The sequence below is a fragment of the Cibotium barometz genome, chromosome 19 (assembly GCF_041138505.1).
Source record: "Cibotium barometz isolate CiBa-2024 chromosome 19, ASM4113850v1, whole genome shotgun sequence".
Classification (NCBI taxonomy): Eukaryota; Viridiplantae; Streptophyta; class Polypodiopsida; order Cyatheales; family Cibotiaceae; genus Cibotium; species Cibotium barometz.
Window position 1 is genome coordinate 29,883,625 of NC_141064.1, and position 144,179 is coordinate 30,027,803.

General features: G+C 41.5%; 1 protein-coding gene across 1 annotated transcript; it reads left to right on the top strand.

Moving 5' to 3' along the window:
• The first annotated feature begins 22,354 nt into the window (after positions 1-22,354).
• Positions 22,355-83,215, top strand: LOC147628431 (uncharacterized). The gene is made up of 5 exons (XM_086813577.1): positions 22,355-22,465; positions 22,540-22,662; positions 45,752-45,887; positions 46,251-46,380; positions 82,977-83,215. The coding sequence occupies exons 2-5, from the start codon at positions 22,541-22,543 to the stop codon at positions 83,000-83,002; spliced, it is 414 nt and encodes a 137-aa protein (XP_086669703.1). The 5' UTR covers positions 22,355-22,465; position 22,540; the 3' UTR covers positions 83,003-83,215.
• Positions 83,216-144,179: the final 60,964 nt, after the last annotated feature.

A 144,179-nucleotide genomic window follows, 5' to 3' on the forward strand; every position in this document is an offset into this window, starting at 1 on the left:
GTGATAATCGTTGTATAACCCCCTCTTGTGTGGACTAGATTGGCCTTCCTCCACCTTCGAATGCAGTAACTGATCATAAATGTAACAATCCTTATTTCCAGCAGATCTGCCAAATGTAGGTTTGCTAGCTTTGTGTGTCATGCTACGTTGGACCATAACATGCCCTCTCCAGCCAAACGCAATAGCTCTTCTAATTCTGGTCTTGGTGCTCGAAGAGGGTACAATACATACGGCTGTTTCGTTAGTGTGATATCTAAGTAAGCTTCGGGTAGAATCCACCGAGTAGGTTCAAAGGGTGTTATTTGCATTGACACCTTGAACATGAGCTTTGGCTTGAGTAGCGGAATTCCCGGCTCTTATTAAACCTCCATACTTTGCAGAGACAAGGACTCAAGAATAGAATCATTAGTAAATGGCGCAATTGTATCTTGTGGTAGAGTGTGACTAACCTCTTGAGTTGGCCGTGGTGCAGACGGGTCAGGTGTCGGCAACTCCTCGGGGGCGAGAGTGTTAGTGGAAAATTCTAAGGGTTGAGAAGGAAGAGTAGAAAATATACAGTCAACTTAAGATTTGTCAATAGGCAAAGCACTTGGATAGGCATTAAGTAACTTACTTGTTGCGACATTTGAATATACAAGGTAAGTAGGATTAAGTGATAAATGTGATGCTTCTTCTTGACCTTCTCTTGAACTAGGGGGTGGATGGCTGGGTTTGTGGAGCTTCATAAAGTCTTGTAGCTCAGTTATATCCTCTAGAGATATGTCAAGATACTCAACATGTATTTTATCAAAATTATAAAGTATGATTGTTAACATGGCTTCTAGATGTTTTTGTGGGTATTTTGATATAGTTTGAGGATACCAAAAGGATTATATAATGAGGACTCACATAGATTTAAATGCTGGTGAGTATTATATACCTCTAACCACCCATGGCTTATGATCCATTGATAACTTTGAGCTACAACCTCATAGTTAGTCGGGGTTTCGGGAATATCATCTGGAACAAACAAGTCTAATTTATCGACGCTATTGTCCAAGATGTCAGAGTTTTGTAGCACCCGACACCAACTACGAAGGTTGAGCACAATGGGGTGCAAAGGATAAAAGTAAATATCTTTAGGATCAGTTAGTACTAAGTCCCCCCTAAAAATTCCCATGATGATGGTAGGATCAACATCACGTTCTGTGTTTTGTTTAATTAGTGTTAGTTCTTCTAGGCTCAGGTCATCAGACAGGTTTATATCATATTGAAGTAAAGACAAGGTTAGTGTAGATAAAAAGAGAGTCAGAGTTTTAGGAAGGGTCCGAGGAGTTACTAGCAATGAACCTATCTCCAAGGTTGCTCAAGGGAGTAGTCACATCTCGTTGGTTGGTTCTTGTCATTGGCTACATTCTTGGATGGCCAACTGGCGCTACTCTTGTATTTGCGAGTCCTTGGTGGTGGTGAGAAGGTTAGAAATAGCAATTTCTCTTACCATCCTTGTATTTGCGAGTCCTTGGTGGTGAGAAGGTCTGAAATAGCGGTATCTCTTACCATCGTTGCAGCATTAAGCTCTTCAAAATGCCTTGTTGCTTCTTCTTATGCTTGTCTAGCTATAGTCTCCCTTCCCCGAGCCTCTGTAATCTTGTGAACTCTTTCGTTAGACAAATTTTGACTTTCTTGGAGCTGCTGTGTTATTTGCATCATAGCTTCTTGGTGTGTAGCTATCATTTTTTGCATTTCAGACTTATTGGTGTGCTGATGGTCTCATTAAGTGCTCTAACTCGGTCGCTTTTAAGCTCTTTAGGATAACATCCTTGTGGGTTGCTTCTGTTGCTATTAGGTGCTCTTGCAATGTCGGAACTTGATTGGTAGCCTCTTGAACTTGCTTCCATAACATTGCATTGCGGTCATGAAGCATGTGGGTTGTGAGAAAATGGCATCGCCATACACCATCGCCATACACATTGCTCTTGTTCCCAAAGGGAAGCACTTGTTGCTGTAGCCCCTTCCAGTCCAACGTGTGGCAAGAGCAAGAGTTCATCCAATCCTTCCACATTCTCTTGAAAGAATCTATCATAATCCAAATTATAGAGGAAGGATGTCTTTGGTATCTCCTCCTCATCCTCTAGACGTTGCCTTTTACTGGGACTTGGTGTCTCTTGGTGTCTCTTCATTGGTGTCTCTTCAGCACTTGGTCATTTTCCTGTATCCAGTGGCTCTTTTGTTAGTAATACTGGGAGTGATGTGGCTTCTTCATGCCCTTGGGGCTCTACTGCTGGCAACGCTTGCGATTCAGACTCTTTCTGCAACCCAGCAGAAGTAGGTGTATCGGACATTGTTGAATTCTTGAGGGGAGAAAGATTCTTGAATATTAGTTGTGCCGGACTTTGAGGAGGAGTTAGATGCTGTGCTTCCATCCTCTCTTGAGGTAATGTCAAGATGAGACTTGCTTCCTGCTGCCCCAGTTTTTCTTAGTATGATGCTATTTCCTAGGCTAGCTCGGCCCTCCATCCTTTGTGTCTCTTTAGAGCGACATCTGGTATAATGCCTCTCATCTTTTTCTCTGTCTTCTTCTTTCTTCCTTTCTTGATCTCCTTCATGATCTCTTTAGTTTTCATTAGTATAGCATGTCCTTCTTCTTGCATTTCTTCAGCAGTAAGTGGTGGTTGTTCTGTCAGTATTGTTCTGTCAGTAGTGCCAATTGCATCCTTTATTTTGGTTCTAGATCTAGAAGAGGCCTCTGAGCTACGTGATTCAACACCTGTGTCATGAGGTAAGGGTCCTAGATTTTTGACTTGTAGGCCTTTAGATAATTTTCCATCTCTCTGTGAATGTAATAAGCCCAATCATCCTCGTTTTCCTCATGTACCTTGGCTATCTTGTTTAGGAGCACCCTGTTATATCTGTCTACCGGCTTTACTTGCATGATGAGTGACATTGCCTTGCATGCCTTTTCTGTTAATTCATCCCTAATATTGTCATATTTTTCTCTATTAGAGTTGTACAAACTCTTCTTCATCATTGCATACAAGGGCATCTTTTCGTAATTATGTGTGTGTATTTTAAATGGCAGTGGTAATTGCAAAGCCTCACGTATCAATTCTTCCGTGATCAAAACCTGCTCTATGGTGCCATCTGCTTTAGTTATTGTTCCCCTCTTGGTGGCCTTGTCATATGTCTTGATGTATTCCACACATAGCTCTGTATTTGGGGGAGACTCTATGCCATCCACGCTAGGCCCACTTTCTCCAGCTTTTTTTTGACTTTAGCATCCTCCAAAATTTGTAGGCACTCAAGATTGTGGTACTGTAGGGCTACCTTTCCATGCGTAGTGTGGAGTTATTCACTGATAATCGCGCCATGGAATGCCTAGGCATATTGACCTAAGTAGCTCAGCTTTAGGCCCTATGTGGGTCTTCTCTTTCTGCTCGAAGGGGATCCCGTTGCACTGGCTTCTATCACTGTCGGGGTCTCTACGGCTTCCGGGTTAGATATTGCTGAGGTCGACATCTCAAACCCGTATATGTAGAGTTTGCACACGATGAAGGAAATCTGAAATCGATGAGAGCCAAGCTCGATGGTTGTGCACACGATGAAAGACAATTGCAAAATGATGAAAAAGGAAGGAAATTCAATTTTATGGCGCAGCCGTCGGACTGGGCGACTACCTTAATGAAGAATGCCACGTGTCTTCCTATGATTGGTCAAGAAAATGTAACCGTTTCATGGCGTGAACCTTTAAGCCCAGTTCACGGCATGAATTGCTTAGAATGTTTCACAACGTGAACCTTTTTGTACCAGTTCACGGCGTGAATTGTTTTGTACCAATTCACGGCGTGAGCTATTTTGTGCCGTGTGTGCAAGATTGATACCCTACATTTCTCCTTATGCTCAGACACTCAACCATGCATTCAAAGATTGGATGAAGTGAATGATACCCATTTTTACCTTGTATCCATTTTTGAGTAATGGATACAAGCAGGCGCCTCGTGAGTGTCAGCTCATGTTGAGCTTGATATCTCACAACACTCCCCCTCAAGCTCAACTCCAGCTCTCATGAACTCCAAGCATATCTCAAAATCTGTGGAGCTTCTCAGCTCCCAAGGCCTTCGTGAAGATGTCGACGACCTGATCCTGTGTGCTGACGTAGGCGAAGTCTATGTTGCCTCCTGCCAAGACTCTTTCTCTGATGAAGTGGTAATGCACCTCAATGTGTTTCGTCCGCGCATGAAAAATTGGGTTCCTAGCCAACTGTATACTACTAAGATTGTCACAATATATGACAATATTTCTCTCCACATGTAACCCCAAATTAGCAAGTAGCTTGCGTAACCAAGCTACCTCACATGCTGCCACCGTAGCTCCTCTATACTTGACAAGGCAACTGTGGGCTACTTCTTGTTACTCCATGTCACAATAGCACTCCCCAATGAAAACATAAATCCACTGGTAGATCTCATCTCTGAGATGCTACTTGCCCAATCTACATCTGTGTACCCATATAGCTCCAATGGTACACCTACTGCATAAAACAATGCATAATCAACAGTGACTCTCAAGTATCAAAGTGTGTGTCGCACACTGTCAAGATGTGGTTTGCACTGAACCTGCATAAACTGGCTCTCTAAGCCAACAGTGTGGCTCAAATCTAGCTTGCTGATTGTGACATAGGTCAAACTCCCCACAATCTTTCTGTACATAATGGGATCCTCCCAACACATAACCTACATCCGCACTAAGCTTGCCATTTTTCACCCCCAAAAAATAAGATCATCTACATATATGGTGATGATCACAATACCCTTATCACTCTTGTGCACATACAAAGAGTAATCTGCATCTGCCATATAAAAACCAATAGTGACAAGATACTCAACAATCTTGTCATGCCATGCTCATGGAGCGTGCTTCAGTGCATACAAGGCCTTATGAAGCTTACAAACATAATCTGGGTGACCTATATCCTCAAAACTTGGTGGCTGATCCATATACACCTCTTCTTCAAGTCACCATGCAAGAACACATTTTTTACATCTATCTGATGTAAAAACCAGTCTTTGACTACAGCCTGGACTGCAGCCACGATAATCACAACTCTCACAGTTGCCATCTTTGCAGCTAGGGTAAATGTCTCCTCATAATCAATCACGTGTCTACGCATATCCTTTGGCTACCAGTCTAGCCTTGTACTTGCTTATGCTACCATCACTGTTATGTTTCACCTTATACACCCACTTACAACCAATAGATTTTTTGCCTTCAGGCAATGGCACCAAATCCCAAGTCTCATTTCCATACAATGCATCCATCTTCTCATTCCATAGGTTTCTCCCAACACGCATTTTTGATAGCCTCATCAAAGCATGTGGGTTCTACAACCTACACAACTTTTGCCATATATGCATAGTGATGTGTCACATAACCATCATAAGTCAACCTCTGCACATGATTTTTGACTCTTCCAGGTCTTCGTAACTTTGCATTCATGGCTTCCATAGCCTTCTTCACACCAGGTGTCCTCATTTGCTGGAATCCCAAGCTCCTCATCAAGGCTCATCTCCGAGCCACTAGAATCTCCATCAACAAGAGAATGCCCTGCATAAATGTCAGCCATACCAAGGGGCTCAACCACTTTCTCTTTGCCTTTATGTGATGTACCACTACATTTTTAGGGCTGGTATTATGACGCAGCCTGCCACTCCATGGTCTATCAAAACAGAACCACTGGATGAGGACTCTCCTGGTCCACTCAATGACTGTGATTGCTGACTTGCATTCTGTGCAACCACATTTCCACTTACATCAGCCCCAATAACATCTTTTTCAACAGCATACCAGCTACTCATCTCATCAAATACAACATCCCTACTTACCCTCAATTCATGTGTAGCAGGATTATAATATCTATATCCCTTTTGCTTGAGGGAATACCTAATAAACACACATTTTTCTACCTTTGGATCCAGCTTGGTATGTAGCTCATCTGGCACATGCACATATGCAATACATCCAAAAAAATTTCAAGTGAGACAAATCAGGTTTCCTACCAATGAACCTCTCCTCTGGCATTACATCATGTATGGCTACAATAGGAGTCCTATTCATGATATAAACTGATGTAGACACAGCCTCAACCCAATAGCTATGCGGCATATTCTTCTCTACCATCAAAGCTCGTGCTATCTCTGCAATGTGCCTGTCTTTCCGCTCAGCAATCCCATTTTTCTACGAAGTGTATCTACATGTCAATTGTCTCTGAATGCCATTCTTTCGCAAGAATTCGGAGAACTCATTGGAGAAGTATTCTCCCCCTCCATCGACCTTAGGCACTTTACATGCTTTCCTGTCTGTTTTTCAGCCATAGCCCTGAAATTTTGAAAATGAGTGAACACTTCACTCATCGTCTTCATGAAATACATCCACACTTTCCTTGTGTGGTCATCAATGAATGTTACATAGTATCTGCAGCCACCTATAGACATAGTCTTCGCATGACCCCATACATCTAAAAGCACATCTAGCACATTCCTACTCACATATCTGTCATGTGGAAATACATGTTTTGTTTTCTTTCTAAATCGACATGCTTCACAAACTTTCTGTATACCTTTAACTTTAAACTTAGGCATCCCTATCACAATTTCTTTAGTCTACATAGACTTCATTCTTTGCACATTTATATGCCCAATTCTCTTATGCCAAATGTTTGTATCTGCAACAACTCCTAAACCATTTGCAAACATTGCAGCACTTACTTCAGGCATATTTACATTCAATGTAAACATTGTGCCCACTCTGTTGCCTTTTACAATTAACCTGCACTTATCTTTAAAATCTTCTACATAACAGCCATCAAGGTTAAACCGAACCTGCAAACCCTGCTCAATCATCTGGGCCAACAAAAACCATATTCTTTGTAATGTTTAGAACGTGAAGTACATCTGCAAGGTACTTCACTTTACCATCCTGCATAGACAATGGCACATCTCCAACATGGGCAATCGGATGAGCAGTGTCATCCCCTGTTTCAACAAAACCTGGTCTTTCAAGACTCTTCATTTCCTTGAACCACTCACCATAACTTGTCATGTGGTTCAAAGCACCTGAATCAACATACCATACGTCATCCTTACATGCTGCTACATCATTTCCAGACACAGCATTATAACCACATGTTGCATAACAAACAACCTCTTATTATCCTCATTATTTGTGCTAGAGGATGCACGGTTGCTTTGTTGCAATTTTCCATTTCACATGTCACTCTGCTTTTTATAGCAATCTGCGTGGACATGTCCAGGCTTACTACAATAAAAACACCCTCGTGTATCATTATGCTGCCTTTACCAATTACCACGACCTCTTTCACTCCCCTTGTCTCTAAACTAGCCTCTTTTACCTATGTGTTATTATTGGGAATCTTGGGATTGTTGCTCCTGCTGACCATAATTCTGATTACCTATTGGGCCACCACCTTGGCCATGTCATGACCTCTACCTCGTCCTCTACTTACACTTGTGTAGAAAGCCTACTGCTCTAAACTGTTTTTATTTTATGAAGACTGTTAATCTTCACCCAAGTTCTTCTCTTCAATGATCAACATTGACACCAAATCTATGAAGTTGGGAATATTCTCCTGAGTTTGAATAGACATCCTAAATGCCTTGTATTGTGGCCCGAGACCACGTAGACACACTTCCACCTTATCATCATCATCATCAACAGAAACACCAGTTGATGCAAGGGATTCCACAATGCCCATAATCTTCAAAGAGTAATCATTCACAGACATATTCTTCTTCTCCATAGTATGTGTGAGACCCCCGCCCCCTCCGCGATTGCTCCCTCTGGGGCGTCGGCGACAGAAGTAGCATCGGCCTCTCACGCGGGGCAGGGATTCACGCTCACGGCCTCGCCTACAAATATCCGAACAAGAGACTAGCCCGATGGTTCCTTCGGAAATCGAACCCAAAAAACGATCCCTCGCTCGAAAGGCATGGGCGATTTCACCCACGAAAATCATCTAACGGGTCAAGGCCTTAACTGACCAAACTGATCTGACCGAATCCGTAAGTCACATGGTCAAATCAAGGAAGAGAGTTGCACTTGGTCCATAGAATCACCGCTTTTTTTCCCCTTGAGCGAGGCACAGCCGTCCGTCCCACAGAACAAGGGTCTTCCTAGGACTTAATCTAACTAACGTAACTTAATTGTATCTATGTGTATCGCAGGAATCCCCCGCCGATCCACAACCGGCCCATGGGTTAGGACTTAATCTAACTAACGTAACTTAATTGTATCTATGTGTATCGCAGGAATCCCCTGATCCACAATCGGTCCATGGGTTAGCCAACCGCCCACCAACCACTATATTGGTGGGATTCCTTCATATAAAAATTTGGTTATATTTTATCCCGAGTACCAAGGAAAAGAGTCCCCAGGCCCCCTAGCCGACGCTTCAAGCAAAATTCAAGGTAGTTTTTAATAGTATTACTGATCATAATCCTCCAAAATATCTAGTCCATTGTTTTACAAAAATTATGACCCGGACTCTCCATTGAAGACCAGCTGGTCAACCAACGAGATCCAATATCAAAATCTAGTTCACAAAAGTAATTTCTTTCTAGTTCATCCGTATCTTCCTTGACGTACGCATGGGTGTCCTTTCCAGTTCATCCGTATCTTCCTTGACGTACGCATGGGTGTCCTAGCAACTACGAGCCCGTGCATCATCTGGTCAGAACCCTCTAGGATCCTACTTAGCTGTCCTACCACTTCACTCAAGGACCACTTCGTCGGTCCTCTCCCATCGTACTGGAAGCGCACCATTTTAACCATACCAAGGCTGGTCAAGACCTCGACAGGCTTTGTGAGCGATGTCCCTCGACGACTCCCCATCAGCTGTTGTTGCAATGAATCTCTCCTTAGTTAAATCACAGCCAAATGCTTCCTCTAGCATTTTGGCACGTAAAATAGTCCTTTAAAAAAAAAGTAGAGTTTTTATGCAAGTAGAATTCCCGGTTTTGATTCCACAAAACCCTTTTTCCCACAATTCAGATTTTCTTAATGAGAATCACTAGTCTCGCATCAGGGTAATCTACCCATCAATTTCGCTGAATTTCTAACTTAATTCTTGGTGATTTCGGTTAAAGGAAAACTTTTCTAATTCAGCGGTAGTCTATTCTTTGTATCGAAGATTTGAAATTGATCACGATGTTTTTGCTTGATTCAAATTAGAGAGATGGGCAAGTAATTTACTGGCCGCCATCCTCACGGTCATGGTCTAACCAAAAATTATTCGATTTACTTCTAACTTTGATTCCTAAGGATTTTCTTTAGATAAATTAATGGAACTTCTAACTGTAAGGAAAATTCTAACTTTATGAAATTCCTTCCTTCCTAACCACATTAGAATTAAGAAATAGTTCTATGCAAGAAAAACAGGATTTTATAAAAATATTCTTCCAATAATCCAATTTTGAGTATATATCATTTTGTTGATTTATCCACATATAAATATCGTAAAATATTCTTTTCACCAATTTAATCTTCAATATTAGTATACCCTAATTTCCTACGTGAAATTATGGTAAAAACTCTTCTCTTAACATTAAAATTAATTTAGATATTTTTTACTTAAATATAATAAAAATTTCTCTTTTTAAATAAGTAAAAATATCCATATTTTAGAATATGCCAAAAATTCTTCTTTTAACATTTAAATGTTTGAATCACGAATGTCATGGGAATTCCTCTTTTTACATCTAAATTCTTATGCATAAAAATAAATTTATCAAAGATTCCTCTTTTCTCTTAATTAAATAATTATGCATAAATACTAAAAAGTATTTTTTCATGAATATGATGAGAATCGTTCTTTTTGCATAAAATATCTAAACCTAGAATATGGTAGGAATTTCTCTTTTAGTATTATGCATAAAAATAAGATATGTAATTTTTTCTGAAAAATTTACCATAGGCATTACTGATAATTTTAATTTTCTAATTGAATGAAAACTTGTAATTAAAATATGATAGAAACTCTTCTTTTAAGCTTAAAATTAAACTATGTATACGTAGCATAATTATAACCATATTTATAAGCATGATTATGATTATTATCCTTGATTAAACTTAATTAAACATTTCTCATTTTCAAAATTGTTAGTATAATCCTCTTTCCATTTAGAATGAGTTAAAGTAATTTTTCCTACTCATAATCAATCTAAAAAGAATTAACCATCAATTTACTAATTTAAAATCATGAAAATATCAGTTCTCATTCTCTAGCTCATCAAGCCTAGAGTTTAGATTGAAATAAGAGATTATCATTGAAAAACATCCTTTTACTAAGGATCTAGCCATAAAGATGATTAATCTTATCAAGAGAGAGATTTTTTTAAAGAAAACATTATAATTAAGCATAAAGATTAACATAATTCTATTTAGACATTATGAATCTTTGGAAAGCTTGATTTGACGAAAGAACCATTACTTTGAAAGCTTCTCAAGCTTTAGAGGGGTTGAGAAGAAGAAAATCATTGAGATAATTGAATAAAACCCATAAAAATAGGCTTACCTCTAAATTTGGCTTGATTCTTTAATTTGAAGTGAAGCCCCCAAGCAATCCTTTGGCCACCAAGAAGAGGAGAGCAATCTTCAAGAGTTTTTGGAGAGTAGAGAAGCTCCAAGCTCCCAAGAGAAGAGGCAAATTAAGAAATAATAGAATTATGCTTATTTTAAGGATAATACTGGCATGGTATAGCTCAAAGATGAAAATACAAAGGAATGAGGGTCTATTTATAGGTGAGGGAGGTCACTAACCAAGTCCAACTGGGTTCTAGAGCTTTCCAGCTTCAGTTTGACCCAATTTGGACAAGATTTGGACCAGTTTGGCTCCCTTTTTGATCCAGTTTTCTCTAGGAGAGAGGAGAGATAAAAATATCACAATTTTTTGAATTAAAAAACCCAAGTAATGATGAAGAAAAATGCACCTGCTTGATGGGGCTCCCCCTCCTTACAAGGTGTCAAAAATTCATCATTTCTCCTAAATATCTCATTTTTTACTAATATACTTTAATTTTTAACTAATAAACCTTGTACTTAGTCAACTCTTCATCTTAAATTTATCTTATCCCAACACTTGGGTTAATCCTATTGGCCCATAAGAACCTGAATAGGACCATAATCCAAAAATTTCTGAAATGTGGACCCTTAGGCTAAGGCCTTTATCACACATATTTAATTGATTCCTAATGCACATTGGAGAATTTATTTTGAACTTCTGTCTCTGGGAAATATATCTTAGATACTAGGAGAATTTTTATATCCAAAAATATCTCAATATCGAATTATCTCAATACTAGGAGAATTTTTATATCCAAAAATATCTCAATACTAGGAGAATTTTTATATCCAAAAATATCTCAATATTGAATTATCTCTCTCTAGAATATTTCTTCTCTCTAGGCCAAAACAAGGGAAAACAATATTTTCTTGCATTCTGAAATAGGGGATGATTACAGGGGATTGAGGTAAAAACTTATTCATTATTCAGGCTGAGGAGGAATCTTACATCCTCTCCCACTTAAAAAATGTGAGATGTCCTCATCTCGTAAAGTGGGGGTAATATTTTACCAACTCTTCTTCTTTCTCCCAAGTGGCATCTTCTAAAGGGAAGAACTTCCACTTGACCAGAAATTCTCTGAGGACTCCCGAACGTCAAGGATTTCTTCAAGTTAGAGTACCATCTGGCCTTGAGTCGGAGAAATCAATTGTTCATCATCAAGCACGTGACTCGGGCTGGTTGGGTACATACTTCTTAAGCAAACTGACATGGAATACATTATGTACCTTAAGATGGGGAGGTAGAAGAAGTTTATAAGCTAAATCTCCTACTTTCTTTATAACAGCATACGGTCCACAGTATCCGGGAGAGATCTTCTTGTACTTCCTTAAAGATAAGGAACTTCTTTTGGTCGTATATACTCGAATGAAGACCATATCTGATTCTTCAAATACTCTCTCTGATCTCTTTTTATCAACATACTGTTTTTTCCTATCCTAGGCAGCCTTAATATCTTTGCGGATTAATTGCATTTGCTGGTCTATGTCATCAAGCAGCCTTAATATCTCTTTTTATCAGCATACTGTTTTTTCCTATCCTAGTCAGCCTTAATATCTTTGCGGATTGATTGCATTTACTGGTCCATGTCATCAAGCATCTGTCTGGACATCTTGACCCTAATCAATGGGTCGGACCAAATCAATGGTGTAAGGCATTCTTGTCCATACAGAGCTTTGAAAGGGCTCATCCTGATGCTTCCATGATAAGAATCATTGTAAGCAAACTCAACCAAGTGCAAATGGCTTAACCACTTCTTGGGTTCCTTGCCAATAGCATGATCGAAGGATAGCTCATGTCTTCTCATTTGAAACCATAGTTTTGGCCACAAGAGCTCTAATAGCCCATAAAATAGAGTTCTTTGCAATAACACTCCATGGCAAAGCAACCAATTGGTATGTGTAGCATGGTTTGGATCACTTCCAAAGATTTGATGAGCTCAATTGTGCCTTTAGAAAGAGAATTTGGAAGGAAAAGACAACCATGAAAGTGCTAATGAAGCTACAAAGTGTCACTCAAAAGAAAAGACCCACATAAGACTATGCTATTTAGAGCACTCTAGATGAGATTGGATCAAGCTGTGACAAGCCAACAACAGCTCTACTTTGAGCCAATGGATCATGGGAGGATCCTTGTGGATGGTGCTCTAGATAGCTGTGTGTTAACCACTACATTGGTTAACATGGTTTTGCTCATCACACATACAATAAAGTGCTTTGCTATGTTACCTGGCGTAAATGGTCACGTAACTTTTGTAAGACAATGCTAGAACATATAAAATAACCTTACCATATGCTTAATGTCAAATAGGGAAATTCTATAAACTCCATATACATAGTTGCTTATAAAGCCTAGTAATGAAGGCATGACCATTTTTTAGTTTGGTTAACCTAGTGTGAAAACTAGTCATTTGTATATAATTCATTTTTAATCATATGCAATATACAATCACTCCCTTTCATTTTTAATTCATTTTTAATCATATGCAAAATAGAATCACTCCCTTTCAATAGTTTTCTTGAGAGCTCCTTCTTCCCTCTTCTTGCTTGCTTACATGCTATTGTATTCTTAATTGCTTGATGGATGCTTATTTATGATTGTAGGTTTCCCTCTTCCATTCTTTTCTCACCTTTTGTGAGAGAGAACCATTGCAAAAGACCATCTCTTCTTGCCTCCTCTAGGCATTGAAAGCTCTCCCTTCACCACTTGGCAAGGGAAGGAGAATTCTAGTGTGATAATGGATTAAGAACATAGTGGATGAGTTAGCGCGCCCACATAGGGAAGTTACATTTGTAGCTTGAGTCTTTAAGAGGTGCACACTCTATCGTATCTCGTTAAAAACCCACTCAAATGTAAATTTTGGGTTAAACATGGTGTTATATTTGGACACATCATTTCCATTTCCAAGAATGACATCTCTATTGATGAAAATAAGATCTGCATGATCTTGGACTTACTACCACTCGTCAACTATAAGGGGGTGTGGAGCATCATGGGGCACATAGGGTATTATAGAAGATTCATCTTCTTGTATGCCATATATACCAGACCTTTGTATAAACTCGTGATTGTCTTTGAATGGATAGTGGAATGCTACGAAAAACTAAAAAGAAGGCATTAGCAATTGCACCCATCACTACATGAGGATGATGGTATAGCCACACGACCTAGTGAGAGAAAGTAGTGAGAGAGTCACGACGGCTGGGTGCAAGGATTTTTCTTCCCAGTATACGGTTATAGCCGTGTACTGTTACAAAATTAATTTTCCCGTGCGGCATGTGTCCTTTCTTTACCCATATTTTCTCCCAAAAACCTACGCTAAATACATTTCCTCTCCTCCCTTCATCTTCCATACATCAAGCACCTCAAGCCGCATGAAACTCATGCTCTTCTTCATTTATATGCTTTCATAGTTTCATGGTGAAGGTAAGGGTTTATATTCTCTACTCTCTCACCTTTGTTTCAATCTCTATGTGCATACTTAGGTCTTGATTCTTGTCTTCTTCCTTTTCTTATTCTTCTCACTTGTCTTCACTTACATAGCTCTAACTTGTTTATTTTTGTGCTTCTACTTGTAATCTGGAACTTGTCTTTCAAGGAAAACTCTACTTCTCAACAAACACTCAACTTCTCTAAATTAAGGTAAGAGCACTTGTCTTTCACAAACCCTTTCTTTACTTGTTTATGGTGCACCCCCAGGTGCTTGGGAACATTTTTATTATTACGCATGCAATCATTTTTTAAAGCTTATGCATAAAGCTCATGAAGGCTTTATGCATTATGGCTTCATGCAGCATGAAGCCTTTATGCATTATGACTTCATGCAGCATGAAGCCTTTATGCATTATGCCCTATGTATGTCCCCTAATGAAAGCCATATGCATACAGCTTATAACATATATATTTTCTTATACTTGTAGATTGTCCTTGCAACATAAGCTCAACTTCGCAAAGCATTACCTGCTTATCTTCTTCTCATGGGGTAAGAGTACTTGTCTTTCATAGTTCATTTCTTTACTTGTTTATGGTGCACCCCCGAGTGCTTGGGAGTATTTTGTTTCATTATACATAAAGCATAAGGTCATATGCATTAAGCTTATGCACAAAGCTTAATGCATATGGCTTTTGCATAAGGCCTTATTGCATGAGGTATTATGCATAGAGGCTTTATGCATAAAGCTTTGAGGCTTAAGCACATTAAGCCTCTATGCATAAGGCTTAAGCATAATTCTTAAGCCTTATGCACAAGGGCTTTATTCATAAGGCTTAAGCCTTATGCATAAGGGCTTAATGCATGAAGCTTTATGCAACAAGTATTATAGCTTTATGCACGAAGCCTTTATGCGTATGGGCTTATTGCATGAAGCCTTATGCATAGAGGCTTAAACAACATAAGGATTTATGCATAACTTAATGGCATAACTTAATGCAGAAGTCTTTTTCATGAAGCTTAATGCATAAGGCTTATGCTTAAAGCTTAATTCATATGGCTTATGCATAAGCCATATGCTTAAAACTTAATACATAAGCCATATGTATAAGGCTTATGCATAAAGCCATATACATAAATCTTATTAACATATATATTTTCGTATACTTGTAGATTGTCCTTGCAACATAAGCTCAACTTCGTAAAGCATTACCTACTTATCTTCTTCACGGTAAGAGTACTTGTCTTTCGTAGTTCATTTCTTCATATGCTTAAGGCTTTTAATGCCTAAAGATTAATGCACAAGGCTTCTGCATAAAGTTTAGTGCATATGGCTTAAGCTTATGCGTGCATTGAGAGCTCTATGTTCTCTTTATGTATTATGCATAGACTATACAATATAATGCTTAATCAATGTACTGCATTTGTACATGTTTATTTTCAATGGCTAGACCCGAAACATATAAAGAGAGTCAGTAACATGTTATTATTGTTCATGTACCAAAACAATGAAGATGCATACAACAATGCTCTTCGTAGAAAGTAGCATGTCGCAGATCTTGTTCGTGGCATACAAGAGCATGGCGAGGGTGCACTCAAGACAACATCAACAAAGACCCAATAGATGATTTTTGAAGTAAAATCACGGATTGGAGGGAGAATCGTCTTATCTCTTCCATGCAAGAAACAATAGCTCATAATGAGCTTGTTGATTTAGCGCAACAAGCTTAGCAAAATGTATTTTAGGATTTAGATGTAATGAACTATGTAATTTGTAATTTGTAATATAATCCATGACATTATTGTATTGCAATCATTATTTATGTTTTAAGTGTTTATGTATTCTTAAAAAATGTCATTAACTAGTGTTTAAATAATGTAATTAAAAAAAACAAGGACAGAATGGGATGGAGATATGGGGACGCATGTCCCCATAAATCTCACCTATTCTATCCCCAATTTTTTTTTTACAGACAAACTGCAGCTATAGCCACACACAGCTATATACACGACTATATATGCGGATAAAGGTGCGGCTATTGATACTTCTGTACATGTGGTTATTAACGTTGATGTGCATGCATTAATAACCGCATGTACATGCTGTGCATGCTCCTGTACATGTGGTTATTAATGCTACTATGCACACAACTAAACATGTGGCTATAGCCCCGCAAGCTCGTAGCTGTGTGCACAGCCACGTGTGAATGTTTTTTTCCATATATAGATTCTTTTAAATTTATGCGGCTCTTGATGCGGTTGTGCTCTTCATTTGTTGTAGTGCATCCTGAGATCCCCAAATTAGGATCTAATCTTCCATGTGCATATCGATGCTTTAGCATTTGCTATTGAATCTATGTTAGCATAGTCGAGGGAGTACAACATGGACTTTCCTGTGACTTTTACTAGCCTTCACTTAATGACATTAAGCACAACCACTAAGAGAGAGGAGTTAGCTATGTTATACGCTATGAAGAAGCATACACATTACCTATATTGTCTACTAAATTTATGTTCTTTGTCGACCATCAAGCATTGTTATATTTGATGAATAAGCCTAGCACCATGGACATATCACCACATGGTTTCTTATTCTTTTGGAGTTTTATTTCACCATCACCATGTGAAAACGCATGTCCATGCCGACTACCTTTCAATAATTTTAAATGAAGATCCCCTTCTAAGGGTGGAAGATGATCTTCCTGATGCTCAACTATTCCACATTGACCATGTACCAAAATGGAGTGAAGATATTACCCATAACACATCAAAAAGGATAGAGCTAGATGCCTAATTAGGAAAGGCAGCCCCCTATCATTTGACAATGAGAATGTTTTACAACAATAAGGGTTAAGATGGCAATATAAGAAAATGTGTTCATGAAGATGACTTAGGTGGCATGGTGCTAATGTATAGTTTGAAGAACACCAAAAAGAAACTTAAGTAACAGATGCCAAGGTCCCTATTGAGTGGCAAATATTTATCCTTAAGGCACAGTTAAGATAGAGACCCTAGATGGGATTAAGATGGAAGGATATTTTAATAGCAGTAGCAACTTAAATCACTATTATAGACCTTTCACACAAGACATGCTATTCCAAATCCATAAGAAAAAATAGGAGAAATGGGAGGTTGAAAACATAAAATAGAGGGTACACCTCAAGGCAACAACTTCTGAGTGACGAAACAAGACCTAGAGAGGTTGACAACATAAAATAGAGGGTACACCTCAAGGCAACAATGCCTGATGAAACAAGACCTAGAGAGGCTAGACTCCCAAGCGTACATACATCCAACCTCTATGATGTGGCCAAAATAGAAACACTTGACCCCAGAACAAGAACATCTAGTAATGTGGCCAGCCTTGGTGGGCACTGGGGCTAGCCCCACAATGTTTTATCTTAGGCAACGAAGACCTTGTTAGACCCCACCCCCACCTCACACGTTCCGATGCAATCATCATAATTCCCAATCCATAATCATTGAGTGTTTTAAAGTGGAGTTTCCTTTGTATCTGAACATACATCTCATGCAAGTTTTATGTGAATTCCATAGTAGGTACGAGAGAGAGCATCATCCTCGGAAGGGGATGGATCATAACCATGGGATTACATTGTCAGCAGGTAAAAAAGGACCACAATCCTTGAGCTACCCTTTAGAATGGGTATTGTACCTTTGGTGAATGAAGTCATGCGCGAACCTATCAATATCCCAAGCCTCATCATCCACTTATAGGCCACCATCACCACCTTAGGTAACCTCTCATGCTACACCTCACTGTTTCCTTGTCACGTCGGCCACCCCCTCCAACTCTATGGGATAATCAAAACCTCGGAGGACAAACATGAAGGCCACCCCCCAAACCTCAACCTCCTTAATAACCCATCAAAGGAGGTCACTAAGAAGGAACGTCTACATGTGCTCACTACCCCGTATACATGTGCCTTTGTATGCCAACAATGAATATGGACCATAATAGCAACCTGGTGAGGTAAGGGGAGAGGTGATTAGGTCACAAAAAATAATTATGTAATATAGCTCAAATATGAATCAAATAATATAAAATATAACAATTACCTGCTCTAAGAAGTAATACTCGGATTGTATATCTTGAAAAGGTGAAATGTATAGTTCTTTGCAAAATCGGCCACAAAGACAACCACAATAATAGGGAACTCTGCTAGGCATGCTTAGAACTGACTATCCTACCACTTGGCAAAATGAGTGTGCTATGTGTAGGGGTAGATTTGCTCCCTAAATGTCACTGTGAAGTGACAACATGGTGTATGCTTGTCCACGAGCTGTAACTTTCTAGACTGCTAGTTGATATGTCACATACTCATATTTTTACCATGTCACTATCTCTTGGTCACTTACATCAAGATTTACCATCTATATCCGTGCAAGTGAGCCATATGATGTGTAACTATTCTCCACACAAGGCATCAAATAATAAAGGGCATCCTCTCTGTGCACATAAAAGAGAGTGGATAAAATCATGAGGACTACAAGGCAACTCTCTATACCCATTAAGAGAATGGAATACATCGTAAAGCAATTGAAACTTAACAAATCATAAACAATAATAACATGTGTTGTGTTGTCATCATGAAAGTACCTCACAAACTAAGGCTTACACCTCCCAAACGACCTTTGCCCAATTTTAAGATCTAGAAATGATGCCACAAATTTCAAGAAGGCAAGCACCATTCTCAATGGGCACTCCTCTTGTGATCTTGCACAAAGCTTTCTTGAAAACTAGTGACACATGACAATTCTCCTCCCAAAACCTTTCTATCAAGGCTCTAGTGGTTATGTCTAGTTGGTGATCATGCATAACTACACGACCACGACTCGCCCATCAAGCACTAGCCTCATTGGCATTTAAACTTTACCATCTACTAGAGCCAACTCTAAGTGCATATGATGCAAGATATAGCACTCACCCTTACTCTTCATTTATGAGATACTTATGGCTGCCAAAATAGCCCATTGAAGCATCCGCATAGTTCCTCTTCTTGATAATCGCATAAAAATGATGAACACTTTGTAGCACCGCCATGCCAACTCTCCTCTCTCTTCGACCTCTAATGTCAAAAAGCACCCTACACTCGACCATGTTAGGATGATCGATCAAAGCATCAAGCACACATGACTGTGATAAAGGCATGAGGTATTTGAAATAGGATTGAAAGATTGCATGAGCACGGCGATGCGCACCCGACTTTGATAGTTCTTTTCTATCCACACTATAGATGCACAAAGGAGGGGGGGTGGATTCTTATTGTGGAAGAGAAGGGAGGGTTCTTGTGGAGGAGGAAGGGGCGGTTCATGCAGATTATCTAAACTAAGGGATGGTGGAGAAGAGGCCAGAGGGAGAGGAAGAGAAGGAACAAGGCTTCGATCATTTTGCCAATAATATGTGTTGCTCGGTTGACGTGCTCTCCACACTCTCTCTTTCTCTCACAAGCTTGTTGACGTGCTATATTAAATTTTAAAAAAACTTTTTAAAATGAAATAACATGGACTTTATTTTTTTAACTATTTTCATAATTTAAAAATATAATCCTTAAAATTTTAATTTTTTAATTTTTTAAATATTTAAAAGCTAGAGATTTTTCTTTCTTTCTTTCTATGTATATTTCTCATGTATAATGTAACATGCTATCTTCAAAAGAAAAAATATATTAAATTAATTTAAAAATAATAAATAAAATATTTTTTAATATTAGAAAAAATAATGAGAAGGGGAGAGGAATGTGCCACATGGCATGCGTGCATGCAAGTGGCATTTGCCCTACCACATGGCACCACTATGGTTGATGTGGCTACTTCTCATGTCTACATGGGTTGACATGTGGAGGGATGATGTGGAAGGGTGCATAACATAGCATTCCATGATGTGGCATACCATGTCACTGAGTGTGAGGTGGTATGCAAAGGTGGCAAGATGATGTGGCATTAATGATGATTAGGATGATGGGATGGAAAGTCAACATGGTCAATTAGGTTAACCATGTTGACATGGAGGGTGGAGGTGGCATGGTGCTTATGTGGATCTTCCCCAAGTTGATGTGGACACAAAGTGGCATGTACATGTAAGATTTGTGCCCACCCAAGGCTCACACATGGCATGATCTCTACCAACCTTAGGTTTTGTAGATTAATAAGCCTAGATTTCCAAACTTAACCAGGATTGGTTTTAAACTTGAAAAGGGGAGAGTGGACACAATATGGGGATTTTCAATTGGGAGGAGTGAAAATAAACCTTCTCGTACTCAAATTAAGACATTAAAAAAAAATCATGGCCAACAATAAGTATGGTAATCCCTAGAGTTTTTAAATAAAAAGATTCAATATTTGATTTTCTAGAATTAAATTACAATTGATTTATTGGGCCTTTAATAGCTAGAGCAAATTTTACAAATTACATCTACAAAAATCCAACGTTAGATTTATAATTTTAACTTAGATGTACATTCTAGTAACCTTTCCCAATCCAATGATCACTAGATCCATACAAATCGAGCATTTTAAATGGTAGATATGGTGGGAAAACAAAATAGTGTGTTTTTAACAATTCTAATACCTTTTAAATAATATAGAAAATAGAAAAACACATAAAAAAAATACTCGATAAATCAAGTTAAGCTCTATGTTATGTGAATTTATGATATGCAAAGTATGAGTAATGATGTAAAAGTTATAGGCAAATTAATTACTCTCATTTAGTCTACCTGTCTAAAGTAGACAAGGCCTACACACAGATTTTGTAATGATGATATGGTGGGCTTTGCAATTATTGGATATTCGATCGGATTATAGCTTTAGATGCCTAAATTTGCATGTGATGCTTCATTAGTAGACCTTGATGCGATTCTTTTTGAAAAACTACCAGTTTTTAGGCTGAACATAAGGCCGTCCCACTATACAAAGCTAGATAACCTCATCTTGCAACCACCCTCAGATTGCAACCACCCTCAGATTAGGTCTTTACGACCAAGCATGTAGATAATATAGTTGATAAGCATAAAACGTATCTTGTAGCAATCGCTCTCATTGAGAACTATGAGGATTTCACTTCACAGGTTGATGAAGGTTACAATGATTATGTGGAGGAAGTGTCAAATGGTTATGAGGAGGAAGTGTCAAATGGTTATGAGGACATGGTTGTAGAGATGATTATGCTGCAGGAGGCTGCCCTTAGTGAAAAGCTTGAGTGCGCAATACCTATAGGAATCCAAGAAGGATTTGTGAATGTGGTCATGTCAAGGTTTATTCATGGAGGGGGATCATGTTAAGGTTTATTCATGGAGGGGGGTTATTCATGGATCTGAGAATGTGGTCATGTCAAGGTTTATTCAAGGAGGGGGGTCAAGTTAAGGTTTATTCATGGAGGGGGTTGTTGTTGAAAGAGGAAGTTTGTGGCAATGCACATCAAGTTGGGTTCCATAGTCATGCAAAGGAATTAGCAAGTGAGGTGCCTCATATTTTAGCTGGTCGAGAAGGACTGTTTCTTGGACGCCATAGTAATAAATTGGTTTAAGGAACCATCTTTTAACAGTGAACCTAATCGACAAGGCATTGAGCTTTAAGTCTTTGATGAGGAGAAAATTATTGGTGATTTTCTTGTATTGTAAGTGTACCACAAATGCACTAGAGGAGCCTTGGAGCGTTGAAGATAATAACCTTGATTGAGGAGTTCTTGGATTCCCTATAGCCATACAAGCATCCTTATGTTGACGCAGTTACCTTGATGGGATTGCATGCTTGAAGAAGAAGAGATCATTATCAACAAATTCTTGGAAGACATTGATACACCTCTTGACTATCACTCTTGTCTTGGATCTTTAAATTTTTGGAGAGAAAGTGTGCCAACTCTTCACCCACATGAAAGTGTGGTTAAATTATTTATATGAATATAGATATATTGATACATGTACATATATACGATGTTAAATATGTGGTTAAGAATTTGTGTATGCACTTTTGTTAGTTATTAATGGAATCCCCAATTTATAAAGCTTTGAATAAACCAGTGGGGACCGGCTACTGCAGTCTCTCTTTGTACACTCCTGCCACGTGGTAAAATAAGATGGCCACATACAGTGACATTGCAACATCGGTCTGTCTCCCTTTGTACACTCCTACCACGTGATAAAATAAGATGGCCACATAGAGTGACAGGTGGGTGAATATGTGCTGGTAAAATAAGATCGCCACATAGCGTGACAGTAAGATGGCCACATAGAGTGACAGGTGGGTGAATATGTGCAAGAATGAACGCAGCAGCAAAAATTTCCGATTATACTAAATTCACAATACATATATAATAAACTCACAATAAATATAAATCAATCTCTTGTTTCAAAAAATCAGCTGCACCCCGCCACCGGGGGATGTTCAAAGAAAGGCACGCATCAAGGGTATGGCTTCGTTTCTCCCTCGAGCATTTTGAGAAGGATAATACCATGTGCTTAATTAAGTTTTTGGAACGCAGCATGAGGATTGCCAAAGCCTATAGGAGGGTGGGCCGAACAAACCCTTTCCTGCAGTTTGGATTGCCACTTGTCACCTTAACAATCGTGGGTGCCCTTGGCCTCGGCCATCTGCACCAAGGCAGGTCTCTCTCTCTCTCTCTCTCTCTCTCTCTCTCTCTCTCTCTCTCTCTCTCACTGGCTGTGCTTTTCTATTAAAAAAACGGGCTTCAAACGTTAAAAAAAAAAAACGGGCAGCTTCAGGCCACGCTTTTAATAAAAAACGGGCATGAGATGGGCCACGTGTTCTCAAAGCTGGCTGCACGTTTCCCCCTGTTTCCAGCCCGTCTATTCATACAATCCCTGTGAGAAATGGCCGTTGCAAGTCGATTAGCGTTTCTACAACGTTTCATGCATCACGGTCCCCAAAAACGATGTTTTCATGTTTCTACCCTTGGAAACGGGCGTTTCCTGTGTCTATGATGCCACTTAATCCACAGAATTGTAAAAGAGAGATGTGCATGGCTGACACCATATAGAGGTTGGAATGGGCCTCCCCACCTCCCCCCCTTGGAGTATTTTATTATGCAAGGAGAAAATAGAACATGTACAAGCTTTGAGTGCCTTACTCTCCCAATGGGAGATGCTGGATTATCCATGTACAACCATCATTGGACCATACATGGGCTATCATGAAAAGAAGTCCCAAAATACCATGAATGTGTGTATCCACATTGGACCATGAGGGTACTGATCTTCCCCATCACCACAGGTCTTCAAGATGCCATATGTGAGAAAAACTCAGCTGAAGCAAATAATATACCATATACATTACCATCAACAAGTCGGGCAGCACCATGGGCAACCAAAACAGGTCAGGGAGAACCATGGGCAACGAAAACAGATCAGGGCAGCACCAATAGAGCTGGTACAGCTGCTACAAAATCTAAAATAGTAGGTACAACCCTCCACTCAGCCCGTACAACAAGTACAATGGCTGGTAAAGGAGGTGCAGAATCTGAAAACAACAGGTACAGCCCTCCACTCAGCAAGTATAGCAAGTACATGGGTTGGAACATTAGATATAGGGGCTGGTGCAGCCGATATAATGGCTGGTACAACAGGTACAGGGGTTGGTGCAGCAGGTACAAGGGCTGGTACAACAGGTACAAGGACTAGAAATCATAATACAATGATCAAATACCCTTGCCTTCAGTATTTCTTCACGATGGAAGCCTTCAAAACAGTCCCCAACAGTCGGTATACTTCGTGGGCAGCCTTCAAGAGAGAGAAAGAGAGTAGCCCAACAGCCAGTATACTTCGTGGGCTGGTACAACTGGTACAATGGCTGGAAATCATAATAGAATGATCAAATACCCTTGCCTTAAGTATTTCTTCTTATGGAAGCCTTCAAAACAGTCCCCAACACAGCCGGTATACTTCGTGGGCAGCCTTCAAGAGAGAGAGAGTAGCCATCATTAGGGTAGCTTGTAACGGTGGTAGAGGCTAGTGTGCAGCTGCCAGCAAGAGAGTCTTCTCCAAATGAAGAGAGAGGGCTCAAATTTATAGATTTGGGCCTCCCATGAGCTACAATGGCAAGAGAAGGCTATAATGACAAGTGGAGACCACACAATAGCTAAAGTGACAAGAATGAGGCCACTTGTCTCACTTTGATCCACTTTCTTGGTACATGTCCCAATCTAAGAGATGGGTCGTTCCATGATACTTTATCTCTAAAAATATCCCAAGTGGTAGACCTTTTGCCAAATTTGCTCTGACATGTTTCCCCATTTGCTCAATTCCAAACGTAATGACACGAACGGAATTTCCATCGGAGTTGGGCCAAAAATAGTAACCCTCCTAGATTTTAGGAGTGCGATCCTTTATATTCCAGGATAATCCCCCATTTCCAAAGCTTGTACTTTCGAAATATTTAGACGCCCTGGAGTCCATTGGATCCCTTTCATATGGGAAATATCCAGGTTGGTGACATGCTCCCCAGCTTCTTAAAAGTTGTCCGCAACTTTAAGCTATAAGCCATATATCCAAGATATAATCATGTCCCATCAAGTGGGCGAGACGAGACAGTCTTAAAAATCCAATATAACTGAAAGAATCCATGTCCCAAATAAATGGGCAAGACTAAATAAGTCTCCATAATACCAGAATCAAAATCATGATTCATGTCTTAAAATACATGGGCGAGACAAAACAATCCCATAAGTCCAAATATTATAATCATGTTCCAAATAAATGGGCGAGACAAAATAGTCCCATAAGTCTAGATATCCCATAAGTGGATAGGTCGGGTGTATTTAACTACACTAATAGCCAATGTTCATATCCCAACAAGATCATCTTCACACAAGAGTGTGAAAAGGCCAATGCTCTGATACCAATGTAACTTCCCATTATGCTTGGTACTGCTATTTAATACTCCCAATGGCCATAGTACTCACCTTAATAAGATCGTTCTCACATAAGAATGAGAGAAAGCCTTATGCTCTGATACCAATGTAACTTTCGGGATTTCGCAAAACACTTGACCATTAATGCAATTAAACACTGAAATCTGTCACAACTTTAAACATATGCCACTTAATCCACAGAACTGTAAAAGAGAGATTTGCACAATTGACATTGCATAGAGGCCAGAATGGGCCGACCCCCCCCTCCCCCCCTTGGAGTATTTTATTACCAACAAGGAGAAAATATAACATGTACAAGATTTCAGGGCCTTACTCTCCCCATGGGAGATGCCGGATTATCCATATACAACCATCATTGGACCATAGACATGGGCTATGATCAAAAGAAGCCCTTGAATCATAGTTGTAGGAAACGATGGAAACGTGACTATTTTAGGGGAGAAACACCATTTTGCCTTGCAGACCTGTTGGAAACGTGTGGGGAAACATTTTCGCTTGGCAAAAACAACGCATTTCTAGCATTTCGGCCTCGTGATAAACGTTTCTGCTTGGTGAAAACAGCCGTGTCATGTGGCACATGCCACGTGGCGCCCAAACGGCCATAGTATGCACCTTAATAAGATCGTTCTCACATAAGAATGAGAGAAAGCCTTATGCTCTCATACCAATGTAACTTCTGGGGTTTCGCAAAACACTTGACCACTAATGCAATTAAACACTGAAATGTGCTATAGCCTTAAACATATGCCACTTAATCCATAGAACTATAAAAGAGAGATGTGCACAGATGACACCGCATAGAGGCCGGAATGGGCCAACCCCTCCCTTGGAGTATTTTATTACTCAAGGAGAAAATATAACATGTACAAGTTTTCAGGGCCTTACTCTCCCCATGGGAGATGCCGGATTATCCATATATAACCATCATTGGACCATACACATGGGCTATCATCAAAAGAAGCCCCTAAATACCATGAATGTGTGTAAACCAACCACCTCTTCCCGTGAGGGTACTGATCTTCCCCATCACTACAAGTCTTCAAGATGCCATATGTGAAAAACTGAGCTGAAGCAAATAATATACCATGTACATCACCATGAACAAGTCGGGTAGCACCATGGGCAACCAAAACAGGTGAGGGCAGCACCAATAGAGCTAGTACAGCAGCTACAGAATCTGAAACAGTAGGTAGAGCCCTCCACTCAGTTGGTATAGTATGTACAATGGATGGTACAGTAGGTACAACCCTCTACTCAGGGTACAACAGGTACATGGGCTGGAACAGCAGATATAGGGGCTGGTGCAGCCGGTACGATGGCTTGTACAGCAGGTACAGGGGCTGGTGCAGCAGGTACAAGGGCTGTTACAACAGGTACAAAGGCTGGAAATCATAATACAATGATCAAATACCCTTGCCTTCAGTTTTCTTTGCGATGGAAGCGGTCAAAACAGTCCCCAACAGTTGGTATGCTTCATGGTAGCCTTCAATAGAGAGAAAGAGAGTAGCCATCATTAGGGCAGTCTGTAACAGTGGCTACTCTCTTTCTCTCTATTGAAGGCTGCCATGAAGCGTACCAACTGTTGGGGACTTTTTTGACCGCTTCCATTGCGAAGAAAACTGAAGGCAAGGGCTGTTACAATAGGTACAATGGCTGGAAATCATAATACAATGATCAAATACCCTTGCCTTCAGTTTTCTTCGCGATGGAAGCGGTCAAAACAGTCCCCAACAGTTGGTACGCTTCATGGCAGCCTTCAATAGAGAGAAAGAGAGTAGCCATCATTAGGGTAGCCTGTAACAGTGGTAGAGGCTAGTGTGCAGCAAGAGAGCCTTCTCCAAATGAAGAGAGAGGGCTCCAATTTATAGATTTGCGCCTCCCATGAGCTAAAATAGCAAGAGAAGGCTATAATAACAAGTGGAGAGCCACATAATAGCTGGAGTGACAAGTGTGAGGCCACTTGTCTCACTTTGATTCACTTTCTTGCCACATGTCGCAATCTAAGAGATGGGTCCTTCCATAAACTTTATCTCTAAAAATATCCCAATTGGTAGACCTTTTGCCAAATGTGCTCACTGCTTTGACATGTCCCCCCATTTGCACAATTCCAGACGTAATGACGCGAATAGAATTTCCATTTGAGTCGGGCCAAAAATAGTAACCCTCCTAGATTTAGCAGTGGGATCCTTTGTATTCCAAGATAATTCCCCATTCCCAAAGCTTGTACTTTCCAAATATTTAGACGCCTTGGAGTCCACCAGACCCCTTTCATACGAGAAATGTCCAAGTTGGTGACACTGGGGACCACACATGGCTTAGCGCAATGGGAATGGCTTAGCCATCTGCAACGGGATGTCCCGTTGGCCTTCCTCCAGAGCTCTCACATGCTTTCCACATGGCGGAGGCTTGAGTATAGTGGATTTTTGATGGGATCTCCAACTTTAGCCACATCCATACATACCTTCACCATTCCCACCCGCCCCCTTGAAGCCGACCATGTCTCTCTCTCCCTTAGTCTCAGCTTTTCCCGACGATCCTCAACACCACCGCCCATCTCCCACTACACCTAGATTCACTTCCACCATGATGGGGACTTGACTTACTCCGACCATCCCTACTGACATCTAACATATGTAGACCCTAATCTCCCACTAGCTGACCTCACCTCTCAGCTCACCACAATCTTACGCACCTTTGCCATAGCCGCATTTCCTTCCACCAACGGATCTACCGCCAGACCCCCCACTGGCACCATGCCTCCGAATGATTGGTATGACGAGGAATGCCACACAACCCGTGAGCGTCTCTTACGCGAGGTTGCAACTGGGCAAATCTGAGAGTGAGATGCTCAAAGGATTAACCAATACACAACCATACGTAAGAAACGAGCACATGTTAAGGGCCAATACAAGGACTTATACCAATCTCTCAAAGGGGTGAACTGTACTGAGGGCTGGAAGAAAATCTGGGAGAAACGCCCACCCACACCCATCACATCTCCATCCATATGGCACATATATGCATGATCTCTATACGAAGTACCAAATCAGCCCCCCATCCCACCACCATCACACCACCATCACATCCACCTTATTCACATCTGACATGGTAGCCCGAGCCACCTAGAGACTCAAAAACGGTAGATCACAGGAGAGCACATCTCGCATGCGGGGGAGACTCTGGCTCCCCTCTTGGTCCATATGTTCAACCGGGCTCTTTCGGAAGGCTTCCCACCCACTTGGACAGCCCATATTATCACACCCATCCATAAAGCCGGATATCCCATGGACCCCAACAACTACAGGACTATTATGATTGGCCACACACAGGCCAAACTTTATGGGTCAGTACTTGAGCTTGAGTTAAACACACTAGCAAAGAGACATGGGCACAGAGCATCAGGGTAGGTAGCCTTCTGCATGTCATTCTCTACTTTTGATCACATCTTCACCCTCCGAGCCATCATAGAAGAGGCCAGAGCACGACACCAACGGGTTTACTATTGCTTTGTGGATTTCCGCAAAGCATTTGATATAGTGCCTCGAGCCAGACTATTGCAGAGACTCTAGGATTTGGGGTTACCATCAGACATGATTTGGGGGATCATGGCATTATATGATTCGATCATAGGTTGGGTGAGATGTCGAGGAGGATTATCAGAGGAGATCTGTAGTACCATTGGAGTGAAGCAAGGATGCCCACTGTCTCCCACTCTCTTTGGCCTCTACATCGACGAGATTTTGGCCTTCATTGACAGAGGAGGGGGAGGAGGCGTATCACTAGCAGGCATCCTTGTTCCATACTAGTTTATGCCGATGACATTGTGCTTCTTGCAGACTCTCCAGAGGCATCTTGACATGTTAGAGGACTTTTGTGCACAGCGGGATCTCACAGTAAACCTGGGGAAAACCAAAGTTATGGTCTTCAACACATCCCCTCTTTTCACATCTCGACTGAGTTTCACCTACATGGGCAGCCGAGTGGAGATTACATACTCATGTGTACTAGGGAGTCACTTTTACAGGACCGGTCTTCTCGATGAGCCATGTTACAGAGGCTAGACTGATACGAGGGTATGCTTCTCTTGCTCTCATGGAGAGACAGTGCTTCTAGGAGCCGAGGACCAAGATGTGGCTATTTAGCACCTTGGTCACTTTGGCATTGATGTATGGAGCACCTTTCTAGGCACCTGATCTTACAGCGGCCAAATGGCTGAGGATAGAGAGGCCTTAGGTCATGATGCTCTCCCGTATTTTACGCAGCAAACCATTGGTCCCACATGATATTATCCTGGCAGAGTTTGTTGCAGCACCCATGGTAGTAGAAGCACTCTTCCAGATAGTCACATACATTCACAGGATTAGTGTGGAGACTCTTGAGGCTCGCTCTACAGTCCTCCCAGCAGCTAAGAGCAAATGGGCACGAGTCATGGTATAGCCGAGTATGCACATGGACCATGGTTCATGAGGCAGAGACTCAGGATGGATCGCCTCCCCCCACTCCAGTATGACCCGGACTTCCCATTCATCAGGTGCTCTCAGGATGACAGGAACTGGGTGATCAGATATGATTTATTGGGACTATACATACAGGATACCTGGATCACACCACATGACCCACTCACACAAACAGCAGAACTACATGGATACTTTCATGAGGCTTACAGAGGATGGTTTCATACTGAGGGCCATATATCTTGACATATACACGTCACATGCCATGCGGATTGCAGTGGGCCAGTTGCGGGTGTCATCGCACGGTCTGAGGATAGAGACAGGGAGAGCCATAGTCACCAGAAACGAGAAACGGGAACAGAAACGTTTGAGGAATGGAAACGGGGAAACGAGTTTTTAGGGGTGGAAACGGTTGTTTCTTGTGACAACATCACTTGGGAAACGAGAAACGGCCCTGCAAACGGATGGGGTCTTGAAACAGAGAAACGCGTTTCTAGGGGCTGAAACGGCTGTTTCTTGTGACTATGGGGAGAGCCATGTAGATACCTCATGAGGAGAGGATATGCACTATGTGCCAGCAGGAGGTCGAGTTAGAGGAGCACTTCAAATCAGATGCACCATATATTATGAGATTTGAGGGAGGTTCGAGTGTCTCTTCAGAGAGGGGTTTGGACCCTTATCCAGGATCATGGATTACCTAGATCAGCGGTGCCTGGGCCTCATTGCCACAGAGACTCTCATTGATTAGGGAGTTGAGACCCCATGGGAGACATCCACCCCGGCCCTAGGCGACCATCACTCAGTTATTCTGACCATGAGAGGACACCCCACCAGCCATGGATGACATCCCCACAGCCTCATCAAGCCAACATTCTCGAGTGCCCGACCCCCCGCCAGACCCCACTTTGGCGTGACTCTAGACTAGGCCACGGCACTACAGTGAGCTTGACGCCCTAGACTCCCTGGACCTCAACAGCAACACAGACAGCAGCCTAAGCTTGAGGAGATCTTGGAAAGGAATAGAGCCACCTTCCCATGCCCTGAGGATTTGCAGAGCCTTCTACAGGCTAATCCCATGCTTGATATCCTTGATGGCCCACTCCCCCTATCGGGGGGTTAGCGCCATAGATTGTACGATGATGATGGTCCCACTTTGTATCATTGGGCTCGGATTTGACATTCCAAGCTCATAGCTCTAGTCTTTGTTTTCTTTTGTACCATGATGAGATTACATGGACACTATTGTATCACTTTTGGTCTCATAGACCCAGTGGGTCTTTCGAAGATGTTTAATATAACTTTCTTTCTCTCTCTCTCGGGCTGAGGAGCAGAGACTCAGAGCACCAGGGCAGGCAGGTTTTCGCACTGGATCACATTTTCACATTACGGGGCATCATTGAGGGAGAGCTCATGGGCATCACATATTTTGTTGCTTTGTGGATTTCTGCAAGGCTTTTGACACCGTCCCATGGGCCAGATTGATGAGGAGACTATAGGATATGGGAGTACGAGCATATATGCTTTGGGGGATCCTCAAACTATACGAGTCCATCACTAGCAGAGTACGGGCCCCGGGGGGTGACTCAAATGTCATACATAGCAATATCGGAGTGAAACAGGGTTGCCTCCTTGTCTCCTACTCTCTTTGGGCTATACATTGATGAGATATCGACCACATTGATAGACAGGGAGGACCAAGAGCACAGTTGGCAGGAGTCTTGATACCTATCTTATTGTATGTAGATGACATTGTCCTTATCTTTGATTCACCAGAGGGGTCGCAGAGGCACCTGGATGCATTACGGCTTTTTGTGAGGATCGGGACCTCATTGTGAACCTTGGGAAGACCAAGGTTATGATCTTTAACACATCCCCACAATAGGTAGGCATATCTACACCTTAGTTTACATATAGTAGGCAGCCCGTGGAGTATGTGGCCTCTTATGTATACCTTGGGATCACTTTTGCCGGGCCTCAATTCTCTATGCGGAAGGCAGTCGAAACCAGATTGATGCGAGGGTATGCAGCTCTGGGCTCACTTGAGAGGCATTGCTCACAGATACAGTTTCGGGAGCCGAGGACGAAGCTCTGGCTGTTTTACACATTAGTCACACCTCCATTATTGTATGGAGGTCCCATTTGGGGTACCAGTTTATACCACAGGAGGAGACGGAGAAGGGAGTCAGTTGTGACAGATACAGGAGAGGTATATGATGGGGAGGTTCCACTGCCTCTTTCGAGAGGGATTTGGACCACTCTCTAGGATCATGGATTTTCCAGACTAGAAATGCTTGGTGCTCTTTCTTCTGGAGCTCCATAGACACAGGGAATCCCTATTGCGGCCCAGATCACTTGCACCTGCTTGAGGACCAACACAAAGAGCTCTCACTGATTCTTCCAGACTAGAGCCCCGAGAGCAGATCCACCCACTCCCCCCAACCTCGTGGCTGATGTAGGAGCCTGACCGAGAGGAGTGATAGTAGACATAGCCATTGAGCTATGCAGAACCCGACGCCCCCGACATAGTGGTCACTGCCCACGCTCACGTCATCGCAGGAGGATCAGAGCATTGGGTACCATGTTGTAGTGCCCTAGGCGAGATATTCTTGGCTGATGCGAGAGCTGGAGGCTCTTTGTTTTTTTACGGATATTTTCTTCTAGTTTTACTTTCAGTAACATGATGATGTATTCCATGGACATGATATAACATTTTGGTCTCATAGGTCATTTTGGCCTTTTGAAGATGTTAATACAACTCTCTCTCTCTCTCTCTCTCTCTCTCTCTCTCTCTCTCTCTCTCTCACATCGTGTACACTCAGGAGAGCCTGCGAGACCTGGGACTATGCCCCAGAACAGATGGTATGATGACGAGTGCAGAGCCCTATACTCACGGCTCCGCATACAGAGAGCCTTGGGAGCCATCACAGAGCAGGAGTCGAGGAGAGAGATGAGGAGACTTACTCGCCGCAAAAGGCGGGCCTTCGCAGAGATACAGGAGCTAGAGATCTTTCATTTCTTCATGAGTAGAGATAGCCCTGTCTCATGGCGGCACTTCAGAGAGCCCCGGACCCCGACACCTATTGCAGACCCACAGACATGGCACACATATGCAGAGGGTCTATACCATGCCCCACAGCAGCCACCTATACCTCAGCCACAGGAGCCTCGACCTACCACAGCTAGCTTCTTTACCCACTCGATGGTACAGGAAGCTATCCGCCGCCTACAGCATGGACGGGCCGCCGACCATATGGGCCTGCAGGGTGAGCATCTCATATATGCAGTAGATTCTTTAGCTCCTTTTCTTGCACACCTGTTTAACAGGGCACTAGCAGAGGGTTTGCCTGCGGAGTGGACGATGCACACCATTGTGCCGATTCACAAAACAGGGGTATGCTCGATCCGAGCAACTACAGGACGGTTATGGTTGGCCACGTGCTGGCCAAACTCTATGGTGCAGTGCTGGAGCAAGAGCTTAGCTTATATGCTGAGCGAGCAGGTTTACGCTCATCAGGGCAGGCAGGCAGGCTTCAGGAGAGCTTTCTCTACCACTGACCATGTATTCACTTTGAGATGTATGATTGATCAGGCCAGAGTGAGGAAGAGAAAGCTCTATTGCTGCTTTGTGGATTTCCGCAAGGCATTTGACACAGTACCACGAGAGAGGCTCTTTCAGCGCCTGCAGTCTCTTGGCATACCAGCAGATATGACATGGGGCATCTATGCATTATATGAGCAGGTTTTTGGGCGAGTCAGATGTCCAGGAGGTATGTCCGAGACTATTGCTAGCACCATTGGTGTGAAGCAAGGATGCCCACTTCCCCCCACGCTATTTGGGTTATACATTGATGAGGTGGCTGACTTCATTACACGGGGAGGCGGAGATGGAGTTGATTTAGCAGGTACCTCAGTACATATTATGCTCTATGCTGATGATATTGTATTAGTGTCTGAGTCCCCAGGTGGTCTACATGCACTCGATGATTTTTGCACACAGAGTCTTACTGTGAACCTTGGGAAAACCAAGGTTATGGTCTTTCATACATCGAGACAGGGCAGGAGTCAGCTGACATTCACTCTCGCAGGATGCCAGGTGGAGGTGGTGACATCATACGTGTACCTAGGGGTTACCTTCTCTGCAGCAGCCACACGCTTTACCATGGGTTCAGCAGCCAGAGCTAGATTGACACGGGGATATGCAGCATTGGCTATGCTAGAGAGACAGTGCCACCAGGCGCATTTTCAGGAGCCCCGGACGAAGGGGTGGCTATTTGACACATTAGTCACACCGGCATTGATGTATGGAGTAGCAGTATGGGCGCCAGGCCTTGCTACCCATTGGTGGACACAGATAGAGAGACCACAGGCCCTCATGATGGCACGCATGATACGCAGCAAACCGTCAGTACCTCATGACATTATCCGAGCAGAGTTTGCTGCGCCTCCTATGATGGTAGAGGCCATATTCCAGACTATATGCCTGCTAGACAGATTCAGAGAGATGCCACAGGACAGATTATCATACAGAGCTTTTCAGGCATCTAGACAGTTGGCTGAGGCAGGAGACAAAGGATCATGGTATGCACAGGTCACACATTGGTTCTCACAGCATGGCCTAGACATGGATCATCTACCACCATTCCAGTATGACAGGGATGCACCACATATCCGTCTCTCTCATAGTGAGAGGAACAGAGTATTGAGACAGGATCTATGGCAGCTGTATACACGAGAGACATGGATATCGCCTACACAGCCTCTTCCACCGAAGATGCTATACTACAGAGATCACTTCATGAGTATCACTGATGATGGATTTATAGAGAGGCCTAGATACATGGAGGGCTTTTTACCACACCGCTCCCGAGTGGCTATTGGTCAGCTCAGAGTTTCATCACACCGATTGGAGATTGAGACTGGCAGAGCAGCACGGATCCCCCGAGAGGAGAGGGTATGCAGATTGTGCAGAGAGGAGGTGGAGAGTGAGGAGCATTAGGTATGCAGATGCAGAGCATATACAGCCATCAGAGAGAGAGATCCCATTTTATTCAGAGAGCCACATTCCCTACGCTAGATCTTTGAGGCAGCAGACCAGCGCATACTGGGGAGATACATTCTAGACATACAGCGCCACAGAGAGACATTATTACAGGCTCAGACAGCTCCAGAGGGGGGGCGACAGACACAGATTACTACATTTTTTCAGAGATCCATACCCCTCCCAACCCCTACACGACAGATTACTACATTTTTTCAGAGATCCATACCCCTCCCAACCCCTACACGACAGGGAATTACTCTCCAGAGAGCAGAGACACTTAGAGCCCGCAGGAGACAGAGGACACCTGGCTTTCGGACACCACGCCTATACCAGAGAGAGATGACAGAGATCAGAGCTCAGTTTCACAGAGAGGGTGCGGAGTGACTGGCTCGCTTCAGAGCACACCCAGGCATGTTCTTCAGGGAGCTGTGGACACCCCCTTCACTGATGTATACCATTTTATACCCCCAGTATGGTACAGGATGGAGCTAGCTAGGTTGCATATCATGATTGTATACTCCATGCATATAGCTTTGCATTCTCCTAGTAGTAGAGCTCCATCCCCTGCACACCCAGATTCAGCTTTTTTATTCAGTACTTTGTTGGGATGACAGAGGATACCCCATACAGGTACTCCGATTTGTCTCATAGGCCGAGTTCGGTCTTTTGGAAGACGTTAATAAAATCTTTCTTTCTTTCTTTCTTTCTTTCTCTCTCTCTCTCAGGCATAGGTATCTCCTTCCTCCGAGCTTGGCACGAAAGCCCAATTTACAAGGACCACTTTTTGAGAGTCTCAGAGGATGGTTTCATGGTGGTTCCAAGACACATACAGATCCATATGTCACATGCCATGTGTATTGTGATTGGTAGACTCAAGGTGTGTTCTCATCGCGTGAGTGGTAGACCTGATGATACCATGGTCATCAGAAACGAGAAATGGGAACGGAAACATTCGAGGAATAGAAATAGGGAAACGAGTCTTTAGGGGTGGAAACGTCCGTTTCCTGTGACAATAGCACTTGGGAAAAGAGAAACGGCCATGGAAGCAGATGGGGTCTTGAAATGGAGAAACACGTTTCTAGGGACTGAAACGGCCGTTTCTTGTGACTATGGATGATACCCCCTGCGAGGATCGGATATGCCAAGGACAGGTGGAAGATGAGGCACGCTACATGCTTAGTTGGCTGGCCTACCATGAGATACGAGAGAGATTCCATTGCCTCTTTTGTGAGGGGTTTAGTCCACTCGTACAGGTGACACAGTTTGATGATTAGAGATGTGTGGGGATGTACTTACTGCTGGAGGTCAGACATCATAGGGATGCATTATTCAGACAACATACAGAGAGGCATACCCGACATGATACTTCCCAGAGGGTTTTTACAGATTTCTTCAGTTGTTATGCATCGTACACATCAGAGCCCATTGCCCACACTAGCAGTCTCCTCCGCGTCCTAGAGGGGTCCTCAATGATAGAGCTTGATCTATTTTGTAGGCCAGACGTCCCTGACCCATAGCATCATGACCCTCCATCGGAGGGTCATGATATTCTCTTGGCCATCAGATTCGTATTGGCTGAGAAAGGCATCTTTATTAGTTGATCATGGCTAGGTTCTCCCATACAGAGTCACATGTTGACATCACATCTGTATACACTAGTGATAGCCGTTTTTCCTTTTCTGTCAGTTACTTTTTCCATGGTATACACTAGTGATAGCCGTTTTTCCTTTTCTGTCAGTTACTTTTTCCATGGCTCAGTATATCCATGGTATCATTGTACCATCTATGGTCTCATAGTCCCTTGAGGTCTTCTAGACGATAATATTGCTTTCTCTCTCTCTCTCTCTCTCTCTCTCTCTCTCTCTCTCGGCTGCTACTAATCTGAGAAGAAGAACAGTGAGGTTCTTGCTATCACTTCTCTCTTTCTCAATTTTAAGAAATGTAAAGAGAATAAGATGGACAGAAGGACATAAACCTAGCACCAATCAACTACTTAAACGCACTCCTAAATCAAGCTTCTAATAGCCGTTCCAGAAAGCAAGTAATTAATTTCATCATTAAGAAAGCTAATTAAAGGTTAAGAGGTAAACAAGACTTGTACAAAATAAAGAAACTAATCATAGAATAGATATCCTCATTGCATTGCTCTTTGATGAGAGAACCCACATACATCATAATATAGCTCTTGAAGATCTCTCAAGTCATAAGATGCACTCTAGGTGCGAATCATGTGTGCCATAAATCCACACACTATTGATGTCCCATACAGATTAGGCATATGAGCCCACTCAAACCATGTGCCTAGCACTTTCCATGCGTCTCATAATGCCCCTTCAAGTTTGCACACAAGAGGGTAAGGAGATGTGGGAGTTTGTGGAGCACCTCCTGCCAAGTGGCAGTCACCATTCTGTACAGAAAAGCAACAATAGAAGACTCCAGCCGGCATTTGGTAGCACAGTCATGTGCAGTAGGAAAACGGCACTCATCTCCCAGGCAGTACTTCTAAGCTCCCATCCAGCCAACAATCGGTTGCTTCTCCACTGCTGCAACAGACTCTAGTGAGCTTCTGTTTAGGGTAGCGCACTAGCACTAAGGGAAACCCCTTTCTCTTCTTCGCATATGTTGCAGTTAGCTACGAGTAATCTTTATTTTCCATTCCATGATGAGATATGCCATGGACATTATTGTACCACTTTGGTCTCATAGGCCCATTGGGTCTTTAGTAGACGCTTAATATATCTTTCTTTCTTTCTTTCTTTCTCTCTCTTCTTTGTGGTACATACATCCACATCGGAATCTACTGCCCACAACAATTCCTCTTACGACATCAGAGCCCACCACCCGTACCCATGCCTCAGCTCCACGCCCTAGAGGAGTTCTTAGTGTGAGAGCTCGATCCATTTTGCGAGCCAGACGTCCTCCCTCGACCCAGAGCGTCAGGACCCTCCACCACACAGAGACGGATTCATGAGGTTCTCCGCTGACATGTCATGCTCCCATCACAGAGGCCCAACATTCACTCTACCATCAAATCAGTTTTGGCCGAGGCAGGTATTGACATTACCTGATCACAACATATCTCACTCTACATATAATCATCTGTTGATCACATGTACTGTCAGATGTTTTCATTTTACTTTTTCTTTCAGTTTTCCATGGCTCAGTATATCCATGGTACCATTGTATTACTTTTGGTCTCATAGGCCCTTGGGGTCTTCCGTAGACGTTAATATAACTTTCTTTCTTTCTTTCTTTCTTTCTTTCTCTCTCTCTCTACAGCTCAGTGGGTATGGAGATCAGCGCCTATTTTCACATATGGACAGGAGACAGTGGAGTTATTTGACTCATACACGTATCTTGGAGTGTTGTTTAACACTACAGCTCAGTGGGTCTGGAGATCAGCGCCTATTTTCACATATGGGCAGGAGACAGTGGAGTATGTTGACTCATACACATATCTTGGAGTGGTGTTCACTGGGCCCACATTTTCCATGAGGGGGGTAGCAGAGTCCAGATTGACTAGAGGATATGCAGCACTAGGAGGTCTAGAGAGGATGTGCTCACATGTACAGTTTCAGGAGCCACGCACTAAGCTGTGGCTTTTTTACACGCTGGTCACATCGGCTATGCTATATGGAGTATAGATCTGGGGGCCTAGCCTAGATCGTCAGGATGCACATACGATGGATGGAGATCGATGGAGAGACCACTTGTGTCCATGATCTCCAGGATGATTCGGGCTAAGGCCTCGGTACCCCATGAGATTATCAGAGCCGAGATGGGAGCACCACCGATCGTAGTCGAGGCTCTTGCCAGATCAGTGTCCTGCATTCATAGCACCTGGGAGCTTCCCTGACACCGGTATGCACGACTTGCTTTAGAGTCCTCTCATCAGCTAGCCATGGGGGGAGACACTTCATGTTGGTATGCGCAGATAGCATCCTGGTTTGAGCTCCACGGGTTCAGTTTAGACAGACTTCCACCCTTCCAGTACTCTCTGGAGGTACCCTCCCTTGACACATTCTGAGATTAGTAGTCATCAGACAGGACCTCATTCAGTTGGACACTAGGAGGACATGGCTAGAGCCCTCACAGGAGTTGGGGATGAAGATGGCTTTCTATAGAGACCATCTTCTCCGCACCACTGAGGATGGCTTTATACTTAGACCGAGCTACATGGATACCCATCTGTCTCATGGATTGAGGTGCGCCATTGGGCAGATCCACACCTCTTCACATCAGTTAAAGATAGAGACAGGCAGATTTAGAGGCATACCTCCAGGGGACAGGATTTGTCAGATTTGTTGGATAGAGCCAAAGACGGAGGAGCACTACATCTGTCGCTGCACAGCATATTATGAGATTCGAGGGCGCTACCATTGCCTTTTCAGAGAGGGATTTGGACCACTGGCTAGAGTCATGGACTATTGTGATCAGCGATGCTTGGGTTTTTATCTCCTGGAGATCCGCAGGCTCAGAGAGTCCATTATCAGGAGCAGACGCCCGATTGGCAGGGAGTCCACACAGAGACAGATTACTGACTTCTTTAGAGGGACTACCCAGGAGGACACACAGCCGCGACAGCCCAGCAGTGGGCACCCCGTGGGACTTTCGTTGAGAGAGCTATCCAGTTGGGCAGATCCAGACGCCCGAGGGTTCGCGGATCCTCACATCGGAGACGGTGCCTACACCGGAGGATTCAAAGTATCATTGCGAGGCATCGGGCTCGTCCGACCAGGCATCTCACTATGGCAAATATCCAGGCCATCTGGCAGAGACCCATGCTAGAGCTCCTAGGATGATTACGACTCCAGCCATATACTGTTGTACTCACTGTCACTTTTATACTCCCCCATATTCATGTATTCATGTATCCATGTACTCATGTACCCCATTTTGACTAGTAGCATTAGCTTCCCACTCTTCCGGATGCTCCCTACTGATGTATTGTAGGGCTAGATACTTACCTTCAGTTCTTTCTTTTCTTTTCTAGACAGTGTATTAGATGTCACATGGTTGTAACTTTGGTCTCAGTTGGTCACTTTGGCCTTTTGAAGACGTTAATATAACATTTCATTTCATTTCATCTCTCTCTCTCTCTCTCTCTCTCTCTCTCTCTCTCTCTCTCTCTCTCTCACATCGGAGACGGTGCCTACACCGGAGGATTCAGAGCATCATTGTGAGGCATCGGGCTCGTCCGACCAGGCATCTCACTATGGTAGATATCCAGGCCATCCGGCAAAGACCCATGCTAGAGCTCCTAGGATGATTACGACTCCAGCCATATACTGTTGTACTCACTGTCACTTTTGTACTCCCCCATATTCATGTATTCATGTATCCATGTACTCATGCACCCCATTTTGACTAGTAGCATTAGCTTCCCACTCTCCCTAGTTGCTGCTTCCGGATGCTCTCTACTGATGTATTGTAGGGCTAGATACTTACCTTCAGTCCTTTCTTTTCTTTTCCAGATAGTGTATCAGATGTCACATGGTTGTAACTTTGGTCTCATTGGTCACTTTGGCCTTTTGATGAAAACGTTAATATAACATTTCATTTCATTTCATTTCTCTCTCTCTCTCTCTCTCTCTCTCTCTCTCTCTCTGTCTCTCTATACACAAGAAGCCCTTGCTCTAGAGATTGCCTAGTTGCGAGACGCCAATGACTAACTTGAGGTGGAACTAGAAAAGGCTAAGATAGCAATCATAGCAGAGATTCAAGAGGTCAAATCAGGATTCCGGGAGGAGCATGCAGGCCTCCAAAAAGTCATGGAAGCAACCAAAGAAGAGATTGGAGAAACCTCCAAATGGGTTGAGGAGGCAGTCCACACCCCAAATGCCACATTCATCATGACAGCCACTCTTGATCAAGAGAAGCGTCGCTAATCTAGGGCTCTACATGTGCGAGTAATAGGCTTGCAAGCGGGAAACTCACCAAAAGAGGACGGTGAGACTTTATGCAGAAAGATGGCCCTCACTGACACCCCTTTTGTAGATGCTTGGCGAGCCGGGAAGACTTGACGAGGGAGAGGCCTCTCCTCCTCAAGTTCAAAGATACGGAGTCTCGTTTGGCTTTCTTGAAGAAGAGGGCCATGGCCCCTGTGAGCCACCAAAATATACCTTGGAGATGACCTCACCCCCCTATAGGTGGAACACAGGAAAGCCGAGATGGTTTAGGTTATGGAAGCCCACAAGGCAAGAAAATGGGTCCTTTATCATGATGACCGAGTCATCACAAATAAATGCCCCACATGACGGTGCCGGGTCTATGAGACCACAGATGCATTGAGGATGGGAGTATGGAATTGCAATGGAACTCTATGGTCAGACACAGGAGGCTTCACAGAGACTTACATAGATAGGGATATTATCTTCTACACAGAAACGCATCTAAGAGAGGGCTAACCAAAGTGGAGGGTTACACATGGGAGTCAGCTTTCAGAGGACAAACACGCACCACTGGGGTGGGGGTTGGTGGGGGTGGCTCGGTTGGAGTGGCATGCTTATTTTGCCCTCATTTGAGAGGCATGCTCACAATGGTTAGACACGATGAGGAGGCTTGCTTTATGTGAATGCGATTAGCCAGGCCTGGCTTGAGAGTGATGCATATTGCAGTATGTTACTTCCCACCAGAGAAATCAGAATATGAATGCAGGTTGACAGAGAAAGGGGAGACTCCATATGCACCATTATTTGCAGACATTGCAGAGTTCTCCCAACAAGGAGAGATCCTCCTATTAGGAGACTTTAATGCACGGACAAAAGGGGAACAATTGCAGACATATGACTTCCAAGGAGATGCCATTATGTTGTCAGAAATTGACTTGGCTGAGATGGGCCTCCAGAGGGCCAACTAGGATATGGGGAATGCAACACCATATGGTACACTTCTTGGAGATGGGGGCTATGCATGAGCTGGTTATATATAATGCAGTCGGACAACCTCAATCTTTTCTGCATGGGGAGGTACTAGTACAGTAGATTACCTCATGTGGTCTCCTGCTCTTATACCACACATCCCAGACTTCACCATCCCTCCTCCCCCCATACTAGCTGACCACACATTACTTTCTTTCACGATCTCATGCCCCGCCTTATTGCCCACACCCACACCCACACCCACACCCACACCCACACCCACACCCCCTGCCACCATTTTCACCCGGATTCATTTCCATCATGATCTTGACCACATCTCCCGCCACATTTCAGCTCTCGACTTATCCCTCCATATCTCCACCATTACATCCCAGCTCTCCTCCATCATCCATGACTCCGCCCACGCTAGCTTCCCCTACACCACATGCTCCACAACAAGTTTGCCAGTGGGATCCCAACCCCAGAATGGATGGTATGATGAAGAGTGCAAAACCACCAGACTTGGCCTCTTACGCGAGAGGGAACATGGGCTGATTTCAGCACATAAGATGCAACGCATCTTTCGTACATTCACTCGCCGAAAGAAATAGGTAGTTCTCGCTTGATGAGAACAAGAGTTATACCAGCTCTTTTTGAGCGAGGACAACTCAGAAGCTTGGCGCATTCTTGAAGAAAAAAGAGCACCTACACCTATCACATATCCTAGCCTTTAGGAAGCCTATGCACGATAGCTGTATGATGTGCCAGACCAACCTGTACCACAAATGCACACATCCCTCGACCTACATCATCTTATCTCTTTGATTCCCCCAATGTCACTAGGGCTCTTAAAAAGCTGCATAATGGGAGAGCAAAAGATCATGAGAATCTACGGGCGGAACATTTTGCATACAGGCACGACGTATTGGCTTCCATTCTTGCGAGTCTTTTTAATAGAGCACTCTGCGAAGGCTTCCCACCCTCCTGGACTACCAACATCATTGTCCCCATCCACAAAGCAGGAGACCCCACAGACCCAGGTAACTACAGGACTATCATGATTGGCCACACAATGGCCAAAATCTATGGGGCAGTACTAGAGTGAAAGAATGTGCACAAGCGGAAGCAATGAACATGAGAGAGAGAAAGATTGCAAGCAAGAACTGAGCTTTATTAGCTTGAGGTTACAGAGTACAATAGCCATCAAATAGGGCAAGGAATGATATGTTGCATGAATAAAGGGAGCACCTCTTATATACTTGTACATGACTAGGAAAACAGGCTGACAGCTCCACGACAGCATAAAAGAAAGATGCAATATTTTAACACCCCCTCTGCATCTTGAAGTGTGCAAAAAAGACGGAAGAAAACTGATGATGAAGGTGCGACCATGGACACCTCAGCATGGCCAGTACTGAGTACACCTCGGAAAATGCACATGTCAGCTTGTTGTCTTCAGAGAACATGATCAGGAGTAAGCCATTTGTACCACATGACATTCTACATGCAGAGTTTGGGGTGGCCCCACTGGTTATAGATGCCCTTTTTCAGACTGTCACTTATATTCAGCATGTATACACGCTTGATAGAGATCGCCTCCCACGACTAGCACTAGAGTCCTCTATGCAATTATACTGCTAGAGGGAGAGGGAGTGATTGAGACGAGCTGGGCTGCCCTCCTCCTCAGCGACACGGCCAGTGGCACCATTACCGACACATGCATGTACTCTGAGGTAGTCGAGTGGTTTCATGCACATGGCATATAGATGGATTGTCTCCCCCCGTTTCAGTACAGCTTGGATTCCCCCTACCTTGATCTCTCACGATAGGAGATCAACTGGATCATCCGGTTAGATCTACTCGGGCTACACATACACGGGACATGGGTGTCTCCGTCAGAGATTGGTAAGAAGTGTGAGTTCTACAAAGATCACTTATTGAGACTCTCCGAGGATGGATTCTTTGAGATCCCACGATCGGCCATCTTAGGGTATCCTCCCACCGCCTCAAAGTAGAGACTGGCAGACCCGAGGATATCCCACATGAGGAGAGGACATGCACAATATGCACCGCAGGAGCAGTAGAGGATGAGGCCCATTATATGTTCAGTTGCCCGGCTTACTACGAGATATGGGGGAGATTCCACTGCCTCTTCCGAGAGGGATTCGGACCACTCACATGGGTGATACAGTTTGAGTATCAGAGGTGCTTGGGCATGTACTTGATGGAGCCCATACGACACAGGGATGTAGTGTTGAGACAGCATGCTGAGAGACAGCCCCGGCTTCGACAAGACACCTCACAGAGAGCCATCATAGATTTCTTTGTGGTACACACATCCACATTGGAATCCACTTTCCACAACAGTTTCTCAACTACGACATCAGAGTCCACCACCCGTACCCACGCTCTAGCTCCACGCCTCAAAGGAGTTCTTAGCGAGAGAGCTCGATCCATTCTGTGAGCCAGACATCCCTGACCCAGAGCATTAGGTCCCTCCACCACACAAAGACGGATTCGTGAGGTTCTCCGCTGACATGACACGCTCCCATCACACAGAGGCATGACATTCACTCCACCATCAGATCGGTTCTTGCCGAGGCGGGTACTGTCATTAGCTGATCACAACATATGCCACTCTACATAGGATCATTTGTTAATCACATGTACTGTCAGATGTTTTCATTTTACTTTTTCTTTTAGTTTTCCATGGCTTAGTATATCCATGGTACCATTGTATTACTTTTGGTCTCATATGCCCTTGGGGTCTTCCGTAGATGTTAATATAACTCTTTCTCACTCTCTCTCTCTATGTGCACACCATGGAGACTTTCAATCTACCATTGCTTCAGCCTATCTTGTGTACCTCAAATGCCAATTAGGAACTACAGAGACGGAGGCTGTATGCTAGTAGCCACTAGGGAGTAAACTAGGAGTGGATATTGATGAACTGTGGAGAAGGGGTTGACCATGTATCTATATAGGCATGTAGACGCGAGGTGGCCATGACATGACTGCGTAGGTCTGTGCCTTTGTCCCGTTCGGGCCTTGCAATGCTAGGACAAGGTTTCCAAGAGCAAAGTCAAGAGCAAAGTCTATCTACTCCATGTGTGGACCGTTATATGAGATAATGGTCCAATGTAGCATATAGCCTATTTTTGGTAGTGTGCCAAATTTAATCCAAGCTGTCTCTAAACCATCTCGCCTCCTAGGCCATTTTCCCTTGTGAATACGGGCATGCCGGATGGCCGGGCTGCGCAAGCATGGCTAGTCCTCATAATGGGGGCCATACAAACATGAGACTAGGCAATACAATATGAGGGTGAAGCATTGATATCCAACATTACCCTCTTGTGTGTGAGCTTGAAAACATATAAGGGTGCTACAATCGGGAAGGGACAATGGGAGTTGTCGAGTTGAGAATGTTAGAAAACATAGAGTCCATCGGAGAGAAGAGAGAGAAACACTTGATTACATGAACACACACACACTCTTACACAAGAGAGATAGACATGAGGGTCCTTTATATAGGTATTGGACCTGGCCTCAAAGTGCGTGCACTAAAGTGTATTCACACTAATCTTACACTTAATTAAGAAGTTGTTCACATTCCCATAAAAATATAACACTTACGTATGCACTCCGATGTCCCCTCAAGGAGGCTCACAAGTTGAGATGCACTGTAAACCCTACATCCAATAGATTTCAGGGAAGAGGAGATGCATCTTCAGCCTTATCTTCAATTGAGGTGGCTCCTAGAGCCTTCTTTTGGGCACGATCACTGTGCATGTGGAGGGTTGATCATTGGTGGGTGGAGTGGGCAGTGAAAAGGAGAGGCCCAAGGAAGGAGAGGAGGTGATTGGGGCCGGATTATATGAAAAGGGGTGTGCTCCTCCCACCAAGACGAGGTGTGTGGTTGGGAAGGTAATTTTGCGATAACTACATTCATGCATAGCCTCTTTTGTCTCTTTAAAGATTAGGGATCACAACATGGGTTTATTCTCCACAACCTTGACCCTAACCTTGCCTGTATGTCTAACCTATACATTTTCTCATGAAGCCATGGTGCATGCATCTGAGAGCTGATGCATGTGACAAGAAAAGTGAGAAATACCTTGAAACTGTCATCTGGTGTGTGTATACGCTGAGCAAACAATCAATGTGTGTTTCTCAGTCTCTATTGTGTGAGTTTTCCTGCGGGCCAATTTTGTGTGCCTGCCCTCTCCAAGCTTCAGTCCTCATGATAATGGGATTTCTAGTGCAAATTTAGAAATTGAAGTGGCAAGTGAATGTCTTGAAGTTTCATGGTGAGGATGAGTGCTTCCTCTCTACATGGTAATTTTTGCTGCCAGAAATGCTGTTTTTTTTGGGCTAAATGCCAAATCGGAAAAAAGTTGTCCTTTTGACTTGTTGCCAGCCCATTTCACTATGATATACGTTTGGCAATGTAGGCGAGATGTGGCAGCTGTACTGGACGAACAAGGGTGGGAGAGAATCAAAGACACAAAGGGGCTCACTCGGGAGGGTCCAATAGGCAAAAACATGCGACGAAAGAATAAGAAGATGGACTTGGAGGAAGAGCTAAAGGTTTATGCTTTGATTTCTTTATATGTTTGTAAAATGGTGTTGCCACGTTGGTTGGGTCTATCCAAGGACATCTAGGTTAAAATTGAGGTGTTATGCAAAGCTTTGGTATGCTTTTCTTTTATGCTTTAAAGAATGTAAAACATGTCCTCATGGTGAAGGTAAAGTCTGCATGCAAGGGGACCATGAGAAGGAGGTTTAAAGGTAACAGCTGACACAATTAACTGATGTAGGTGAGTTCTATAGAAAGTTAAACTCCGAACGATCAGGAGCAAGCTCCCTCGTCCTTGTGTACTGCTGCGCACTCCCCCCTCCTCTCTTTTCCTCTCTCACTAGCCAACCGTCACCAATTTCTTTCGTACCCAGGAGCTGGAGGACACCCATACAGTGGATCTTGTGGAACCCACCTCGCCCAAGAGGAGTTACCTCGAATCAGACATCCGCATTCCAGCGTGCCCGACGCCCCCGACCCCCCGGACGTCGGCTATGATCCCTCGTAAGCTCTAGATCCAGGACATGCTCCAATGAAACATCATATGCAAAGTTGGGAACCTAAAACTATAATCTGATTGAATATCCAATAATTGCAAATCTCCTTTTCTTTGGGAACCCAAATTGTATACAGGCCCTGTCGGAGGTTTAGACAGGTACACTAAATGTGAGTAAATTGTCTATAACTTTTACATTATTACTCATATGATGTTCCCACTTTTGCATATTACAAATTCAAATAACATAGAGATTAACTTGATTTATCGAGTAATTTTTGATGTGTTCTACTATTTTCTATATTATTTAAAAGGCATTAGAATTGTTAAAAAAACATACTATTTTGTCCTCCCACCACATCTACCATTTTAAATGCTCAAATTGTGTGGATCTATTGATGATTAGTTTGGGGACGATTAGTAGAATGTGGGTATAAGGTAAAACTACAAATCTAACGGTCGGATTTTTGTAGATTTACTTTGGAAAATTTGTTATGACTGTTAGAGGCCTATTAAATAAATTATAATTCAATTCTAGAAAATCAAATATTGAATCTTTCAATCTAAAAACTCTATGGATCAATATACTTGCTGCCATGAGTTTATTAAAAACAATTTGGCTTAATTTGAGTATGGGAAGGTCCATTTTCAATTTTCCCAAGTGAAAATTCCCATATTGTGTCCACTCTCTCCTTTTCAAGTCTAAAACCAGTTTGGAAATCTAGGCTTGGTAAACTTCAAAGCCTAGATATCATTCCATGTGTGAGGCTTGGGTAGGCTCAAATCTTATATATGCATGCCATTTTATGTCCACTCATTTTCAAGAGGATCCACATAAGCAGCTTGCCACCTCACCTTACCACCTCCACCCTCCATGTCAACATGGTCAACCTAGTTGACTGCCCACCTCATCATCTTAGTCATCATTAATGCCACATCTTCTTGCCACCTCGCACTTGGTGACATGGCATGCCACATCATGGAATTGCCAAATCGGCCATAATAGTGCCACATGTCAAGAAAATGCCATGTATCATGCATGCATGTGACACGTGGCACCTCCCCATTTTTTTTCATTGAGCTACTTTTCCACGTGACGTAGCTGAGGGAGCTCTCTTGGCCATACTCATTAGCCCCATGCTTGATATTTTGGAGAGTGGTATACCATCTATTGGGGGCTGATGCTCCTGTCATGTTCCATGTTCTTGGTATTCCATGATGAGTGTCCATGCACAGTTTTGTATCACCCCAGTGAGAGCTATTTTTTGTTTTTGTTTTATTTTCCATTCCACGATGAGATATGCCATGGACATTATTGTATTGCTTTGGTCTCATATGCCCATTGGGTCTTTAGTAGACACTTAATATATCTTTCTTTCTTTCTTTCTTTTCTGCCGTGGGCTGTGTCTAGCCCCCTCACTCGCCTTGTCGCGGTGGCCCCCTTATCCACCCCCTTCATGCCTTGTGCCACCCTCCTCTACCTCTGCTGCCGCCGCCTCTTGCCTACCCCCCTCCCGTCTGCCTACCCCCCTCCCGTCTGTTCGTCTTCAGCGCCGCCCCCCCCTCCGCTTCCGCGTCCCTTCGTACATCTTGCGCCGTCTTGTTAACTGCTGCCACCAGTGCTCGCTTATCCTCGCCCCCCTCCTGTTTCTGTCTTCCCTTCCTCCTCCTCAAATCTTTCCTTCGCCCACCTCTTGGTTTAGCCTCCTCAGTCTTTCCCTCGTTTGGTTTCTTGGCCAAGGTTTTATTCTTCTTGTGTCTTGGTTTGCGCCACCTTTGGTCCTTACCCCCCACCCCCCCAAAGGAGGACTCCTTGGTAGCCACTTCAACAACCTTGACTGAGGCTGCCCTTCCTTGCCCATCTATTTCCCTTCTGCCCATCTATTTCCGAAGGGACCTCCAGCTCCTCACATCAACAATCGCCTCTCTAGAGGCCTCCACCTTGGTTTGCACGATTGTCGGTAGCTGCCCGGTGCGCAGACAACTCAAGGATCCTTAGCGATGGTGACTTTGGCAAGGGCTTGGAGGTGCCCTCTTCTTCTAGAGATGATCTCAGCGAGAGCTCACTGTTTGATGGTTTAATAGGGACTGTGTGCTCTAGTATATAGGTGGCCACTCAAGCTTTTTATTAAAAAAACATGTAATGCTTTTTTCCATTAAAAAACTGGGTGCCCCTTTCTAGATCCCCCCAAAAGTGGCCAAGTTAATCTTTTTTCGAAGATTCCCTTTACATATAAAAAAACAGCATGCTTTCTGTTTTAATCTTTTTTAGGCAAAAACCCCCAAAAATAACTAGCTGCCGTTTCTGGCTGACTAGCGGCCTGCTGTCTGTCAGCGCTCAGAAGCTTCTGGCCGTATGCTCTGCCAGCGCACAGCCGCCACTGCCTCTGCACTGACCCACTCTGCTGGCCGCCTAGTCCCTATTCTCTTGCTGCGCCAACCAGCCCTTCTGTGCTGTGACAACCAGCCTGGCTGTTTTGCTGCACCAACTAGGTTCTGTGTTGCCGTGCCAACCAACAGAAACAGTCCCTTGCTCTAAAGCTGCGCCTACAGCCTTGCTGTAATGTCGCACACAGGCTGATTACAGCACACTCAGGACGCCCCTGGCCCACATGTTTCTTTAAATGTCAAGGGTATCATAACCCTAAAAAACACAGTCCTCAGGGAGTCGAAACCAGAGTGAACAAAAGTTCCACAAATTTCTGCACATCCCCTATACGCTTGAGTCTCTTGTTTCCCCCCCTCTCAGAATCTACATACATGTTCCCGGCAGTAACCCTAGAAAGCATACATCTGATGAGACCAAAAAACCGTGGTGTTGAGAGAAATACCTGGGAATCCCAAAAATATGGATCTCCACATTGGGCTTGCATAAGCCTAACTACAAAAGTGTGAACACTTTAAGGTTAATTCATGAAATAGAACTAATGTATATCAAAATGTTGCCCACTAATGTGCATATAAAATATCCCTGCCATTTGCCGATCATAAATAATCGTCACGCACCATACGTCAATAAATTTCCGTCAAAGCAAGCCCAATAGATCCATGCACATTCCACACACTAACCTTGCCACTGATCTGCATTGACATTCACAATATAAGCTCAAAATATGTGACAAGTTAGAGATGATCAGTCTCGCTTGCTCATTAAAAAAACAACCAAAAAAAAAACCAAAAATATATATATATATATCTTTTGAAAGGATATATTTTTCCAATCCTTGTTTTGCTCTACATCCCCGATTTCTACCAAGCATCTACAGCCCCATGGATTCTGATGATGACACTCAACCACCAACCATTTCAAATGTGTCACCTCTTCCCGCTCCTACTTTGGAGGAGCGCATTCTTCTACTCGAGATGCAACTTGAAGAACAACGCAAACGCTAGCGCGTTCATGAAGAATCTCCTGATGTCATGTCTTCCGAAGATGATCGCTTGAGCAAGATTCTCAAATCCATTTTCGACTCGCAACGGACTCACAAGTACTCCAAGATCAGCTGTTGCACATTCACGTTCTCCAAATTTGATGGTAAAAAAGATGGTCGTTTAGTTCTTTCTTGGTTGACTCAATTTGATGATTATTTTGCTGGTGAACGATTCTCCGAGAAAGATAAAATAAAGTGTGCTAATAATCATTTGAGTGATCGAGCTTCTTTGTGGTGCAACACACTTCGCATGGGTCCTACCAAGCCTCTCACATAGAATCAATTCCAAGACAAATTCAAGTCTACTTTTCTTCCTCCACAATTCCACCTTAACACTCGTCGAGCATGGACTCTTCTCTGCATGACAGATCGTGATACGGTTTCTCAATATACAGAGAGATTTTGGCAATCACTTCTTATGCTTCATATGCTCGAGGATGTTCGTGAAGAGTCACTCCAACAAAAGTATGAAGATGGTCTTGAGACAACTATTCAAGCGGATGTGAACATGTTCAAGCCGACTTCTCTTGATGACGCAATCTCTCTTGCTCATGATTTCGAGCGCAAAAAAGGTTTGTCTCATCAATTACCTCGCAGTGGTCAGTATGCTTCTCCACTCAATCGACAATCTTCTTTTGTGGAGAATCAAGGTTTCAGATCTTCTTTTTGACGCCCTCAATTTTATCAATCTCCTTCATCACAACAATGGCATCCATGGAATGGTAATAATGGTAATTTTAGTAACCAACCCAAGCAATGTACACTCCAAACCCAATTCTAGTCACAATAGTAATGCACCCACACCTCGCCCTACCCAACCTCGTCAAGGCAATCATGTGCCTACATGCTTTAAGTGTCATCGAGTGGGACATTGAGCCGACAAGTGTACCTTTCATCCTACTCAAGTGGCACAACTTCACAATCTACGATAGTGATGGTGATACAACTCGGGATTGGATGGAAGATTAACTCAACAATGAAGAAGTGGTACGCAATGCGAATCAGCAGGTGCTTCACTCACTCCTCACTCTTTGCTTTGTTTGAAAGGATCTATTAATGGAAACGATATCACCATTTTACATGTTGATAGTAGTACGCATGATTTTATTTCTAAAAAGGCAGTTCGTAGGTTACATTTGGAGACTCATCCTTCTTGTTATAAGGTTAAATCTACATTTCAAGGCACACGGGAACTCGTGAAGTACACGACCTTAAGATACAAATTGGACCTTTTTAACAAAAACGAAACTTTCTCATTGCACCTTTGCATTCTAATGACATCATACTTGGTATGCCATTTAGACATGAATTCAATCCAGATATTGATTATTTCATGCATACTATGGATTTCACTCATGCAATTAGTTGGTGATCGTTCTGAGAAAAGAGGTTGATTAAGAAGATATCTAATACTTTGCTAGTCGGTCTTAATCATAAACTCAGAACCCATAAGATAATGTTTCCACATGCGTAAGGCATGGACAACTGCTAATAACTCCTTGTTATATGTACTTATGAAAGTTCAGAAGGTGTCAATTTTCTACTCTCATAAGCCAAAGGATATCCATCATGCATGAGGACTACACCGATTCCGGAGCCACTAGCATCAGTGACTACGAGGAAGAACTAAAGTCTCGACGTTGGAGGATAGGGACATGAGTCAACAAATATTTTAGTCTATCGAATGATTTTGTTGGCTTTCACCCCATCGAAAAACTAGACCTTTCTTAAGCAACATTATCAAAGGAAGTGCTATCAAAGAGAAATTACGAACGAACTTTCTATAAAAACCAATCAAACCAAGAAAAGATCTAACTTCTTTAACACATGTTGGAGTAGACCAAGTCTCAATGACTTTTACCTTTTTTGAATCAACTTTGATACCTTCACCTGAAACAATGTGGCCTAAGTACTCAATTTTATCTTAGAAAAAGAGACTTTTATCCGGATTAGCATAAAGTTGATTTTCTTTAAGAAGATTAAACACTAATGCAAGATGCTCTTCATGTTCTACATGATTCTTACTAAAGATAACCAAATCATCAAAGAAAACAATGACGCAATTCTGATGGTCAAGAAATATGTGATTCATCATGCATGCAAAAGTAGCAGGTGCATTGGTTAGACCAAAAGACGTAACCCAAAATTCATAATGACCAGTTTGAGTACGAAAAGCAGTTTTATAAAAGTCAGAACTAGTCATTCGAACTTGATGATATTTACTAAAGACAGATGCACCTTTAAGTTTATCTAGCAAATCATCAACACGAGGGATGGGATATCTATTCTTAACTGTGACCTTATTGAGAGCTCTATAATCAATACATATGCGGTAAGTCTTATTTTTCTTTTCAACAAGAAGAACAAGTACACCAAAAGGAGAACTACTAGATCGAATAAGTTTCTTATCTAATAATTCTCTAATTTGGCGTTCTATTTCTTTTTTCTTGAAGAGGATTTGTACGATAAGGAGCTCTATGAGGTGGTTGGCTACCCAAAATAACCTCTATAGTATGGTCTTCAGGACATGAAAGAGGTAAGGTAAGAGGGTAAATCGTCTACAAAACAATCCTGAAACTTAGCCATGAATGCTTGCTGAGAAGGAGTGAGATTATTTTCATATGCTTGCACTTCATTAACTAAAATCATGTATGCTCGTGATTGCTTCCGAAGTGCATGTCTAGCTTGGGTATGGGATAATAATGGATACATCTCAAGAGAACGATCACCTACTAATTGCATGAGAGTACCATTATATGTGAAAACCAGGTATGCATGGAATAATTAATATGTGGATTGAATTCATGTCTAAAAGACATACCATGTATGATGTCGCTAGAATGCAAAAGTACAATGAGAAAGTTTCGTTTTTGTTTATAAGGTCCAATTTGTATCTCAAGGTCACGTACTTCATGAGTTCTCGTGTAGCGTGTGCCTTGAAATGCAGATTTAACCTTATAACACCAAGGATGAAGGTGTCCCTATTATTATTATTTTTGCTCGCTGAAGCCTTCGCCCTCACCCTGCTCGAGCTGCCGCCTGCTCGCACCCCCCCTCCCCGCCCTCGTGACCTAGCCTCTCCCCGCCTGCTCACACCCCCCTCCGCACCCCCGTGTGCCTCACGCCCTTCGCCCTCCGCCCTCCCTCTTCTCGCCCGTCGCCCCCTGCCCGCCTGTTTCATTCGTGCCCCCCGCTCCCCCCTTCCTCCGCGTCCCGCCCCCCTGCCTGCCCCCGCCCCTCCCCCCCCCCCTTGCGCGCTTTCCCCGCCCCCCCTTTCGTTCCCCCGCCCTCCCCCCCTTGCGCGCTTTCCTTGCCCCCTCTCCCCTTTTTTTTTTTCCGCTCCCCTTTGTCTTCCGCCCCCTTCCCCTCTGCTTTCTCTGCCCATCCCTCTCCTCCCCTCCCTGCTCCGTTTTCTCGTGCAACTTGGCTCTTGCAGGACCCCCCGTTATCGCTTCGCCCTCGACTCAGCTTCAGACTCTGATGGAGGCTCCTCCCGCCCCACCTCAGAGGGACTCTTCCGCAGCCCCCTCGCCCGCCCCTGAGGATACCCCCATTAGGCTTTCTCTTTCGCCAGAAGAGGAAGCAAGCCTCGCCCCGCAGAGGTGGAACGCCTCCAGGCACATTCCACCATCTGCCGTATAGTTGGCACCCGCCCAAGCAGAGGGGAGATCTGGGATCTTCTCCAGGCCCGCCTTCTTGTTGCAGATGTGGGCAAGATCCTGGACGTTCAGTTACTGGGCCGAGGACAATACCAGATTGAGTTCGAGACAACCCAGAGCGTGGCCCAGGTCCTAGCCATGAGTCCCCTTGACATCAGGGGCGCTCGGGCCTTCTTCAGACCTTGGCAGCATGGCTTCGACCCAACAGCGGCCGAGCAGGGAGAGCACCTATTCCATGTTACAGTTTGCTTTCCTGGACTTCGCCGCGAGTACCTTCCGCTCCTTTCTAGGATAGGATCATTGGTGGGCTCGGTGATTGAGACTGGCCCCACAACAACTTTAGTGGTGGCTAGAGCAGTTGGCCTGCCTTCGGTCAGAGTTTTGGTTCCTGACATCTCCTCCCTTCCAAAGGTCATTCAGTTACCTAGGATAGGTGGGGGATGGATCGATCAGAGAGTGGAGTTTTCGGGGCTCCCGAACCAGTGTTTTATATGCAGACAGGTCGGCCACCTGGCCAAGGCCTGCCCTCGCAGGAGACCCTGACCTTCACTGCAGCAGCAGAGCAGACCCCCGATGGCCCGGCCACAAATGCGGCTCGGCAGGCAGCCTCCGAGACACTTGCTCAGCCCACAGAGACCTCGGATTGGCAGTGTGGACAGGGGCGCCGTAGAGGGAGACAGCCACAGCAGCATGCCCAGAGACCGATGCAGCAGCAGTCACAGCCTCAGCATCACTAGGTTCCAGTGAGGAATAGCTTTGCTCTCCTCCAGGAGGAGCCCCAGTGCAGGCTGAGGATCAGGAGATGCCAGCACCCCCCCCTTCGCCCTCCCCTCCCCCCTCCCGCCTCGCTTCCACCTTCGCCTCCTCCTGTTCCCGCTCCCTCTTTTTTAGCGGCTCCTTCTCCCCCCCCCTCCTCCCCCTCCGCTCGCCTCAGCTCCCCGGGAGGCACTGGCAGTTCCCTGGCGCTCACCTGCAGTCCGGCGGGCACTGAGCACCGACCTTGCTCGAGCACCGCAGAGGAGACCTACCATGCCGATTCGTGCTTCATAGATATCCTCTATCCGCAGTCGGCTGAGTAGTCTTGACACTAGACAACGCTCGGAGGCTTTCGACTACTCCTTCACACGCCTCTTTGGAGCGGAGGGCCCCCATGAGCCAGCACCCATCAGAGTTCATGTGGTGATACCTCTGGCGCGAGGGGAGGAGGCACTTGATTCAGCGATGGCCTTCTCCTTCCCTCTTTGCGGCACTAGCGACCCGGAGTGGACTCTAGATCTCGCTCTTAGTGTGTTGAAGACTCAGGCAGTTGAGTTTTCTCACCATGTGAGCGATTTGGAGATGACAGATGTGATAGGCCGACTCTGGGAGTTGGCACATTTCTTTGATACTGGGAGTGCGGATGCCTCCAGGATTCGACATTTGGTGGTTCGCATAGTGGCAGACCTAGCACGAGACCCTGGCTATGTATGCTTACATGAGGTTTCTCTCTCCGAGCAGGAGGCAGTCGCTATGGGACACAGCCACTGGCGCCTGGGTGGGCAGGGAGGAGTATGTATGGTCATTGCGGATGTATGGCGGCAGGCCATTGTGGATCGCGGGGTCATTGTGCCTGGTAGAGCACAGTATGTTATTCTGAGGATGCACGATGAGCACTTTGGTGTGCTCAATGTCTATGCGCCCAACCATGCTAGTGCCAGAGCAGAGTTCTGGACCCTTGTTACAGATGCATTGCCCGAGGCCGCACATTGGTGTGTTGGGGGAGACTTCAACATGCTTGAGGACCCGGCCGATAGGGTGGGAGGCAGTCATGTTACAGTGCACGGCACAGAGCTTGCAGCTTGGGAGCGATTTTGTATGACACTGCGGATCACTGATGCATGGCAGCATGAGGCTTTCTCTCGCTCTCAGGACAGTCTTAGTTTTTCTCGGTCAGATCGCCGGTAGGGAGGGACTAATCTATCCCGGATTGATCGCTTCTATGTGGGCGACAGGTTCGGCGAGCGTGGTGGCTCTGTTGGCATCCTCGCTGGCACCTCTTTTTCAGACCATGCGCCAGTTATCTTGACACTGGAGGAGAGGACACGGGAGACCAGCTTGCAGTTGAGGATCCCAGAGAGGATACTTACAGATCCCAGTCTTTCTGAGGACATTGAGAGGATATGGCATGATAGCTAGAGCTCTGACCTGGATGCAGCAAGCCAGTGTGCCCAGGGACTTATTGAGCTCAGCTCTTTTCTGCACACTATAGCCTTGACACGGCTGGGAGAGACTCGAGAGTGGGAGTGTCGCTTGAGACCTAGCGTTGCTTCGCTTCAGCGTCTTCAGGAGCAGCTGCCTACATGTGAGTGGGTGGCATCCCAGCTGAGCCAGGCATGCCAGGAGGTTAGACAGGCATAGGAGCAGAGACATGAGTTCTACTATCATCCCCAGGTCTCTCAGTGGATGCAGCTTGGTGATAGAGTGACTGGGGAGTTTTTTGAGATCACCGGACCCCGCCATGCTCGAGCAGGAGTATGCCAGCTCAGGAGGCAGGACGGATCGTTAGCCACTGAGCCCGGGGAGGTTAGAGCCATTGCCACTGAGTTCTATAGAGACCTGCTTTCAGCGGAGCCAGCCACGGAGGCACGTGATGCTTGCAGACAGACTGTGTGGGCCCATGTGCAGAGGAGGGTCACAGATCGTATACGCACAGTTTTGGGTGAGCCCCTTTCAGAGGATGAGCTTGTTGAGGCTTTGAGAGTCCTTCCGCGTTATAGTTGTCATGGGGAGGACGGATTGACGCCTGCCCTCTTTATGCGCTATTGGGACCTTTTGGGGCCAGGCCTCCGCAGGGGCTTTCAGTATGTTTTGGACACTGGGGTGATGCCACAGAGCTTTTCAGAGGGCTTGATCTTTCTTATCCCCAAGGGGGAGGGAGTGTCAGATGATATTCGGCATTGGAGGCCTATTACGATCCTCAATACTGTCTACAAGGTCCTAGCAAAGGCCTTGAGTTTGAGGATCCAATCCTTCCTTGGGGAGTTGATTCATGCTACCTAGACAGGATTCGTCAAGGAGCGCAGTATCCTTGACAACATTTTCACCTTTTGGGAGGCTACGGCCCGAGCTAGATTTCTCGGTGAGGACTTGGTCGTGATGCTTCTCGATTTTGAGAAGGCATACGATCGAGATGATTGGGGCTTCCTAGAGGGCACGATGCTTCGCCTCGGTTTTGAGCCAGACTGGATTCGAGGAGTGGGGGCTATATACTCCCCAGCTTGTAGCCAGGTGTTGATGGCAGGAGGACGGGGACCGAGTTTTGAGTTGACCAGATTAGTCCGTCAGGGGTGCCCTCTCGCCCCGTTCCTTTTTCTCTTCTTTGCAGAGGCTATGAGCATGTATCTGACAGCAGAGGAGGTTGGTTTGAGAGGATTCCATATGACGTTGTAGCAGCACAAAGAACCCTTTTGAGAATAAGATAGGCACTTCGGTTTGGCAACTGTGGTCACCATGGAAGCACTTGTTTACTATGGCACCATCTTTCACTTCTCGGGCACTTGTGGGTGAGGAGGAGCAAACACGGGGGAAGCACGCATTCGCAAACATTTTGTTTTCATAGCATATGCCATGGGGAAGCTTGGTTTGCTTCTATAGGATAATTTGAGTAGATTACCACGAGAGCACTTATTTAATGTGACACCTTCTTTCAACTCTCAGGCATCTGTGGGTGAGAAGGAACAGACGCAAGGGGGAAGCTTGGCTTGCTTCTATAGGATATATTGTGTGATATTTTGTGCTTCGGGGAAGTTGGGTTTGCATCTATAGGATATTTTGTGCACCATGGGAGCACTTATTTATTGCGGCACCTTCTTGATAGAATGTGCAGCGGAAGAAGGGAAAGTGGAAACACAGGAGACCGCATAGACGTTGAGCACGCCCAATAGCTCATCATGCATCCTCAGAATGACATACTGTGCTCTACCAGGCACAATGATCCCTCGATCCACAATGGCCTGCCGCCATACATCTGCAATGACCATGCATACTCCTCCCTGTCCACCCAAAGGACCAAACCCTGCAGACCAAAAGGTGTCCCATCTACCAGGCATCACCGAACCATATCTCTGGATCCTGCTCTCACCCAAGTGGTGCTCCTGCATCATCAAAATATCAATGCTGCCACCAACCAGGCATCTCTGAAGCTCCTGCCTCAAGCAACCACGATAGCGTATAAAATGTGCTCCGCCAAGGCCCTGTACATTCCATGAGATGATCCTCATGGATGACCTGCTGAGGTGGATGCTGTCTCAGCCGTACGGCGGGCCTTCGCAAGCGGCTTGGATGGAGAGTAGTCCCCATCCGAGCGGTTGCGAATCTGCCCACCCGGTGTACTGCAAGAATCACAGATCAGGCGCCAGTGGGGCTGTGACCCATGGCGACTGCCTCCCGCTTTGACAGAGCAACCTCGTGTATACATACATATCCAGGGTCGCGTGCTAAGTCTGCCACTATGCGAACGACCAAATGACGAATCCCTGAGGCGTCCACACTCCCGGGATCCAAGAAAAAATGAGCCAACTCCCATAGTCGGCCTATCACATCTGTCACCTCCAGATCGCTCACATGGTGAGAAAACTCAACTGCCTGAGTCTTCAAGGTGCTAAGAGCGAGCTCCAGAGTCCACTCCCGGTCACATGGGCCATAGAGAGGGAACGAGAAGGCCACCGCTGAATCAAGTGCCTCCTCCCCGCGGGCCGGAGGTATCACTACATGAACTCGGATGGGTGCTGGCTCATGAAAAGCCGTGTGAAGGAGTAATCAAAAGCCTCCGAGCGCTGTCTAGTGCTGAGGCGACTCAGCCGACTGCGGATAGATGATATCCGTGAAGCCCGAATCGGCATGGTAAGTCTCCTCTGCGGTGCTCGATCAAGTTTGGTGCTCAGAGCCCTCCTGACTGCAGGTGAACGCCAGGGGACTGCCAGGGCCTCCCGGGGAGCTGAGGCGGGCGGGGGGGGGGGGGGGGGGGGAGGAGGGGGCGAGGGAGGTGGAGAAGGAGCCGCTGCCGAAACCGGAGCGGGGACGGGAGGCGGCGAAGGTGGAAGCGAGGCGGTAGGGGGGGATGGGGGTGGGGGGGGTGAAGGAGGGGGTGCTGGCATCTCCTGGTCCTCAGTCGTCGCGCAGGGGTCTCCTCCTGGTCATGAAAAGCCGTGTGAAGGAGTAATCAAAAGCCTCTGAGCGCTGTCTAGTGCTGAGGCGACTCAGCCGACTGCGGATAGATGATATCCGTGAAGCCCGAATCGGCATGGTAAGTCTCCTCTGCGGTGCTCGATCAAGTTTGGTGCTCAGAGCCCTCCTGACTGCAGGTGAACGCCAGGGGACTGCCAGGGCCTCCCGGGGAGCTGAGGCGGGCGGGGGGGGGGGGGGGGGGGGGGGGGGGGGGGGGGGGCGAGGGAGGTGGAGAAGGAGCCGCTGCCGAAACCGGAGCGGGGACGGGAGGCGGCGAAGGTGGAAGCGAGGCGGTAGGGGGGGATGGGGGTGGGGGGGGTGAAGGAGGGGGTGCTGGCATCTCCTGGTCCTCAGTCGTCGCGCAGGGGTCTCCTCCTGGAGGGGAGCAAAGCTATTCCTCACGGGAACCCAGTGATGCTGAGACTGTGGCTGCTGCTGCAACGGTCTCTGGGCGTGCTGCTGTGGCTGTCTCCCTCGACGGCGCCCCTGTCCAGGCTGCCACTCCGAGGTCTCTGTGGCCTGAGCAGGTGTCCCGGAGAGGCTGCCTGTCGGGCCGCATTTGTGGGCGGGCCATCAGGGGCCTGCTCTGCTGCGGTGAAGGTCGGGGTCTCCTGCGAGGGCAGGCCTTGGCCAGATGACCGACCTGCATGCAAATAAAGCACTGGTTCGGGAGCCCCGAGAACTCCACTCTTTGATCAATCCATCCCCCCCCTATCCTAGGTAGTTGAATGACCTTCGGAAGGGAGGAGATGTCAGACACCAAAACTCTGACCGAAGGTAGCCCAGCTGCTCTGGCCACCACTGAAGCTACTGTGGGGCCAGTCTCTAGCACCGAACCCACCAATGCTCCTAGCCTAGGAAGGAGCGGAAGGTACTCCCGGCGGAGTCCAAGGAAGCAAACTGTAACATGGAAAAGGCGCTCTCCCTGCTCGGCCGCTGCTGGGTCAAAGCCATGCTGCCAAGGTCTGAAGAAAGCCCGAGCACCCCTGATGTCAAGGGGACTCATGGCTAGGACCTTGGCTACGCTCTGGGCTGTCTCGAACTCGATCTGGTAATGTCCACGGCCCAGTAGCTGAACGTCCAGGATCTTGCCCACATCTGCAAGAAGGCGGGCCTAGAGAAGATCCCGGATCTCCCCTCTGCTGGGGCGAGTGCCGACTATAAGGCAGATGGTGGAATGTGCCTGAAGGCGTTCCACCTCTGCGGCGAGGCTCGCTTCCTCTTCCGGCGAAAGAGAAAGCCTGATGGGGGTGTCCTCAGGGGTGGGCGAGGGGGCTGCGGATGAGTCCCTCTAAGGTGTGGGGCGGGAGGAACCTCCATCAGAGTCTTAAGCTGTGTCGAAGGCGGAGCGGATACAGAGAACCTGCAAGAACCGAGCTGCACACGAAGGAGGGGGAAGGCGAAAGGTAAAAAAATAATAACCCCTGGGGGCGGAGAAAACCAGAAAGAAGGGGAGGGGGGGGGGGGCATCACGAAAAAAAAGAGGGGAGAGGGCGAAGCGAGAGCTGGCGAAAGGGGGGGGGGGGGGCGAGGCGCTAAAGAGAAGGGGGGTGGGCGAGAAGGTTAAGAGCTACGGGAGGGGGGGCGCGAAGGCGAAGTGCAGGGGAGGGGGGCGCTTCAGCGCAGGAAAACCAGGCGGAGGGGGGGGCGGCGCAAACCCGAGGGCAGGCGGAGGGGGGAAGGCGCGAGGGCGAGCAGGGTGAGGGGTGTGCAGACAAAAGCGCGAGCAGGGGGGGAGAGCGGGAGCTTCAGCGACTGGGAAATATACCTAGGACCATAAAATGGGAAATAAATATGGGTAAAATATATGTGTGGGGTGACCAGCCCCTTTGACTAACATGGTCAGCCCTGGAGGCTAAAATAGGACACCAAATAGAAAGCCAACAAGTAGGGGATGATGTCTAACACCCCCTCTCAGCACCGGATGCTGAGCAAACTCCGAGAAGCCAGAGACGCCGTCCTCGATCAAAGATGAAAGACTGCAAAAACAAGTACCAAGAAAGCTCCACAAGCATCTCCTCAGCAACTCAGCTACAAAAGCAACAGAAGAAGCTGCCACGTACACTGCTCCTCTGGAACAAAACAACCATATAGGCTATGACGTGCTGCTTCAAATAATGGTTCCAAACCCAAGTGAAACCATCCTCCAAAACAACAAGCCTGCAGAACGGGCAGGGGAAGGGGCATCCTCAGAAGCATCACAAAGAGAGGCAAAGGTAGACTCCTCACAATGAGGAAGCGAAGCAGGAATATAAACTGCAGTGGTAACAAAGTCCTCAAAAGCATCACAAATAGCAGAAGACTGTTCCAGGAGTAGAACCAGATCCCAAGAATCAGCAACAACAAATAAATGATCCATGTGAAAGGATCACACCGCACAGGGCAAAACACCCTCCTTGCTCTGCAAATACTGCAAAGAACACAAGCTTAGACGAAATAAACTCTGCTCAGGATCTCTGAAAAGATCATTGCTCTCCTCCAGAAAACTGTAAACTCTTGTTAGAGAAGAAAGTCTCCACAGATACAAAACAGCTCCCGAAATTGATCCTCAAGTGAAGTAGCTGGAGATAGGCCCCCTCTGAGTGTAGAAAACTTCTGTGTGAAGCAAAACGCAGCCAAAACACTGCTATCCAGCAAAAATAGCACTCCACCGCCAACAGAAGGCAAGGAACATGTAGAAACCCAGGAACCGTGTAGGCTAGGAACAAAACATAGGTATAGATGCTCCAAAATCAGCAAAACGCTGACTGAAATCTGAAATTCACAAACCTCCTCAAGTACCAAACTGCCTCCAAAGCCACAATCCAAACAAGAAACCCCCTCTACAAGCGATCTGTGTCCACTGGAGAAGAAAACGCAGCCAAACAAGGGCTACAAACCTGAAAATTCAGGTCGCCCAATGTCCACACCTCCTATGAGGAAAAACGCTGAAGAGAAGGTACCTTCGGGTCCAATAGAGGAAGCCCAGGTGAAGGTAGAGCTACCAGCAAGATCGGTTCAAAAAAACGCAGCAACCATGGCTGAGAATCTAAAAACGCAGAGGTTTAAGGGGCTGTAGAGAATAGGCTGAATATGGAAACGCTGAAGCCTCACATCAAGAACTGCTGCAAAGAACAATCGGGGGGGGGGGGGGGGGGGGGGGGGGGGGGCGAGGGATGGCACAGGATAACCAGAAGGGACAGGCAAAAGAGCCCAAATAGCTCCAAGATCAGGGCTAGGGAAAGCAAGCCCACACAAGCCAGAAACGCGGACTGTTGGGACAACTATGTTGCTGTCCAGACCTTTAAAAAAATGCCGGAGAACCCTGGAAGGTGCCGCCAAGAAGGGCAGGTATGCTGTCCAGAAAAACACACCCCTGTCAGGCAGCCTAGAGGCTGCCAACAACTGACGCCTTGATGAGGAGGAACTATTGCCCGCTGAACTAGGGATGAATCAGCCCTTGAAGAACTAAAACGCAAGCTTCAAAGCAAAAAAACGCAGATCTGTCCAGGTAGAGGAGGGAGCATTCAACGTTGACAATCACCGGTGCTCTCATACCATGATAGAATGTACAGCGGCGGCAGAAGGGAAAGTGGAAACACAGGAGAGAGAGTGAGAGAGAAAGATGGAGAGGAAACAAAGGTGAGAACCTGCTCTCAATATCATCACCCCAAAAGGAATACATGTCCTGAGCAAGAGGGGAGAACCTCGTATGTGAGGGACTACGGCTAGACAAGCTAGGCAAGCAATGAATATATGAGGGAGGCATGCCGGCTATATATACACCTACATGAAGGCAGCCGACTGGAGCAAAAGTACCTCCACGACTGGGAAAAATACCAAGGACCATACAATGGGAAATAAATATGGGTAAAATATATGTGAGGGGTGACCAGCCCCTCTGACTAACATGGTCAGCCCTAGAGGCTAAAATAGGACACCAAATAGGAAGCCAACAAGTAGGGGATGATGTCTAACACCCCCTCTCAGCACCGGATGCTGAGCAAACTCCAAGAAGCCAGAGACGCCGTCCTCGATCAAAGATGAAAGACTTCAAAAACAGGTACCAAGAAAGCTCCACAAGCAATCTCCTCAGCAACTCAGCTACAAAAGCAACAGAACAAGCTGCCAGGTACATCGCTCCTCTGCAAGAAAACAACCATATAGGCTACGACGTGCTGCTTCAAATAATGGTTCCAAACCCAAGTGAAACCATCCTCCAAAACAACAAGCCTGCAGAACGGGCAGGGGAAGGGGCATCCTCAGAAGCATCACAAAGGCAAAGGTAGACTCCTCACAATGAGGAAGGGAAGCAGGAATATAAGCTGCAGTGGTAACAAAGTCCTCAAAAGCATCACATATAGCAGAAGACTGTTCCAGAAGTAGAACCAGAATCGAGATCCCAAGAATCAGCAAATAAATGATCCATGTGAAAGGATCACACCGCAAAGGGCAAAACACCCTCCTTGTTCTGCAAATACTGCAAAGAACACAAGCTCGGACGAAATAAACTCTGCTCAGGATCTCTGAAAAGATCACTGCTCTCCTCGAGAAAACTGTAAATGTAACGGGAGGCGGACGCGTGTATTGGAATCGTATAAATGTGAACAAGATTCTGAGCACTTAACACTTGAGCATTACAACCACAAAGCTGAAAATGACAGTACACCACATAAAGGGGCCGATGATAGGCTGACCCCCCCCCCTTTAGGTTATATTACCAAAAGAGTCTGCAAAGTACAAGATTACGGGTGCACCACCAGCCTGCACCTGATTCTTCCAAATACATCATGAATGAATACATTTCAAACAAGAGAATCTGTAGGTACATCCGCCCTACACACAGGTACATCGGCCCTGCACAAGCCTCTTCACAGGTACATCCGCCCTGCACAAGAGTATCACAATCCTCACAGGTACTCCGCCCTGCACAAGATGTAAATGGATCTTTAGGCCCTGTTTCCACGCGAGAAACTGATCCAGAAACGTGTATTCTCCGCGAGCAAGTGTCCCCAATGCTTGCCCTAAGCACCTGTTACATCAGGAATCCTTGAGACACATCCATGCTCACATATTCCATTGCTGTCCGGCCTGTTTTGTGCAATAACCAGTCCAAAACAGCAACTTTCTATCGCGAGAAATCCACCTGTAAAGGGTCCTACAGCCCTGTGGAGGTCCCTAGAGCTGTCCTGTATTGTCCAAGTTGACTTTGGACACCTGTAACCAGCCCAAAACTCGCAATAACCAGAAAATACAGGTCTGAAATTTACCAACCAGCCCTTTAGAAGAGTGTGGGGATCATTATCCAAGCTTGTGTGAGTCCGGGAAGCAAGCAACCAGCCCTGTAGCAACTTCCAAAGCTTCAACCAGCTCTCCAATGTGTTGAGTAATGAATAAAACAGCCCAAAAGGCCTCTTGAAGGAGGCGCCTTTCTCCAGTGCCACCTAAGGGGCTTGGTGGGTACACATACAGGCTGACAAGTGTCCCCATAAGGTGTCCAGGTAGGTGTCCAGCCCATAGTGCTCCATTTGTCCTGTTTGTATAAGTTTAGGTCCAACCAAAAGGGAAATGGCCATAAGCTGTCCGGGCTTCATTAATTTTGGTCCAACCAAATGCGAGCGCATTATAAGTTGTCCAGCCACTTATTAATGAGTGTGGACCTGCAAACCAATAAACCTTAGTAGTAAATGAAATAAGCTGTAAATTGAGTGTGGACGCACTTACCACCTGCAAAACCCATAAGCCCACAGTTTTAGGCCCAAGCAGGAGTGCACACACGTGTCCACAAGGTGCCCGGGCGTCCCCGGTCCCTCGGGCTTCACAAGCCAAAATAACAAGCATTGTCCAGGCAGCAAGACAATGTCACACAAAGTAAAATAAAGTTATGGCATGCATCATTTATGCATTGTGCATATGTAAACTTGGAGAACCACCTATCATCATTCTTGTACTTGAAAATATTCCGCGTGCCATCATAACACACCATGTGTGCATGGCCGGAATCCACACGGGCACCGCCCGAAAGTCCACAAATGTCCTGCCATGTCCTTGGACTCATATGCATCCAGTCATATGATCCATACACATGCCCAGGTATAATACATACATGCATCCGCATGTTTCTAGACCTGACACGCATCCGCATGTCCCTAGAATATAGGGATTTGTGACATCCCCCCGGCTTCTAATCAGTTGACCGCAACTGAAAAGCCTCCAGATAGGCCTTCAAAAGATCTGGGTAATCCTCGAAGTAGGCCAGCTTTGTACCCATATTGTCAAACAATGCGCGCCAAAATAAGCTTGTGGTTCTAGGATCTCTATCCCCCGCAATAGATTTAGGCATGCCATGGTGTTTGAATATCTGTGCCAAAAACATCCTAGCCATATGATCTGGCTTTATTGTCTTGCGTACGGGAATGAAATGTGCCTGCTTGCTAAACCTGTCAATGATGGTCCAAATAGCATCATTTCTCTGTGGCGTCCTTGGCAAATCCATAATGAAATCCATAGCAATGCTTTCCCATGGTTCATTTGGTATAGGCAAAGGCTGAAGCAATCTAGGTGCTTTATGTCGGTCAAACTTGACCTTTTGACATACCATACATTCACGTACATATGCTTCAATATCCTTGCGAATATGTGGCCAAAAGAAATACCTCTCCAAAGCTTGTGCTGTGGCCAAAATGCCTCTATGACCTGCATATGGAGGAGCATGGCACTCATCCATAACCTTATGGCGAAGGTTCTTTACCACACACATACGATTTTGCATCATGAGATATCCATCTCTTATGGCATAAGATGGGACAGCAATACCCTCTTGCAAATCAGCCCATACATGTGCAAAATCCTCATCCAAATGATAAGTATTACGCATATCCGATAAGTCCTCATGGTATGCAACTGTAATAGCATGAACCTGTGGTCGTCTAGATAAGGCATCTGCCACCACATTCTTTTTCCCTGGAGTGTGTAAAATCTGAAAATGAAACATTGAGAGAAAATTTGCCCATCTCATATGCTTCTCTGAGAGCTTACTTTGAGTCAAAAAATATCTCAAACTTTGATGATCAGTTTTGACCATAAAATCAGCTCCTAAAAGATAGTGTTTCCAAATAGTAAGGGCATGAATTACAGCCAACAACTCCTTCTCATAAATCTGTAAGTGAAGCTCTGCATGTTGCAAGCGTCTGCTCTCATAGGCAATGGCATGTCCTTCTTGGTTCAAAACAGCCCCTATGCAGTCCCCACTTGCATCACATTCCACGACAAAAGGTTTGTGCAAATCCGGAATAATAAGTACCGGTCCCGAGATGATTGCACTCTTCAAGTTTTGAAAGGCATCTCTCTCTTCTTGTGTCCATTTAAAGATTGCTTTCTTCTTCGTTAAATCATGTAACGGAGCGGCAACGAAAGCAAAATGCTTGACGAACCTCCTGTAGTAAGCACATAAACCAAGGAAGCTCCTGACTTCATGGACTGATTTCAGCTCTGGCCATTCTTGCATGGCTTGTATCTTTGCGGGATCCATGCGCACACCATCCTTTGATACAATGTGACCAAGATAGTGAATCTCTGGGAGGAAGAATTCACTCTTTTTTGCATTTATGTAGAGCTGATTTTCCTTAAGCTCTTTAAACACAATAGCCATGTGCTCACGATGTTGGGCTTCATTCTTTGAGAATACAATAATGTCATCAAAGAATATACCTGTGAACTTTCTATGCTTTCTGAACACCCTGTCTATCATCCTGTTGAAGGTAGCGGGTGCATTTGTAAGGCCAAAAGGCACCACCAAAAACTCATAAAGACCAAAGGCTGTCCTGAATGCAGTCTTGTGTACATCTTGAGGTGCCACTCTCACTTGATGATACCCACTCTTGAGGTCTATTCGGCTGAAACATGCCGAACCTTAAAGCTTGTCCAAGATGTCATCAATACGCGGAATGGGAAACCAATTCTTGATGGTTATCTTATTGAGGGCACGGTAATCAACACACATCCTGTAAGTACCATCCTTCTTTTGAACAAGAAGTACCGGCGAGCAATATGGCGAGGAACTAGGCCGAATCAAACCCTTTTCCAAAAGTTCATTCACCTGTGCCATAATCTCTTCTTGTTGACTAGCACTCACCCTGTATGGTGGCCTATTAGGTGGAGAGCTACCGGGAATTAGATCTATGCAATGATCTTCCGGCCTCTCTGGTGGCAACCTTGCTGGCAAAACATTTGCAAAACAATCTTTGAACTCATTCAAAAAGTTAAGCTTGTCTTGATCTAATGCACTAACATCAACACTAGAATGTTCAATGGTATCACGTACAAAAACCAAGTAAGAACAAGCTGATTTCTTTATTGCCTTATTGATTTGTACATGGCTTACAAGAGGTATGGTACTTCCAGTAGTACCAGCATCTATAGAGTGCTCACGGCCTCTATGTACAAAACTGATTTTCTTCTCTTTGTAAGCCTTAACAGGCTCTAAACGGTGATGCCAGGGCATCCCCAACAAAACATCACAACCTGTAAGAGGAGCCACTAGAAAGCTCTCATAGTCGAGGTAGTCCTGTATATGTACACGGAGCTTACCAATGACCGGAGTTACATCAACCTGTTTGCTCTCAAAGGCGGCATCTGCATTCATTTGCATTCCCATGTCTTCCACATTGAGACCTATGGCGGCAGCCATTTGTACGGATATAAAGTTATCTGTGGAAGCATCATCAAAAAGAAACAAAGCGGGCTGATCCTTCAATTTGCCCCAAGCCTTGCATATGACTCTACTCTTGGGCTCATGCCCTGTATTACCCTGCACATCGGGTACAACATTCACAAGAGGCTTTTGCACATTAGGCTCAACATTCTTAGGATTCTGTGGGCATTTAGGATATATATGATCTTTACTGCCACACTTAAAGCATTTTCCAGCCTTCCTGTACTCTTCCAATTGCTGTTTTGAGAGCCCAAAATTGTGGCGTTTACCCCCCGGCTTCTTTTCGGAGTCATCCTTTGCATCTCGGCCATCTTTGGGAGCATTCTTAGGTGGCTGTCCACCCTTTTTCTGGTCATAACCAGCCCTGAATTTGCTCTTGTTTTGACCTGCAAATGGCTTATTTGTGGGTGCTTTTATGTGCAAGTTCTCCGCGATCATGGCTGAGTGTATAAGCTCTTGTATGGTCTTATTTGGGTACACTCCCAAGCTTTGTTGGATGATGTGATGGAGCCCCGATTCAAACTTTCTCTTCTTCTCGTCCTCTCCAATCTTCATGAAGGGAGTAACCTTGAGAAGGACTTTCCAAAACTTTGCTATGTATGAAGCAACGGACTCTCCCTCATCTTGGGACAGCCAATCCCACTCCTTGCGTACATCCTTTGCAAAGTTTGGTGGTAAGAATTGATCATAAAACTGAATTTTGAAAGAAGACCAAGTTGGGGCAGCACTTCCATCAAGTATTTTTGCAAGCCACCAATCACTTGCCGTATCCTTGAGATGCATTCCCACATGCCTGAGCATAGACTTTTCCGAAAAGTCTTCATTGCAAAAAGCTATCTCAAACTGTCTAATGAAAGCAAGTGCTTTGGTAGAGTCCATCCGTCCCTGAAAGTTTTCAAACTTTACATCCTTGTCACCGGACTTGAACTCTCGAGGCTTCTTCCTTCTATATGCATCCTTATGTACATCCTGTTCATTTGCATGATGATAATGCCGCGATGAAGATTCACGATCCCTCTTCGTTCTCTCTTGAGCCACACTCTCCAAATGAGTGGAAAGCTCAACATGAGAATGGACATGTCGTCTTGGAGCAAAGCGGGAATGAGTAGAGGATCCCTCATCCTTACTCTTCTCTTGACCTGCATCAAGCCTAGCACCAGGGACTCTTGTCCTTTCAGCATTTGGCACTTGTTGTGCTCTTTCTGCTTGTTGTGTATCATGTGCATCACCACGGGCAGCCATGAGGGGTGGCTTCTTGAAAGCCAAACTACCATATGCTTCAGTGTATACATCACCCTTAACCATTAGGTATGCAAGTGCAAGCTCTCGGGGTTTCTCAACATCCATTTCCTTTGCAATTGCTTCAAAAGTGACTTCATGGACCGAAGCCTTTGCCTTCGCAGCCAACACCCTTTGTACATCCGGGTCATTTTTCAATGACCTAAGCTCTTCGGTTTCAGCCCTATAGCGTCGCACTTGACGCCTCAAAGATTCCAAATCAGAATGCATAGTGTCATGAGTACCTGCATCTCCATAGACATCATTGCCTGCAGCATCTCTTGCATCCCTTGTACCATGAAATTCACGGTCCTGTGTGTTCTCCACACTGTCAGAAATGTGGCTGTCCATGACACTCAAATCAGGTCACCACTTATGATTCCAAGCCTCAGACCGTTTTCCAATGAGGGGAAAAACTGAGCTCTGATACCAATGTAACGGGAGGCGGACGCGTGTATTGGAATCGTATAAATGTGAACAAGATTCTGAGCACTTAACACTTGAGCATTACAACCACAAAGCTGAAAATGACAGTACACCACATAAAGGGGCCGATGATAGGCTGACCCCCCCCCTTTAGGTTATATTACCAAAAGAGTCTGCAAAGTACAAGATTACGGGTGCACCACCAGCCTGCACCTGATTCTTCCAAATACATCATGAATGAATACATTTCAAACAAGAGAATCTGTAGGTACATCCGCCCTACACACAGGTACATCGGCCCTGCACAAGCCTCTTCACAGGTACATCCGCCCTGCACAAGAGTATCACAATCCTCACAGGTACTCCGCCCTGCACAAGATGTAAATGGATCTTTAGGCCCTGTTTCCACGCGAGAAACTGATCCAGAAACGTGTATTCTCCGCGAGCAAGTGTCCCCAATGCTTGCCCTAAGCACCTGTTACATCAGGAATCCTTGAGACACATCCATGCTCACATATTCCATTGCTGTCCGGCCTGTTTTGTGCAATAACCAGTCCAAAACAGCAACTTTCTATCGCGAGAAATCCACCTGTAAAGGGTCCTACAGCCCTGTGGAGGTCCCTAGAGCTGTCCTGTATTGTCCAAGTTGACTTTGGACACCTGTAACCAGCCCAAAACTCGCAATAACCAGAAAATACAGGTTTGAAATTTACCAACCAGCCCTTTAGAAGAGTGTGGGGATCATTATCCAAGCTTGTGTGAGTCCGGGAAGCAAGCAACCAGCCCTGTAGCAACTCCCAAAGCTTCAACCAGCTCTCCAATGTGTTGAGTAATGAATAAAACAGCCCAAAAGGCCTCTTGAAGGAGGCGCCTTTCTCCAGTGCCACCTAAGGGGCTTGGTGGGTACACATACAGGCTGACAAGTGTCCCCATAAGGTGTCCAGGTAGGTGTCCAGCCCATAGTGCTCCATTTGTCCTGTTTGTATAAGTTTAGGTCCAACCAAATGGGAAATGGCCATAAGCTGTCCGGGCTTCATTAATTTTGGTCCAACCAAATGCGAAAGCATTATAAGTTGTCCGGCCACTTATTAATGAGTGTGGACCTGCAAACCAATAAACCTTAGTAGTAAATGAAATAAGCTGTAAATTGAGTGTGGACGCACTTACCACCTGCAAAGCCCATAAGCCCACAGTTTTAGGCCCAAGCAGGAGTGCACACACGTGTCCACAAGGTGCCCGGGCGTCCCCGGTCCCTCGGGCTTCACAAGCCAAAATAACAAGCATTGTCCAGGCAGCAAGACAATGTCACACAAAGTAAAATAAAGTTATGGCATGCATCATTTATGCATTGTGCATATGTAAACTTGGAGAACCACCTATCATCATTCTTGTACTTGAAAATATTCCGCCTGCCATCATAACACACCATGTGTGCATGGCCGGAATCCACACGGGCACCGCCCGAAAGTCCACAAATGTCCTGCCATGTCCTTGGACTCATATGCATCCACTCATATGATCCATACACATGCCCAGGTATAATACATACATGCATCCGCATGTTTCTAGGCCTGACACGCATCCGCATGTCCCTAGAATATAGGGATTTGTGACAGTAAACTCCTGTCACAGAAGAAAGTCTCCACAGATACAAAACAGCTCTTGAAATTGATCTCAAGTGAAGTATTTGGAGATAGGTCCCCTCTGAGTGTAGAAAACTACTGTGTGAAGCAAAACGCAGCCAAAAGACTACTATCCAGCAAAAATAGCACTCCACCGCCAACAGAAGGCAAGGAACATGTAGAAACCCGGAAACCGTGTAGGCTAGGAACAAAACACAGGTATAGATGCTCCAAAATCAGCAAAACGCTGACTGTTGTTGAAATCTGAAATTCACAAACCTCCTCAAGTACCAAACTGCCTCCAAAGCCACAATCCAAACAAGAAACCCCCTCTGCAAGTGATCTGTGTCCACTGGAGAAGAAAACGCAGCCAAACAAGGGCTACAAACTTGAAAATTCAGGTCGACGAGTGTCCAGACCTCCTATGAGGAAAAACGCTGAAGAGAAGGTACCTTCGGGTCCAATAGAGGAAGCCCAGGTGAAGGTAGAGCTACCTCTTAGATCGGTTCAAAAAAACGCAGCAACCATGGCTGCAAATCTGAAAACGTAGAGGTATAAGGGGCTGTACAGAATAGGCTGAATATGGAAACGCTGAAGCCTCACATCAGGAACTGCTGCAAAGAACAATCAAGGGGGGGGGGTGCGGCTGGGGGAGGGATGGCACAGGATATCCAGATGGGACAGGCAAACGGGAGCCCAAATAGCTCCAAGATCAGGGCTAGGGAAAGGAAGCCCACACAGGCCAGAAACGCAACCTCCTGGGACAACTTTTGTGCTGTCCAGACCTTAAAAGAAACGCCTAAGAACCCTGGAAGGTGCCGGCAAGGATGAAATGTTATATTAACGTCTTCAAAAGGCCATAATGACCTATGAGACCAAAAGTTACATCATGGTGGATCTGATACAATGTCTGGATAAAAAAACCCAGAAAATGAAAAATAAAGATGATACTACTGGCACCTAGAAAATGAAACTGGAACTGGAAGGTACACTATGGAGGTACCTCCATCTCATAATATGTGCCGCATCGGACACTGGCGGATCTCCTCAATATCCTCTGTGGTCAGCACCCTGACTGGGTGTCTCGCATGCCTCGCAAGAATAATCCGAATCTGCCGCTGCAACCTCCGTCTATGCTGGGATGCCCTCCTCCGTGGTCGTGGGCGTCTGGACCACCCAAGCTCAATCGCACGATCAATCAGTGTACCCCTGGTGTGGGCGGTATCCATGTCCTGCTGCTGCTGTGGTCCATCTGGCGCAGTGATGGCCGGACTAAAGAAGTCTGTAATGTGCCTCTGAGTCTGGCTCTCTGTGCGCCTAAGCAGGCTATCTCTATGTCTCCGCAGCTCAAGCAAGAACAATCCCAAACACCTCTGGTCCTGGTACCCCATGACTCTGGAAAGTGGTCCAAAACCCTCTCTGAATAAACAGTGGAAACGACCACGTATCTCATAGTATGCAGTACAATGGCATATATAATGCAGCTCTGTCTCTGGCTCCCCATGGCATACTCGGCATATCCTGGCCTCAATTGGTATACCTCTATATCGGCCAATCTCAATCTCAAGCTGGTGTGAGGATGTGCGAATCTGACCAATAGCACATCGTACTGCATGAGACAAGTGTACATCCATGTAACTGGGTCTGATCACAAAACCATCTGCTGTGAGCTGAAGAAAATGTTCTCTGTAGAAAGCCATCTTCGTGCCCAGCTCCTCAGTCGGCTGTATCCATGTCCTCCTAATGTCCAGCTGAACTAAATCCTGACGGATGAGTCTGGTAATCTCTGTCCGTGTAAGAGTGAGAGAGGGTGCTTCTAGAGAATACTGGAAGGGAGGCAATCTGTCCATGCTAAAACCATGTGCCTGGAACCAAGATGTCATCTGTCCATACCAACAAGCCGTGTCTCCCTGTAAAGCTAACTGTCGGGAGGACTCCAGGGCGAGGCGTGCATATCTGTCTCGGGGGAGATCCCACAAGCCATGTATGTAGGAGACTGATCTCGTAAGAGCCTCAATCGCCAAAGGGGCAGCCGCCAGCTCTGCTCGAATAATCTCATGAGGTACCACAGCCTTGGCTCTAATAAGCCTAGCAATCATAGATACCAAAGGCCTCTCCATACCTCTCCACCCACCTGCGCTGTGATGGCCCACTGAAGGTCCCCATATCTGCACTCCATAAAGCATAGCTGATGTCACTAGAGTGTCAAAAAGCCAGAGTTTTGTTCGAGGTTCCTGAAACTGAACCTGCGAACACATCCTCTCCAAACCACCCAGGGCTGCATGTGCTCTAGTCAATCTAGTCTCTGCTGCTCTCCTCATCGAAAACACTGGCCCACTGAATACTACCCCAAGATATGTATATGCATCTGTATACTCCACAATCTCTTGCCCATATGTAAATGTGGAAGCTGATCGCCTAACCCACTGTGGCGTGGTGTTAAACACCATAACCTTGGTTTTGCCAAGGTTGACAGACAATCCACTATCATGTGCAAACTCATGTAAAGCATCCAGATGACGCTGCATACCCTCAGGAGAGTCAGAGATCAACACAATATCATCAGCATATAACAATAGTGGGATCCATGTACCTGCTAGCTGGGCTCCTCTGTCCCCCAATCTCTCAATGTAGTCAGAAGCCTCATCCACATACATACCAAACAGTGAAGGAGATAACGGGCAACCTTGCTTCACTCCTATAGTGGAGTGAACCAAAGTAGAGACCCCCTCTGGGGTGCGTACCTGTCCTGCAACTGATCTGTATAAAGCCATAATTCCCCATATGAGCTCTGTGGGTACCCCCATCTCCTGTAATCGCCTCATCAATCTGGCTCTGGGCACTGTATCAAATGCTTTGCGGAAGTCCACAAAGCTACAATAAATCCGTCGCCCATGCGACCTGCCCTCCTCAATAATGGCCCGGAGAGTCAAGATGTGGTCAAGAGTAGAGAAACCTCTCCTGAACCCTGCCTGTCCCTCTGCTCGAATGCCAACTCTCTCTGCCCATCTACTCAACTGCTGCTCAAGAATGGATGCATACAATCGTGCTAGTGAGAGAGAGAGATGGAGAGGAAATACAGGTGAGAACTTGCTCTTAATATCATCATTAAAAGGAATACATGTCCCGAGCAAGAGGGGAGAACCTCGTATGTGAGGGACTACAGCTAGACAAGCTAGGCAAGCAATGAATATATGAGGGAGGCATGCCGGCTATATATACACCTACATGAAGGCAGGCGACTGGAGCAAAAGTACCTAGACGACTACCCAGGACCATAAAATGGCAAAATTAATATGGATAAAATATATGTGTGGGGTGACCAGCCCCTTTGACTAACATGGTCAGCACTGGAGGCTAAAATAGGACACCAAATAGGAAGCCAACAAGTAGGGGATGATGTCTAACACCCCCTGTCAGCACCGGATGCTGAGCAAACTCCAAGAAGCCAGAGACGCCGTCCTCGATCAAGGATGAAAGATTGCAAAAACAGGTACCAAGAAAGCTCCACAAGCAACCCCGAAACCGTGTAGTCTAGGAACAAAACACAGGTATAGATGCTCCAAAATCAGCAAAACGCTGACTGAAATCTGAAATTCACAAACCTCCTCAAGTACCAAACTGCCTCCAAAGCCACAATCCAAACAAGAAACCCCCTCTGCAAGTGATCTGTGTCCACTGGAGAAGAAAACGCAGCCAAACAAAGGCTACAAACCTGAAAATTCAGGTCGACCAATGTCCACACCTCCTATGAGGAAAAACGCTGAAGAGAAGGTACCTTCGGGTCCGATAGAGGAAGCCCAGGTGAAGGTAGAGCTACCAGCAAGATCGGTTCAAAACAACGCAGCAACCATGGCTGCAAATCTGAAAACGCAGAGGTATAAGGGGCTGTAGAGAATAGGCTGAATATGGAAACGCTGAAGCCTCACATCAAGAACTGCTGCAAAGAACAATCAAGAAGGGGGGGGAGGGATGGCACAGGATAACCAGAAGGGACAGGCAAAAGGGATCCCAAATAGCTCCAAGATCAGGTCTAGGGAAAGCAAGCCCACACAGGCCAGAAACGCAGCCTGTTGGCACAACTATGTTGCTGTCCAGACCTTTAAAAAAACGCCTGAGAACCCTAGAAGGTGCCGCCAAGAAGGGCAGGTATGCTATCCAGAAAAACACGCCCGTGTCAGGCTCCCTAGAGGCTGCCAACTAACGCCCTGATGAGGAGGAACTGCAGCCCGCTGAACTAGGGATGAATCAGCCCTTGAAGAATTAAAACAGAAGCTTCAAAGCAAAAAATGCAGATCTGTCCAGGTAGATGAGGGAGCATCCAACGCTGACAATCACCGGTGCTCTGATACCATGATAGAATGTGCAGCGGCAGAAGGGAAAGTGGAAACACAGGAGAGAGTGAGAGAGAGAGAGATGGAGAGGAAACACAGGTGAGAACCTGCTCTCAATATCATCACCCCAAAAGTAACACATGTCCTGAGCAAGAGGGGAGAACCTCGTATGTGAGGGACTACAGCTAGACAAGCTAGGCAAGCAATGAATATATGAGGGAGGCATGCCGGCTATATATACACCTACATGAAGGGAGCCAGCAAAAGTACCTCCACGACTGGGAAAAATACCCAGGACCATAAAATGGGAAATAAATATGGGTAAAATATATGTGAGGGGTGACCAGCCCCTGTGACTAACATGATCAGCCTTGGAGGCTAAAATAGGACACCAAATAGGAAGCGAACAAGTAGGGGATGATGTCTAACACTCCCTCTCAGCACCGGATGCTGAGCAAACTCCAAGAAGCTAGAGACGCAGTCCTCGATCAAAGATGACAGGTTGCAGAAACAGGTACCAAGAAAGCTCCACAAGCAATCTGCTCAGCAACTCAACTACAAAAGCAAAAGAACAAGATGCCAGGTACACCGCTCCTGTGGAAGAAAACAACCATATAGGCTACAACGTGCTGCTTCAAATAATGGTTCCAAACCCAAGTGAAACCATCCTCCAAAACAACAAGCCTGCAGAACGGGCAGGGGAAGGGGCATCCTCAGAAGCATCACAAAGAGACACACAATGAGGAAGGGAAGCAGGAATATAAACTGCAGTGGTAACAAAGTCCTCAAAAGCATCACAAATAGCAGAAGACTGTTCCAGGAGTAGAACCAGATCCCAAGAATCAGCAACAACAAATAAATGATCCATGTGAAAGGATCACACCGCAAAGGGAAAAACACCCTCCTTGCTCTGCAAATACTGCAAAGAACACAAGCTTAGACGAAATAAACTCTGCTGAGGATCTCTGAAAAGATCATTGCTCTCCTCTAGAAAATTGTAAACTCCTGTCAGAGAAGAAAGTCTCCACAGATACAAAACAGCTCCCAAAATTGATCCTCAAGTGAAGTAGCTGGAGATAGGCCCCCTCTGAGTGTAGAAAACTCCTGTGTGAAGCAAAACGCAGCCAAAAGACTGCTATCCAGCAAAAATAGCACTCCACCGCTAACAGAAGGCAAGGAACATGTAGAAACCCGGAAACCATGTAGTCTAGGAACAAAACACAGGTATAGATGCTCCAAAATCAGCAAAACGTTGACTGAAATCTGAAATTCACAAACCTCCTCAAGTACCAAACTGCCTCCAAAGCCACAATCCAAACAAGAAACCCCCTCTACAAGTGATCTGTGTCCACTGGAGAAGAAAACGCAGCCAAACAAGGGCTACAAACCTGAAAATTCAGGTCGACTAGTGTCCACACCTCCTATGAGGAAAAATGCTGAAGAGAAGGTACCTTCGAGTCCAATAGAGGAAGCCCAGGTGAAGGTAGAGCTACCAGCAAGATCGGTTCAAAAAAACACAGCAACCATGGCTGCAAATCTGAAAACGCAGAGGTATAAGGGGCTGTAGAGAATAGGCTGAATATGGAAACGCTGAAGCCTCACATCAAGAACTGCTGCAAAGAACAATCAAGGGAGTGGGGGGGGGGGGGAGGGGGGGGGGGGGGGGGGGGGGGGGGGGATGGCACAGGATAACCAGAAGGGACAGGCAAAAGGGAGCCCAAATAGCTCCAAGATCAGGGCTAGGGAAAGCAAGCCCACACAGGCCAGAAACGCAGCCTCCTGGGACAACTATGTTGCTGTCCAGACCTTAAAAGAAACGCCTAAGAACCATGGAAGGTGCCGGCAAGAAGGGCAGGTATGCTGTCCAGAAAAACACTCCCCTGTCAGGCTGCCTAGAGGCTGCCAACTGACGCTCTGATGAGAGGAACTGCAGCCCGCTGAACTAGGGATGAGTCAGCCCTTGAAGAACGGAAACGCAAGCTTCAAGCAAAAAACGCGGATCTGTCCAGGTAGAGGAGGGAGCATACAACGCTGACAATCATCGGCGCTCTGATACCATGATAGAATGTGCAGCGGAAGAAGGGAGAGTGGAAACACAGGAGAGAGAGTGAGAGAGAGAGATGGAGAGGAAACACAGGTGAGAACTTGCTCTCAGTATCATCACCAAAAGGAATACATGTCCCGAGCAAGAGGGGAGAACCTTGTATGTGAGGGACTGCAGCTAGACAAGCTAGGCAAGCAATGAATATATGAGGGAGGCATGCCGGCTATATATACACCTACATGAAGGCAGCTGACTGGAGCCAAAGTACCTCCACGATTGGGAAAATACCCAAGACCATAAAATGGTGAATAAATATGGGTAAAATATATGTGAGGGGTGACCAGCCCCTTTGACTAACATGGTCAGCCCTAGAGGCTAAAATAGGACACCAAATAGGAAGCGAGCAAGTAGGGGATGATGTTTAACACTTCTTTCACCTCTGAAGCATCTATGGGTGAGAAGGAGCACCCACAGAGGGAAAGCAGGCATTGGCAAACATTATGTTTTTATGTATTTTGTGCTTCGAGGAAGCTTGGTTTGCTTCTATAGGATATTTTGTGTTCATCACCATGGGAGCACTTATTTACTGCGCGGCACCTTTTTTTACCTCTGAGGCATCTGTGGGTGAGAAGGAGCACCCACAAGGGGAAAGCAGGCATTGGCAAACACTATGTTTTTATATATTTTGTGCTTCAAGGAAGCTTGGCTTGCTTTCTATAGGATATATTGTGCCATATTTTGTGCCTCAGGGAAGCTTGGTTTACTTCTATAGGATGTTTTGTGCTCCTCACCATGGGAGCAGTTATTTACTATGGCACCTTTCACCTCTAAGGCATTTGTGGGTGAGGAGGAGCGCACACAGAGGGAAAGCACGCATTGGCAAACATTATGTTTTTATAGCATAGGCCAATGGGGAAGGTTGGTTTGCTTCTATAGCATATTTTGTGCTTCCGGGAAGCTTGGTTTGCTTCTATAGGATATATTGTCCTTCCCTTCTCCACAAAACCCTTCCCTCATCGTGCAAGGCGTTAATCCTTCACCATCATACTTTATGGGGTGGTCATTTGGAGAGTGACTTGATCCGAGTATATTTCTGCTTTTGGAGCGGAACAGTTTGATTTTCCCTTCATGATTCCTTCCACATACCTCCAATTTGTTTTCCCTCGTCGTGGGGTTATGTGGGCAATACACACCCACAACGAGCAACCATAGGTGGAAGGAGAGTTGTTTAAGTATGTAGCGGGAAGTTGATTTCTTGGTAGCTTCTTGATTTGTGCGCGCTCGTAACGTCTTAGTTGAACAACTCCGACCAAAATTCTCCTTGATTAACCGGACTCATGGTAGACCGATCTGAAGGAGAAAATCTAGACCATTGCGAGGGTGATATGAGGGAGGGGACCCAAGACTCAAGAGTGGTTGATCTCTTGGGAGTTTTACATGGAGATACACACCTTGGAGCCATATACCTTGGTGTCCCATATGATACTCAATATCTGACATATTATTGTTATGGATATTTGAGTGGGTCCACTTGGTGATTTTCTTCTGGGTAAAATCCCTAACCTGTACATAAGAATTTATTGTAGAGACCATTGACTTGGGAGACCAAAGAGCCTTCTTTGGCTGGTCTTGCCAAAGCAACCATGAGTTTGTTTAGATGAACTCTTGTATGCGGATGTACTTTGGTGTTTATTCCATGACCCGTGTGTTGCAAAGTGGGAACCTAGATGGAGAAGGCATCACTATGGGAGCTCTCGTTGATTCGCGTTGCGTACCCACTTCTTCATTGTTGAGTTGATCTTCCATCCAATCCGGACTTGTATCACCATCACTATAGTAGTATGTGTTGTCTTCGAAGTTGTGCCACTTGAGTAGGATGAAAGGTACACTTGTCGGCTCGATGTCCCACTCGATGACACTTAAAGCATGTAGGCACATGATTACCTTGACGAGAAGGCATCACTATTGGAGCGTTGCGTACCCACTTCTTTAGATGTCATGGAACGCGGCCTCAGGGCTGCCTTTAACAAGATAATGGTTATGGGAGCCATGCCAGAGAGCTTGTCTAAGGGTTCGATCCACTTGATTCCCAAGGAGGGTGGTGATAGACTAGAGATTCGGCAATGGAGACCCATAACCCTCCTAGGGATGGCCTACAAAATCTTGGCCAAGGCCATCAGCTAGAGATTGCATCCCTTTCTCCCTGACTTGATTCATGGTACATAGACGGGTTTCATTCAAGATCGGAGTATTCTGGACAACAGCTTCACCTTCTAGGATGCGACCGCATTGGCCAGGATGCATCAATAGGATGTGATTGTTCTCCTTCTTGATTTCAAGAAAGCCTATGACAGGGGCTTTCTAGAGGGGACGATGTGTAGGATGGGTTTCTCGAAGGAGTGGACCCGAGGTGTTCCGAGACTCTACTCGGCTGCACACAACCAAGTTCTTATTCAAGGAGCTAGAGGTGATAGATTTCCGCTTTATCGCTCAATCTAGTAGGGGTGCCCTCTAGCGCCTTATCTCTTCTTGTTTGTTGTCGAGGTAATTAGTAGTTTTCTATCCGCCAAGGAGACCGGGCTCCAGAGACTACGTCTTCCCATCTGAGCACAAGACACGACAACATACTTGTCGGGGAACCTCTAGAGCTTCATCGAGGCGATTTGAGATTTTCTGTCGTGCATCTGGAGCACATATCAATTGGCACAAGTTGTGTGGATTTTGGGTTGGCTCATTGCCTGCCCCGAGTTGTTGTCTAGTTGAGGCTTTCTAGTGGGTCTCGAGGGACACTCCAGTTCGTTGTCTTGAATGCAAGGTTGGCATTGACATCTCCCCTGAGCAGCAACTAGTCCCTCTTCTTCAGAGCATCCGGAAGAAGCTGCTATGCTGAAGTTTTGCATAAAGCGAGATGTGCATCAGTATGTATGGTTCTGACAGGTCTGTCAAAGCCAAACACTTGGAAAGATGCTAGTAAGCTTCACCCATTACCAGTTCTAGAGTTGCCATGGGAGGATATTTCCATGGACTGTGAATGTGTTGCCAAAGAACTGGAGGTTCTAGAATGTTTGTATCCTTATGGTTGTTGATTGGTTGAGTAAGTAGACCCACCTCGTGCCTTGCAAGCTAGATGTGGATGTTTGGGAGGCGGCTAGGCTTTTCATCTGGGAGCTGTTCTGCTTACATGGACTTCCGAAGAGGATCATATCGGATAGGGATCCAAAGTTGGAGCTTTTGGAGGGCCTTGTTTTATTGTTTGGGGATGAAGTTACAGTTATATTGTCTTTCATTCCCAAACAGATGGCCAGATGGAGAGCATGAATAAGACTATGATGTTGCAGTGTTATTGTCAGAAACATTATGTTCTTTGGGAGGAGTTCTTGCCATTGATGGAGCATGCCATTAATGATATACTGCAGCGTCAACTAATAAGACTCCAGTCTCCCTTTGAGGTGGTATATGGTCGTCTGATTATTAACCCGATGAGCGAACTCTTGATACTTCCACATGGAAATATGGTGGATTAAGATGTGGACCAAATGTTGCAACAGGCTCGGGAAGAGATACGGAAGGCACTGTAAAGCAAGTCCGAGAGGGGGCAAGCATTGTCGGGATAGTACCTTCAAAGGAGATTGGGTTTATTTGAAGATCATGAAGCAGAGGCTCAAACAACGAGGAAGTTGCTTCCAAACTAGTGCCGAAGAAGAAAGGTCCATTCAATGAGGAAGTTGCTTCCAAACTAGGTCCGAAGAAGAAAGGTCCATTCAAGGTTGTCAAGAAGCTCAGTGATGTAGTCTTAAAATTGGAGTTATTGAGCCATTGGAGGATGCATTCGATGTTTCATTGAAGCATCCTTGTGGAGTATCATGGGCCAGAGTTGAGCGTTATGCCAGTTGAGGATGAACCCGAGTTGATGGATGATGGAGGATTACAAGAGGTCTTCATACCACAGCAAGTTGCTTTGCACCAGTACAAGCAGGGTTCTCGTCAGAAGTAGCTACAGTACTTCCTCAAGTTTAAGGGTTATCCAATCCAGCAGGCTGTCTGGTTTGATGAGGATCAGTCCACAGATGAGTTTGGATTTTTATTGAGAGCTTACCAGGAGGTGATGCAGTTGAGGAGTTGTGATGCAAGTGGGGGAGAATTTGACATACACTTCCCTGATACAAGACAACCAAGCCATGGCTAGCAGAGGTTGCACTCTACAACATGAGGGAATAGGGATGTGTGTTATAGGAAGGCTAGCCATTCTTTTATAACTGAAAATCATATGAAACTTGAAAAAGGCTGTTACATGGCACTGGCAGCAGCTACCCACAGGCTGCCTGCCTGACCAAATTACCTGCCCGACCGCCACGGCCTTAAAGGTCATGTACCAGTAAGTTGTTGGCCATACAGAGATGTCTGCACAGCAGCAGTAGATGCTGAAGGGGCTGATCACTGCTGTGGGTGCATTGGAGGCAAGACCACCTATACAGACTGTTCAGCAGGGTCAGGATGTGTTCGGACTGTATGGCAGAAGAAGTGTGATGTACAATCTGTTCCATAGCAGTACAACTGATGTCAGTGCTGTACAAACAGCACTTAATGTACACGTATTGGACCTCTGCATGGGCTGATATATGTTAAGGGGGATGGGGTTGTATGTTTAAGTTATGTTTCTTTCCAGGAAGCAAGGTTCTTGTGCATCAATCGTGCAGGGAAAAGGGCAAAAGTACAGAAATTCTTGTCAGGGTCCCCAAGGCAGTGTCAAAGGACGAAGCACACTTACACGCGTGCGGTGTACTCCTATTTCAAATCTTGTTTGCATTGTCTTGCGGATGGATTATCAAGATCTTACAGGCAAACCCTGTTACTTAAGATGATGAGATGGGCTTCCAGCACGCAGCTGGTGGGCAACAATTAGGAGGCAAGCACTGCATCAGAAAGACAAGCAGGGTATCGATGTGGAAGCAAGGGATGAGATGGGTAGAAGGTGGAGCTAAGAATCTGGGGTGAAGTGTAGAAGGGGAGCTTGACGACATACAAGAGGAGGGAGGGCAGCAGAACAGAAGAAGCAAAGGCAGCAGCAGCAAGAAAAGGGGCAGGTAGCTGAATGAGGCTCGGTACGCAGATTAGGAAGTGCAGAGCAGGAAACGCTATCAAAAAACCCCGCGTGTGTGTGGGGGGTGGGTTTTTTCACAAGGTGATTCTTAAAAAAAAAGACCTTTTTGCCACTAGTATATCAAAATTTTCCTTTATGACTTAGTTCAATAGGGTCCTGTGCTTTGTGGATAGCTATTGTTAGGTCTAGTTGTTGAGGCGCGGGTCCTTTCACAAGACGATTCTTAAAAAAAAGACCTTTTTACCACTAGTAAATAGCTGTTTGCAAAATTTTCCTTCATGATTTAGTTTCATAGAGTCATATGCTTTGTAAATAGCTATTGATAGGCCTAGTCAATGACCATAGTGGACATGAGGCACTGTGATCTGAGTCTCGACCTATCTGTCATGGCTTCTGGTCAGCAGCAATCCGACACAGCGGGTCAAATCAACTGACCGAATATCATTCTGTTGGATCATGAGTCAAGAGCTTATCCCATGCCAGAAAATGCTGCGTTCCGTTTGCTAACGCGTCAATATCTCCTCCCTCCCAGCAGCCATGATGGCCGGGAATGATTCTCTGGTCGAGTTATTCATGCTGCAGGCTCCCGGCTGCCGGCAGTCGCCTGACCGGAAGGAATGGTGCTCGCGGCGACCATTCCCTACACCATAAAGACTAGCTGGTTGTAGCAAAGCTTTAATTTAGTATAGTAATCATTTTTTCAACCAATGTTGAGATTTGGTAGGATGGGCAAGGTTTTTGAAAGAACCTTGAAACATTAATTATCATGTTATAATGATTCACCTATGCATTTTTTTTCTATATAATGACAGGCTATTCAAGAAAAAATGGATATTAACTCCTTCGAATACAAGAAGATACCAAGGCCTGAGGTGAAAGATTAATCATGTAAATGAGAGTTTATGCTAAAAAGTTTTCTACCAACGACTTTGTGTGGTCCTTTTTTGAGATCCCGTAGACTTGAGCATACAGACTGGCAAGATATGGAAGCATGTAAACCAAATGTTAACGGAGATGTGCAACCTCAATCACTCAATAAAACTTTGTTAAAGATGGCTTGTCACGTCACAAGTAATCCACATCCATCAAATATGCATGTATATGATACGTGATTTTGTGGCCCATTATGAAACCAGGGATGGAAAAATCCATATGCCACACACATAGTACCATCATCCAAAAGGCATTTTCCTTGAGTTAAAGGATTTATGATAACAGGATTGAGTAGATTCAGATAAAGCACATGAACTATGGGCAACAAGGGGATTAACAACCAAGCCATGATTTTCTTGTTTGTTTCATAGATAAAGGTGAGATCAGAGACTAGTTATCTAGGTTAATGGTCTCGATAGTACATTTGCAAGTCTCCTAATTTTGTTTCCCCCTCACGAGACATGAACTTGCGCTCTTTGTCTGTCTTGCAACCATGAGTATCTTGTGGGGACATGAATAGAGGAAGGATGGTACTACTATTGTAAGGCATGCATTCTACATCATCAATCAATGTGAAGTTTATCTTTGCTAGGGTCTCTCTATGTTATTTGAGTGTCTTGGATCTACAGTTGACAACTGGAAAGTCGGGATCCTTGGGGGGAGGGGAGTTTGGCTTTCAGAATGGATCAAGTTCTCTCTCTAGTGACTCCTTTGAGTGCGTGGTGCTAGAATATAAAGCGCTATGGTATGTAGTTGATGGCCTATGTGATACCTCTATCCTGTGGGGCATGGGTGACACCCTCTCTCGTAGGTGGGTGTAATCTGAAGAAGTTTGTAATCATGGTTTGAGAAAGTAACAAGGAAATTTTTATTGAACGTCTCCTAAAGACTCAATGGGTCTATGAGACCAAAGTGATAATATGCTTCTTGTTGCCTCTAACCCCTTGGGTACTGTCTTAGCATGAACTCTCGATGGTGATGAAGCTCTAGTAGGTACAAACCCACACATCTTTGATCCTTACATGAAATGACCTGTGAGAGAGGGCTGAATCCATCTACGAAAAGAACAAACGAATCTCAAGCAAATCTAATATTAGGGTGGGCATCTGAACATATAGTGCTGTCTCCACCTCTGCAGTTGTGCATACCTTCTGTACCCGTGCCTTCAAGGAATGCCCCTTGCTATTCTAGACTAAATTCATAGACGGTGGGATGATACTCTTGAGCTGCCCAATAAAGATCCACATGGCATGTGACATGTGGATCTTAGCTATGTGAGAGTTGAGACCCAATCCATAGATGGTGGGATGATACTCTAAGCTGCCCAATAAAGCTCCACATTGCATGTGACATGTGCCTATAGAGGTATCGAGGGCTCACAATGAATCCATCTTTGAAACCTCATAGAAAATGTTTTTTGTAGAACTGGAATTTTGGAGGAAGCTTTGATTGGGATGACCGTGTGTGGCTTGTGTGAAGCCTTGTTCAATCAAGATGGATAAGGTGGTTGATCTCATCACAAGAGATCCAAAAATGTGGACTCAAGGTTGTACTAGAAGGGAGGGATGCCATTCATCTGTCCATCTGAAGGCCACGTGAGTGAATATCAAGACTGCTCTATCCCTCTTGTGTAAGTTGCATGGAGGACTCAAGGGTCAAGCGTGGAAAGCGGTCTACATCCGATGTATGCACATGATATATGTAGGTGTGGTAGTTTGAAAAAATGCATCTATGACTAAGGGGAATGCTTCCAACTCAAGTAAGATGATCTCATGTGCCATTGATGGCTTACTCTCTTTGTCCTCCTTCAATCCTCCTTTTCTAGTTTCGAACACCCCCCCCCCCCCCCTCCCCACACACACACACACAAAGAGGCATGGTACATTGCTGCAGCGTGCACCAAAGCGTCAAAAAGCCAACACTTGGTGTTAGGCTCTTGGGAGTGTGCCTAGAGACAGAATTTCCAGACAGCCTAGAGCTGCATACCCTCATGCAAGGCGGGCCTAGGTGATCAATCCAAGGTAAACATAGGGGGTGAAAGCATGAATAGGTGTCGCAATAGCTGGTGTCCATGGACACCCAGGTATAGAGCTATTTGGCACTTCATATTGGTAATTTAAAGGGTGCCTCAATCTTAAAAAAAAGACTTTAAAGAAACATTTTTAAAAAAGTGAAGCCAATTGAAAAAAGTGGAGCCAACTGAAACGTCTTCACGACTCCACTCCTCTGAGAGTAGTGGTCGTGAGATACTCTCTCTCTCTCTCTCTCTCTCTCTGTGCACATAACTCCATCTCTCTCTGTCTCTCTACCTTGAGCATGCACAGGCTTCCATCTCTCTCTCTCTCTCTCTCTCTCTTCTGTGGGTGCAACTGAGAAAGTGAATCAGAGAGCTCTGCAGAGGCTTCCATCTCTCTCTCTCTCTCTCTCTCAGGCTCAGAGAGTCCATTATCAGGAGCAGACGCCCGACTGGCAGGGAGTCCACACAGAGACAAATTACTGACTTCTTTAGAGGGACTACCCGGGAGGACACACAGCCGACAGCCCAGCAGTGGGCACCCCGTGGGACTCTAGTTGAGAGAGCTATCCAGTTGGGCAGATCTAGACGCCCGAGGGTTCGCGGATCCTCACATCGGAGACGGTGCCTACACCGGAGGATTCAGAGCATCATTACGAGACATCAGGCTCGTCCGACCGGGCATCTCACTATGGCAGATATCCAGGCCATCCGGTAGAGATCCATGCTAGAGCTCCTAGGATGATTACGACTCCAGCCATATACTGTTGTACTCATTGTCACTTTTGTACTCCTCCATATTCATGTATTCATGTATCCATGTACTCATGTACCCCATTTTGACTAGTAGCATTAGCTTCCCACTCTCCCTAGTTACTGCTTCCGGATGCCCCCTACTGATGTATTGTGGGGCTAGATACTTACCTTCAGTTCTTTCTTTTCTTTTCCAGATAGTGTATCAGATGTCACATGGTTGTAACTCTGGTCTCATAGGTCACTTTGGCCTTTTGAAGACGTTAATATAACATTTCATTTCTCTCTCTCAATTCTAATCTCTGTGTGCAACAGAGAATTCATTAGTGTTGGAGCTCTCTCTCTTTCTCTCTTTGGCCTTTTGAAGACGTTAATATAACATTTCATTTCTCTCTCTCAATTCTAATCTCTGTGTGCAACAGAGAATTCATTAGTGTTGGAGCTCTCTCTCTCTCTCTCTCTCTCTCTATATATATATATATATATATATTATGGAAGGCCCACAATTAGCAATTGAGACTTGTAATGGAGCTTGCTACAACTGTCCAGGAATTACAGGTGTTTGGAAGTACTACTGAGGGTAATTTTTATCCAAGATTTGTTGAACAGGTGCAGAGCGTAATCACTTTACAGTGTTGTTCTTAGCCAGATGGGGAGTGACTTTTGGAAGCACAGGTTTTGGAGGCACCAGTACGTAAGTTACAAATGAATTCCAAACGCATGCAACAGCTTGGTGAGGCTGAGATCATTTCAGTACGGAAATATAAGGCCATGATGAAGAGGGAGTATCGAAAAAGACGCCTTACTCAGAAGCAGGCTGAAGGTGCAAGCAATAGGGAGGAACCTACTATTGAAGAGGACATTCAAGCAAGGAAAAGGAGGTCTTTTGAGACCATTGTTCACCACATTATCTCATCGTTGAGTGTTTATGGAAGAGAAGACCAGAAGGAAGTAATCCAGGCAGTTCTAAATGACAAACACATTTTACAATGCGCACAAGATAAAGTTCATGATCACTCCCTTGATATTCTCTCTGCATTTAGGATCTCCCTACAGGCATTGAAGAATCCGAAGTCTAACGATGAGCTTTTCTTGAAATGTAGCGCTTTAACCATGCTTGTGAATGGGTTAATGCAACTTAATGACACCAGAAACAAAGGTATCAGTCTTATCGAAGTATCCAATCTACTTGGTATTTATCCATGGAACCTCTGTGCCACTATGTACAGAGTTAATGATGTTGGCGCTTAAGCATGCTACCATTGGACTTATGTAAGAGACAATCGATGCATGGCAAGTTAGATGATGAGGTGAAGGAGATAGTTGTCAAGTTTTGGACAGAGCAGACCAGGGTTTCTCCAAACAAGAAAGACATCGTTCGACGACGTATTGGCCGCAAGCAATACATTGAGCATCCAGTGCACTTGCTAGATGAATCTCAGGTAATAAGGAGTCACAGTCTTAACTTCCGTTGCTATTGTCTATTACTATGTGTTATGTAATGCATCCCACTTGCATCTGTGCTGTTGTATGCAAAATAGCAATCAAAAGCATATGTGCTATTTTGTGCTATATAGCACTAGGTTTCTATTTGTTTTTTTCTGCTTGTTTGTGTTAACTAATGTATAGCGCTTGTATGTTTGCTATAGTCCTCAATGTGTGCTATATACTGCATTTCAGTAGAATGGGGTAACTGTCTGCTATTGTGTGCTAACCAGCATTCTATAGCAGATTATTCACAAGCACTGTACTAGCATGTTTGCTATTGTCTGCTATTATGGTGCTATATATCATAGAAGATCATACTAGTTATTGTATAGCATACTAGTATGTGCTATTAAGTGCTATCCTATGCTATATAGCACAGTAAGCATGTTTGCTATTGTCCACTAGCATGTGCTATCTAATGCTGTGCACTGGCATGTGTGTTATTGACTGCTATTGTGTGCTATATAGCAGTCAGGAGATTCACAAGGTGATGCATCTGTGCTATGGTGTGCTATGGGGTGCTATTCTTTGCTGCAGTCCACATGCATCTGTGCTATGGTGTATATCAGTTATTGCATAGCAGTTGCATCTCTGCTATTGCTTGCCATTATGTGCTATGTAGCAACCAAGAGCATTTGTGCTATTATCCACTATTGTGTGCGGCTGTCATGTTTTTGCAATGCTTGCATTAGAAGGAAGTGGAGGCCTTCTACAACAAGGCCTATGTTAAAAAATGGGAACACATTACACTTAAACCACAATTGGGAAATGAGATACCAACAGATGAAGCTTTGGCTGATTATGCTATGTTCGAAGGAGGACATGATATGCTCAGTCAGCTCATCCTTGAGGGAGACAATTATGCTGTGAATGTAGAGGAGCATAATGATGAAGGTGTGGACTTCTATATTCTTAAATGTGTTAAGACAAGGTATTTGACTGAGAAATCTCTCAGAGATGCATGGGAAAATAGATTTGCAAGAGACACTTATGTGATTACAGGGTACTATTACAAACAAAACAAAGACAATCCCCAACACTATACCTTGCTTGACAACATGGGTGTCAGCCACATGTACTCCCATCTTGTTAGAGCGATCAAGTTTGACATGCCTTTGGTGGATGCTGTCTCTAAGACTTACTACTTGTCCCCGTCGATCCATGAGTCTATATACCATGCCATGCCTTATGAGGTATAGGCCAAATGTTTATGCAGGCTTGGTATCTTTGAAAATACTAATCTTGACAGCTTACTTGTTTTGTTTTTGTAAAGTTTTCATTATAAAGTTGAGTTGGTCATCATTGGGTACTGGCTACCTTTTCATTATCCATGCTATAACTGGATTAGTATAGTGGTGGTGGTGTGCAAATTTTTTCTTAGTCTTATAGAACCCCTGTTGTCTATTTGGATTTGCTCCCTGATGTGCAACATGTTGTTGGATGTTGTACCTTACTACATTGATCTCTTTTTGAAGTAAGAGGTCTGGTTGTCTCTTTTCTATTAAATATTGCCTTAACCCTGTCCTTTCTCTTGTACTGACTTGATCCTGCAGGTTTTTATGGTATTGCTACTCCTTGTGACTCTTGTGGACATATGCTAGTATGGCATTCTACCGTATTTTGCCTTCTTGTGTTGGGACACCAGGTGCTTTATGGCACACATGTCTTTGTTACAAGTGCCAACATAGGTGTAGTCATCACTTAGATGTTTGACATGGTTGTCAGACATGACTGCAATATAGCACACATCTGTGCTATATAGCACAGATGAGTTAGTGGACATGCAGGTGATGTCTGTCACATACATGTGATTTATGGCACACGTCTTTTTCACAAGTGCCAACATAGGTGTAGTCACCACTTAGATGTTTTGACATGGTTGTTAGACATGACTGCAATATAGCACAGATGAGTTAGTGGACATGCAGGTGATGTCTGTCACATACAGGTGATGTATGGCACACATGTATTTGTCACAAGTGCCAACATAGGTGTAGTCACCACTTAGATGTTTGACATGGTTGTCAGACAGGACTGCAATATAGCACACATTTGTGCTATATTGCACATATGAGTTAGTGGACATGCATGTGATGTTTGTCACATACAGGTGATGTATAGCACACATGTCTTTGTCACAAGTGCCAACATAGGTGTAGTCACCACTTAGATGTTTGACATGGTTGTCAGATAGGACTGCAATATAGCACACATCTGTGACAGCTTGTGTGCTTGTACTTGACATAGGCAGCCAGTTAAGGAACAATTGGTACCACTACATAGAAACAACAGAGCCAACAGAACTTGGATAGTGCTATATAGCACTATCTATCATAGCACATATTATACTGATCTTCAAAAATGCAACAAGGCATTAAACTTAAATCACTGTAGTATTCAGATAATTGTATTACAAAAGTTTTCAAAGTACACTATCGTATAAAGGTATCCTATTACAAAATGGTACGGGAGTACCATTGTACAAAAAGATCATCTACTTATTGTCGACTAAAGTGCCTCACGAAGGCAGACATGGTGTCCTTTGGATTAGTAATCAGATGAGTACGTGTATACTCCCGTGGGCTCCCACTTTGCCTCCATTTCAGTAGCCACGGGAAAAGGGTCCCGGTGAGGTAGAAGGGGTTATCATCCGTGTCCTCTGGCTCAAAGGTTGGAGGACAAATAAAACAATTTTTTGGATTTAGTAAACTTTTGTATCGTGTATCGTCAATGAGTGTATTGTCTTCATTCCATTCTCCGTAATAGCGCCACAGATCATGCAGGTCCTTGAAGAACACTGGTTTCTCTCTGTTAGGAGACCTAGGCACACTCAGGATGTCCTTTAGGAGGCTGAAGTCAGAGCTGTCTTGCACCTGTCCTTGCGATCCTGTCAATAAATATATCTGATGGCATATGTGGAAAACAAGCAGACAACGTTGCTTCTATATTCTCTTTTGAGCAGCTGCTCCATAACATAAGATTGAGCTGGTACTTAGAAAAGTGGCCAAATCCGATCTGGCCACATAATGGAAGTGTGCCCTGTTTTGGCAACCCTCTCGGCGTCACAATGACATCGTAGATTTGGTTGATGGCATGAATAGGTACCCCTCCCCTAGCAACACCTTGGTGATATGTGACCCTATACCTTTTCAACAAAAGCCCATTCAGATCCAACACTAACAACAAGCAGGTCTTTGTACGCAAAGCAGCACTTTAAGGTCATGTTGCTGCTCATGCACAGTGTCATCAGTCTCTTGTGTGTCATTCACCTGGTCATCTTGCTGCTCATGCACAGTAGCCTCTACATACCCTTGCTCATCCACCTGGTCACTAAAATATCTTCCTCTATAATCAAATCCCTCTTCAGAAATATAAAAGATCTTGTTTCTACCTGTTTTGGCCTAGAGAGAAAATCTTCTAGAGAGAGGTGATTTAGTTTTTAAATATTTTTGGATGGAAAAATATCTCATCTTATTAAAATAAATTTTTCCGAAACAGAAGTTCAAAAAGAATTTCAGAAGGTGCATTAGAAATAAATTATAATCTGTTCAAAAGGCCTTATCTTAAGGGTCTAGATTTTTTGATGAAAATTTTAAATTAAGGTTCCTGTGGATCAATAAGATTAATCCAAATGTAAGGACGAGGTAAATTGAAGAAATAAAGAAAATCCTTCAAAAAATGAGTAAATACTCACATAAGATGAAGAGTGGACTAAGGACCAAAGGAAATATTAAAAAAAATAAATTTTTGACACCTCAGAGTGGGGATTCTCTCTCATGAAGTAGATGCCTTTTTTTCATCATTGCTTTTGAATTTTAAATTAATAAAATTAGATATTTCATCTCCTCTCTTCTAATTGAAAACTGGATCCAAAAAGTGAACTAAACTGATCAAAAAGGTCAATTCTAGTTTGATTGGATAGAAGCTCACTTTTTCCTATACATAGAAGCCTTCCCCTTTGTAGAAGCTTAATAGTGTTTTATGCACTGTTACTCTACTCCTCCTCCCAGAGCCAAAAACAGTGAATTTATTGATAATTCATTAGTTTTTGACCATTTTCTCTTCAAAAGAATTGGTGGCCACTCTTGTTGCAAACAAGAGTAGATCCCTCAAACCATCAAGCCAAAGGAAAGCTCACAAAAATTCATGTAAGCTAGAAATCTTACTTTTTCTTTATTCGATTTAATGGTTTTTTAATTTTTGTTTTCTTTAAAATAAAAAATGATGTTATGTCTTGTTGGAAAGGCTTTTCCTCTCTCTTCATTCTTGAATTCAGCCTTTCTTTATCCTAGATATGTAATCAAATTCTTAGAATTAAACTTTTCATATTGTTTCTCTTTAAAAAGTGAAATTTGATTAGTTTAGAATGCTTTAAATCATTTGGGATAATTTCTAAGTAGCTTGAGAATGAAAAGAATTGAAAAATTGTCAGCCATACAAAGGAGGTTATAGTAAAATTTTCTTAAATTTTATGAAATAAGTTTTATCTTTTATTATTCATAGAGAGTAATCTCCACCGTTTGTGTATTCTAAAAGTGTTATTTTCATTCTATGCATAGAAAAATGTATATAAGAAATATTTTTATTATAAAAGTTTTATTTCCATTAGAATTAATTTCTATGCATAGAAAGATGCATATTGGATATTTTTTATTATAAAAGTGATTTTTTTAAGATATAAATTCTATGCATAGAAAGATGTATATTTGAAATATTTTTATTATAAAAGTGTTACTTTCACCAATATTGATTTTTTATGCATAAAAAAATTTATTATTATTATAAAAGTATTACTTTCATTAATATTGATTTTTATGTATAAAATGATACATAAAAGTTTTTTTAAATTTATAAAAGTGTTACTTTCATCAATATTGATTCTTATGCATAAATAGATGCATAAAAGAATTTTTTAATTTTAAAAGTGTTACTTTCATCAAAATTGATTTTTATGCATAAATAGATGCATAAAATAATTTTTTTATTATAAAAGTGTTACTTTCATCAAAATTAATTTTTATGCATAAAAGAAAATTTTTTAATTATAAAAGTGTTACTTCTATCAAAATTGATTTTTTTGCATAAATAGATGTATAAAAGAATTTTTTTAATTATAAAAGTATTACTTTCATCAAAATTAATTTTTATGCATAAATAGATGCATAATTTTTTTTAATTATAAAAGTGTTACCTTCATCGAAATTGATTTTTATGCGTAAATAGATGCATAAAATTTTTTTTTATTATTATAAAAGTGTTACTTTCATTAAAATTCATTTTTATGCATAAATAGATGCATAAAAGGATTCTCTTTTATATAAAAGTGTTATTTTCATAGAATTTAAATTTTATGCATAAATAGATGCATACAGAATTGTTATATCAAAATAAGAGTTCTCTTTAATTCTATGTTTAAATTCCTTGAATATTGGTAAATGAATAAGTAAATACTCTGTGAGAAAATTCTACCGTTTCATATTCTCTAGGATGGTAATGAGAAAACTCAGAAAAACTATCGAAGTCGAAATTTTAGATAAATGATTAGTTTATCCCTCATAGGAATTCGTGATTAGTTTTGAATTCAGTTAAGCAAATACTCATTTAATGGTTTTTTAATTTTTATTTTTTTTAAAATAAAAAATGATGTTATGCCTTGTTGGAAAGGCTTTTCCTCTCTTTCATTCTTGAATTGAGCCTTTCTTTATCTTAGATATGTAATCAAATTCTTAGAATTAAACTTTTCATAATATTTCTCTTTAAAAAATAAAATTTGTTTAATTTAGAATGCTTTAAACCATTTGGGATAATTTCTAAGTAACTTGAGAATGAAAAAAATTGAAAAATTGTCAGCTATACAAAGGAGGTTATAGTAAATTTTTTTAATTTTGTGAAATAAGTTTTATCTTTTATTATTCAAAAAGAGTAATCTCAACCGTTTGTGTATTCTAAAAGTGTTATTTTCATTCTATGCATAGAAAAATACATGTTAGAAATATTTTTATTATAAAAGTTTTATTTTCATTAGAATTAATTTCTATGCATAGAAAGATGCATATTGGATATTTAATATTATAAAAGTGTGATTTTTATTAGATTTAAATTCTATGCATAGAAAGATGCATATTTAAAAATATTTTTATTATAAAAGTATTACTTTTATCAATATTGATTTTTGTGCATGAAGTGATGTATAAAAGAATTTTTTTTAATTATAAAAGTGTTACTTTCATCAATATTGATTTTTGTGCATGAAGTGATGTATAAAAGAATTTTTTTTAATTATAAAAGTGTTACTTTCATCAATATTGATTTTTATGCATAAAATGATGCATAAAAGAATTTTTTCTAATTATAAAAGTATTACTTTTATCAATATTGATTTTTATGCATAAATACTTTTAATTCTAAAAGTGTTACTTTCATCAAAATTAATTTTTATGCATAAAAGAAATTTTTTGATTATAAAAGTGTTACTTTCATCAAAATTAATTTTTATGCATAAATAGATGTATAAAAGAATTTTTTTAATTATAAAAGTGTTACTTTCATCAAAATTAATTTTTATGCATAAAAGAATTTTTTTAATTATAAAAGTGTTACTTTCATCAAAATTGATTTTTATGCATAAATAAGTACATAAAAGAATTTTTTTAAATTATAAAAGTGTTATTTTCATCAAAATTGATTTTTATGCATAAAATAAATTTTTTATTAGAAAAGTGTTACTTTTATTAAAATTATTTTTTATGCATAAATAGATGTATAAAATATTTTTTTTAAATTATTAAAGTGTTACTTTTATCAAAATTAATTTTTATGCATAAATAGATGCATAAAAGTTTTTTTTAAATTATAAAAGTATTACTTTCATCGAAATTAATTTTTATGCATAAATAGATGCATAAAAGGATTTTCTTTTACATAAAAGTGTTGTTTCCATAGAAGTTAGATTTTATGCATAAATAGATGTATACAGAATTTTTATATGAAAATAAGAGTTCTCTTTAATCCTATGTTTAAATCCCTTGAATATTGATAAATGAATAAGTAAATACTCTGTGAGAGAAAAATCTATCGTCTTATATTCTTTAGGATGGTAATGAAAACTTAGAAAAACTATTGAAGTCGGAATTTTAGATAAATGATTAATTTATTCCTCATAGGAATTCGTGATTAGTTTTGAATTCAGTTAAGCAAATAGTTAATGAATGAAATTCAGTAAAGTAATTGAAATATTATCCTTCGAGAAAGATAGGTCAGGGAGAACCTTTTCAGACTCAAACCTTGAATCAGACTATGACCAAGACATAACTCTTTCGTCAGTTTCAAGAAAAGACGATGTGACCAGTTCAGGAAAATTCACTCAAATCACCCACCGAATCTGAAACTAAGTTGAGACTCTTTGATTTTGATCTGAGGATTAAGGTTACAGAATTTGAGGAATTCTGTTTGGAATTCAAACCTGTGAGATCAGAAAGTCAAGATTTGGATTTAAGATATACTCATTGTATTCAAAAGAAACTCAAAACTGAAAACTTGCATAGAAACCCTGTTTTTCTTAAAGGACTGTGCTGGAGGGAGCATTTGGTATATGTGTTTTTCTAAGGGAAGTTCGGTTGCAACAGCTGGCGGGGAGTGTTCAAAGGACAGCTCACGCGGTAAAAACCTACCCAGGTCTTGACAAGCCTTGGTATGGTGAAAAATGGTGTGCTTCCGGTACGATGGGCGAGGGCCGACAAAGCGGTCCCTTAGTGAAGTGCCAGGACACCTAAGTAGGATCTTGGAAGGTTCTGACCAAGCGCGATGCACGGGCTTGCGGTGCTTAGGACACTCATACATATGTCGTGGAAGATATATATGTATGATTACGAAAAATTATTGTAATCTGTTACTGGATCTCGTTGCTGACCAACTGGTCTCGACGGAGAGTCCAGAGTGATACCTGTTTTTGAGAAACAAGGAACTAGATGAAAAATTTGAGTTATGATCTCTGTTACCAATAATTTTTTGTCAAAAATGGATTGTTTTATAAGTTAAAGTTTAAAGAAGAGTGTGTGCGTATCTGTATTCTAAAGCAAAAGTTAAGTAAGGCATTCAATTATGGATAAGTGAGTACTTGTCTGGTTCTACCAATTCTTGTGGTTGGGCGTTTTAATAATAGAATTGATTAATAGGAATACGCTTAGAACTCGAATAGTTAAATAATAACTTGAAGACTTCTTAAATGAATAGATCAACGGCGGCTGTGCCTCATTCAATTAGGAAAAAAGCGTTGATTCCTTCAAGATAAGTCTGTAATAGTTTTCCTTTTATCTCGTTTAATAATCAGATGAAAGTTAGTTCAGTATCTTGACCTCATTAGAAAAACTCGTTAAGAAATTCAAAATGGTGGAATTGTCCCCGTTTTTCGGGCATGGAAAATTTTTCCGGTTTCGGTTTTCGGAATGACCACCAGCTTAGTCTCGAGCCCAGACATTCGAGGGTGAGGCCGAGTGGGAAACCCTGCCCCACGCATGAGGGAGCTGCTTCCGCTGTGCCAGCTATCAGGAATCCGGTGTGCGGAGGGGGCAGTGGGATCTCACAGTTGGTATCAGAGCGCTGTTGTAAATTTACGTAACAACAACAGAAATTACTTAAAATTTTAAAGTAAATCTAGGAAATAATGTTTCGCTTGTTAATATTATGTTGAATGAACTTTAAAAAATTGAAAATTTATAGATCGATACCCCATATCTATTTGGCATTCCTGAACTCTTCGAGAGTCGGGATATAATAGCCTTTGCATTCGAGCATCTCATCAACTCTGCTCCCGAGTAAGCAGAGTGAGACTCACACGTCATTTAGAGAGTCTTTACTTTTTTGATCCTGTAGAGCGACGTCGGTATATGTGGTTCTTTGGAGGATGATGTATTAATATCAGTACCAATCAGCGTTAGAGGCTCAGGCAAAATATTTCCTTAGCCATGATTCTGATAAGGCTAGGATTTGTTCAGTATGTACAACTCTTCAATCATTCACCCAGGAACTTTAGAATTTCATGATTCTGATAAGGCTAGGGTTGTTCAGCATGTACAACTCTTTAATCATTCACCCAAGAACTTCAGAATTTCATGCCGTTTTTAGGCTTCTTAGTCGCTTTATCCCTAGAAGTAGAATTACAGCACCTCTTTCTGTAATGAATCGTGTGTACCATGGCATGTCTCCTTCGCAGTTTCGCTTCTTTATGCGTACGCGATTGAGGCAGTGACTTTGGAGCTGTGATGCTCTATGTATATATCGAAAACTTTTGATAATAAATGAGGTTTTGTAAAAAAAAAAACCCAAATTGCTTTCATGATTTGTGAATATGGTTAATCTTGTCTCAAGAAGTATAATGAAATAATTATCTGTTTAAAGATAAATCTCAAAAATTAAATAATCATAAATCTATTGTCAAAGTTAAGCTGACAAAAATCTCGTTTTGTCAGACTCATGAGACGCGCGGCCCGTGCAAGGCAACCGGATCCTCTAACCGATGACGAAGAGTTAGATCTGGATGTTCAAAAAGCATTGCACAGATCCCAACCTGGTCCCTTCAAGGGTGAAGGGGAGCAGTTAGGTGAAGTAGTGGAAAAGTGGATTGAGGCTATGGAAGAATACTTTGATGTAACTGGCTACAATGAGAGAAGCAAGATGGCTCTCGCTAGATTAAAGATTGTGGAAACGGCCAGTGTCACATGGAGGAACCAGTGTAAGACAAACTGTCTTGACAGAAATACCCAGACCTGGTCAGATCTTAAAGCATACCTCAAGAAAAGGTTCTGTCCTCCGGGCTTCTTGGAAACCAAAATGAATGAATTCTTAGAACTGAAGCAGGATAGCCGGACAATTGAAGACTACCATTAAGCTTTTGCCCTTCTCCTCAATTATTTCTCACAATTGGATGAAGAGCAGCTGATGGCCAGGTTCATTCGAGAAATGAACGAGCCATTGGACACCTTAGTAAAGAATGCCAAACTTGTCTCAATGGCCGAAGTAGTAAGAATGGCAAAGGACTTTGCCAAAGCCTTTGTAGTTAAGGTCCCGCCGAAGCTTGCACCCTCTAATTTTAAAAGATTCCAAACCTCGGGAAGTACTTCAAACTTTCCTTCCCTAAAGAGACAGCAAGGTCCAAATCAGAATCAGAATCAGGATACTGGGAGATTCAGAAGGAAGACCCTTCTCACAGAAGACTTTCTCAGGAGCCGCACCTCTTTCAAGGATTCAGAGGGATGAGCTCAGAAGTGAGAACCGATGTTTTGGATGCGAGGATTTTGGTCACTAGCTGAAAGAGTGCTCGACTTCTGCCACGTCAAGGGGACAGGGAAGTCAAGGACCGAGAGTGCAGAGACCAGCCCCTTCCTATTAGTCAAATCAGGGTCCAAATCAGGGTCCATCTAGTCAAAATCAGGGAAATCCTAGAAGAACTCCAACTCAGCCATATGCCTCTGTCTAGAGTAGCCTCGGAACTCCTTCCCAAAACTAGGGCAACCAAAGAGAAAGAGTTCCACCTCAGACTGCAGTAGCCAGAGCAGTCACAATGGCAGAAGTAGTGGAAGAGAAAAGAGGATAGATTTATGTAGCAATTGAAAACCAAGGGCCAAACCGTCAATTCTCATTTATCCATACTCCAGCTGAGTATCACGGTAAGCCTTTTAAGCTTTTGATTGATTCAGACAGTACTCATTCTTTCATTTCCCCGGGATGCTTGCATAAGCTAGTCTTAGAACAGAAATTAGGGAAACCTATGCAAGTTGAATTGGCCAGTGGAAAGATCCTTTTCACTCACCTTGAGACAGATGGTATTCAGTTCAATCTAGATGACTGACTATCAGTTCAGAGTCCTACCTTTGGGAGTTTTCGACGAGATCCTTGGAATGGATTGGCTCCACAAAAATCAAGTTGACATTCACTGTCATAATGGAACCATTTCCTTCCGTGACCTCACAGAAGCAAAGTTCAAGGAATCGGAATTTCAGGATCCCCAAGTCTGTAATTAGTAAAAGCTTCTAAGTTACTAAAAGGACTTAGAAAGAAGTAGCTCATTTATGTTGTCAAAATGAATCCAGTAGACACAAAGTTAAAAGCTAAAGAACCTGAATGGTTAAGTGATTATGATGATTTATTCCTAGCAGAATTAACATAGATGCCTCCAATCCGGGAAGTAGATCATGAGATAGAATTGACCCCCGGAGCTCAGCTAGTAGCCTTGCGCATGTACAAAATGCCAGTTCCTGAAGCCATCGAACTCAAGGAACAGCTTAGACAGTTGTTAGAACAAGGGTTTGTAAGACCCAGTGTTTCACCTTGGGGTGCACCAGTTCTCAGAAAAGGAAAGATGGAATGCTAAGACTCTGTGTGGACTACAGAGGTCTCAATCAACTGACAGTTAAGAATAAGTATCCTATCCTTAGATTTGATGAGCTTCTGGACACGCTAAGTGGAGCCCAAATCTTCACAAAGATAGATCTCAAATCAGGGTATTAGCAGATCAAGATTAATGAGCAAGATATCTCAAAGATAGTCATCAATACTCGGTATGGGCATTATGAATTCACTGTCATGCCGTTTGGATTGACAAATGTCCCAGCTACATTCAATCGCCTAATGCAGGATATTCTCAGAGAATACTTGGATGATTTTGTTCTTGTTTTCTTTGATGATATTGTGATTTACTCAAAGAATGCAGCCGACCATGAAGCTCATGTCAAAAAAGTTCTTGAGATTCTAAGGAAGCACCAACTCTTTACAAAAAAGAGCAAATGCACTTTCTCTGTCGACCATGTTGAATACTTGGGCTTTCTGGTATCCAAAGATGGAATTTCTTCAGATTCCGCAAAAGTCCGAGTATTCATAGATTGGCATGAACCAAAATCAGTGAAAGAAGTCAGGGGATTCTTGGGATTGACTGGCTGGTATAGATTTTTATACCAAAGTATGCCCTTATAGCTTCCCCCCTGACTAATCTTCTCAAGAAGAATACCCCATTTCAATGGGCTGGCAGGTGTGTCAGAGTGCTTTTGATAAGCTGAAGAGACCGCATTGGTACCAATCCCGTTCAGAAGTTGCCAGATTTCTCTCTACCCTTTGAGGTAGTAACTGATGCCAATGGTTTTGCCCTAGGAGGTGCACTCATGTAGGAAGGTCATGCAGTGGCCTATGAATCCCGAAAACTCAGAACACATGAGAGGAATTTCGCTGTCCATGACCTGGAACTACTTTCAGTAGTATATGCCTTGAAGTTGTGGAGACATTACCTACTGGGTCAAAGATTCACTTTGATGACAGATCATTAGAGCTTAAAGTGGATCTTCACTGAGAAGGATCTCAACATGCGCCAAAGAAGGTGGATGCAGACCTTGTAGGAATTTGATTTTGAAATCAAGTACCGCCTAGATAAAGAAAATGTGGTAGCAGATGCCCTCAGTAGAAAAGCCTCCTTGCTTGCAATTACTATAGTGTCAAATCCTTTGATTATTGAAGCAAGAGAGAAGATCATGCAAGATAGATTCTTTGGCCCTATTGCTACACTACTTATGCAGGAAAGCAAAACTCTAGAGGAGTTGAACCGAGTTCAAGGGTATAGCCTGGATGATGGAATTATGTATTATAATCACAGGCTATGCATTCCCAAAATGATGAGGGAACTAAGGGTCAAATTCTGAATGAAGCCCATGATAGCCTTATTGCAAGACATTGAGGTTTCATCAAAACCTACATGTCTGTGAAGAAAAGCTTCTTTTGGCCTGGACTAAAAAAGGATGTACTTAATCATGTACGTCAATGTCTGACATGTCAGAAAGTCAAGGCCGAGAGAGTAAAAATGCTTGGGAAGTTACATCCATTAGACATTTCCCAGATGAAGTGGGAATGCATTAGTATGGATTTTATTACTGGATTACCAATCAGGTTACAACTCCATCTTCGTGGTAGTTGATGGACTAACCAAAGTTGCCCATCTGATTCTAGTAAAAGAAACCTATAGTGGATGTGGCCAGAGTGTTCTTCAAGGAAATCTTTCGATTGCATGGCCTACCCAGAAGAATAACAAGTGATCGAGACCCCAAATTCACGTCAAGATTCTGGATTGCATTTTTCGAAGCAGTAGGAACCTTCTTGGATCTCAGTAGCACAGCTTACCACCCCAAGACCGACGATCAAATAGAAAGGGTAAACCAAGTAAATCAAAGATATACTTCGGTCATGCTGTCTGCACCTAGTCGAGTTCGCCTACAATGCTTCTTATCACCGAAGTATTGGGATGAGCCCTTTCAAAGATCTATATGGACAAGATTGCTTAACTCTATTAACTTGGTCTGACCCATTGATTAGCGTGGGTCGAGATGTCATGACAGATGCTTGACGACATGGAGCAGCAGATGCAGTCAATTCGCAAAGATATAAAAGCTGCCCAGGATAGACAGAAATAGTATGCAGATAAGAAGAGAACAGATAGAAAATTCGAAGAAGCAGATATGGTCTTCATTCGAGTATGCCCCAAAAGAAGTTCTCTATCTCTTGGGAAGTACAAGAAGTTATCCCCCACATATTGTGGGCCATATTTGATTACAAAGAAAGTAGGTGACAGCCTACGAGCTTCTTCTGCCTCCTCATCTCAAAGTACATAATGTATTTCATGTTAGTCTACTTAAAAAGTATGTACCAAGCCCGAATCATGTGCTTGATAATGAAATCTTAACTTCTTCAACCCAACGGCAGATGGAACTTCAACATGAAGAAATCCTTGATGTTCGAGAGAAGGTTCTCAAGAATAAAATTTTGAGAGAATTATTGGTTAAATGGGAGTTCTATCCTTTTGAAGATGCCACCTGGGAGAAAGAAGCCGAACTATTGCGGGATTACCTCCAGTTTGCGAGATGAGGATATCTCGCGTTTTTTCAAGTGGGAGAGTGTAAGATTCCTCCCCAGCCTCTCAAGAAGTCCAGTATTTTTCCCTGTAATCAAATCCCTCTTCAAAAATATAAAAGATCTTGTTTTCACCTGTTTTGGCCTAGAGAGAGAATATCTTTTAAAGAGAGGTGATTCAATTTTTAAATATTTTTGGATGAAAAAATATCTCATCTTATGAAAATAAATTCCCTCAAAACAGAAGTTCAAAAAGAATTTCAGAAGGTGCATTAGAAATAAATTATAATCTGTTCTCAAAAGGCCTTATCCTAAGGGTCCATATTTTCTGAAAATTTTAAATTAAGGCCTTATCTTAAGAGTTCATATTTTCTAGAAATTTTAAATTAAGGTTCCTATTAACCAATAAGATTAATCCAGATGTAGAGAGGAGGTAATTTGAAGAAATAAAGAAAATCCCTCCAAAAATGAGTAAATACTCACATAAGATGAAGAGTGGACTAAGGACCAAAGAAAATGCTTTAAAATTTTTTTTTGACACCTCAGAGTGGGCATTCCCTCTCATGAAGTAGGTGTCTTTTTTCCATCATTGCTTTTGAATTTTAAATCAATAAAATTAGATATTTCATCTCTTCTCTCTCCTAATTCAAAACTGGATCTAAAGAATGAACTAAATTGACCCAAAAATGATCAAAAATTGACCAAACTGATCTGAAAAATTCTAGAATCAGTTTGCTTGGTTAGAAGCTCACTTTTTCCTATACATAGAAGCCTCTCCCTTTGTAGAAGCTTAATAGTGTTTTATGCACTGTTACTCTACTCTTCCCCAGAGTAAAAAACAGTAAATTTATTGATAATTTATTAGTTTTTGACCATTTCCTCTTCAAAAGAATTGGTGGCCACTCTTGTTGCAAACAAGAGTAGATCCCTCAAACCATCAAGCGAAAGGAAACCTCACAAAAATTCATGTAAGCTAGAAATCTTACTTTTTCTTTATTCCATTTAATGGTTTTCTAATTTTATTTTCTTTAAAATGAAAAATGATGTTATGCCTTGTTGGAAAGGCTTTTCCTCTCTCTTCATTCTTGAATTCAGCCTTTCTTTATCCTAGATATGTAATCAAATTCTTAGAATTAAACTTTTCATAATGTTTCTCCTTAAAAAGTAGAATTTGATTAGTTTAGAATGCTTTAAACCATTTGGGATAATTTCTAAGTAACTTGAGAATGAAAAAAATTAAAAAATTGTCAGCCATACAAAGGAGGTTATAGCAAAAATTTCTTAAATTTTATAAAATAAGTTTTATCTTTTATTATTCAAAAAGAGTAATTTCAATCGTTTGTGTATTCTAAAAGTGTTATTTTCATTCTATACATAGAAAAATATATATTAAAAATATTTTTATTATAAAAGTTTTATTTCCATTAGAATTAATTTCTATGCATAGAAAGATACATATTGGATATTTTTTATTATAAAAGTGTGATTTTCATTAGATTTAAATTCTATGCATAGAAAGACGCATATTTAAAAATATTTTTTATTATAAAAGTATTACTTTCACCAATATTTATTTTTGTGCATGAAGTGATGTATAAAAGATTTTTTTTTAATTATAAAAGTGTTACTTTCATCAATATTGATTTTTATGCATAAAAGATTTTTTTGAATTATAAAAGTGTTACTTTCACCAATATTGATTTTTATGCATAAATAGATGTATAAAAGAGTTTTTTTTAATTCTAAAAGTGTTACTTTTATTAAAATTGATTTTTATGCATAAATAGATGCATAAATTTTTTTAAATTATAAAAGTGTTACTTTTATCAAAATTGATTTTTATGCATAAATAGATGTATAAAAGAATTTTTTTAAATTATATAAAAGTGTTACTTTCATGAAAATTAATTTTTATGCATAAAAGAATTTTTTTAATTATAAAAGTGTTACTTTCATCAAAATTAATTTTTAATGCATAAATAATTACATAAAAGAATTTTTTAAAATTATAAACGTGTTGCTTTCATCAAAATTAATTTTTATGCATAAATAGATGCATAAAAGATTTTTTTATTATAAAAGTGTTACTTTTATCAAAATCAATTTTTATGCATGAATGGATACATAAAAGATTTTTTTTAATTATAAAAGTGTTACTTTTATCAAAATTAATTTTTATGCATGAATAGAATTTTTTTAATTATAAAAGTGTTACTTTTATCAAAATTAATTTTTATGCATAAATAGATGCATAAAAGGATTTTCTTTTATATAAAAGTGTTATTTTCATAGAAGTTGGATTTTATGCATAAATAGATGCATACAGAATTTTTATATGAAAATAAGAGTTCTCTTTAATCCTATGTTTAAATCCCTTGAATATTGGTAAATGAATAAGTAAATACTCTGTGAGAGAAAATTCTATCGTTTCACATTCTCTAGGATGGTAATGAGAAAACTCTGTAAAGCTATCGAAGTCAGAATTTTAGATAAATGATTAATTTATTCCTCATAGGAATTCGTGATTAGTTTTGAATTCAGTTAAGCAAATAGTCAATGAATGAAATTCAGTAAAGTAGTAATTAAAATATCATCCTTCGAGAAAGATAGTTCAGGGAGAACCTTTTTAGACTCAAATCCTGAATCAAACTATGACCAAGACATAACTCCTTCGTCAGTCTCAAGAAAAGACGATGTGACCAGTTTAGAAAAATTCACTCAAATCACCCACCGAATCTGAAAGTAAGTTGAGACCCTTTGATTTTGGTCTGAGGATTAAGGTTACAGAATTCAAGGAATTCTGTTTGGAATTCAGACTTGCGATCAGAAAGTCTTGGGATATGGATTTAAGATATACTCATTGTATTCAAAAGAAACTCAAAACTGAAAACTTGCATAGAAACCCTGTTTTTCTTAAAGGACTCTTACGTCAGAATGCTGGTGGAGGGAGCATTTGGTATATGTGTTTTTATAAGGGAAGTTCGGTTGCAATAGCTGGCGGCGGGGAGTGTTCAAAGGACAGCTCACGCGGCAAAAACCTACCCAAGTCTTGACCAGCCTTGGTATGGTGAAAAATGGTGTGCTTACGGTACGATGGGCGAGGGTCGATGAAGTGGTCCCTGAGTAAAGTGCCAGGATACCTAAGGAGGATCCTGGAAGGTTCTGACCAGGCGCGATGCACGGGCTTACGGTGCTTAGGACACCCATGCATATGTCGTGGAAGATATATATGTATGATTATGAAAAATTATTGTAATCTATTACTGGATCTCGTTGTTGTTGACCAGCTGGTCTCGACGGAGATTCCAGAGTGATACCTGTTTTTAAAAAACAAGGAACTAGATGAAAATTTGAGTTATGATATCTGTTACCAATAATTTTTTGTTAATGGATTGTTTTATAAGTTAAAGTTTAAAGAGGAGTGTGTGCGTATCTGTATTCTAAAGCAAAAGTTAAGGCATTCAATTATGGGTAAGTGAGTACTTGTCTGGTTCTACCAATTCTTGTGGTTGGGCGTTTTAATAATAAAATTGATTAATAGGGATACGCTCAGAACTCGAATAGTTAAATAATAACCTGAAGACTTCTCAAATGAATAGATCAACAGCTGTGCCTGATTCAATTACGTTGATTCCTTCAAGATAAGTCTGTAATAGTTTTCCTTCTATCTGGTTTAATCAGATGAAAGTTAGTTCAGTATCTTGACCTCGTTAGAAAAATTCGTTAAGAAATTCAAAATGGTGGAATCGTCCCCGTTTTTCGGGCATGGGAAATTTTCTCGGTTTCGGTTTTCGGAATGATCACCAGCTTAGTGTCGTGCCCAGACATTCGAGGGCGAGGCCCCAAGTGGGAAACCCTGCCCCGCGCATGAGGGAGCTGCTTCCGCTGTGCCAGCTATCGGGAATCTGATGTGCGGAGGGGGCAGTGGGATCTCACAGTTGGTATCAGAGCGCTGCTGTAAATTTACGTAACAGTAACAGAAATTGCTTAAAATTTTAAAGTACATCTAGGAAATAATGTTTCGCTTGTTAATATTATGTTGAATGAACTTCAAAAATTGAAAACTCATAAATTGAATTGGAAATTTATAGATGGATACCCCAAATCTATCTGGCATTCCTGAACTCTTTGAGAGTCAGGATATAATAGCCTTTGCATTCGAGCACCTCATCAACTCTGCTACGACCTGAGTAAGCAGAGTGAGACTCGCACGTCATTTTAAGAGTCTTTACTTTCCTGATTCTATAGAGCGACGTCGGTATATGTGGTTCTTTGGAGGACGATGTATTAATATCAGTACCAATCAGCGTCAGAGGCTTAGGCAAAATATTTCCTTAGCCATGATTCTGATGATAAGGCTAGGGTTTGTTCAGCATGTACAACTCTTTAATCATTCACCCAGGAACTTTAGAATTTCATGCCGAGTTTTTAGGCTTCTTAGCCGCTTTATCCCTAGAAGTAGAATTACAGCACCTCTTTCTGTAATGAATCATGTGTACCATGGCATGTCTCCTTCGCAGTTTCACTTCTTTATGCATACGCGATTGAGGCAATGACTTTGGAGCCGTGATGCTCTATGTATATATTGAAAACTTTTGATAATAAATGAGGTTTTGCAAAAAAAAAAATCCAAATTGCTTTCATGATTGTGAATATGTGTAAGATTCCTCCCCAGCCTCTCAAAATGTCCAGCATCTTCCCCTGTAATCAATCCCTCTTCAGAAATATAAAAGACTTGTTTCTAACTGTTTTAACCTAGAGAGAGAAAATATTCTAGAGAGAGAATATTCAGATTTTGAATATTTTTGGATAGAAAAATATCTTTTATAATTAAGATAAATTCCCCTGAAACAAAAATTCAAAAAGAATTTTCCAATGTGCATTTGGAATTAATTGAAAATGGGTATAAAGGACCTTAGCCTAAGGGTCTAGATTTTCAGAAATTTTTGGATTATGGTCCAATTAAGGTTCCTATGGGCCAATAGCATCAATCCAAGTGTAGGGAGGAGATAAATCCAATTTGTAAAAGAAGATACCCAAAAATGAGTAAATGCTCACATAAGATGAAGAGTTGAAAATGTACAAGGTTTATTAGTAAAAAACTATGAGCAATATTAAAAATATGAGATATTTTGGGTATCCAAAAATGAGTAAATGCTCACATAAGATGAAGAGTTGAAAATGTACAAGGTTTATTAGTAAAAAAACTATGAGCAATATTAAAATGATTCCATTATGACACATATGTAAGGAAGGGGAGTTCTTTAAAGGAGGTGCATATTTCACATAAGATGAAGAGTTGAAAATGTACAAGGTTTATTAGTAAAAAAACTATGAGCAATATTAAAATGATTCCATTATGACACATATGTAAGGAAGGGGAGTTCTTTAAAGGAGGTGCATATTTCACATAAGATGAAGAGTTGAAAATGTACAAGGTTTATTAGTAAAAAAAACTATGAGCAATATTAAAATGATTCCATTATGACACATATGTAAGGAAGGGGAGTTCTTTAAAGGAGGTGCATATTTCACATAAGATGAAGAGTTGAAAATGTACAAGGTTTATTAGTAAAAAAACTATGAGCAATATTAAAATGATTCCATTATGACACATATGTAAGGAAAGGGAGTTCTTTAAAGGAGGTGCATATTTCACATGCTTGAATGAGTTTTAAACTCATAAAAATTGAGATATTTCATCTCTCCTCTCTCCTCATTTAAGGCTAGTTCCAAAAAGTTAGCTTAACTGACCTAAAAATGGTCAAATATTGACCAAACTGATTTAGAAAATTCTAGAATCAGTTTGTTTGGTTAGGAGCTCAATTTTTCCTATAAATAGAAGCCTCCCTCTTGTTGAAAAATATATAGTGTTTATGCATCGTTACTCTACTCCACCTAAGCCAAGAACTGTGAATTCATTTAATAATTCACTAGTTTTTGGAGCTTCCCTCTTTCTTCAATCCCCATTAGTGGCTCCATCAACATACTTAACCAATTGATTGGTTGGGGGCCTCTACCGTGAACAAATAATCAAGCAAGTTGTAAGGTAATTAGTGAATATTGATCTTTCTATAATTTCTCAATGTTTCTCTCTTCTCAACCCCTCTCAAGTTTGAGAAGTTTAATTGGTATGGTTTTTTTTAAATGCTATTGAAGTTTGAATAGTAGTGAAGAGTTACATAATTTAATAAATGCTATTGAAGTTAATTTTTATTTATGTTTAAATTCTAATGATTTTTATGTAAATTCTCTCTCTCACTCAAGAAATGGTCATACTCATGACCCGTTCTCAATCCAAATTAAGCTTTTCATAAAGCTTTTCCTTAACCCAAGATTAAGCTATGCTTGAGGTCAAATTAATGGCTTTTTTCTATGCTTTTAGTTTATGTATATTGATGATTCAATCCATTATGGATTAATAATCCAATTAGAGATCATTTTAATTATTATCTTAATGATAAGCATTATCCCTTAGAAAAATTGAGATTTATCAGTCATAGCAGCGGAGCTATGGTAAAATTGTTATAAAAATTATGCATAAAATAATCTCATTCAAAGCATAAAAAGAGGACTTCCTACCATATTCTAGGAATTATCATCCTAGATTAATTGAAAGAATTTCATTACAATCATGAAGAAATTGAATTTTAATATTATGCATAAAGGATAAGTTTTTATATCAAAAGTGTTATTTTTACCATTTTTAATTCATGCATAGAAGTATGCATAATGGATAAATTTTTATATCAAAAGTGTTATTTTTACCATTTTTATTTCATGCATAGAAGTATGCATAATGGATAAATTTTTATATCAAAAGTGTTATTTTTACCATTTTTAATTCATGCATAGAAGTATGCATAATGGATAAATTTTTATATCAAAAGTGTTATTTTTACCATTTTTATTTCATGCATAGAAGTATGCATAATGGATAAATTTTTATATCAAAAGTGTTATTTTTACCATTTTTATTTCATGCATAGAAGTATGCATAATGGATAAATTTTTATATCAAAAGTGTTATTTTTACCATTTTTATTTCATGCATAGAAGTATGCATAATGGATAAATTTTTATATCAAAAGTGTTATTTTTACCATTTTTATTTCATGCATAGAAGTATGCATAATGGATAAATTTTTATATCAAAAGTGTTATTTTTACCATTTTTATTTCATGCATAGAAGTATGCATAATGGATAAATTTTTATATCAAAAGTGTTATTTTTACCATTTTTATTTCATGCATAGAAGTATGCATAATGGATAAATTTTTATATCAAAAGTGTTATTTTTACCATTTTTATTTCATGCATAGAAGTATGCATAATGGATAAATTTTTATATCAAAAGTGTTATTTTTACCATTTTTATTTCATGCATAGAAGTATGCATAAAAGAAAATTTTTTATATCAAAAGTGTTACTTTTATCATTTTTAATTTTCATGCATAGAAGTATGCATAAAAGAAAATTTTTATATCAAAAGTGTTACTTTTATCATATTGGATTTCATGCATATAGGTATGCATAAAAGATATTCTTTTTATACTAAAAGTGTGATTTTCCTCATAAATGGATTTTATGCTTAACTTAGATGCATAAGAGAAATTCTTTTATTCTAAAAGTGTAATTTCCTACCAAATTGAATTTATGCATAAGAAGATGCATAAAAGATTGATTTTAATTTCGAAAGTGTTAGTATTCTTAAATGGAATTTATGTATAAATAAATGTGTAGAGAAATCTTATATCAAATATAAGAATTCTTTAAAAAAAATAAAAAAGATATGAAATGTGAATGTTGATGTGGATGTGGATGTGGATGTATGGATGTAGATACGGATGTGTATGTATGTATGTGGATGTGTATGTATGAATGAGGATGTGAAAATGGACGTATGTATGTAGATGTGGATGTATGGATGTATGTATGTAGATGTGGATGTATGGATGTGATTGTGAATGAAGAGGTGGATGTGAATGTATGGATGTAGATACGGATGTGGATGTATGTATGTGAATGTGGATGTATGAATGAGGATGCGAAAATGGATGTATGCATGTGAATGTGGATGTATGAATATGAATGTGGATGTGTGGATGTGGAAATGGAGGTATGGATGTATGAATGTAGATGTGGATGTATGCATGTAGATGCGTATGTATGAATGTGAAATTGGATGTATGATGTGGACGTACGAACATGGATATGTATGTAGAATAATGAATATGAAGATGTATGTGAGATAATGTAGTCTATATGAGTGAATGGATGAGAACGAGTACACACTGAATGGAATGTGGAATAAGTAATGTGGTCCGAGAGTGTATAATATGGAAAGACAAGAGTTTGATTTAGAAACTGTATTTTGTGACTGTTTGTAAATGACTGTTTTATGTCATGAATGCTGGGGAAGCATTTTGACCGTCTTGTGGATTAAGGTCATGAAGACCTAACTGTTAAAGTTGCAACTGCTGACGGAGAGTCAATGGAGGACGTCTCGCGTAGCAAGGTCGACTGAGGTCTTGACCAGCCTCGATTTAAATGGTGAGCTTCCGGTACGGTGGATGAGGGACCAAGGAAGCGGCCTATGAGTGAAGCGCTAGGTCACCTGCGAAGGATCCTAGAGGGTGCTGACCATACGGTGCTCGGGCTCTGGGTCGCCGAAGATACCCACACGTGCGTCGTGGAAGATATTGGAACAAGGAGTAAGAGTTGTTTTCTGAAACCGGGCATGGATATGGTTGACTGACCTTGCTGGTCCTCAACGGATGAGTCCATGGCTCTTTATATGGATCTGTTGGTTGATCTTGCTGATCTTCAACGAGAGTCCATCTTGATAAGTGATTATATTGCCGGGTATTATGGGTTAGGAACTAGGAAACGGCCCCTGTGTGGACAGGTGGTGAGCGTTCTAGTTGCCAATGACGCCATAGATACTCTGATGAAGGAATGATGGGAAATTATGAATCAACCGGATAAATTGGAAGATTGTGATCAGTGGTACTATGGTTTCATTAAAGGATTGTTTTAAAGTTAGCTGATGCTAAGAAAAGGCAATTTCATATTGGGTGTGTAAGTGGTGTGGCTAGTTTTATGTTTGCATGAACTTCCGGCTAGGAGGCCTTGGAACTCTTTTCCTTGGTACCCGGGACAAAAACCTAACCAAATTTCAAATTGGATCCCATCACTACAGTGGTTGGGCGGTTGGCTAACCCATGGGATCGGATGGGGTTAGGCTGGACTGATGGATCCGTAAATCGAGACTCAAAAATTCTGTTATTACGATAGATAAAGTAAATCCCGGACAGAAATTGTTCTATGGATAGGAATCAACGGCTGTGCCTCTTGAATGGGGAAAAAAGCGTTGATCCCAATGATCCAAGTGCAAGTTTCTTCCTTGATCTGACCAAGTATCTTATAGATGCAATTGGATCAGCTCGATCAGAAATGATCTTGACTACGTTAGAGTAAAAAGTTATCCTGGTGGAATCGCCCGTGCCTTCCGGTAAAGGAAGTTTTTCCGGGTTCGGTTTTGGAACAATTGACGGATTAGTCTCTTATCCGGATATCCGTGGGCGAGGCCCCGAATGTGGGACCCCTGTCCCGCGCGAGAAGTGTTATTTCCGCTGCTAGTACCCCGAATCTGTTACGTGGTGGGAACAGGGCTCTCACAGTTGGTATCAGAGCGGTTTTGAAAGCTAATAAAGATAATTAAATTCTTATCTGAAATTGGTAATAAGAAATCAGAAACAGCATTTTCATAATGTATTTTCATTCCGTAAGCTTCTTTAATGGAGAAATTTTAATCAAAGAAATTATTTTTATAGATGGAAGTTTCACATTTATCTGGTCTTTCCGACCTCACCCAGTCTCAAGATATGATTGCATTTGCCTTCGAGCATCTCATCTCTTCCGCTTAAACTCAAACAAGCCGAGCAAGACTCGCACGCCATTTCGCAGATTTATATTTTCCTACCCCAGCGGAGAGAATACAACATAAGTGGTTTGCAGGGTAATATGTCCACGCCCATTGCAACCGTCGTACAATGCTGTGGCAGAATCTCTCATTGACTATGATCCTGTTAAAGCTGAAAATGGTGCGTGGTGTCATTCTATATCATTCGACACCTCGAAATTTTAGACTTTCATGTCGAATTTATAGACTCCTTAGTCGATTTATCCCTAAGGAGAAAATAATAACTCCCTTCGCAGTTAGAGAACTTATGTAACAGGGCATGACTATGGCCCAGTACCGTCGTCTTATGCGTCTCTCGAAGAGATTTTGAATTTTGGAGCCGAGCCACTCTATGTAATTATTGCAACTTGTATATAAATATACAAATGTTTTTTTTACGGATGATCGGATAAAGAAAAATCTATTTATCAGACTTAAGTCATAGATCTCCAATAAGATCAACTGAGGAGCAAATTATGTCAAAAGTTTATCAAGACGCACAAAAAGGTTGTAATTGTTTGATATAATTCATACAAATTGTTAATTCAAATTGAAATTCGTAAATTAGTAATTGGGTCTTCAATTGGAAGTACCGCAATTGTATGGAACCCTGACTTGCTTGAGACCTAGACATGATGGTATTTACCTTATAGTTTCGAGTATCATGACTATCTGTATATACCGAGGGTATAACTGCAGCTCTTTACCGACAGTATATACGAGTAAATCTAAGACTTGAAATTATAAGCGTTAATGCTATCCAGAGGATGATTTCGAATGTGGTTGATATGATTTTTAATTCTGTTTGAGAATTGATGAATTGATTTGGATTCTGATTGAAAAATGATGATCCCTGAAATTTGGTTGAAATGTAATAAGCTTCAATGAGGATGAATGGGATGAGTCCCTGTGATGATATTCATAACTGGAATGATGATAATGATTTCAGCAAATCACTATGAGATTAGTGGATTGTGCTGTCAGATTACTACTATTAATACTTGACTTGGTGGATCAAGTTAAGGGATGACAAATTGAGAACTTGCTTGACTAAAATTCATGTGGAGGAATGTTCAGAAGAAAATTTTTCGGTCTAATGGACCATTATCGTGTTAAAAATATGAATGATATGATCTGAATGAATTGTTATTTAATGATGAGTTCTATATAAGGGATATTTATCCCCATATTCTGTTGGGTTGACCGGAATATAAGGAACCCTAGAATAAATTGGATCTTAAGCAAAAGAGTTGTCCTCTACTTGCGAGATGAGGACATCTTGCACCTTTTAAGTGGGATAGAATGTAAGATTCCTTCCCCAGCCTTAGAGGTATACAGGAGTAAGAATCTCCCTTTCTGATCTTATAATTATTCTCTCTCTAAAATAAAAGAAAGATTCTGTTTAAAAAAGGAAGAACCTTTTTCCTGAATACTTCTCAAGAGTCCCACCTGTTTTAAGGATTCAGAACAACGAGTTCAGAAGTGAGAATCGATGTTTTGGATATCAAGGTTTTGGTCTCGAGTACGGCCCAAAAGAAGTTCTTTATCTCTTGGGAAGTATAAGAAGTTATCTCCCAGATATTGTGGACCAAAGAAAGTAGGTGATTTAGCTTACGAACTTCTTTTATCTCCTCATCTCAAAGTTCTGAATGCCTTCTATAGAAAAATGTGCCAAACCCAAATCATGGAAAGACGGTAAAACTTCAGTGGCAAGTTATCGTTGGCTTCTAAGTTACGCTAGCTCCTTCCTTTATATAAGTCGTAACTTTTACTTGTCGTTCACAGTAATCTTACTTCCATCGATCTTCTTTCTTTCTTAATCTCCTTCATGGCTTGGCAACAAGAATTAGTTTTATCCATGATGATTTCTCACCTTCAAGACGCAAGGGAGTTTGTGAAGAAAGATTTTATAGAGCAGTATGAGCGCTCACTTTTCCCTCACTTGGGAACTTCTGTAGCGCAGACAAAATGGCGGACCTATCAAGACATAACTAGGGTAACACCCTGGGGTCAGCAGCACTTCCGTAACAATGTCCGCTTGGCCATGGTTATTGAAGCTTTGGGTTTGGGTCCCCGATACTAATGCGTCATGAGATCAAGGCATCCTGGGTTTTCTGAGCGGGTCTTCTTACTGGCGTGTTTTCTTCCTCATGAGAAGATATGCCTTTACCCCGTTTTTGGCTTACCTCTCAGAGGTCCTTTTGTTAGATCACCTCATACCACTGAGATAGGTGCGGCAATAACCAGCAGAATCATTCCCATAGATGAGTTACCCTATACTTGTGCAGCTTGTGAGTGCTGCTTTTGTGATCATATGATGGACGGGCTTATGGAAGTGTAAAGAGTTCTTCTATCTTTACTGTATAAGTTTCGAGAATGAATAAAGTTTAAATCTTGTTCTTATCTTGAATCTTGCTCTCTTGAGATTTTTTTAATTGGTGGTTAATCTTAATTAAAAAAATTTTCTCAGTCTCATACTTGTGCATCTTGTGAAATTACCCCAGTTTGCGAGATGAGGGCATCTCGCGTTTTTTAAGTGGGAGAGAATGTAAGATTCCTCCCCAGCCTCTCAAAATGTCCAGCATCTTCCCCTGTAATCAATCCCTCTTCAGAAATATAAAAGACTTGTTTCTAACTGTTTTAACCTAGAGAGAGAAAATATTCTAGAGAGAGAATATTCAGATTTTGAATATTTTTGGATAGAAAAATATCTTTTATAATTAAGATAAATTCCCCTGAAACAGAAATTCAAAAAGAATTTTCCAATGTGCATTTGGAATTAATTGAAAATGGGTATAAAGGACCTTAGCCTAAGGGTCTAGATTTTCAGAAATTTTTGGATTATGGTCCAATTAAGGTTCCTATGGGCCAATAGCATCAATCCAAGTGTAGGGAGGAGATAAATCCAATTTGTAAAAGAAGATACCCAAAAATGAGTAAATGCTCACATAAGATGAAGAGTTGAAAATGTACAAGGTTTATTAGTAAAAAACTATGAGCAATATTAAAAATATGAGATATTTTGGGTATCCAAAAATGAGTAAATGCTCACATAAGATGAAGAGTTGAAAATGTACAAGGTTTATTAGTAAAAAAACTATGAGCAATATTAAAATGATTCCATTATGACACATATGTAAGGAAGGGGAGTTCTTTAAAGGAGGTGCATATTTCACATAAGATGAAGAGTTGAAAATGTACAAGGTTTATTAGTAAAAAAACTATGAGCAATATTAAAATGATTCCATTATGACACATATGTAAGGAAGGGGAGTTCTTTAAAGGAGGTGCATATTTCACATAAGAAGAAGAGTTGAAAATGTACAAGGTTTATTAGTAAAAAAAAACTATGAGCAATATTAAAATGATTCCATTATGACACATATGTAAGGAAGGGGAGTTCTTTAAAGGAGGTGCATATTTCACATAAGATGAAGAGTTGAAAATGTACAAGGTTTATTAGTAAAAAAACTATGAGCAATATTAAAATGATTCCATTATGACACATATGTAAGGAAAGGGAGTTCTTTAAAGGAGGTGCATATTTCACATGCTTGAATGAGTTTTAAACTCATAAAAATTGAGATATTTCATCTCTCCTCTCTCCTCATTTAAGGCTAGTTCCAAAAAGTTAGCTTAACTGACCTAAAAATGGTCAAATATTGACCAAACTGATTTAGAAAATTCTAGAATCAGTTTGTTTGGTTAGGAGCTCAATTTTTCCTATAAATAGAAGCCTCCCCCTTGTTGAAAAATATATAGTGTTTATGCATCGTTACTCTACTCCACCTAAGCCAAGAACTGTGAATTCATTTAATAATTCACTAGTTTTTGGAGCTTCCCTCTTTCTTCAATCCCCATTAGTGGCTCCATCAACATACTTAACCAATTGATTGGTTGGGGGCCTCTACTGTGAACAAAGAATCAAGCAAGTTGTAAGGTAATTAGTGAATATTGATCTTTCTATAATTTCTCAATGTTTCTCTCTTCTCAACCCTTCTCAAGTTTGAGAAGTTTAATTGGTATGGTTTTTTTTAAATGCTATTGAAGTTTGAATAGTAGTGAAGAGTTACATAATTTAATAAATGCTATTGAAGTTAATTTTCATTTATGTTTAAATTCTAATGATTTTTATGTAAATTCTCTCTCTCACTCAAGAAATGGTCATACTCATGACCCGTTCTCAATCCAAATCAAGCTTTTCATAAAGCTTTTCCTTAACCCAAGATTAAGCTATGCTTGAGGCCAAATTAATGGCTTTTTTCTATGCTTTTAGTTTATGTATATTGATGATTCAATCCATTATGGATTAATAATCCAATTAGAGATCATTTTAATTATTTCCTTAATAATAAGCATTATCCCTTAGAAAAATTGAGATTTATCAGTCATAGCAGCAGAGCTATGGCAAAATTTTTATAAAAATTATGCATAAAATAATCTCATTCAAAGCATAAAAAGAGGACTTCCTACCATATTCTAGGAATTATCATCCTAGATTAATTGAAAGAATTTCATTACAATCATGGAGAAATTGAATTTTAATATTATGCATAAAGGATAAGTTTTTATATCAAAAGTGTTATTTTTACCATTTTTAATTCATGCATAGAAGTATGCATAATGGATAAATTTTTATATCAAAAGTGTTATTTTTACCATTTTTATTTCATGCATAGAAGTATGCATAATGGATAAATTTTTATATCAAAAGTGTTATTTTTACCATTTTTATTTCATGCATAGAAGTATGCATAATGGATAAATTTTTATATCAAAAGTGTTATTTTTACCATTTTTATTTCATGCATAGAAGTATGCATAATGGATAAATTTTTATATCAAAAGTGTTATTTTTACCATTTTTATTTCATGCATAGAAGTATGCATAATGGATAAATTTTTATATCAAAAGTGTTATTTTTACCATTTTTATTTCATGCATAGAAGTATGCATAATGGATAAATTTTTATATCAAAAGTGTTATTTTTACCATTTTTATTTCATGCATAGAAGTATGCATAATGGATAAATTTTTATATCAAAAGTGTTATTTTACCATTTTTATTTCATGCATAGAAGTATGCATAATGGATAAATTTTTATATCAAAAGTGTTATTTTTACCATTTTTATTTCATGCATAGAAGTATGCATAATGGATAAATTTTTATATCAAAAGTGTTATTTTTATCATTTTTAATTTTCATGCATAGAAGTATGCATAAAAGAAAATTTTTTATATCAAAAGTGTTACTTTTATCATTTTTAATTTTCATGCATAGAAGTATGCATAAAAGAAAATTTTTATATCAAAAGTGTTACTTTTATCATATTGGATTTCATGCATATAGGTATGCATAAAAGATATTCTTTTTATACTAAAAGTGTGATTTTCCTCATAAATGGATTTTATGCTTAACTTAGATGCATAAGAGAAATTCTTTTATTCTAAAAGTGTAATTTCCTACCAAATTGAATTTATGCATAAGAAGATGCATAAAAGATTGATTTTAATTTCGAAAGTGTTAGTATTCTTAAATGGAATTTATGTATAAATAAATGTGTAGAGAAATCTTATATCAAATATAAGAATTCTTTAAAAAAAATAAAAAAGATATGAAATGTGAATGTTGATGTGGATGTGGATGTATGGATGTAGATACGGATGTGTATGTATGTATGTGGATGTGTATGTATGAATGAGGATGTGAAAATGGACGTATGTATGTAGATGTGGATGTATGGATGTATGTATGTAGATGTGGATGTATGGATGTGATTGTGAATGAAGAGGTGGATGTGAATGTATGGATGTAGATACGGATGTGGATGTATGTATGTGAATGTGGATGTATGAATGAGGATGCGAAAATGGATGTATGCATGTGAATGTGGATGTATGAATATGAATGTGGATGTGTGGATGTGGAAATGGAGGTATGGATGTATGAATGTAGATGTGGATGTATGCATGTAGATGCGTATGTATGAATGTGAAATTGGATGTATGATGTGGACGTACGAACATGGATATATATGTAGAATAATGAATATGAAGATGTATGTGAGATAATGTAGTCTATATGAGTGAATGGATGAGAACGAGTACACACTGAATGGAATGTGGAATAAGTAATGTGGTCCGAGAGTGGATAATATGGAAAGACAAGAGTTTGATTTAGAAACTGTATTTTGTGACTGTTTATAAATGACTGTTTTATGTCATGAATGCTGGGGAAGCATTTTGACCGTCTTGTGGATTAAGGTCATGAAGACCTAACTGTTAAAGTTGCAACTGCTGACGGAGAGTCAATGGAGGACGTCTCGCGTAGCAAGGTCGACTGAGGTCTTGACCAGCCTCGGTTCGATTTAAATGGTGAGCTTCCGGTACGGTGGATGAGGGACCAAGGAAGCGGCCTATGAGTGAAGCGCTAGGTCACCTGCGAAGGATCCTAGAGGGTGCTGACCATACGGTGCTCGGGCTCTGGGTCGCCGAAGATACCCACACGTGCGTCGTGGAAGATATTGGAACAAGGAGTAAGAGTTGTTTTCTGAAACCGGGCATGGATATGGTTGACTGACCTTGCTGGTCCTCAACGGATGAGTCCATGGCTCTTTATATGGATCTGTTGGTTGATCTTGCTGATCTTCAACGAGAGTCCATCTTGATAAGTGATTATATTGCCGGGTATTATGGGTTAGGAACTAGGAAACGGCCCCTGTGTGGACAGGTGGTGAGCGTTCTAGTTGCCAATGACGCCATAGATACTCTGATGAAGGAATGATGGGAAATTATGAATCAACCGGATAAATTGGAAGATTGTGATCAGTGGTACTATGGTTTCATTAAAGGATTGTTTTAAAGTTAGCTGATGCTAAGAAAAGGCAATTTCATATTGGGTGTGTAAGTGGTGTGGCTAGTTTTATGTTTGCATGAACTTCCGGCTAGGGGGCCTTGGAACTCTTTTCCTTGGTACCCGGGACAAAAACCTAACCAAATTTCAAATTGGATCCCATCACTACAGTGGTTGGGCGGTTGGCTAACCCATGGGATCGGCGGATGGGGTTAGGCTGGACTGATGGATCCGTAAATCGAGACTCAAAAATTCTGTTATTACGATAGATAAAGTAAATCCCGGACAAAAATTGTTCTATGGATAGGAATCAACGGCTGTGCCTCTTGAATGGGGAAAAAAGCGTTGATCCCAATGATCCAAGTGCAAGTTTCTTCCTTGATCTGACCAAGTATCTTATAGATGCAATTGGATCAGCTCGATCAGAAATGATCTTGACTACGTTAGAGTAAAAAGTTATCCTGGTGGAATCGCCCGTGCCTTCCGGTAAAGGAAGTTTTTCCGGGTTCGGTTTTGGAACAACCGACGGATTAGTCTCTTATCCGGATATCCGTGGGCGAGGCCCCGAATGTGGGACCCCTGTCCCGCGCGAGAAGTGTTATTTCCGCTGCTAGTACCCCGAATCTGTTGCGTGGTGGGAACAGGGCTCTCACAATATGGTTAATCTTGTTCAAGAAGTATGATGAAATAATTATCTGTTTAAAGATAAATCTATTGTCAAAGTCAAGCTGACAAAAATCTCATTTTGTCACAGTCATGAGGCGCGCGGCCCGTGCAAGGCAACCGGATCCTCTAACCGATGATGAAGAGTTAGATCCGGATGCTCGAAAAGCATTGCACAGATCCCAACCTAGTCCCTTCAAGGGTGAAGGGGAGCAGTTAGGTGAAGTAGTGGAAAAGTGGATTGAGGCTATGGAAGAATACTTTGATGTAACTGGCTTCAATGAGAGAAGCAAGATGGCTCTCGCCAGATTAGAGATTGTGGAAACGGCCAGGGTCGCATGGAGGAACCATTGTGAGACAAACCGTCTCGATAGAAATACCCAGACCTGGTTAGATCTTAAAGCATACCTCAGGAAAAGGTTCTGTCCTCCGAGCTTCGTGGAAACCAAAATGAATGAATTCTTAGAACTGAAGCAGGATAGCCGGACAATTGAAGAGTACCATCAAGCTTTTGCCCTTCTCCTCAAATATTCTCCACAATTGGATGAAGAGCAAATGATGGCCAGGTTCATTCGAGGAATGAATGAGCCATTGGAAACCTTAGTAAAGAATGCCAAACCTGTCTCAATGGCCGAAGTAGTAAGAATGGCAAAGGACTTTGCCAAAGCCTTTGTAGTTAAGGTCCCACCGAAGCCTGCACCCTCTAATTTTAAAAGATTCCAAACCCCGAGAAGTACTTAAAACTTTCCTCCCTCCCAAAGAGGCACCAAGGCCCAAATCAGAATTAGATTACTGGGAGATTCAGAAGTGAAGGAAGACCCTTCCCACAGAAGACTTTCTCAGGAGCCGCACCTCTTTCAAGGATTTAGAGGAATGAGCTTAGAAGTGAGAACCGGTGTTTTGGAAGCGAGGGTTTTGGTCACTAGCTGAAAGACTGCCCGACTCCTGCCATGTCAAGGGGACAGGAAAGTCAAGGACCGAGAGTGCAGAGACCAATCCCTTCCTCTATCAGTCAAATCAGGGTCCATCTCGTCAAAATCAGGGAAATCCCAAGAGAACTCCAGCTCAGCCATCTGCCTCTGTCCAAAGTAGCCTCGGAACTCCTTCCCAGAACTAGGGCAACCAAAGAGAAAGAGTTTCGCCTTTCAGACTGCAGCAGCCAGAGCAGTCACAATAGCAGAAGTAGTGGAAGAGGAAAGATGTCAGATTTATGAAGCAATTGAAAACCAAGGGCCAAACCGTCAATTCTAAGTCATCTATACTCCAACTAAGTATCAAGGTAAGCCTTTTAAGCTTTTGATTGATTCAGGCAGTACTCATTCTTTTATTTCCCCAGGATGCTTGTGTAAGCTAGTCTTAGAACAGAAATCAGGGAAACCTATGCAAGTTGCCACCAGTGGGAAGATTCTTTTCACTCACCTTGAGATAGATCATATTTAATTCAATCTAGATGGGAATTTAACTGACTGTCAGTTCAGAGTACTTCCTTTGGGAGTTTTGGACGGGATCCTTGGAATGGATTGGCTCCACAAAAATCAAGCTGACATTTACTATTATAATGGAACCATTTTCTTCTGTGACCTTCACGGAAGTAAAGTTTAAGGATCTGGAATTTCAGGATCCCTAAGTCTGTAATTAGTAAAAGCTTCTAAGTTACTAAAAGGACTTAGAAAGAAGCAGCTCATTTATGTTGTCAAAATAATGAATCTAGTAGACACAAAGTTAAAAGCTAAAGAACCTGAAATGGTTAAGTGATTATGATGATTTATTCCCAGTAGAATTAACAGAGATGCCTCCAATCCGGGAAATAGATCATGAGATAGAATTGACCCCCAGAGCTCAGCTACCAGTAGCCCTGCGCACGTACAAAATGCCAGTTCCTGAAGCCATTGAACTTAAGGAACAGCTTAGACAGCTGTTAGAACAAGGGTTTGTAAGACCCAGTGTTTCACCTTGGGGTGCGGCAGTTCTCTTTCAGAAAAAGAAAGATGGAACGCTAGGACTCTGTGTGGACTACAGAGGTCTCAATCATCTGAATAAGTATCCTATCCCCAGATTTGATGAGCTTCTGGACAGGCTAAGTGGAGCCCAAATCTTCAACCCAGATCTTCACAAAGATAGATCTTAAATTAGGGTATTATCAGATCAAGATTAATGAGCAAGATATCCTGAAGACAGCCATCAATACTCGATATGGGCATTATGAATTCACTGTCATTCCATTTGGATTGACAAATGCCCCAGCTACATTCAATCGCCTGATGCAGACATTCTCAGAGAATACTTGGATGATTTTGTTCTTGTTTTCTTTGATGATATTCTGATTTACTCAAAGAATGCAGCTGACCATGAAGCTCATGTCAGAAAAGTTCTTGAGATTCTAAGGAAGTACCAACTCTTTGCAAAAAAGAGCAAATGCACTTTGTCTGCCGCGACCATGTTGAATACTTGGGCTTTCTGGTATCCAAAGATGGAATTTCTCCAAATTTCGCAAAAGTCCAAGCAGTCATAGATTAAATCAGTGAAGAAGTCAGGGGATTCTTGGGATTGACTGGTTGGTATTAGAATTTTTATACCAAAGTATGCTCTCATAGCTTCCCCCCTGACTAATCTTCTCAAGAAGAATACCCGTTTCAATGGTCTGCCAGGTGCCAGAGTGCTTTTGATAAGCTGAAGACCGCCTTGGTAACCAATCTTGTTCTGAAGTTGCCAGATTTCTCTCTACCCTTTGAGGTAGTAAACTGATGCCAGTGGTTTTGCCCTAGGAGGTGCACTCATGCAAGGTCATGCAGTGGCCTCCTATGAATCCCGAAAACTCAGAACGCATGAGAGAAATTATGCTGTCCACCACGACCTGGAACTACTTTCAGTAGTATATGCCTTGAAGTTGTGGAGACATTACCTACTGGGTCAAAGATTCACTTTGATGACCAGATCATCAGAGCTTAAAGTGGATCTTCACTCAGAAGGATCTCAACATGCGCCAAAGAAGGTGGATGCAGACCCTGTAGGAATTTGATTTTGAAATCAAGTACCGCCCAGGCAAAGAAAATGTGGTAGCAGATGCCCTCAACAGAGAAGCCTCCTTGCTTGCAATTACTGTAGTGTCAAATCCTTTGATTATTGAAGCAAGAGAGAAGATCATGTAGGATAGATTCTTTGGCCCTATTGCTACCCTACTTATGCAGGAAAGCAAAACTCCACAAGAGTTGATGGAGTTCAAGGGTACAGCCTGGATGATGGAATTATGTATTATAATCGCAGGCTATGCATTCCCAATGATGAGGGAACTAAGGGTCAAATTCTGAATGAAGCCCATGACAGCCTTATTACAAGACATCTAGGCTTCATCAAAACCTACGTGTGTGAAGAAAAGCTTCTTTTAGCCTGGACTAAAAAAGGATGTACTTAATAATATACGTCAATGTCTGACATGTCAGAAAGTCAAGGTCGAGAGAGTAAAAATGCTTGGGAAGTTACATCCATTAGACATCTCCCAGATGAAGTGGGAATGCATCAGTATGGATTTTATTACTGGATTACCTTCAGTACAATCAGGTTACAACTCCGTCTTCGTGGTAGTTGATAGACTAACCAAGGTTGCCCATCTGATTCTAGTAAAAGAAACCTACACTGTAGTGGATGTGGCCAGAGTGTTCCTCAAGGAAATCTTCAGATTGCATGGCCTACCCAGAAGAATAGTAAGTAATCGAGACCCCAAATTTACGTCAAGATTCTGGACTGCATTTTTCGAAGTAGTAGGGACCTTCTTGGATCTCAGCACAGCTTACCACCCCGAGAGACTAGAAAGGGTAAACTAGGTAATTGAAGATATACTTTGGTCATGATGTGGCAGAGAACCCAAGAAGTGGCTAAGTTATCTGCACCTAGTCGAGTTCGCCTACAATGCTTCTTATCACCGAAGAGTTCCAAAAGAATTTCAGAAGGTGCATTAGAAATAAATTATAATCTGTTCTCAAAAGGTCTTATCCTAAGGGTCCATATTTTTTGAAAATTTTAAATTAAGGTTCCTATGGACCAATAAGATTAATCCAAATGTAGGGAGGAGGTAATTTGAAGAAATAAAGAAAATCTCCCCAAAAATGAGCAAATACTCACATAAGATGAAGAGTGGACTAAGGACTAAAGGAAATACTAAAAAAATAAAATTTTAACACCTTAGAGTGGGGATTTTCCCTCATGAAGTAGGCGCCTTTTTTCCATCATTGCTTTTGAATTTTAAATCAATAAAATTAGATATTTCATCTCTCCTCTCTCCTAATTCAAAACTAGATCCAAAAGTGAACTAAACTGACCAAAAATGATCAAAAATTGACCAAATTGATTTGGAAAATTTTAGAATCAGTTTGCTTGGTTAGAAGCTCACTTTTTCCTATAAATAGAAGCCTCCCCTTTTGTAGAAGCTTAATAGTGTTTTATGCATTGTTACTCTACTCCTCCTCCCAGAGCCAAAAACAATGAATTTATTGATAATTCATTAGTTTTTGACCATTTGCTCTTCAAAAGAATTGGTGGCCACTCTTGTTGCAAACAAGAGTAGAACCCTCAAACCATCAAGTCAAAGGAAAGCTCACAAAAATTCATGTAAGCTAGAAATCCTACTTTTTCTTTATTCCATTTAATGGTTTTCTAATTTTTGTTTTCTTTAAAATAAAAAATGATGTTATGGCTTGTTGGAAAGTCTTTCTCCCTCTCTTCATTCTTGAATTCAGCCTTTCTTTATCCTAGATATATAATCAAATTCTAAGAATTAAACTTTTCATATTGTTTCTCTTTAAAAAGTGAAATTTTATTGGTTTAGAATGCTTTAAACCATTTGGGATAATTTCTAAGTAACTTGAGAATGAGAAAAATTAAAAAATGGTCAGCCATATAAAGGAGGTTATGGTAAAATTTTCTTAAATTTTGTAAAATAAGTTTTATCTTTTATTATTCAAAAAGAGTAATCCCTACCGTTTGTGTATTCTAAAAGTGTTATTTTCATTCTATGCATAGAAAATTGCATATTAGAAATATTTTTATTATAAAAGTGTTATTTCCATTAGAATTGATTCTATGCATAGAAAGATGCATATTGGATATTTTTTATTATAGAAGTGTGATTTTCATTAGATTTAAATTCTATACATAGAAAGATGTATATTTGGAAATATTTTTATTATAAAAGTGTTACTTTCACTTATATTTATTTTTATGCATAAAAGAATTTTTTTAAATATAAAAGTGTTACTTTCACCAATATTGATTTTTATGCATAAAAGAAAAATTTTTTAATTATAAAAGTGTTACTTTCACCAATATTGATTTTTATGCATAAATAGATACATAAAAGACTTTTTTTAGTTCTAAAAGTGTTACTTTCATCAAAATTGATTTTTATGCATAAAAGAAATTTTTTTATTATATAAAAGTATTACTTTCATCAAAATTGATTTTTAAGCATAAATAGATGCATAAAAGAATTTTTTTATTATAAAAGTATAATTTTCATCAAAATATATTTTTATACATAAATAGATGCATAAAAGATTTTTTTAAATTATAAAAGTGTTACTTTTATCAAAATTGATTTTTATGCATAAGGTTGAAGCGCCCCTTGCACGTATAAGAGCTGTCTGGTACCGAATTTACAAAGCTCAACCTTTACGAGAAACACAAACATAAGTGAAAACGTTGATGACCATGGGGTTCTTTGCAGTGGATCCACATGCCACGAGAGAGAAGGAAATTGCAGGATTTCTTTCGTTAAAACTTGACACTTTGATACCAATGTAACATGGGTGCTTGTTGTTGCGAAAGCATGTTTATGAATTGAGTGATTGTGATTAGCACCTAATCAAAGACTTAAACCCATGCATATACTGCTTCTTCATGCTCAATACGCAATAAAGAGAGATGACCTATTCTACCATGTATTACTTACATGAAATATATACAATACTGAATAGAAATACTCAATGGTAGCATTGCTCCTGGGGTCTCAATGACTTAATGATGATTACTAATTGATCAATGAGCCAATATGAGTAAGGCCTAGACTCCTATTTATAGTGTCTAATGTTAGCGAGTTGGCTACCAACCCTAGCACCCCTAATAATAATGTCAAACCATGTGTTTACCTAGTAACTCTCTCCACATTGGGTGCCTAGACAATATTACAATGAACTGGCACAATAGCCCCTTACAAACACATAATCTAGTCATGTACTTGACCTCTAAGCTAGCCAATGGGTAGACGCATGCCCACATCACACTCAGGAGAGTGTGCACATGATATCTATGAAGCTTGTATAAATGACAAGAAACACTCACATGATTTTGTAGTAGAGGGCAATTTTAGGTCCTATGTTCCTCTCCACCTTGTTCATGTGGATCTTCCTTGGAAAATGGGAACTAACATTCTAGGTGAGTCTTTCTACTTCGTGTCTTCATTGGATGAATACCACAAGATTTGTGAATACCTCCCCAAGAAATTTTGTAGATTTAAGGAATGTATGCAAATATTTTGATATGTGTTATATACATAACTTCGAAGTCTTTGGGAAAGGCGAGTTCACCTTAAAAGAGTTTAATGATGGTATGCATAACTTTGTAAGTCTTTGGGAAAGGTGAATCCACCTCAAAAAAGTTTGATGAATAATGGAAGGTGAGTTGGAAAATGATGACAACTTATTGCTTCTCATACGAGTGTGGTTGTGGACAGAAACAAGGAAATCCCTAAGATGGAGAGGAGTGTTGCTACATCAAAAGGGGATCCCCCTTTCCTTTTAAAATGAGGAAGCTAACATTGGAGACTACATCAAGAAGAGTGCCACAAAAGCATTACCAAACATGACTATGCATTATGTTTTTCCTCATAAGAAGCCTTGAGTTTCACATTTAAAAATGTTTGAATATAATTTCTTTTTATATATGTAAGAAAGCCAGATTTCTTTTAAACAATGCATCTTTGAATGATATAGCAAGCATTCCAATGGGTTACAATCTATGACCCATCTCCAATGAAGAACATGGTGAGTCAAGATGCGGTCATTCATGGGAGGAGCATAGTGAGGCTTTCCTCTCCCATACTAAGGATTCAATATAGAGTGTTCCTCATAATCTGCCTGTAAAAGGAGGTGCTAGAGCCACATGCTGACACAAAGGACTTGGAAGAGACAGAAAAATGCAGATTGACCCTCCATAATGTGAGCCAACAACTTGGTACATTAAGTAGCCCTTAAGTGGCAAGAATCCATTTACAATGAATGCAATGGTGCCTAAAATTTCAAGATCTAGAGATATAGATGAGTAATGAGAAACTAAAGATAACCTTGCAAACTATGCCCTCAAGGCCACAGTGATGATGAACATCCTGATGTCCACCTCTTGTAACGGTGCACTAAGCCTACAATACATGGAGGCCATGTAGTTAAATTATGACTCCATTCTCAAGAACTAGGCTTAGGACCTTGAAAACTTTCCAAGGAAACACATAAATGGATGTACACAATGAAGCACAATTTTGATGACACTTTAAACAAATGCAAAGTAATGTTTTAATTTTTGGGAGAACTTATGGTATAGTATGTACTTGCATCTTATCCCTTAAAATACTATTTATTGTAAGGGTTTAAGTAGCCAAGGAAAAAATGTATTCCCAAAAAAAGGTGCCCCCATATCTAGGTTGATCATAATCTAGATGTTTGTGTCCTTAGTGATAAATCAAAGGGGAGATTGTTTTGAATGGATGTAAAATTTGATATCCCCAAAGTATTCCTTGAGGAGTAGGTGTACAGGAATAGCTCCTTAGATTCAAGATCTCCACAAAGTCTACAAGGTCAGAAAGGCACATCATGGACTGAAAAGAGTCTTGTGGGCATGGTATCAATGGATTGATGCCTTCCTTCTTGGGATCCACAAGAAGAAACATACACAAATGCATAGGTTGCTAAAGAAAGAGCTTGTGATGATAGAATTTCGAGTCATGTAGTACCACCTTGTGGGGATGGAGGTTGCGTAGAAACTAAAACATACTAACACAAAGCATAGTTAGCAAGATTTTGAAGGCATTTAGGATGTTGAAATGCAAGTCACCTAAACAATTGAGGATAATTTAGCACTTGAAAACCAAACCTTGTACGAATTGCTACTAGGAAGTCTCAAAAACTCAACTGAACATCTTCAAGAGGAGAACTATTGGAAGGTAGTGTTGCGTTTTCTCTAGAACAACAAAGAATCCCATAATACATTACCTACACTTTGGGCATGACCCTAGATGGTTATTGTGTCTATGATTGGGCCTAGTTTGTACACCATCCACTGAAAGATAGAATATTGCTTCACACCTTGACTTAGGAGATGTACAATGGATTAGTAAGAAGCAACTACTAGTGGCACTCTCATTAATCAAAAATAGGCATTTGAGGACATGGTGCAATTGTTGGATTAGTAAAAAGCATTTTGGAGTGAGACTTACACTCTCCTCAATGTAAGATAGACATCTGGGAGCATTGCTAGAGCATCCAATGACACTAGCATTATCACGACTAAAATTTCATGGTCATTGCAAAGAACATGGTGTTCCACACTTGCACAAAGCACATTGAGATTTGGTATCATGATGTGCACAGGATCAAGGATGAGAAGTTTTGCTAGTCTACTACCCTATGATAGAGAATGTGTTGAGATCTGCACCAAGGCTCTTAGCATAGATTGGTTTGTCCAATGTCTCCCAATGGTTCAACATCGGGCCTTATGGTAAATGTGGTTATTGAAGGGGGGTTATTGTGTAAACTCATTGTTGGGCATTATTAGTAGGGTTGGTAGCCAACTCAGTAACATTAGACACTATAAATAGGAGTCTCGACCTTAGTCATATCAATACATTGAGATGAGTATGTTATCATTGAGTCATTGAGAACTCATAGGAGTGCTACCATTGAGTATCACTATTCAACATTTTTATATATTTCATGTAAGTAATATATGGTAGACTAGATCTTCTCTCTCTAATGTGTATTGTATAAAAATGAAACAATTTGTGCATTGGGTTTAAGTCTTTGATTATGAGCTAATCATAATCAATCAATTCATAAATACACTTTTGCAAGCACCCATGTTATAATAGATACCAACAAATCCTATATTGGTGGAAGATTATGAACAAACTTCTTGATATGTATACTTATAAGAATCAATATTATTTTGATGCTCAAATTTCTTGATCTAGACTTTGTTGGTCATAGCATTTGCTTATACATTCGAAGTAGAAAGTTGTAGAGGTTATTACACCAAGCTTCCTTTCCAATGAATTTTCCATTGTTATCAAAGATCATGGCCCTCCCCACCCTACATGCCCTCCCCCCCCCCCGCCGAAACTCCACCTCGGGCTCTTCTTCATCCTAATCAATTTGAACCTTCTAAATGCCTTGGTTAGAGAGACAAGTGAGATCTAGAATAAGGATCACATCCTACAATTGTTTGGATACTCCGTGATCCATAAATGAGAAGACAAAGAAGCTCATCCAGTGACTCTAGTCTTGACTCTACTCTAGTCTTTTTAGTCTTCACATGGCCTTGCTTTATTTTACCCTTCTTTTTGCTCATGAAGCAATTGACCCTTGTTTTCTTTTTCGAGTGATTATTGAATTTTTGTCTTCTCTATATTGAAAGGGAATTCTTGTTTGCCACTCTGAATTTAAAACACCATTTTTACCTCTAGCAACATGGAGCTAAGCTCCTCATTTGTGAAAGGTTTTGGTGAATCTCCATCGTTAAAAATATATTGAAATAATGAAGGCTTGGAGTGATTAATATCATGCCCTTGCTAGCTCTTCATAGTGTAACACAATACCCTTATGAAGATCCTTTATGAATCCACTACTTCCATTATCTTGAGATTTGCGCCATGGTAGCATTAGAGATCTTGTATTGAGTAGCCAATATATTCCACAATTTTATAAAATTCCTAGTATTGAATCAAAGTTAAGGCATTGGCATGGCTAAAGGCAATGGTATATAGCACGCTTGTGTTCCCATCCTTCTATAGAAGTTTTGGAATGGAGCTTGATTGAACCACGGTCCACATTCCAAAAAAAATTGCACAAGCTTTCAACCCTCTCCTATTGTTGGCTACTTGTACTTCTAAATCTGATAGTTTCCCTCCATGCAAATGGGTTTTGTAACAAAATCATCTTTGTGCAATCATTTTCTTGAGCATTTGGGTTCATTTGGTCTATTCTCTTTAAAAGCTCCACTACCATAGACTAGAATAAGGTTTATGGTGTAACACCCATTCATACTCACATGTAGACGTATGTTCATGCAGTAAGATTGAAGGAATACACATCTTGCATAGGAAATGAGAAGAACAAACTCATTCTAATAATAAATAGCTAATAGATGCCACCTTTCTTCAACAATATGCTCTTGACATGGAAGCTTGGATGGTGTACAAATGGAGATTGGTAGGGAGCTCTAGGAAATATGATACATGAGATAAAATACTAAGAGTTTACAAGGTCTGTATACAAGCCTAGAAAGACACTCTATATATTTGACGACTGCCAAAAACAAAAAGTTGATCCACACAACTAGCTCTCATAAAGATGCCTACGTTGTGGCAAGACTTCTAACCCCATTTGAGCTCATTGGTGAACATAGTGTCTTATAATGCACCAATCCATAACTATATTCTACCTACCTAAATGATGAGACACCTTCATAAAGTCCTCACCCTCAAGTAGGTCACAAATGATCCCGTTTAATCAATGCTAAAAATACTAGGCTCACACTAAATTCTTAAACATTAATTTTTGTCACAAACGAACCGTATAACAAAAAAAGCAAGATAAAAGTAATAAATGGCCCCACAACTCATAAGTGAAGTGTCTAAGAATGCACTTTGCAAGACTTACACTAGTAACCTTTGAGCATAAAGTTTTAAAACGTTTTGAGCATGATAGTTAGAACCATTTAAACATCATTTGACTTCAAATTTGGTTGATTGCCTAGTAGTGATTGTCTCGTTAGGTAAACACCAAAAAAGGGCTCGTTACCAAGGGTGACTAAAAACAAACTAGCCAAACCAAAAAGGGGTTCCTTATGATGGTAACCATCTCATCAGTAGAGATATACACTAAAATAGGGTTTCTTACAAAGGGTGACACAAAAGACCCAAGCAAAGTGATGAGAGTGGAGTAATGGTTTCTAATTCATGTCAAAAAGCATAGTATCTTAAGTAATCAAACACAATCTTCAATTTTTGAGTTTAATTGACCTCATAACAATACTTTCCTTATCCACGCATACCAAGTAAGGGGTTTTACAAGCCATGACTTATTTATTGTAATGCAATTTCTCACAAGACCCCTAAAGAAAAATAAACACAAGCCTATGCACATGAGCATGCACTTAAATTCATATAGCATAAATACATGCTTTTGTCCTTGAATACATTTAGCATGAACATGTACTTTTTGTTTAGCATAGCTACATGATTTTTTCCTTGAATACATTGGGCCACTTAAGGTTTCTTCTTCCTCAACCTCTAAATAGCAACCTCTAAATAGATAGAGGGAACATTTTGGGGAGGACTTGATCCTGTCATCCTCACCCAAGGTAGTGGCTTCTAGAGAAGGGAAGCCTATAGCATCTTGCTCAACTCTGGAAACTATGGCCTTGAGCTCCTTTCTTCTCCTCATATGCTGCTTCTTTTGATGCTGCATCTATATCCATAGTAAAATCTTCAGTCTGTGAGTTTGTCTCCCCACCAACCACCTTTGTTTGTCTGACAACCACAACCTGTGTCTGTGCTTCCATCTCCCCAACCACCTTTGTTTGTGCCTCTAGCTCTATAGTTGCACAAGAAACAACAATTTCCATCATCGTGCACCTGCAATAGCTCTCCATGTGCTATGGCATCACCATGCAGCACATCTACCTGCACAAAATGTAGAACACAAATGACTGAAAAGTGCTACCTCTAACTTTTAAACACATACATTCAAGATTTAAAAACTACTCTATATGTGATGATGAAGCTTGTGAACACTTACATTCAACATTTTTGCTCTTGTCAACAGATCCCTCCATCTTTCTTATTGTTAAGCCACCATGCATTGTACATATTATTTACACCATGCTCAATACTATGCTATAGGTGGATGGAGTGTTGAGATTCAAGCTCGATGTCAGTGTGAGCCAGCTATGCTATGTGCTGGCATGTTAGGTAGAAACATGTGTGAGACATAAATGACCGCGTCCAGCTGGTCATAGTGTGTGGACATTAGCTAGGGTTAGATGTGTGTGGACACAACTCATAGTGTGTTGTGTGTATTATGGATTATGGCTTTATGCATTGAGTGAGAAGGGAGATGGCTTCCCTCTATGGTTAGGGTTTGTAATATACATTAGGGTTTGCTCCTGTGTGTGTGTGTGTCTCCTCTCCCTCTACCTATTTTTTCAACATGGTATCAGAGCCTTGTGCTGTCTATTAGGGTTTATGAGTGAGTGAGAGAAGAGGGAGAAGAAGATGTGAAGAAAAGCTGTGAAGCTTGCCATTGATGCTGTGAAGCTTGGAGCACACCGATTACTATCAGATCTGAGAGCCTGGCCTACCGAGTAAGGCATTCTAAACATCCTTGAGCGGATTGCAGGTGATTCAGGCAAAAACAAAGCAAATTAGAGCAACCCAAAGCAAAGAAAAATTCTGGTTTTTTGGAAGCTTTCCATTAAAGCTTGGAAGCGGTGATGTATGGTGAAATACATGCAAATTTAGCAAAGAAATATGTATGTGACAAGCAAGAATGTATTGGCAACTCATGTACAAGCCCTACACTGATTTTGGAGCATTTTACATGCATTTGAATGAGCGAAAATTTCTGGTTTTTGAGCTCTCACAAAACAGAGAAAAGGAAGCCAAAGTTTGATGCATTTGGAGCAAGTTTTTGGCAAAAATCAAAGCATTGATTGGTTAAACACTTGCCTAGGTGTATTGGGGACTTAATCCCATCATCAATTAACACTTAAATCACTCCTAAATTCCATAGGAGCAGGCGGCGCAGGCTGGACAGAGAAACAGGGTAGTTTTTTGATCCTTTTAATACGAGGAGGTCGAATACCACTTGGGTGCTTGATTAATTCCAAAATTGACTTAGCAATTAGTTTCTACACACACTTGAGAAGGAGGCTATATGATTGGATTGATCAATTATCATCAATTGAGCTGGGAATGAGCTGATTAAACAGGCTGTCCACTGGTTGCAGAGAAACAGAGTGAGTTTAATCGAACAATTAGTCATTGGTCTTAAACAATTGGACTAATTCCTTTTACATGGAGTTAGTGGACATCATTGCTAAGCTAATGAATGCCTGGCTGCTCAATTTGGACAAGGATTGAAGAAATTAGAGAAAATTTACTACTGGTTTTTCTAGTTTTTTTGGTTTTTCTGGTTTTTCCCAAAACAGAGAAGGGGGTTTGAAAAATTTGATATGTACACATGTTGGTTGGTGTTGATATTCAACATTGAGGTTGTTTAGGTGTCAATACAAGTTATGCACACTTTATTGAACTGCTACATTGTAATTTGGAGCCTTGGAAAGCGCATCAAAACAGGGTATCTTGGACTGCCTGAGCCAGTTCATTTTGGATGCATATAGGTTGATTTTCTCCATCAAAATTGAAGTTTGTTGACTACTCTAGAGTATCTGGAACACTCATTGGAGTGTGGTTGAGCTGAGGAAGGCTCGTTTATAGATTTGGACGTGTGCGGAAGGTGTATTGCATTGAGCAAACATGTCAGATAATCTAGTACAAATTGTTGGTGAAAAGCTAGATAGGAAGAACTTCCAGGCATGGAAGTACAGGATCAAAAGTTTTCTGAAGGGAAAAGGTTTTTGGAATCTCATTACAGGTGCTGAGCCAGAGCCAGAGCTAGAACTACCCCGACAACCTACACAGCAGTAGGTTATAGCTCATAAGCAATGGTCAGAAAGAGCATTCAAAGTGTTGTATTATCTGTCTATATGTATTTCAGATGCTATGCTCATACACATACATGATGCTGAGAATCCCAAGGATGCATGGGATACATTGGTGAAGTTGTTTGATACAGACACGAGTGCTCGGTCTCGCAAGTCTCAGTTGCGATAACAAATACATAATGTGAAGCAGAATAGAAGGAGTATCCATGATTATGTGCAAGAGATAAAGAAGTTTGTAGATGTATTGGCAACAATAAATGCCCCCATGCCTGATGATGATTTGGTGGACATTACCTTGCGTGGTCTAGGCAAGGAGTATAAATCTTTTGCTACATCCATCTTGGTTCGGAGTACAGGTTTACCAGACTTTGATGAGTTGGTTTCACTCTTGCTTGTTGAGGAAATCAAACTCAGTGATTCCTTTCTGGATGCATCTACTAGCCATGATGATAATGGCAGAAATCAGGCTTTCTATTCCCAAAGAGGATTTAGAGGCAGGGGGAGATTCGCATCACGTGGCCGTGGTAATGGTCGTGGATGGCAGGACAGGTCACCACAACAGAACTTTCAGCCTTCATATGGTGCTAGAGGTGGTCGTGGATATACACCTCAAAGAGGCAGAGGTAATCCTCGTGGTAGAGGACGTTGGCAAGGCCAACAAACATCTATGCAAGATGTGGAATGCCATTACTGTGGGAAGTTTGGTCATATGGCACGTGATTGTTTCCGCAAACAGAATGATTTGAGAGGGGGTAGAGCATAACATGGTGGACATTATGGTGGAAATTATGCACAACATGGTGGAAATTATGCATCAAGAAGTAATGATGGTAGCGCAAATCACTTGTTTGCCATGAAACATGTTGTGGGATCAATGATGACAAATGCTGAAAATGATGACACTTGGTATATGGACTGGAGCATCAAACCATATGACTTGTCATGGTGAATGGTTTGAGCATATGAAGCCTTTGGATGTGAAAGGCTATGTGGAGACACGAGATGATACTCAGCATGCCATTACACATGTTGGAAGAAGTGTACCATTGGTTATGCACAATGGTCAAACAAAGTCTATGTCAGATGTATTGTATGTGCCTTCTATCACAAAAAGCTTGGCCTCAGTTGGTCAAATGGTGGAATAGGGATTACAGGTTCGTTTCAACGAGCATGGTTGCTTTGTTGAGGATTTCAAACATGGATGTAGAGTCATTGCTCTAAAGGCAAGAAAGAAGGCAGGTTGTTTAAGTTAGATGCTGGAATTCCTGAGTTAAAATCAACCATGTTCTCTAAAAGCAGAAATGTGGTACAGGACATTGATATGTGGCATAAGAGGATTGGACATGTCAATATACAAAGGTTAAAGAACATGCAGACAAGAGGCATTGTCAGTGGACTGCCTAGATTCAAGTATGATGGGAATATGCATGTTTGTGAAGCGTGTCAGTTTGGAAAGCAGGCAAGGTTGCGGTTTCCTAGAGAAGGCAACATGAGTAGCAGGTCACTTGAGATAGTACATAGCGATATATGGGGTCCTGCACAAAACCCATCTCAAAGGTAGTTTATACTATGTGACATTCATTGATGATTTCAGCAGAATGACATGGATTTACTTTCTCAGAGAGAAAAGTGAAGTATTGGAAAAGTTTATGGATTTCAAAGCTTTTGCAGAAAAGCAATATGGCTCGTGGATTAAATGTTTTGAGGACAGATGGAGGTGGTGAATACACCTCAAATGCTTTTGAGCATTTCTTGAGAAAGCATGGTATAAGAAGACAATTGACTTGCAGGTATACACCTCAGCAAAATGGTGTGGCTGAGAGAAAGAATAGAGTCATTTGTAAAGTGGCTAGGGCAATGCTTAATGAAAAGAGCATGCCAGATTATTATTGGGCACAAGCATGTGCTACTGCAGTGTAGTGTATATACTGAATAAAACACCTACAGCAGGCCATACATGGAAGTACGCCTGAGATGCGGCTTACAGGTTTTAGGCCAGACATTGGACACCTCAAAGTTTTTGGTTGCATAGCTTATGTACATGTGCCTGACGAGAGAAGGAGGAAGTTGGATCCTAAGGCAGAAAAGTGTGTGTTTGTTGGATATGCACAAGATCGTAAGGTATACAAATGCTACAATCCACAAACTAGGCAAGTTGTTATCTCACGAGATGTGGTGTTTGATGAGTTTGCTAGTTGGTACAAAGTAAAGGATGAGGGTGTCATTGAGTCACTTGAAGCTGATGTGCTTGTGAACTTGTCACAACAAGCAAGTTCTAGTTCTACTTCTATGTCTGGGCCAGCAGAGGCTGAGAGTAGCACTGTACGTCCATGGTCAGGATGCTTGAGGCATGAGAGTGTGAGCACTGGGAGTAGTGCTTTGGATAAAGGAGAGAAGAAGGTTGAAGGAATTGGAATTACAGGTTATGAGTCATCAAGTTCAGAGAGTTTGGATATGAGGAGCTTGGCATACCTGTTTTACGCACACCTGGTGCTAGGCAGGATAGATATGTGCCACCACATGCTAGAGTGACAGGTGTTCAGAGTGATCTGCATGCATTGCGGAGATCCCAGAGAGAACATGGCTACACAGATGCTGATTAGGAAGGTAGCTCATATGACAGGAGGTCTACTAGTGGTTATGCCTTTACACTTGGAAGTGCCGTGGTGAGTTGGAGTAGCAAGAAGCAACCTACAGTTGCTTTATCTAGTACAGAGGCTGAATACAGGGGTGCAGCCATTGCTACTTGTGAAGGAATTTGGTTAAAGAGTCTCTTGGCAGATTTGGGTGAGCCTATTGATGGAAAAGTTGTCATTCATTGTGACAACATGAGCAGTATATAGTTGGCCAAGAATCCAGTATTTCATGCGAGGAGCAAACACATAGAGGTCCATTATCACTTTGTCAGAGAGAAGGTGCTGGATGGTACAATTGATCTACAGTATGTGAAGACTGATGAGCAGGCGGCAGACATCTTTACAAAGCCACTTAGCAGGGAGAAGTTTGAGTACTTCCGTACTATGTTGGGAGTACATGGGATGAGCTTGAGGGGGAGTGTTGAGAGCTTTGATAGCCCAAGCTCATCTACATTTTCATCTATGGCAGTACATCATGAGCTTGAGAGGGACTGTTGAGATTCAAGCTCGATGTCAATGTGAGCCAGCTATGCTATGTGCTGGCATGTTAGGTAGAAACATGTGTGAGACATAAATGACCGCATCCAGCTGGTCATAGTGTGTGGACATTATCTAGGGTTAGATGTGTGTAGACACAACTCATAGTGTGTTGTGTGTATTATGGATTATGGCTTTATGCATTGAGTGAGAAGGGAGATGGCTTCCCTCTATGGTTAGGGTTTGCAATATACATTAGGGTTTGCTCCTGTGTGTGTGTCTCCTCTCCCTCTACCTATTTTTTCAACACGGAGAACACCCTACCAAGACAAATAGAAAGGGTTTGGTTTTTAGATAGCATGCGGTTTAGTTATGTGGCCCACATTGATAACATTTATGCATAAATGATCTTGGAACTGTAGATCTTCCAAACCACATTTTTGGTTTCTTCCCAATAATCCATAGGTACGTGTACTTGGTGATATGTAGATGACAATACCTTTACAACTTAATCACATAAGATACAAAACTTCAAAATATAAAAATACTAAGAATGATATAATGACCTCAACATTTAGAAATATAAATATTTGCACATTGATGAAAATGGCAAAATTTGCATATAGTTGGATTAAAAGACGTTAACAAGAGATGTAATATTATTGGAGTACATAAGTAGAATCCTCACTTGAGAAGAAAACTTATTTCTCCAAACCGGGTAGTCACAATAGCTAGACTGCATGCTCACATGGTACCAATGGCTTGGATAACTGCTACTCCAGATCCTAAAGAACAATGTCATCTCATTCACATTCACAAGACATGATGGATTGCTTTGATAAAACTACTGCATACAAAGGCAGACCAAACATGTTGGTCTTAAAAGTGTTGTCTATGGCCCACACATTATTTTTAGAGAAACGTAAGGTCATCTGTAACATCCACTCATGTTTGGAATAATGAGGATGAAGGCCATTTGTAACGTCCCCTTGTATTACTCGCTTCATTAAGTTATAAATTTTTCTATCAAATGAGAAATATGTAGTATATAAATAGGAAATTGGATTAAGTGTATCACCCCATCACTTTGATTGTTGAACATTATTGTGCTTTGATTGGTATCATGAAGGTGCGTTCTTCCACATCTTGGTCATCACTCATGGTGGTAAAGCTTGTATCATTATTGGAGTCCTCTTCGAGCTCAAAAGCACTCGGGCTATCCTCCCATGTTTCTAGAATATAGATCACATGAACAAGAACTAGTTGATATACACATATTTCAAATCACAGAAGTATATGTTAATTTATATTATAAGCTATCTATTGATTTGAGTATATAGATGCATGAGAGATGGAGTAGGTACCTCAAACTTAAAATGATCACAATCAAATATGTCTTCAATATCTTCTTCATAATACATTAGAGAGAGAGAGAGAGAGAGAGAGAGAGAGAGAGAGAGAGAGAGAGCTTTTAAAATGGTAATATCAATGGCCAAGAGTGATAGAGTGACTAGGTTTTAATGAGGATAGGAAAATACTATGCATGTGTGTCTTGAGTTTACTTTTGGGCCAAGTTTACTATTTTGTGTGAGTTTACCACATTGTATTTAATCGCTCATACCAACCTAACGTCAATCCATGTAGAGAGAATTATAAAAATCTTAAAAGTCCTAACATTCTTCCTATTTCAGAGAATGCAAAATGATATGTTGGGCCGAGTTTGATATGTTAAACTAAGTTTACTCGATGCTCGATCGGATTGACCGTGCGCTGGCCAACAATGCACTAGGTGCCAGTGCTTGCTTGGAATATTTGGTCTGAGTTTATCTCTAGTTAGAGTTTACTTTTACGATGCCCCCAAGATAATCAACCTGCACAAGGAGGTCGATATTATGGCCACACTACCTCTACTGTTGATCGCATGATTCCAATGTCATGGTAGATAGTCTTGAGGCTTAGGTGAAGAGAGGGCTAGAGGAGCAGCTGACAATATGCAGGATGCCCCCGATAGTAATGAGAGTACGAGCCTCCTCCTCTAGGGCCTAGAAACTTTTGTGCACATTGAGAAGGGAGGCACCATGCGTTGGTGCACCACTCAATCATTCACAAGCGGTATGTGTCATCTCTGCAAGTCTTTCGATGACTTCCTACACTTCCACGCCAATATAATGGATATAGGAGCTTCTCTCAAAAGGTGAAAATTATGATCTTACACTTATATATTATTGTAGGGTTTTTTTAAAATGAGTATCCTATAATCAAATTAATGCCTCAACTGCATCTAAATTGGGAGTAGCATCATCCAAGAAATTAGGGGATTTTCAGAAACCAGGGAAAATTTAAAGCTTGTGCACTTCACAAAATTTGGGGCTTTCTAGAAAAGAAGCCTCTTGCATGGATTTCAAAAAAAGTGCTATTTCCTTTGAGAATTTCTCTAGTGGGATACATTTTCCTACTTGCATGGATGTACTATTGTGAGACAACTGCCCCCTTTGTGCATCGAACTCCAGGGTGCTAGCAGCAGAAGTAGCAACCTCTTGCGTGGGTCAGAGCTTCCCACTTGGGGTCTTGCCCACGAATGTCCGGGCAAGGGACTAGTCTAGCGGTTCTTCCAAAATGGGAACCGGAAAAACTTTCCTCACCCAGAAAGCACAGTCGATTCCTCCAGGAAAATCTTATAACGGGAATTTATCTAACGGGGTCAAGAGCCTTAACTAACCTTTTTTTTTCGACCGAGCCCGCGGATCACATGGCCGAATAAAGGAGGGACTTGCACTTGGTTCATAGAGATCATTACTTTTTTCCTCTGAAGCGAGGCACATCCGTTGATTCTTTCCCATAGAATAAGAATTTCCTAGTGACTTACTTTAACTATCGTAACTTCAACATAACTGAAATTTATTGTAGGAATCCATCGATACAGCCGGCCCATGAGTTAGCCAACTGCCCAACCACTGTATTGGTGGGATCCCTCTTTATAAATTGGTTGTGTTTTGTTCCGCGTACGAGGGAAAAGAGTTCCCAAGTCCCCTAGCCAGCACTCATACAAAAATATAAAATAGACACACCACTTACACACCCAGTATGAAATTGCCTTTTCTGAGATTCAACTATCTTCATGACAAAATTGGAATAAAACCACAGTGTTTCTATCATAATCCTCAATATTCTAGTTCCATTATTTTTACAAAAAATGTCATCCGGACTCTTCGCTAAAGACTAGCTAGTCAACCAACGAGATCCAATTTTATAGTTTCCAGTTCACTTAATAATTTCTCGCCAATCCATGAAGATCTCCCTCGACATACGTATGGGTGTCCTAGAGCAGTCGAGCCCGAGCATCGCCTTGTCAGAACCCTCTAGGATCCTCCTTAGGTGTCCTAGTAGTTCACTCAGAGACCGCTTCGTCGGCCCTCACCCATTGTACCGGAAGCGCACCATTTTTAACCATACCGAGGCTGGTCAAGACCTTGGCAAGCTTTGCTACAAGAGACATCCTTCGATGACTCCCCGCCAGCTGTTTGCAATGTAAACTCTCCTTAGATTAAACAATAAGCCAAATGCTTTCTCCAGCATTCTCGCGTAAGACAGTCCTTTATAAAACAAAGTTTCTATGCAAGTAAGATTTTCCCATTGAGTTTGATTTCCTCTCACAAAAACCATTTCACGACGAGAAAACATCTCTAGTGTTGGTTCCACAAGACCCTTTTTTCAAAACCCATACTTCCTCAATGAAAATCACGAATCTCGTATCTCAGGTGATCCATCCATCAATTACAATTTAAAACGAATTTCTAACTTATTTCTAGATGATTTCAGGTCTTAGGGAAAATTCTCTAAATCAGACAGTTATCCCTTCTTTGTACTGAAGAAATGGGAATGGTTACAAGGCTTGGCTAAATTTATGATTCAAGAGATGGGCAGGCATCTTACTGACCCACCTTTCTTACGTGGTCATAGTCTAGTACTGAATTACTTGAATTTATTCCTAGATTTATTTTCTAAGAATATTTCTCTATTTATCTCATAAAATAACTATGATTTCTAATCGTAAAAGGATAAACATCCAATAATATGAAAATTCATTCTACTAAAATAACTATACATAATTCTACTCGTGAATAATAAAATTTAACAAGGATATTTCTTTTTCTAAATGATCCTTTAATAAATATGCATACATCATTTATTAAAATATTCACATAGAAATATTCTTAAATATTCTCTTCTCCATTTGAACCTAGGCATCAACATGCCATAATTATCTACATAGAAATATGATAAAACATTCTCTTTTTGATGCTAAATTAATTATGCATATTCCTATTTAAAGATACGATGGAAATTCCTCTTTTGATAAATAAAAATATTCATGTATATACATACCATGAATATACATATTTAAAATATAACAAAAAATCTCCTTTTTAACATTTAGATATTTATGCATACATACTATAAATGTATATTAAAAAATGGAACAAAAGTCCTTCTTTTAGCATTTAAAATGTTTATGCATAGAATATCGTAAAAATTTCTCTTTTTGCATTATTAAATTTATGCATAAACATAATTACATAAAAATATGGTGGAAATTTCTCTTTTAATATAAAAATTCTTTATGCATAAACCTAAGCATAATTACATCTAAGCATCTTGTTTATTTAAAAAAATACCCAAATATAACTTTCATATGAAAATAATTATATAAATGTTATCCTAAGCTCTCTTTCTTCTTAAAATGAATAAATATGAAATTTCTTAACATAAAAACAAGCTTAAATGAATTAACTTCATTTTTAAGTAGATTAAAAATCATAAAAATGTTTAATCTCCATCTCTAGCTTGTTAGGCCTAGAGCTTTGGGTAAGAAAATGAGATTAGAATTAAGAACTATCCTTCCAAGAAGGATTTAACCATAAAAGTGAGTATTCTTTCAAAAAGAGAGTTTACAAATAAAAAACAATACATTTAAGCATAAGAGATTAACATGAATTCATTTAAACAACATAAATCAATAAAGACATGGTTTTAAGAAGAAACCATGGATTAGAATGCTTCCCAAGTATGTATAGAGGTTGGAGATTACCATCCAAGAAGAGAGGAAAACATCATTGTTTTAGGCTTACCCTTGGTTTTTGGCTTGATTCTTTAGGGAGATGTGTAGCCCTCAAAGAAGAAGCTTAGCCACCAAGAAGTAGAGGTTAATCTCCAAGAGAAGAAGAGGATTAGTGAAGCTCCAAAGATTCACAATGGAAAGGCAAGGTAGAGAGATAATGGAATTACACTAAAATGAAAATTACACTAGCATGTAAATACACTAAGATGAAAATACATATGAATGGGGTTCTATTTATAGGTGAGGGAGGCCGCCAACCAAGTCCATTTGGGATCTAGAGGCTTCCAGCTTTATTTTGATCCAATTTGGATAAGTTTTAAACCAGTTATGTCCAGTTTTCTGATCTAGTTTGAAAGAGGAGAGAGGAGAGATGAAATATCTCATTTTTTTGAATTAGAAATTAGAGTAATGATGGAGATTCTAGGTGCCTCCTTCATGAGCTCCACTCACCCTCCTGAGGTGTCAAAATTCTCATTTTTTTAACTATTAAGTGCCAGTACTAGTCAACTCTTCATCTTATGTGAGAATTTACTCATTTTTAGTCTGTCAACTACCACATAAATGGAGTTGTAACAACCTGATTGCATTGATGGTAATCCAGTAACAAAATCCATACTGACACATTCCCACTTCATCTATGGAATGTGGATGCAGCTTTCCTAGCATCTTAACCCTTTCTGCCTTGACTCTTTGACATATCAAATACTGACGCACATGATTAAGTATATCCTTTTTGAGTCGTGGCCAGAAGAAGCTCTTCTTTACAGACATGTAGGTCTTTATGAACCCTGGATGTCTAGCTATTTATCTGGCTATCATGGGCTTCTCTCAGAATTTTCCCCTTTGTTCCATCATCATTGGGAATGCATAGCTAATTATTATAATACATGCATCCTTCGTCTAATCTGTACCCAAGAACTCGACTCATTTCCTGAGGAGTCTTGATTTCTTGCATCAGTAGGGTAGCAATAAGGGCAAATAATTTATCCTACATGATCTTCTCTTTTGTTTCATTGATCAACGGATTTGAAACCAATGTTATTGCAAGCAAGGAGGCTTTCCTACAAGGCACATTTGCTACCACATTTTCTTTCCCTGGTCAGTACTTAATCTCAAAATCAAATCTTACAAGGTCTGCATCCACCTTCTTTGACACATGTTGAGATCCTTTTGGGTGAGATCCACTTCAAACTTTGATGATCTGTTATCAAGGTGAATCTTTGTCCCAAGAGATAATGTCTCCATAGCTTTAGAGCATAAACTACTGAGAGTAACTCCAAGTCATGCGTTTTGAGTTTTCTGGATTCATAGGCTACTGCATGACCTTCATGCATAAATGCACCTCCTAGGGCAAAACCACTGGCATCTGTCTCACTACTTCAAAGGGTATGGAAAAATCTTGCAATTTGAGGACAGGGTTGGTTACTAAAGCTGTCTTCAGCTTATCAAAAGCACTCTAACACATTGTGGGATCCCACTGCCCCCTCCGCGCACGGGATTCCCGATTGCTAGCAGCGGAAGCAGCTCCCTCTTGCGCGGGGCAGGGTTTCCCACTCGAGGCCTCGCCCTCGAATGTTCGGACAGCACAAGACTAAGCTGGTGGTCATTCTGAAAACCAAAATCGGGAAAATTTCCCATGCCCAAAAAACGAGAACGATTCCACCATTTTGAATTTCTTAACGAATTTTTCTAACGAGGTCAAGATAATGAACTAACCTTCATCTGAATAAACCAGATAGAAGTAATTCCGTATCCCAAGACTTCTAGATCACAGGTTTGGATTCCCAAGCAGAATTCCTTGAATTCTGAATTCTTGATCCTCAGATCAAATTCAAAGGTCTCAACTTAGTTTCAGATTCGGGGGTGATTTGAGTGTAGATTACTGAACTGGTCCCATCGTCTTTTCTTGAAAGTGACAAAGGAGTTACGTCTTGGTCATAGTCTGATTCACGATTTGAGTCTGGAAAGGTTCACCTTGAACTATCTTTCTCCAAGGGTAATATTTCAATTACTACTTTACTGAATTTCATTTATTGAGTATTTTGCTTAACTGAATTCAAAACTAGTCACGAATTCCTATGAGGAATAAATTAATCATTTATCTAAAATTTCGACTTCGATAGTTTTTCTGAATTTTCTCATTACCATCCTAGAGAATATGAAATGGTAGAATTTTCTCTCACAGAGTATTTACTTATTCATTTACCAATATTCATGGGATTTAAACATAGGATTAAGAGAACTCTTATTTTGATATAAAAATTATGTATGCATCTATTTATGCATAAAATTCAACTTTTATGGAAATAACACTTTTATATAAAAGAAAATCCTTTTATGCATCTATTTATGCATAAAAATCAATTTTGATGAAAGTAAAGCTTTTCTATAAAAAAAATTCTTTTATGCATCTATTTATGCATAAAAATCAATATTGATGAAAGTAACACTTTTATAATAAAAAAATTCTTTTATGCATCTATTTATGCATAAAAATCAATATTGATGAAAGTAACACTTTTATAATAAAAAAACCTTTTTTGCATCTATTTATGCATAAAAATCAATTTTGGTGAAAGTAACACTTTTATAGTAAAAAAATTCTTTTATGCATCTATTTATGCATCTATTTATGCATAAAATCAATATTGGTAAAAGTAACACTTTTATATAAAAAATCCTTTTATGCATCTATTTATGCATAAAATCAATATTGGTAAAAGTAACACTTTTATATAAAAAATCCTTTTATGCATCTATTTATGCATAAAATCAATATTGGTGAAGGTAACACTTTTATAATAAAAAAATTCTTTTATGCATCTAATTATGCATAAAAATCAATATTGATGAAAGTAACACTTTAATAATAAAAAAATTTCTTTTATGCATCTATTCATGCATAAAAATCAATATTGATGAAAGTAACACTTTTATAATAAAAAAATTCGTTTATGCATTTATTTATGCATAAAAATCAATAGTGATGAAAGTAACACTTTTATAATAAAAAAATTCTTTTATGCATCTATTTATGCATAAAAATCAATATTGATGAAAGTAACACTTTTAGAATAAAAAAATTTCTTTTGTGCTTCTATTTATGCATAAAAATCAATATTGATGAAAGTAACACTTTTATAATAAAAAATTTCTTTTATGCATCTATTTATGCATAAAAATCAATATTGATGAAAGTAACACTTTTATAAGAAAAAAAATTCTTTTATGCATCTATT

Coding starts and splice junctions, on each gene's coding strand:
- LOC147628431 (XM_086813577.1), top strand. CDS start 22,541: ATGAGGATTGCCAAAGCCTATAGGAGGGTGGGCCGAACAAACCCTTTC. Junction 45,888..46,250: donor ACTTGGAGGAAGAGCTAAAG/GTTTATGCTTTG, acceptor TTTCGTACCCAG/GAGCTGGAGGACACCCATAC. Junction 46,381..82,976: donor GACGTCGGCTATGATCCCTC/GTAAGCTCTAGA, acceptor ATATAATGACAG/GCTATTCAAGAAAAAATGGA.